Raw genomic sequence first — 122,702 nt, forward strand, 5'->3', positions numbered from 1 at the left:
AAAATATGAATTTTATTTCACAGTGCCATGCTATTTCATGACTCTGCACTTTTTATATGATACCCATATGTCCCATATCCACCCCTGCACTGACTCTTGTCCCCTTGGAGATCTGTTTATTGCTCAGTATAAAGTTCCAAAACCTGAACGTTGGTGAGGCTTCTCTAACTTTCCCAAAGAGAATAAGTCACTCTTTTGCCTTGTGCCATTTCTAGTTCATGTACCTACCACTACTTAAGTACTGATCACTTTGAAATTCTTTGTTTTCACGTGTTATTCTCCTGCTAGACTCTGTGACCCCAATGTCTAGCACATTGCTGGTACAGAATTTACCATAGCAAGCTACCTTATTAGGTTGATTATTATTATTATTATTATTTTTTTAAGACTTTTTTTTGACAGTTTTGCTTTATTTATTTATTTATTTATGGCTGTGTTGGGTCTTCGTTTCTGTGCGAGGGCTTTCTCTAGTTGTGGCAAGCGGGGACCACTCTTCATCGCGGTGCGTGGGCCTCTCACTGTCGCGGCCTGTCTTGTTGCGGAGCACAGGCTCCAGACGCGCAGGCTCAGTAGCCGTGGCTCACGGGCCCAGTTGCTCTGCGGCATGTGGGATCTTCCCGGACCAGGGCTCAAACCCGTGTCCCCTGCATCGGCAGGCAGACTCTCAACCACTGCGCCACCAGGGAAGCCCCAGGTTGATTATTTTTTCTAATCCAGACACAGCTGCCATTTAAAACTTGCAGGATGCCTTTCTGCCCGGGGGTGAGTGTAAATCTCCTTGAGGTGTATCTTTGGTTGGAAAGAAGCACTTTAAATGCCCCTTTTCATTAAATAAATGTAAGGCAATTAGGTAAAGACTGACTGGGGAACAAGACAGAATAGGACCCTTTTTTATAAATAGTAAATAGTACTGCCACTCCAGATGGAACTGTCATTTGGGGAAAGACAAAACTTTGTCTAGAGCCAAGGAACATCCTGGATGGAAAAGAAATAAAGTACATGTAACTTATTGAATCTTTCCATTTAGATTGAGATGGGCTCAACCAAGGTCTAGGGCAGGAATGGGCCAGAAGTGGGAACTTCTGTAAGAAAAGTCGGGGGAAGGGTCTGCACTGTGACCCCAATTCAATACTGAGATGTAGATAGAAGGAAAGCCTTGTTCTGGTGCACACTGTAGGTGAATCAAAAAGCGCCCCACATCCTTTCTTTCTAACATGCTGGACTTACTCCAGATGCAGGTGCATTCTTTCATGTCATAACTATTGCAACCTCTGTGGAGATCTTGGTCGATAATCACATTAGCATAGTAGGTCCTATTTGCAACAGCAAGCGTGAAGCCCAAAATGGCAGTGACTGAAAATCAGAGGCACTAGAAGATTGGCCATATTATCCTGGATTCTATCATTACAAAGTATTTAGAGATAGGATTGACTCTTTAAGTTCCCATGGTTATGGGATCATTCAGGGAAAGAGGACAGGACCCAAGAGAAAGGTGTGGGTATTCCTGCTAACCTAATATTTGATCCTGAGGTGGCTGTATTTTGAAAAATAAGATTTGTGACTTTACTTGTACCCCAAGCAGGTCATATCAGTCACAGAATAAATAGTCATCAAGGTTTTTTTTTCATTTAAAGACTGCCAAGCTCAGATCTGTGCTTTAGGAAGATTACTCTGGTCAAAAAATGGGTAAGAACAGAGAGAGGAAAACTAGTTGGGAGGCTTGGTAAGACTCCTGATTAGAGCTTAATGACAGAAAAAATGGATTGAGGAGGAAACAGGAGTTAAGTAATTTGGAGAGAAGATGGACAGGTCCTAGAAACTGATTAGATAAATGAGATAAAGGAGGTGTCATGTGGCTCTTACGTATTTAGCTAGAATAACTAGAAAAATGTTGGAACAGTTAACAGAAAGTAGAAAGGACACACAAAAAAATTAGGGGGCACAAAAAAATTAGGAAGCACAAAAGGTGAAACTGGTGTGGTAGAGAAGATAATGAGCCTGAAATAAGTATGCAGGTTTGAAGAGGTGGTAACATAGGTGTACATATATAGAGCAGTCCAGCCCAGTGGTTTTCAAAAGTTATCAAAATCACCTGGTGAGGTATGTCTGTCTGTTTATTGCAGAGATTTCTGTTAGTTGGAATTTTTAGATTACAGTTAGATATATCACGATTGTTTAAGCAGGCTACACATTTTGATTTACTCACAAAGCTGCAAGCTACTGTTGATTATAATACTATCATGAAGCAGAAAGTAGCGGGAAAATAATGACTGCAAACAAGCAGCAGGCATTAAAATAAAGCCTGTTTTCTTGGGCAACAGCTGCTCTGTGTAGCTTTGTGTTTCCTATGTCAACAATTTTTTTAAGTGCTTAGTTGTATATAAGAATGCCAGGGCTAAAAGGAGTTCTGGCAGGGTGGGTGGGTGCAATACCAAGCAAGTCTATATGAAATCAAATCTGAATTTGTTTGATTTTGTATCTATTTTATAGCCATACTCTTATTGTCATTAAAAAAATGTGCAGGAAAACTTACTTTTCTATATGACTAAAACTTTTTAGCTTCCAACTTTCTTATTTTTCATTGAAATATTTCTTTTATTGGCACACGTCATGATAAGGCATGGCCTCTTAGAAATACATCTTTAATTACAGTCCAAAGATTTTATAGTTTTCCCACCCAGTCCTACTGAATCAGATTACCTAGGGGGTAAGGTCTTTAAAAACTTCTGGAATGAGAAATAGCTGGAAATCATCGAAGTTAAGGACAGAAGTCAGGATAAATTCCCACCGTTTCTGGCATACATCCAGGGTAGGTGTGATTATTAGACCACAGGGGAGGGCAGAAGTTTGGAGGCAAGCCTGTGTTTTTACATGCATAGCAATTTAAAAAATTATATTGCTTTATATAATTCTTCAGTTGTCAGGAAGAGATGTTGCCAAAACAGATGGCGGTCAGAAGAAAAGGTGTGTTTGCTCTGGCAGGGGAGACTGAGTCTCTGTTATACAATCCAGGTCAGTATGTATGAATATTGTGATCTCTGTGTACAGGACCAAAAGAGGGCTTGGAAGAAGGCTGAGGGGGAATTTGCTACTATCCAGCTACATTTAATCAGTACTGTTAAGTACTGATATGAGTGAAGGTCTTCCTTTCACTAGAAGGGAATCTAGGTCACCCCAGGCCCCGAAGGCTGTGCTATGAAAGTACAACAAGCTTACAGGGAAGATCTGAGATAGAAGTGGGAAGGGCACCCTCTGTAGATGGAACAGGATCAAAGGAAGACTCAAATGCAACCTTAGTTCTCATAAATTCTACAGCTAGTCCCATACCTGGCAACAGACAGGCATTTAGAAAATATTTGTAGAATGAAAAAAATGAGCAAATTAAGTGTGGCTTAGAGTCTTTGTACCTCATTTCCTCCTTGGGGTGTTTTTTGGGCATTTCATTCAGTGAAATACCTTGGGATGACTATAGATGTATGTGTGTGTGTGTTAAAATCTGACCTTAACAACTGATGCTAAACTATCAGTATCAGAAGACCAATTTATCTGAGAGTAAAACTAAAATTATTTCTTAGTGTTGTATATCCATATATATGTAAATGGTAAACATATCTAGAAAATATTAAGAATTGTGTATATTCTATTAAAAAAAGAAATTATCAATAATGGACATGGTTAATATTTTCTACTTGAACTTTCCATTTATTTAGTTGAGGTTAGAGGTGGGCATTGGATTAGCTTGTAAAGCAGGAATGAAAGGTAGACTGTAATTGGATCTTGTGAAGTTCATATACATCTTGTACACTTACAAAATATAATTATATGTAATAAAGCAAAAAATATATTTTATCTTCTTTGAAGAAATGGATATTAAAATCTGGCTTCTAAAAATCAATTTCAATATTTTGAATCTGAAAGGATAATTTCCGAACAATTTAAAAATTCCGTTTGTTGGGCTTCCCTGGTGGCGCAGTGGTTGAGGGTCTGCCTGCCGATGCGGGGGACACGGGTTCGTGCCCCGGTCCGGGAGGATCCCACATGCCGCGGGGCGGCTGGGCCCGTGGGCCATGGCTGCTGGGCCTGCGCGTCCGGAGCCTGTGCTCCGCAATGGGAGAGGCCACGACAGTGAGAGGCCCGCGTGCCACAAAAAAAAAAAAAAAAAAAAAAAAAAATTCCATTTGTTTAAAATTTACTCAAATATTAAGGAGTATTATATTATTGAATATAAAAGTTAAAAGTTTTAATAAATACCCAGAATATAAAAGTATTTTGGTATTAAAAAAATGATATACAAGTGCTGATAGGAATACAAAATGGTGCAGCTGCTTTTGGCAAACTGTCTGGCGGTTCCTCAAAAGGTTCAACACAGAATTATTATATAAGCCAGCAATTCTATTCCTAGGTATCAACCCAAGAGAAATGGAAACATATGTTCACACAAAAACTCATATATTAATGTTCACAGCAGCATTACCCATGATAGTTAAAAAGCAGAAACAACCCAAATGTCCATCAGCTGATGAATGGATAAACAAAATGTGGTGTATCCATACAAAGGAATATTCTTAGGCAGTAAGAATAAATGAATACTGATGTATGCTATTGATGTAACATGGATGAACCTTGAAAACATGATGCCAAGTGAAAGAAATCAGTCACAAAGGACCAAATGTTGTATGATTCTGTATATATGAAATGTCCAGTGTAGGCAAACCTATAGGAACATGAAGTGTTCCTAACACTGTGTGGCTGCCTAGAGCTAGGAAGGGGGAAGGTTGGGGGAAAATGGTAACTGACTACTAATGGGCATGGGATTTCTTTTTAGGGTGATGAAAGTGTCCTAAAATTGATTTCGATGATGGTTGTACAACTGTGGAAAAAAAGGGGAGACAACAGCAATCTCTTAAAAACCAATCAGTGCAAATAAATCATGTTTCTTCAGAAAAGACTTGTACACTTGCCCATATACAAGGGTATTTAAATCTAGCACATTTCTAAGAGTAAAAAAAAAAACCAATTATTTACAATATTCCAGTTCTTCAGTATATGCATGTAGGCTATTATTCATGTTCAGAAGACCTAACATTTTGACTGAATTCATTATAGTTGTTTTACTAAAAAGGGAAAATATCATCAGGCTTTAATAGATCTCCTTGAGTTTTTTTTTTTGTTTTGTTTTTTTTGTTTGTTTTTTTTGCGGTACTCGGGCCTCTCACTGCTGTGGTCTCTCCCGTTGCGGAGCACAGGCTCCGGACGTGCAGGCTCAGCGGCCATGGCTCATGGGCCCAGCCGCTCTGCGGCACGTGGGATCCTCCCGGACCGGAGCACGAACCCGTGTCCCCTGCATCGGCAGGCGGACTCTCAACCACTGCGCCACCAGGGAAGCCCCTCTCCTTGAGTTTTTATATCAAAATATCTGGTCATCTGAAGAGTAATTGGCTGACAAGCAAATCATTAGCGTGTACTAGCTGACTATCTCCAGTTACATATGTAAGACTTCACAAAACAACAGAATGCCATTGAGGGGTTCAGTTCAGGACTGTGTCTACTGTGTGTTTTCATCTCACAGATAATCCATTCCACATAAAGTATAAAAATAGCCCTGCTACAACTTCAAAGAAGAGGACAAAACAAAGATTTAGCAAAGGTATTTGGCAATCCATCGTGCCAGTGGATGGAGACACAAATCGCATTTTTTTGGCAGCTTTGTTTGTATACCTTCTAATCCAGGCTGAACATGTGGACTCCTTACCAAGCCAAGCACTCATGTGACTGGGAAAACTTTGGCATAAACACAAACAATGTTATGTATATGGATTCCTTTTGCAGACTGATATTTATGTCTTGGAAATTAAACATGAATTCATGCAAAGACAGAGAATATCAGTACATATGTACAATATTTAAAGACTGCCTTCTTGCCAGCACTGTACTAGGCTCTAGGGAATTAAAAATGCGTGATGATATGTATTTATAAAAAAAATGCAAAAGAGATACAATCTGCTCTTTAACCCTTCTTATATCTCCCCACATATTACTTCATGATTTTAGCCCTAAACACACTATAAAATATTTAATCAAATACATATGACACTAAAATTTAAGTTTGCTGTGTTTTCCCCTCTGCATCTTCTTTGCCTATAACTTAAAGTGTCTTAAAAAAGATCAGGATGCCAGGCTTCTCTTTTTCCATCCTGAGGAACTCTGACAACAAATCACTTCACACATGGAAGGCACAAACTGTTGGCTCTTTCTTAGATTTTTGAGATATCCAAAATTATCCACTAAAGCAACTTTGGGGACTCTTCTGAGATCATGGAACTTTCTGCATCACCCACTAATCTGGGATTTCAGCCTTCACTGAGGCCGGAATTAGAGGTGACAACATGGGAAGATCATTTTTTGTTTTTCAAGAAACCCTGAACTCCAACACCTTAGTCTGTGTATAGCAGTCCACGTTCTTAGCTACCAACAAATGAAATTACTTTTAATTAGTTAAGCAGAAAGGCAATGTATAAACATGTTAGGTAGCTCTTTTTTTTTTTTTTTTTTGCGGTACGCGGGCCTCTCCCTGTTGTGGCCTCTCCCATTGCGGAGCACAGGCTCCGGACGCGCAGGCTCAGCAGCCATGGCTCATGGGCCCAGCCGCTCTGTGGCATGTGGGATCTTCCCGGACCGGGGCACGAACCCGTGTCCCCTGCGTCAGCACGCGGACTCTCAACCACTGCGCCACCAGGGAAGCCCCAGGTAGCTCTTTGAATCTGCAGGAGGGCCTGAGAGCCTGGCTTAGAGGCTACACAGCCAAGAACCATACTTCACTCTCACCATTTGCTAACAGCACCAGCAAAGATACCACTGCAGCAGTTGCTGGGTGAGGCTACCGCAGACCACACTGCCCACACTGCCCACCCTGCCCACACTGCTGAGGGCGAGCCCTGGACAACACTGCTAGAACCTTGGCCACAGGCACCTCTGTAAACTGAGTGCACCCACCACTGCTCTCACTCAAGTGGATACCACAGCACTGATGCCACCAGCTCCCAATTCAAGTCTGGTATGGTTGTTTAGGTCCTGTGCCTGCCCCCAGCTAACTGCACTGGCCTCCAGCTTCTTTGTAGGAGATGGGCTCTCAAAAGGTGGGAGGGGAACATCAGCCAAAAGCGCCGAATGCCCTAAACAGCCTAAAATATTCAACAGGATATGAAAAAACATTGCTTTTCAGATTACTTAGCTGATTTGTGGACCATGCCTTCCTCTGCACTGAAAACATAATTTCTATGATAGGTGGAGAGGATGGAAAAAATGGATTCCAGTTAGTTATTCCTTCCCAGCTGTGCTTTCCCCAATGCAGAATTCTTTTGTATACATGTTTACTTATGTATTATTTTCAGCATCATAAAATTTCAATGCCAGTACATGAAATTTGATAAAAAAACTTTTGGTATGTAATTATAAAAAGAGGGAAGCTGAAAATATGGCAGAAGAGTCAATATGACTCTGCCTTCCTCATATGCCTGGCATGCTTCTGGGAATATGTAATTACTCAGCCCATAAAATTTGGCACTTTCACAAATTTCGTGGTAATAAAACAAATGGGCTTTCAACATCACTCCCCTCCTGTTTAAGTTTTTCTTTTCTCAAAACACCCCTCTCTCTACGGTGGTTATTTTAAACTTTATCTATTTGCCTTGAATGTCCATCTCATCCTGCCCAGGGCAGATCACTGTACCTCATACTCTGGCCACCATTCTCTTTTTCTCTAGTGTTGGAACCGGAGACCCTCCTACCCGAGGCTAATCTTGCCTGTGCTCTGGATTCCATCTTCTGCTTTTTCATGGGTCCCCACTATCACTTATTTCACTGTCTCATGTGTTCACAAACTCTATACGGGCTATTCCCCCTCGGCACGTAAACATGCTCAAGGCTCGCACATCCTCAAAAACAACTTTCTTCAACCAGAAGTCTGTCTTCCTGTTGGTACCAAGCTTTTCATTGCCCTTAGAGCCAAACTTCTTTCAGAAGTTTCCTGGACTAGCTCTATTATCTCACCTTGCAGTCCCTCTTCAGCCCCTGAGATCCCGCTGTACTGCTCCCAGAAGTAAGCAAAGACTGTTAGAGTTGAATTTAACAATTAGTTCTTGGGTTTTATCTTCCTTGATCACTCAGCAGCTTTGAGACTGTTGACACCACTTTTCCCTGAATTTCTCTGAAACCAGAGTCTCTCCTTCCTCCCCTCCTTCTTTGGTCTCTTCTGCTCAGGCTCCTTGGAAAGCTTTATTTTCCCTACCACCTACCTCTTAAATGTCATTATTCCCCAGCCTCTGTCCTTGACCTTACCTCTTCTTTCTCTCCACACCTCCATGGGCTTCTGCATTTCCTCTTACAATTCCAAATATCATCTAAATGACAACGACTCTGAAATCTACATCTTCTCTGTGGAGAGATACACTCAGTTCCAGACCTGTGTTTCTGACACCTTAACTCACAGAGCCTCCTGGAAATCCCACAGGCATCACAAAGTCAGAATGCTCAAAATCGAGCTCCTGATTCCTCCCTCAAAGCCCACTTTTTCCCATGTCCATCTCTGTTCCTCACGGAATGACACACCATCATCCTCCCAGCTGACTGAGCCACAAAACTGCCATCACCTTTCACTCATCGAGTTTCTTTATATCCAGCCATTAGTGAAGCTCTTCCTACCGCTTTACCACTTCGATATCTCTCAGAACTGTTCACTTCTCTCCATCCCTGAAGCGGTTACTCCAGTTTATGCCGTCACTGCTTCACATCTGGATGGCTGCCCAGTTTCAGCGCTTTCCCTGCCTCCTTTCCTGCCCCCTCCTGTACATTCTCTACACTGCTGCCAAGGGGCCTTTCTGTTATGCAAATTTAGCTGCTGGCTTCTTTATCTAACATCTTTTACTGCTACCCCACAGGCTCCAAGGATAAAGTCTAAACTCTTAACATGTTTTAAGGTCTTTCATTGACCTTGCTCCTACTTGCTTTGTCAGCCTTAAGAATCACTCGCCATGCACCAGCCACTGTAGCACTGTTTCTGTTAGCGATTACATCCAGCCACATGTAAACAGTGACCTGAATAACTGAATTGGGGAGGGGGGTGACATTATTATTGTTATTTACCATATCAGGAAGTCCAGGAGTAGACGGTTCAGGGCTAGAACTGTAGCTCCATGATATCATCAACCTCCCAGGCTCCTTATTATATCCTTCTATGCTTCTACCCACAGCTCCTGGTTTTCCTCCTCATGGGTACCTCACAGTAACAGGATGGCTGCTTCACCTCCAGCAGTACATCCCCATTCCAGATAGGAGATGAGGGAGGAAGCAACAAGGATGAAGAGATAGCACCTACATCGTGAAAGCAAAACCTACTCATAAATCACCTCAACATCTACTTACGTATTGGTCAGAACTCTGTCAAATCAAGTAGCCCTTAACTCTAAGTCAAACAAGAAAAATGTAGTTTTCTGTTTGTTTCTTTTTTTTTTTTACATCTTTATTGGAGTATAATTGCTTTACAGTGGTGTGTTAGTTTCTGCTTTATAACAAATTTAATCAGTTATACATATACATATATCCCCATTTCCCCTCCCTCTTGCGACTCCCTCCTTCCACCCTCCCTATCCCACCCCTCCAGGCGGTCACAAAGCACCAAGCTGATCTCCCTGTGCTATGCGGCTGCTTCCCACTAGCTATCTATTTTACGTTTGGTAGTGTATATGTTTGTTTTTATATTTCTTTTAGCCTGGGTGTTTTGCTCTTTTGAACAAAATCAGAGTTCTGTTAAGAAAAAAAAATTAAATAAAAATGACATATTGACTACATAACAGTACTTACCACAGGAATTTTTATGAATTCCTGAAATATTACAGCATTCTCTATCAGGCCCTTTTGTCATTGTCCCTACTGCTCTTTTCATCTGGAACAATTTTTCATATCTCTGATTTGCCTGGCTAACTTCTACTTCTACTTCAGGTCTAGCCTAAATGTCACTTCTTTTAGAATGCCTGCTTTGAGCCACTCCTATCCCACCTTCCCTCAAAATCCAAACCTACCTTCCTATATACTCTCAGCATGAATGACTTTTTAAAATGTGATTTAATTTCCTCTTTAAACCTCAGACTTTCCCACTAGACTGTGCCTATTTTGCTCACCACTGCATGTTCATAGTACATAGTATATACACTCAATATAACTTGTTGAATGAATATGAAATTAACATGAATATGTTAGTGATTGAAAGGATATTATACATATTAAAATATATATCTATTCAACACAGTATGCAGAGATCCAAGAAATTAGTACATACCTGAAGAGAAATATGGGGTGAATCGTGTGGGGTGGATCAATTTTACTTGAAATTAATAATGTGTGCCCCCTGCCCCCTGCCATCACCACCATCATGTTACTGACATTATTCTTCCCTGGAACACTTGCTTATTTTTCTCAGATATATCATCCTTAAAATGTTAGTATATATAAAACAGATCAATGAGATTGAAAAGTGCTAACTATTTTAAAGAAATGAATGACTAGCATAAAGATCAGGATTAAAGACTATATCAGGTAATCAATCAAAGGAGAGATTTTAATATTTCTCTCTCTCACCTTGACAATGAAAGCTCTCTAGTTGGAACATAATAGTTTTATTACCACTTTATGAAGTCTTACTCATGTTTTAAACTATCAACATCAACTCTCAAATGTTATTACACATCCTCTCCCAATTTCCAGTGTCTTAGCACTTAGCAGATAGTAAATAAATATTTGTTGGATAAAATATGTGCCAGGAAAGTGGCTGAATATGTCATTATTCCTCATATTAGGGGAAAAACGGTGGAGATTGGTAAAACCTACCTTTGAAATTCTTGTCTAGGAATTTCCATATTGTATTTTTCAGAAGACTAAGACTCCATGCAGGTTTCTCAGGTCTAATTTTTCATGGTGCAAAATTCTGTAGTTCTTTGCTAATCATTCTCTTATGACATGTACTGATAACACAAAAATCCTCACTCTTAGATAAATAAGGGCTCAAAATCTAGATTAATTATTTAAGAATTAATGCTTTTTGAAAATTAAAGAAAATTTGAAATATAAACTAAAAATTAAGATTCAGGAAGAGTTAATGTTTGCTAACCTCATTCCAAGTGGGACAGGCATCAGAGAATATGCTCTGGGAAAACAAGCCATATCTCCGAATGAAATACACAATTTCACTTCCAAGTTTCACTAATATGAATAATGTAAAACACTAAGTGATGACATCATCTGTGGTGAAGCATTTACATTTTCAGTGAGCTAGCATAAGATGAAAACTTGATATAAACATTTAAATAAAGAGTAACTTCAAGGTATAAGTGAAGTTAAAAGTCTACTTGTAAATAAACCACTTACTTGAGCATTCTCTATATCTTCATCCAAATTCATCACCTGCTGTAATAGAAGGGAGGTCTCTATTGGCCAAATGTTTGCTCCTAAACCTAGAACCAGTATTTTTCTTTTTTTCTCCCTCTTATTTTATTTTTCCCCCAGATTTACTGGGAGATAATTGACATATAACATCATATAAGTTTAAAGTGTGCAGCATGTTGATTTGATATATTTACATATGGCAAAATGATAGCACTATAGCCCTAGCTAACACTCCCACCCCATCACATTATTACCATTTCTTTTTTGTAGTGAGAACGTTTAAGATCTACTCTGTCCACAACTCTCAAGTGTATAATGCAGTATTATTACTATAATCACCATGCTCTATGTCAGACCCCCAGGACTTGATCATCTTATGACTGAAAGTTTGTACCCTTTGACTACTATCTTCCCATTTCCCCCACCCAGACCCTGGTAACCATCACTCTACTCTGTTTCTCTGAGTTCTACTTTTTTTTTTTTTTTTTTTTTAGCTTCTATGTATAAGAGCAATCAAACGGTATTTGTCCTTCTTTGTCTGATTTATTTCGCTTAACATAATGCTCTCAAGATAGAACCAGTATTTCTTAAGAAATCATTTTGTGCGTTCTCTAGTGAATAACCTTCATTTCATAACTTCAGTGGATTTCCCCAAAGAATGATGAGGAAAGCAGCTCTTCTGATTCACACAAGGCTGATACATTCTGTTTAATATCTCTATTTGCTCTATTCGATTTATCAGAAATTGTTTGGATGAGTGTCCAAAAAAATTGGGAGAAAGTAAATTCCTACATGATAGATAGTTGCCAAAGAGAAGTTTACATGATTAAAAAAGAAAGAAAGAAAGAGGGAAGGAAAGAAGGGAGGGAGGAGGGAGAAAGAGGGGGAGGGGAGGGGAGGGGAGAGGGAGAGAAAGAGAGAGAGAAAGAGGAAGGAAGGAAGGGCGGGGGGAGGGAGGAAGGAAGATGCTGCCCAACTGCGACCAGTTTTCCATCAGGGGATGAAGAGCTTTAGTGTTTGTTTCCCCATCATCACACCATCATACTGCTTCTACAAAAGGGAGCAGAGGCTAGCAGGACCTTGCTCCACATATGTTAACAGGAGACCAAGCTACTGGTAAAGGCTCACGTTTTTCCTCTCACTATCCAAAATGCTTTACTTCTTCCAGTCCAAACACATCACTCTTTTTTTTTTTTTTTTTCCCCAGTACTCGGGCCTCTCACTGTTGTGGCCTCTCCCGTTGCGGAGCACAGGCTCCGGACGCGCAGGCTCAGCGGCCATGGCTCACGGGCCCAGCCGGTCCGCGGCATGTGGGATCCTCCCGGACTGGGGCATGAACCCGTGTCCCCTGCATCAGTAGGTGGACTCTCAACCACTGCGCCACCAGGGAAGCCCCACATTACTCTTCTTGTAAACGATTCTCCCTCAAAATAACGTGCTCACTGGTAACACACAAGAGCCTCCGTTCTTCACCGTAAACGTTCTTGCATCACAACACACCACCCAGGTAGAGCAAAGTGTAACTGCCCCTCCATCCAGGCTGACCCCTGGTTAACCACACCCCTGGCCTCCCAGAAGCACCAAGCCATACATTCAGGGAGACACGACCACCAAAGCTCTGAGGGATGCTGAGCTGTTTTCATGCCTCACCCTGTCCACAGTCTCCTTTCTTAGAAGGTTTCAAGGACATTTCTTCATGTTGAACTGTCACAAGGTCACAATCTCCCTAACTCCCGAGAGATCAACACATAAATGCTGCATTGCTCATGTGCTCAAGATTTCTGAAGGTGCCCAAGCAATTCCCCTCTTCTCCTGACAAAGACAGGGAAGCGGGGCGCTACCATCTCAGTCCTGGCAGATTGAAACTGTCTTGATATAGGAAGACCCTTCCAGTTTTCAACCCCCGCTCTGAACCATATTCTGTATTTCAACTATGGAAAAGCTCTTCTAAGTTGTAGTGCAGGTCTGGGTAGCAGGGGTTTTCATTACCAAGGGCAGGCATTTATACATTCAGGAGCATTGGCTCCTGAGTGTATAAATGGGGCACAGAGGTTAGCATTATAGGCTGTGGAGCCAAGCTACCTACGTCCACATCACAGCTCAGCTAATTTTACCAGCTTGCACACTTGACTATATCAGAGAACATAACAAGGGAGGATTTTATATATATATATATATACATATATACATATATATATATATATATACACACACACATTTAGGCTTTAACTCTGTGCATAATTATACAAAGAAATTTGAGTTGTAGTGTGAATTTATACCTGGGAATATGAACTTATTTAGAAAAAGGATGTTTGCAGATGTAATTAAGGACCTTGAGATTAGATCATCCTGGGTTAACTGAGTGGACCCTAAATCCAATGACAAGTCTCCTTATAAGGAGACCCAGTGAAAGAAGCCCTGTGAAAGAAGGAGTCAGAGATTGGAGTTATGCTGCCAAAAGCCAAGGAACGCCTGGAGCCACCAGAATCTGACAGAGGCAGGGAGAGACTCCCTAGAGCCTTCCTAGTGAGCCCCGACCTGAGAACACCTTGATTTTGAACTTCTGATCTCCAGAGCTGCAAGAGAATAAATTTCTGTTGCTTTAAGCCACCAAGTTCATGGTAATTTATTACAGCAACATAACACCTGCCACTCTTCCACCCTTTCTTCCCTTCTAGGGAAGAAAGCACCTTTTGTCAGCTCAGCCAGCTACCCTTTGTTTATTTGGGGGCTTGATCATGTTGAGAGAGGCAGAAAGGAGAGTAACACGAAGAGCGGGAAGCTGAGGACAGTGAGTGTGGGAAGAGGATGAGAAAAAGTAAGAAAACTGAGCAGCTTCTGTGAAGAGTAGAAGATTCGGGGTAAGACTTGCTCTGTGTTCTAAAATATTAATCCTCTTTTTGTTGCCTTCTCAAGAGAACCTCATCAACACTGGAACGACTTCAGAGGCTCTCTGGAGCTGGTGTTTGTTTTTTTAGGCTGTATCATCACGCTGGGATCAGAGGGCTGCTAAATTGAAATTAAGTGACATTTTTATAATCAGAAAATAAAGGTAATTTCTCTGACAAAACAGGATGTGTGCGTATGAACACTAGGCTACTCTTGATATCTCGTATTCAGGGAGGGTTACAGGTGTTCAGGAAAAGAAAAGATTTCTTCTGCCCTGACCAGGGGCACCCTGAATCCATCCAGACTTGCACCATCAGGGCTTTTGATTCCAGCTGGACAACCACTGTCCTCTCCTAGTCTTCAGAATTTCTATCCTTGCACAATTTGCCTGGGAAACTGAGCCCCGAAGTATTACTTTCTCATCTGAAAATGAAAGTTGCTTGTCAAATCTGCCTTTTGGGCTGTGTAGCACTAATCCAGTTATAATCCACCACAGCCTGGAGCAACCGCAGGTAAGCCTGGAACTCTTGTTCCTCTTGCCCCATAGCCTGCATATTTTAGCACAAGTGTAGCATATGTTTTGGGTACCAGCCAAAACAACAATAGAAGCAGCAGCAACAGCAATATTGTGAAACCTTCTGGAACCTCAGCAGCCAGTTTACTAGTGAGTAGTAGATGTGGCCCAAACAGGACAATACCTGCGCTCTGAAAACTTTGCTTTTGTTGAGTCCCATGTGATACTGAATGAGAGAGCATCCTCATCATGATCATGAGCATCAACTAGGCACAAGCAGCAGTCTATGTATATGAAAATTCCAAGGCTGCTGGTGGAATGCTCTGTGTAAACTGGGGACTACATATTTTGCATGGAACAGCCTATGGCCAAGATTTGCCACTGTACCATTTCAGCCAGCCGCTGTGGCTCTAGCAACATATTAAATCTGGCTTAGAATAGGGACAGTGATTCGTAATACGTTTACTTGTGATATCTGTCTCCAGGTTAAATAGTAGTATAATGCCTTATTTAATCCATTTTCTTCCCTTGGATGACCACGGAGACACTTTTTCTCGATTTTATCTCCTTCTTAATGCATGGTGGTGTTATGTATCCACACCAAAATGGCACACAATCTCTAGCACACCTCTGGTCTTATCTCCACTCCAGACATCACCAGTTCAGGGAATCTCCTGACCCTGTGGACAGGTTCAGCTCCCCGATTTATGGCTTCTAATTTTTAAAGGTGGTGTTAAAATACAGCCAAGTCTGTATTTACTGGTCCATTGTGCTTACTGTCCATAGAGAAGTGGATTAATCCATAGACAAAGCGGTGATCAAATCTGCTCTCTAAAAGCATACGCAGTGGTGTCATTGCCTATGTTCCCACAACTGAATTAAAAAATACAACAGCTCCACCCAGAACACCTCAGAGAAAGAGATCATACAAGGGAGTCTCAGCATCATCATCTTTTTTTTTTTTTTTTGATGTGGACCATTTTTAAAGTCTTTATTGAATCTGTTACAACATTGCTTCTGTTTTTTTATGTTTTGGATTTTTGGCCGCGAGGAATGTGCCATCTTAGCTCCCCAACCAGGGATTGAACCCGCACCCCCTGCATTGGAAGGTGAAGTCTCAACCACTGGACCACCAGGGAAGTCCCCTCAGTATCACCTTTTATCACAATCACTCTTTCCAATCCCGTGGCTCCTCTAAAATGATGGAGACAATCAATCCTACTTCAGCTGCCTCCCTTTCTTGTTTTATCTTACCCTCTAAACTCTATCCACCATGAGCTCCATTATGCCTAACAAAAACCTAAAATGTGGAGCAAGACTTTCTAAAAGGTACTGTGTTACTGAGGACTCCATAATCAGCTGCTATTTCCAGTTCACTGGAAAGGGAATATGTCAGGAGAAATTTTTACCTCCATAGCACCTTTGGTGGGTCAATGCTCCAGTAAAAACTTGTCCACTTTCATCTCTTCCTCTGACCTTTCTAAGGAGTTAAGGCCATTCCCTGTCATTCTTAGTCCATTCCAGCCAGGGCTCATCACTCCCGTGGGGAAAAAAAGATCTGACAAAATATATTCCGGCTATAGATCTAGCACAAGCTAAAGCCAATATCAGGTAATTAGAAAAACTGAAATTAGTTCATTCTTATTTACTTGTTTACCAAGGAGTTGGCATTAGCAAGAATGATTGGGATAACATCAACATTAATCTCAATTCATGAATTATTAAAACCTTAGACTGAGTCACAGTAAATTTTCAGGAATAATAATTTAATTTGGTGCTGTTTGCAGTCAGTGCAGAAAAGATAGAAAAGCATTTTTTGATCAAGCATTGGTAATAAAGGTGTCATTTTTACTATAATAACATTAAAAATAATCCCTCTAAATAAGATGAACTTTGTCATATTAACTAAATTAAAAAGCCCATTTTTCACAGGCAACAGAAAACATTATGGCTACTGAATTCTTATTCTTGCACTAGGAGAAAAATATATTAGGAATCATCATTCTGAATAGCTGGAGACCTGATGAAATACATGCAAGTATCATAGCCTATTATATAGTGAAAATGACATCTTAAGAGGAGACTCATGTTGTCAAAGAAGAGTCAGCTGCTTTTCACATCAGTATGAAAAAGAGAAACACAACAACGGACACCGGGGACAATAATAACACCTCTGATTTGTCTTCTACTGATTGCAGTATACAAGAAAATTGCCGATCAGTATCTTCATTTCTTTGCCAATGCAAAAGAGAAATGTTTCACTTAAAAATTCAATTACATCCTTTGGTGCACTTCTGTATGCAATTTCTGTTGGGTATATTCCATGGAGTGGGATTGCTGGGTCATTGCATATGTGTATGTTCATTTTAATAGAAAGTGAGAGTTTTTCAAAACCCATACATCAATTCATACTTTCTCCAGCCTTGGATGAGAGTTCCAGTTATACCACATCCTCACCAGTATTTTTACTTGGTATTGCTATGTGACATATTTGATTTTAGCCATTCCCTAATCAGTACTTGGTTTGAATCACTTTTCATAGGTCTAATGGCTTTTTTATATCATTCTTTATGAAGTGCATTTATAAGCCTCGGGTTGTTTGTCTTACCCAGGGACGACAGCAAACTGGAATGAATGGTCATTCTACATATTTTTGACATATGTAGTCTTTAAAATTCAAACCCAGTTCAAATGCATAATAAGTATGTACCATGTTTTTTTTTAATTCTCAAAAATAAGTCTCAACTTATTTTTTTAGTAGAAAGGTTGGTTTCTTTATACAACGATATATGTTTACAGTGTGTAGCTTTGGAAAATGACTGATATGAAAACTGCTGTATGACTGAGTGATAAGCCCAGGGGACAGATGCTTAATGTGTAAAGCTACAGTGGGTTCCTAACCATTACTAGAGTCCACGCATTACTACAGATACAATGTGGAGGCAATTCTCTTTACCAGGACTGTTAGAAACAGGCGGTGTGAAAATTTATCTGATAAGATGAGATGAGATACCAAGAATTACTCTTGTATAAATATTGATGATCTCAATAAATGACTCTCTAAGGTCAAGGGTAACTGAGCACTTCTGATTGATGGAGTAGAGTACGTACTTTTGGGATCAGAGTGGAAAAAAATGGGAGTGATCTCTGCTAACAGTAGATCTGGATCCCTGTTGGATTCAGGAAAAGGATGTTCCTTGCCTTGCCTCTGATTATGTATTAGATTAATATGCCAAAATATCAATTTGAAGGGACGTCAACCTATTAGCTTACTTGAGAACACACACATCTCTCTCTCTTCCACAGGCACCCAGTCAAATGTCTTCGATCTTAGATTACTGCATATCGTTGATAAATATAAAGTGTTTCAAGTGTATTTTTTTTACAAAAATACTACTGCACAATAGATCAAAAGTTTTGAGCAATTTGCATAGTCATTAACAGTGTATTTATGAACCTGTGTCCCTATACTCTGATGACCACTAATATTTGGATGTTTTAACATTTGCCAGTTTGGTAGATAGACAAAAATACGTTTCCTCTGTTTTATTTTGAATTTCTTCAATTATAAGTGGAAATTATATATAAATTATATATAAATTATATCAATTATATATATATTATATTCTTTCCATGAGTCCTGAGGAGGCTTCATCTGGTTCTGTGACTGACAAACTGGCAGATAATTTCCCTGCCACTCCCCCCAGCTCCCACATCCCCACACACAAACACCCAAATACACTGATATACAGTAGTGGAATAGAACCAGAATAACCACAGTAAAAATTCCCACTTGGAGGAGAAGAATGAAAATTACACAGAGATGCTTGTCTCTAGCAAGGCTGAAATCTTGCTGGGCAGAAATCAATAAGACTCCCCTCACTAGCACTGGAGTAAGTTCCTTGGTGAAATCCTGGCTCTGCCCTCTGGGAAACTCCCTTGTCCATTGTCCTTTTGGTCTCCTGGCTTTGTCCTTTGGGAAATTCTTCTCTGTCCATCAGCCCCTGGGACACATCTATGGTGCACATTGGAAAGCATACCCTCTTGTCACTTTAGATGTGATGATGGACAAGAAGTTCTAGGGTTTAAACTGAATGTAGCATGAGTTTCTCAACTCTCTGCAGATGCAGGGTTAGAATCTCAGGAGGTGCCTTACCGTGAAACAATACCAAACTTTTGTAGACTAGACTTGCAAGTTCTTTGGCAATATTATTTGCTCAAAAACAGTTGATTCCTTGTCTATTTGGTTCCAGGTAGCTGTTTGTGAAAGAAATTATGGCCAAGGGCTTTATCTGGATATAACCCTGACGATTCTATCATCTCTCTCTCCCTTGAATTAACAGCAGTTACACTGAGTATGAAAATAGCACCCTTAATCTGATTTCGGATTGGCTCACATTCTGGGTTGAGAACCCTTAAGGGAAGGCTCTTGAGCAAGGTCTTGGGTGACAACTTTACCTACTGTTATTTTGTTTACAGAAACAGTCGGCTTTTCCAAGTTACTAATCCATCAGTCAATTTAGATTAAAGGCCACCTGCTGAGAATAGAGCAGAGTTATACTCCCCTTTCAGCTCTGTTTTACACTGATTAATTCTTGCCTGAGTCATCTCTCTCTTTTTTTTTTGCGGTACGTGGGCCTCTCACTGTTGTGGCCTCTCCCGTTGTGGAGCACAGGCTCCGGACGCGCAGGCTCAGCGGCCATGGCTCACAGGCCCAGCCACGCCGCGGCATGTGGGATCTTCCCAGGCCGGGTCACGAACCCGTGTCCCCTGCATCGGCAGGCGGACTTTCAACCACTGCGCCACCAGGGAAGCCCCAGTCATCTCTCTCTTTTAGTGCATTGCTAAAAGCTGCAAGGAACAGCCAACGCACATTAATATTCTGAAATTTCCTGACCCCTTTTCCAGGAGATACAGGCTTGGTAGGCACATGATCTGCCTTCTTAGTTACCATTGGTAACAGTTTTATTTAATGTTTACCATAAAAAGGATTACTGACTTCCCAGCCTGCAATATCTATTTACTCACACTCAGCAAGTCTATCATTAAGGCAGGGCCACATACGTTAGAACAGTTTTACAGTGTAAAACTCCACTTCTCATATGAATGTTTGTATTAATTAGGGTAGAGGCTGAACTGATCTAAAAAGAGACTCCAATGGCTCTAATAATAAGAAAATTCGTTCTTTTTATCTATTCATCTTAAACAAGCAGATCCAGTCATAATAGGCAAGCTCTGCCAGCTGCTACATGTGGCTTCCATCTCTGAGCCCAAGGTGGCTATTCAAGCTCTTGCTGTTTCGCAGCCAGTGGAAAAGGGAATAGAAATGTGGAGGACAAAGAGCTTCCTTTTCAAGGAAGCGACTAGACACCTGCCTTTATAATTCAAAGAACTTTTGCTCACATCATTGGCCTGAATTTAGTCAGGTGATCTTGCTGCTGGGGACACAAAGAATGTGACCTGCAAGTCATGCAGGTGGGTTTCTGTTATAAATACTAACAGGAAAAAGGGAAGAATGGATAATACAGAATGATCAGCAGATACAGATAACACATGAACATATTTTGCTATTCCCTTGCTTGTTTTTTTTTTTTTTTTAAGGAATGTCCTTAACAGATTTATTTGTAACAGACAACGCAAATTGGGAAACAATCATATGTCATCAACATGTAAATGGATAAACAAATTACGATATATCCATGCAGTGAAATACTACTCAGCAGGACTGGGATTCGAACGAAGCAAGTGAGGTGCCTAGGGTGCAAAATACAAGGAGGTGCCCACTCCCAGGGTAATGGAAGTCCCAGTGCTGCCTTTGCAGGATCCTGAGGGTGAGCACCTGCTTGCACTTTGCACCCCAGGCACCTCCCTTGCCTCACCCTAGTCCCATCTCTGCTACTCAGTAATAAAAAGGAATGCTCTATCGATACATGCTACAACACAGATAAGTTTCAAAATAATTGTGCTGAGGGAGAGAAGAGTACGAACCAGGCAAAAAGAGTATATACCGTATGTTTCCATTTATATTGTATATTATACAATTCTAGAAAATGAAAACAGGTCAATCTACAGTGACAGAAACTTGCTTATTTTTTTGACATCACTTTGGGGAAATAGCATGCATATTTAGAAACACTATTTTTAGTTCCAAAGTTACATATAAAATTACATATTTTCAATCTAGATTTCATGTCTTGTGAATGCAGGATGTTTGTCAACACCAAGTCACTAATCAATAAAAATATTTTTTATCTGTGATACTTTCTGCTTTTTTATTGTTCTTTGTTCTTTAAGTTACACTCAGGTTTTTCAAAGCTCTCTAAACTTCTACCCTCTACTTTCTGAAATGTTCGATAAAATCAAAACTTCTTACTGATGTGTTTGATGGTACGAGACTACAAATGCTAAATGCAAAAGTTGAGTGAATATATAAAACAGTTGATGATATTCTTATAAGAAGTGGGGTTTTTCTTTCCAAAAAAAAATTCCTTCCAAATTAAAAAAAAAGAGGAATTCTCTCTACTTTCTGCATAGGTATCGCTCATCTTATTTTTTACTTCTCGCCTCTGCATATATAACCCAACTCATTGAGCACAAAGTACTGCAAACTAGTAACAGTTTCTGGCACTCAGTTTTGTTCCCCATCACCCCACCCTCACCACCATTATTGTTTTATTCATTCTATTCAATCCTTGAGCGTTTCCCAATATCCCCTCCTTTCCCACCAAGGTTTCCATAAGTAGTTGGACAATTAGGTTTATAATTCCCTTCCTCAGCATAGCCACTTTCTGACGTATCTGCCAATTTTGGTTGTGTTCACATAGTCTTTCTTCACAATATTCTGCATGTCCTGAGACTGTGCCATGCTCTCCTCCCTCCTCCTTCTCTTCTCATTTGGCTCAACCTGGGGTAGCAGCTAAACGACCTCCCCCAACTTCCAGCAGCTATGCTGGGTTTTTTCCCAGCACCCACGCTAACCACTGAAGACCATCTAATATGTGGAATGTTAGGAGAGTAGGTAGGCAGAGGCATGCTTAACCTTTAGAGAAACTGAGGTTAAAAAACAATTAAGTGATTTGCCTAATGTACTTGGCTCAACTTGTAATGGTGGAGCCAGGATTCTTCCCAAGAATCCTGACATCCTTTTAATTAGAGGATTAATTAAAAGACCTAACAGGACACCACACAGTGTTCTTTAGCATAGCACTGTTAATGTAAACAACCACACTGCTTTCAGACAAAGCAAAGGAAGTCCAACAGCATCACTTGGACTGTCAGTTATATTTAGCTATTAGGTGTCATCCTGGGGATCTGGTTCTCTCAAGGCTGAATAGTTTACTTTCTGGGAGAAAAACAATGCGCAGAAAACTGAATGAAACTATACCCTTTTCTTTTTGGTCTCACTTAATAATTACCTTAAAAGCCAACAAGTACAAAATACATTTTAAAAACCTATAAAGCTGGATATTTTAGGATCATAGAATATTTTAACAAACTACAGGGTACCTGTAATCCTTATTGGGAAACAGAACATAATTTCCATACTTTTCATTCATTATTTTTTCATTAAAAATTGGGGAATCATTATCCTATGGCTATTTTTCCCTACAAGTTCTTCTGAGTTTGTGTTAGTTTTGGTGCTGGAATATGGAATGAATATGGAATGATTTTCTCCAATGTATCATTTATGAAGTTCCGTAAGAATATATTGTGTTTGGCAGTGGCCTCTTCTCTTAAGAAATATCATCATGGGAACATAAAGAAGGGGGTTATGTGGATACTACAGCAAAAATAGGCATTATATAGATTTCCTGCTTTGAGTAACTGATGACCTCTTGGGGCCTGACACATTACAGAAGGAGAGAATAAAATGTAGACTCAAATGAGCAGCTGATTCAACTACTGTTTAAAGAAAAAAAATGTTATCTCCAGTGTCCTCAATAAAAGTGCATGTAAAATAATACTTGACCTTACAAAAATATGACCTTTTTTGAAACACTTTTATATTCAGAAGTTATAATCTCAAAGATTCTTCTCATTCACATATGGGTTGAATATTATGCACCATTAGAATGTTGTTGGCTAACCTCATTGATGACACAGTAAAAGCACAGAGTCCTAACCACTGGAATGCCAGGGAATTTCCTATCCATATATTTTATATTTTTTTAAATAATTAGGTCTTATTTATACGGTCTCTATATCATGATGACAAGAATATAGTAAATCTAGTTAATTAATTAAGAGCTCTTAGTTGGTCCTTCATGTGAAACATCATGTAAAAAAAGGAAGCAGCTGTCCTACTGTATGGTGTTATCTCATTTTAGCTTGTTTCCTTAAAATTTCTCTGAAGAAACAATAGATTTCCATTTTGAAATGTAATGATTCTAAGTTAGGGATTCTCAGCATTGGTACTATTGACATTTTGGACTAGATAGGCTTTTGTTGTGAGGGGCCCTCCTGTGCACTGTACAATGTTCAGCAGCATCCCTGGCTTCTACCCACTAGATGTCAGTAGCACTAGATGTCCCCCAGTTTTGACAACCATAAATGTCATCAGACATTGCCAAATATCCCCGGGGGAGCAAAATCGACCCTGGTTGAAATATCACTGCTTTAAGAGTGAAGTAAGGGCTTTCCTGGTGGCACAATGGTTAAGAATCCGCCTGCCAATGCAAGGGACACAGGTTCGAGCCCTGGTCTGGGAAGATCCCACATGCCGCAGAGCAACTAAGCACATATGCCACAACTACTGAGCCTGCAAGCCATAACTACTGAGCCTGCACTCTGGAGCCCACAAGCCACAACTACTGAGCCCGTGTACCACAACTACTGAGGCCTGTGTGCCTAGAGCCTGTGCTCCGCAACAAGAGAGGCCACTGCAATGAGAAGCCCATGCACTGCAACAAAGAGTGGCCCCCGCTCACCACAACTGGAGAAGGCCCACGCACAGCAACAAGGACCCAACACAGCCAAAAATAAATAAATAAAAATTTAAAAATAAATATATATTAAAAAAAAAAGAGTGAAGTAAGTCAGAAAGAGAAAAATAAATATTGTATGTTAACACATATATGTGGAATCTAGAAAAATGGTACAGATGAACCGTTTTGCAAGGCAGAAATGGAGACACAGATGTATACAACAAACGTATGGACACCAAGGGTGGAAAGGGGGGTGGTGGGATGAATTGGGAGATTGGGATTGACATATATACACTAATATGTCTAAAATAGATAACTAATGAGAATCTGTTATACAGCACAGGGAACTTCACTTTGCTGTACAGTAGAAACTAACATAACATTGTAAAACAACTATACCCCAATTTAAAAAAAAAAAAGAAAAGAAAAGAAAAATCACTGCTTTAGTTCATGCACAATCTGGGGAGAAATACCCCATAAGCATCCACTAGAATATTCACAAGAATATTTGGTTATATTTTTAGGAAATCAACAGAAAGAACAGGTTGTTGTTTCCTTAAAATACCTTTAGTTTGTAACTAACAACTTCAAAAAGCATTCTCTCATGGACTCCCTTCATTTCCTTCTTGCCTCACTGGGATCTTCTCATCCTCTTTGCTGGCTCTCCCTCACCTCCCACACTTCTACATGGTGGAACATCCCAGAACTCATTTATCCTCTTAGACGTCTTCTTTATCAACACTCACACCCTAGGTCATCACATCTACTCTTAAGTCTTTAAATGTATCTATGTACACTGCCTCATAGCAAATATATGTCCCTGACCATGAATTCTCTATTGAACTAGAATAGCTACTCAACAACTTCGATTAACTGTCCAATAGGATAAGCATCTCAAAAATGAACATGTTCAACTCCTGTTTCCCCACTCAAACCTTCTCCTTCCACAGTTTCCCAGCTCAGTAAATGGCAACTCCTCTGATACTTGATTTCTCTCATTTTCTCACATCCTCTATCCAATCAACTATCCTCCCATTGGCTCCATATTCAGAACATTTTAGAATCCAATCCCTCTTTGCCACCAGCACCATCAGCTCTGTCCTAGATTAGAATCATCACCTCCTGACTGGCCTCTCTTTTCAGGCTTGTCATCCTGAAGTCTCTTCTCAACTCAGCAGCCAGAGTGATCCTTTCAAAATGTCAGACAAATCATGTCATTCCAGTAAATCCCATCCAGAGGGAAAATGAAAATGCCACACGTTCTATATGATCTATGCTATTACCTTTCTGATCTTATCTCCCACACTTCTCCATCTCTCTCCTTCACTCCAACCACATTGGCTTCCTCACAATTCCTTGAGCAAACCAAGCAGCTTCTTATGCCTCTACACAGAAAGGCTCTGCTGGTCTCCACCCAGAGATGTGCCCAAGGCTCTGTTAGTCACTAGTCATGCTTCTCCACAGAACAAAACCAAAAGGATAGATAGATAGACATATAGATCTTGGTATCTATCTACACAAAATAAGATTTATTATAAGAAGTTGACTCACATGATTATGAAGGCTGAGAAGTCCCACAATATGCCATCTGCAAGCTGGAGACCCAGGAAAGCCAGTGGTATAAATTCCAGTCTGAGTCCAAAAGCCTGAGAACAGGAGACCTAATGGTGTAAGTCAGCCCAAGGGCAGGAGAAGATGGATATCTCAGCTCAAGCAGTCAGGCAGAGAGAGCCAATTCAACCTTCTCCCATCTTTTTGTTCCACTCAGGCCCGTAGCAGATTGAATGATGCCCACCCATATTGGGGAGGGCCATCTGCTTTACCCAGTCTACCAATTCAAATACTAATCTCTCCAGGAGACACATCCAGAAGTAATGTTTAACCAGATATCTGGGCATCACTTAGCCCAGTCAAGGTGACACATACCATTAACCATCACAGACTCATTCCCTCACTTCCTTCAGGTCTCTGTCCAAATATCACCTCAGAAAGGCCTTCCCTGTTCACTCTATCTAAAATAGACTCCCTCATCTCACAATCCCTGGCTTTATTTTTCTCTTCCTGTCTTATTTTCCTTCATAACACTTATTGCTATATGGCAATATGTATTTTAGTGTTTGCATCTTCTCTTCTCCACCCACTAGGCTGTAGCTCCACTGAGGGAGGGCATCCTTAACTATCTGCTTTCTGTTGTATCGCCAGCATTAGGCTATATACCAGGATATATAGGAGACAGATAGATACATATAGGTATGTATCTATCTCAGAAAGATATATACTGTATATATACATATCAGTATATACATGACAGGATAGCCTAGCAGGTAGCAAATATATTATAAAAGCAATATATGATGGCACTCTACTGAACCCCCGAATTGGAAGAGTATAAAATACTTCCACAGCCACATTTGACCTGCCTAGAAGCACTATTCATGTCCAATCTAAAATAAAAGTAAATATGACTGTATTTTTCAGTGTTTTCAGGACCACGTTTATTAACATGGACAAGGAGTGCCCTCTACTGTGCTGTTTGGATGTATACATCTCTGAAGGTACATATATTTTTTAATTTCTTAATTTTTGCTTTAATCAGGCTGAACACTGTTTTAATGTACTTGAAGAGGTTTACAAGTAGATAATTTTCACCCTTAATGCTACTCCTATTTTTAGAGTAAACAGAAAGTAAATCTTATGCTGCTGGGGTTTAGATTTTTCTTTAAAAGAGTATTCACTACCTCAAATTTGATTTGAGGCAAGAGTAGAACATGAACAGGGTTTTTAAGTCAAAGAAAGGGATGTTTTGCTGGTTATCAAATACTGTGAAGGATAAAGAGTTACAGTTTTGGCTGTTCCTACAACTGAAAATAATCGAAGAAGTCTCCCTGGATAGTGAGGCCAGGCCTAGAGTCAGAGCGAGCTGTATTTGATTTGCAGAAGACTCTAGTAGGTATTTATTCTGGTTGCATATTATATTCACCTGGGAGCAGTTAAAGACTATTAACACCCAGATGACTTTCACCAAGAGTACTCACATCTACCTTTCCAAGCTCTGAACCTTTTAGTTCTTCCTCTTGCCTCGTTGAAGTGGTTTGCCATTGGGAGCAATTTTGCTTCCCTCTCACCCCAAGGACATTTGTAATGTCTGGAGACAGTTTTGATTGGTACACTGGAAGTAGGGGTGGGAGAGATGGGGGTTACGGTTTTCTGTTAAGCAGAGGCCAGAGATGATCCTAGTCATCCTCTAATGCCCGGACACCCCGAAGAGCCAAGAATTATCAAATTATCAGGGGCTTCCCTGGTGGCACAGTGGTTGAGAGTCCGCCTGCCGATGCAGGGGACATGGGTTCGTGGCCCAGTCTGGGAGGATCCCACATGCCGCGGAGCGGCTGGGCCCGTGAGCCATGGCCACTGAGCCTGCGTGTCCGGAGCCTGTGCTCCGCAACGGGAGAGGCCACAACAGTGAGAGGCCCGCAAAAAAAAAAAAAAAAAAAAAAATCAGTAGTACTAAGACTGAGAAACCCTGCCTCCTCCGCCTGGCTAGGACCTCCAGTAAAACACAGAAGAGATGAAAACAAACTTCTGTATCATGTTCCAGATCTTAGTGGGAAAAATTTGGTCTTCTGCTCTTAAATATGTCAGCTGTACATTTTTTCACAGATATCCGTTTTAAGATTGAGGAACTTCCATTTTATACCTCATTTGCTGAGAGTTTTCATTATCAGTAGTTGCTGAATTTTATCAAATGCTTTTCTGTACCTATTCAGATGTTCATATGGTTTTTCCCTTTTAGTCTATTAATATGGAGAATTCTTAATTTCTAAATGTTAAAATGGATTCCTGGAATAAAACTCATTGAACTTGGATTCAACTTGATAAACTTTGAAGATTTTTACTTCTATGTATTGAGGAATACTGGCATATAGTATTCCTTTCTTATAATCACTTTGTTTAGTTCTGATATCAGGGTAATACTGGCCTCATCTTCTATTATTGGGAACAGTTTGTATAGAATTGGTTTAATTGCTTTTTCAAATGTTCACAGAAGTCACCAGTGAAGCCTAATTAGGCCTAGGCTTTTCTCTGCCAGAGGGGTTTACCTATGAATTCAATTTGTTTAATGTGTGTGTATGTGTTGCTACTTATGTTCTGTTTCTTCCTGAGTTAACTTTAGTAGTGTCTCCCAAAGAATTTGCCCATTTCATGAATGTCAGATTTATAAGCATACAATTATGTTTCTTATTTCCTCTTCAGTGTCCATAGGTTCTGTGGTGATACCCCTTTTATTCCTGATTTTAGTAATTTATATTTTCCCCCATTTTCTGTATTAGTCATTTTCTTCTCTCTGCTTTTTTTAGGTTTAATTTACTCTTCTTTTAGTTTCTTAAGGTGGAAACTTACATCATTGATTTGAGGCCTTTCTATTCATCTAATGTTAGCATTTAATGCTATAAAATTTCTTTTAAGCCCTGAGTTAGCTGTATCCCACACATTTTAATAGGCTGTATTTCAATTTTCATTGAAATAAAAATATTTTCTTATTTCCCTTGTGATTTTTCCATTTATCCAAGTATGTGCAAATTAGCAAGATATCTGCCTGTTATGAACTTCTACTTTAATTCCATTGTAGTTAGAGAACATAGTTTGTATGACTTCAATACTTCAAATTTGTTGAAATCTGTTTTATGGCCCAGAATATTTTCTCTCTTGGCAAATAATTTAAGTGCCCTTAAAACACAGCTATGCTGCCATTATTGGTGGAGTGTTCAGTACATACACATCGATTGGGTTAAACTGGCTGAGAATGCTGCTTGAGACCTCTGGGTCCTTACTGATTTTCTTCTTCTGTCAGTTCTTGAGAGATGATTTCCCCATTACAGTGGAAGTCCATGTTTTCATCTATTATTTTCACAGTTTCATTTTCACATTCAAATTTTTGAACCATATGGAATTTATCTAGGCATATACAATAAAATGTGGATCCAATCTTTAAAATATTTCATCATCAATATTTTAGGTAGCACAATAAGGATGGTTTTAAGAGACAGAAATATTTTAGAGAATACATAAAATAGGTAACATACTTTTAAAATACCTAACGTAACTCTTTAAAACTAAAAGGGGAGAAATCATAATGGAGAAAAAAATCTGAAGATACAGCAAGAAAAAACGTTTTGAAAATACATTTTTTTGAACAACATACCCATCCTGTATATATAATGAATACTAATATTCTTTTATTTTGACTAAAATTTAATCTCTGTGAGTAATCTGTCCAATATAGAAGTTATTTTGAAGCCAATTCTCTGATGGTCTCGCAAAACAAACAAACAATGCTAAGACGACAAAATAGTTCACTTTACACAGGTTCCTTGTTTCCTGCTCTTGTGCTATGCCATAATCTAACCTTACCTGAAATTCCTGAAATATGCTACTTCTGACTAGAATACTGATTTCTGATTAGCACTTGGTTTTCCTAGATTCACTAATTTTTTTTTCCTGTCACAAATTTCACAGAAAAACCACTGTGCTACATTATTTGAAGCAAAGAAAGGTCTGTAAAGCACGAGTAGCTGAGGGCTAAATTTGTTATGGTTTTTCATCCCAAAAATCTTTCAGGAAAATCAGAGGCAAGAAAACTATCTAATGTTCCATGTTAAAAACTAGCAAGCAATAGCTCTCTTCAAGAAAAATAGAAAATAAATTATGAAACTTTTATACTTATTAATTAGGCTATATGAAACTGCTTTTCAAATCCAAGAGACTGATTTCTATGTGGGTTTACATATAACTGGAGGGTTTTTTTTTTTGGTTGTTTTTTGTTTATTAACATCTTTATTGGAGTATAATCGCTTTACAATCGTGTGTTAGTTTCTGCTTTATAACAAAGTGAATCAGCTATACATATACCCCCATATCCCCTCCCTCTTGCATCTCCCTCCCACCCTCTCTATCCCACCCCTCTAGGTGGTCTCCCTGTGCTATGCAGCTGCTTCCCACTAGCTATCTATTTTATATTTGGTAGTGTATATGTCAATGCCACTCTCTCACTTCGTCCCAGCTTACCCTTCCCCCTCCCCATGTCCTCAAGTCCATTCTCTGCATCTGTGTCTTTATTCCTCTCCTGCCCCTAGGTTCATCAGAACTTTTTTTTTTTTTAGATTCCATATATATGTGTTAGCATACGGTATTTGTTTTCCTCTTTCTGACTTACTTCACTCTGTATGACAGACTCTAGGTCCATCCACCTCACTGCAAATAACTCAATTTCATTTCTTTTTATGGCTGAGTAATACTCCATTGTATATATGTGCCACATCTTCTTTATCCATTCATCTGTCAATGGACACTTAGGCTGCTTCCATATCCTGGCTATTGTAAATAGAGCTGCAGTGAACATTGTGGTACATGACTCTTTTTGAATATGGTTTTCTTAGGGTATATGCCCTGCAGTGGGATTGCTGGGTCATATGGCAGTTCTATTTTTATAACTGGAGTTTTAAGACTACACAATATCAAAGAACAATAGTTCTTCTATAATCCACGAAATTCGCCTTTTTAGAAGAGATTGGTTCCCCTCTCCGAGACTGACTACACACGAGTTGTGTTTTTTCCAGCCACATCAGTTTTAGGTGTGAAGTGAAAACAGCAACTCCCTAGCTCACCCTTTCCAGGTAATTTTTACAAATGCTCTTCATCCCCTCTCTCCACCAGCAGCCCTTCAGTTCACTAACACAGGACTCATGAGCCTCCCTGATACAGCAGCTGTTGTTGCTGGTAATTTCTGTGACCACCCCCCATGGCTACATCCTCCCCACACTGCTTGTGCTGATGCCGCGCCTGTCTCGTCGGGTATCACCATCCCTGCCTCTGAGTACCTGGGTTTGGGATTTGGGAAAGCAACCTTTTCACAACTCAGGCTTAAACAGCAGGTCTGCTGAAGATGAATGTTTTGTAGCCCAGTGGTGACAGGAGAGAACCCCAAGGAATCTCCCTGCTTCTTGAGACTTCAGCCCCATTTTATGGGGCTTGCTTCCACCTCCAGGCCTTAGTACTTGGTATTCCTTCTGCTCAGGTGTGATCACAAGGTTTGCTCCTGCCTAAGCACCCTATGAAATCTGTACCCCACCTCACTCTTATCCAAGTATTTCCTATCCTCCTTTTTTTCCCTCCACAGAACTTATCTCCTAATATATTTTTATAATATATCACTTATTGATTTTGTTTTTATTAGCCTCTTCCCTGGAATATAAACTCCATGACCGTTGGGATTTTGTCAGTTTCATTCATGTTGGACCCTAGAGCGCCTGACACCAAGCAGATGCCTAATAAATATTTATTAAATGAATGAACAGTCCCTGGAAGTACAGCTTCTCACTGCTTCCCTACCACCCACCTAAGCCCCAGGTCCCCACAAGACCATCCACCTTCAGGCCGTAATGGACGCAGGTCCACGTTCTCAGGACCAAATCTGAAACACACAGCCCTTCATTTCCCCAGCAAGAGGGTGAGAATTCCTCAGATCCCATCTCTGTTCTGATTCCCCTTCCCATGGAAGTATAGCTTCCCCTCCTCACCCAGCCACCCCGTAGCTTACCACCAAAGCCGGTTTCTGCTTTCCTGGAGCGCCGTCTTCGGCCCCAAAGCCTGTTTTCTGTTTAGTTAAGCGAGGAGGCATTAGACTGAGGCAGCTCCAGTGCCATGGCAGCCGACGTAAGCAAACCAAAATCTAAGCCTGTAAATGCCTCACAGTTATGAAATCCAAACCCACGGACAACCAATCTGAGTCAACTAGGCTTCAAGCTGTAGCCAATCTGTAGTAATTGCCTTGCTCTGTTTCCACGTTTTCTCCATTATAATCTCCCTGGAGTGCTCGGTTTGGCGCTGCCCAATCCAAATCAATTTTTGCTCAAAAAAACTCTTAAAACTGTTAATACACTTCTGTGTATTTTTTAACAGGACCCAGCTTTCATTTGCACTATGGTATTTAAAGTTGAAAATTATATAACCATGGAAAAGTTTAATTTTGACTATGTAATGAGAATGAATTTTTTAAAATTAAATTCCTATTTATTTATGCATACAAGTATTTGTAACCTTAAGGTTAACTGTGTAATTAACTGACACATCACACTTGAATAAAATGTCACAACAACCTTTTTAACAAGATGTATTTTAATGAGCAAAGACAGGATTAGTGAAACCTTTTTGTACATATCTTTTGAGATATTAAACATGTACTGTCAAATATATAGATATATATATAAAAGTGGATACGAATACAAATTATTTTGTCATGAAAGAGCTGTGCTTTCAAAGGCTTTTTTTTTTTTTTTTTTTGCTGTACGCGGGCCTCTCCCTGTTGTGGCCTCTCCCGTTGCGGAGCACAGGCTCCAGACGCGCAGGCTCAGTGGCTATGGCTCACGGGCCCAGCCGCTCCATGGCATGTGGGATCTTCCCGGACTGGGGCACGAACCCGTGTCCCCTGCATTGGCAGGCGGACTCTCAACCACTGCACCACCAGGGAAGCCCCTCAAAGGCTTTTTAAAAGGCCAAAAAGGTAAAGTTTCTCCTAGAAAATGACACTTGGGACTTCCATGGAGGTCCAGTGGTTAAGACTCTGCCTTCCAATGCAGGAGGCGTGGGTTCAATCCCTGGTTGGGGAACTAAGATCCCACATGCCATGGGGTGTGGCCAAAAACTTTTTTAAAAAAAGAAAATGACACTTAAGAGTTAATGGTATCAAAGTCACATTGGCTAAAGAAGGAAAACAACAAACTTTTAAACCTATCTTAACAGTAACCTTACTGCAAGTATGCGATTTTTTTGAACATAACACACAGAAAGGAGAATAACCTCAAAGGCATTTATAACTTTCTTGTCTGATATATTAAAGTACAAGTTTGGCTAATGACTCCTGAATTGTAAAATTTCCTGACAAACTCCCCTAGACTGCGCATAGCTTTTCTCCTTTAAAAGGTCATATAAAAGATATAAGCCAGCATCCAGCAGAGCTAATACTGGTCCATAACAAAAGTTTACTTTAAGTTATTTAAAAATACTAACATAAGAAAATTCCAGTTTAAAAGAAATTTCAAACCAGTACTAAACATTAAAAAACAGCCACATGGCTGAGGTTAATTTTCTAAAGTCAAACAAACAAACAAGCTCCCCCTTTCTCCCCACCAAACAGCAATGGGACAGCTGCCCCATAATGTTTATTTGTTTGTTTGCTTTTTCCTACAAAACTCAGTTTACCACCTGCTGGAATCCCAGCCCAGGAACCAGCCTGTGAATGTAGATGGCTCATGGCCCTGTTTTATGATGACAATTGGCAACCCCTTGTCTCTTCCAGAAGGGTCTGTCTCAAGGTATATCTTGGCTAAAAAGAGTTTAAAAGACAAATAAAGTGAGTTAGTTTCAATTAAAGTAAAATAACTATAGAATGAAAAGCCTGCCAATAAAAGTAATAAGTCAAATTTTCATCACCCTAAAGTAGCCAATGCTACTCCATATGAACAATTCCTTATTGTCTTCTCTCGTCTGCCATGGAATGTGCATGAGAGTCTCATTATTGCCAGAAAAAAATCCAAATTTTATGGAATTATACTTACAGCATAATTATACTTTACTTGTCAATAATACAAAACAAACAAAACAAACAAACAAAAACTGTGCCAGAAAGAACAGCATTCCTCAAAAGGAATTTATAAAAATCTAAGTTGTCGGAGCTTCAAGATGGTGGAAGAGTAAGACGCGGAGATCAACTTCCTCTCCACAAATACATGAGAAATACATCTACATGTGGAACAGCTCCTACAGAACACCTACTGAACACTGATAGAAGACCTCAGACCTCCCAAAAGGCAAGAAACTCCCCACGTACCTGGGTAGGGCAAAAGAAAAAACAGAAGCAAAAGAATAGGGATGGGACCCGCACCAGTGGGAGGGAGCCATTAAGGAGGAAAGGTGTCCACACACTAGGAAGCCCCTTTGCGGGCGGAGACTGCGAGTAGCGGAGGGGGGAAGCTTCGGAGCCACGGAGGAGAGCGCAGTAACAAGGGTGTGGAGGGCAAAGCGGAGAGATTCCCGCACAGAGGATTGGTGCCAACCAGCACTCACCAGCCCGAGAGGCTTGTCTGCTCACCCGCCGGGGCGGGCGGGGACTGGGAGCTGAGGCTCGGGCTTTGGAGGTCGGATCCCAGGGAGAGGACTGGGGTTGGCTGCGTGAACACAGACTGAAGGGGCTAGTGCGCCACGGCTAGCCGGGAGTCCGGGAAAAGGTCTGGAGCTGCCGAAGAGGCAAGAGACTTTTCCTTCCCTCTTTGTTTCCTTGTGCGCGAGGAGAGGGGATTAAGAGCACTGCTTAAAGGAGCTCTAGAGACAGGCGCGAGCCGCGGCTATCAGCGCGGACCCCAGAGACGGGCATGGGTTGCTAAGGCTGCTGCTGCCGCCACCAAGAAGCCTGTGTGCAAACACAGGTCACCGTCACACCTCCCCTCCCAGGAGCCTGTGCAGCCCGCCACTGCCAGGGTCGTGTGATCCAGGGACGGCTTCCCCGGGAGAACACACGGCACGCTGCAGGCTGCTGCAATGTCGTGCTGGCCTCTGCCGCGGCAGGCTCGCCCCACATTCCGCACCCCTACCGGCCGCCACCCCCCCCACCCCGCCCGCCCCGAGTGAGCAGAGCCCACGAAGCAGCTGCTCCTTTAACCCTGTCCTGTCTGAGCGAAGAACAGATGCCCTCAGGCAACCTACACGCAGAGGCGGGTCCAAATCCAAAGCTGAACCCCGGGAGCTGTGCGAACAAAGAAGAGAAAGGGAAATCTCTCCCAGCAGCCTCAGGAGCAGCGGATTAAAGCTCCACAGTGAACTTGATGTACCCTGCATCTGTGGAATACACGCATAGACAACGAATCATCCCAAGTTGAGGAGGTGGACTTTGGGAGCAAAGTTATATATATATTTTCCCTTTTTCTCTTTTTGTGAGTGCGTATGTGTATTCTTCTGTGTGTGATTTTGTCTGTATAGCTTTGCTTTTACCATTTGTCCTCGGGTTCTATCCGTCCGTTTTTTTTGTTTTTTTTTTACTTAAAAAATTTTTTTTCTTAATAACTATATTTTATTTTTTATTTTAATACCTATTTTATTTTATTTTATCTTCCTTCTTTCTTTCTTTCCTCCTTCCTTCCATCCATCCTTTCTTTCTTTCTATTTATCTATCTATCTATCTATTTTTTCTCCCTTTTATTCTGAGCCATGTGGATGAAAGGCTCTTGGTGCTCCAGCTAGGCGTCAGGGCTGTGCCTCTGAGGTGGGAGAGCAAAGTGCAGGACACTGGTCCACAAGGGACCTCCCAGCTCCACGTAATATCAAACCACAAAAATCTCCGAGAGACCTCCATCTCAATGCCAAGACCCAGCTTCACTCAACGACCAGCAAGCTACACTGCTGGGCACCCTATGCCAAACAACTAGCAAGACAGGAACACAGCCCCATCCATTAGCAGAGAGGCTGCCTAAAATCATAAGGACACAGACACCCCAAAACACACCACCAGATGTGGACCTGCCCACCAGAAAGACAAGATCCAGCCTCACCCACCAGAACACAGGCACTAGTCCCCTCCACCAGGAAGACTACACAACCCACTGAACCAACCTTAGCCACTGGGGACAGAAACCAAAAACAACGGGAACTACAAACATACAGCCTGCGAAAAGCAGACCCCAAACACAGTAAGTTAAGCAAAATGAGAAGACAGAAAGACACACAGCAGATGAACCAGCAAGGTAAAAACCCACCAGACCTAACAAATGAAGAGGAAATAGGCAGTCTACCTGGAAAAGAATTCAGAATAATGATAGTAAAGATGATCCAAAATCTTGCAAAAAGAAGAGAGAAAATACAAGCAAAGTTTAACAAGGACCTAGAAGAACTGAAGAGCAAACAAACAATGATGAACAACACAATAAATGAAATTAAAAATACTCTAGAAGGGATCAATAGCAGAATAACTGAGGCAGAAGGACGGATAAGTGACCTGGAAGATAAAATAGTGGAAATAACTACTGCAGAGCAGAAGAAAGAAAAAAGAATGAAAAGATGTGAGGACAGTCTCAGAGACCTCTAGGACAACATTAAATGCACCAACATTCGAATTATAGGGGTCCCAGAAGAAGAAGAGAAAAAGAAAGGGACTGAGAAAATATTTGAAGAGATTATAGTTGAAAACTTCCCTAATATGGGAAAGGAAACAGTTAATCAAGTCCAGGAAGCACAGAGAGTCACAAACAGGATAAATCCAAGGAGAAACATGCCAAGACACATACTAATCAAAGTTTCAAAAATTAAATACAAAGAAAAAATATTAAAAGCATCAAGGGAAAAACAACAAACAACACACAAGGGAATCCCCATAAGGTTAACAGCTGAACTGTCAGCAGAGACTCTGCAAGCCAGAAGGGAGTGGCAGGACATATTTAAAGTGATGAAGGAGAAAAACCTACAACCAAGATTACTCTACCCAGCAAGGATCTCATTCAGATTTGATGGAGAAATTAAAACCTTTACAAACAAGCAAAAGCTAAGAGAATTCAGCACCACCAAAACAGCTTTACAACAAATGCTAAAGGAACTTCTCTAGGCAGGAAACACAAGAGAAGGAAAAGACCTACAATAACATCCCTAAACAATTAAGAAAATGGTAGTAAGACCCGTATATATGCTGTCTACAGAGACCCACTTAAGACCTAGGGACACATAGAGATTGAAACTGAGGGGATGGAAAAAGATATTCTATGCAAATGGAAATCAAAAGAAAGCTGGAGTAGCAATTCTCATATCAGACAAAATAGACTTTAAACTAAAAACTATTACATGAGACAAAGAAGGACACTACATAATGATCAAGGGATCGATCCAAGAAGAAGATATAACAATTGTACATATTTATGCACCCAACATAAGAGCACCTCAATACATAAGGCAAATAGTAACAGCCATAAAAGGGGAAATCGACAGTAACACAATCATAGTAGGGGACTTTAACATCCCACTTTCACCAATGGACAGATCATCCAAAATGAAAATAAATAAGGAAATACAAGCTTTAAATGACACATTAAACAAGATGGACATAATTGATATTTATAGGACATTCCATCCAAAAACAACAGAATACACATTCTTCTCAAGTGCTCATGCAACATTCTCCAGGATAGGTCATATCCTGGGTCACAAATCAAGTCTTGGTAAATTTAAGAAAATTGAAATTGTATCAAGTATCTTTCCCGACCACAATGCTATGAGACTAGATATCAATTACAGGAAAAGATCTGTAAAAAATACAAGCACATGGAGGCTAAACAATACACTACTCAATAACCAAGAGAACACTGAAGAAATCCAAGAGGAAATCAAAAAATACCTAGAAACAAATGACAATGAAAACATGACGACCCAAAACCTATGGGATGCAGCAGAAGCAGTTCTAAGAGGGAAGTTTACAGCAATACAATCCTACCTTAAGAAACAAGAAACATCTCAAATAAACAACCTAACCTTACACCTAACGCAATTAGAGAAAGAAGAACAAAATAACCCCAAAGTTAGCAGAAGGAAAGAAATCATAAAGATCAGACCAGAAATAAATAAAAAAGAAATGAAGGAAATGATAATTAATTTAATTGTGATTGAAAAGATCAATAGGGCTTCCCTGGTGGTGCAGTGGCTGAGAGTCCACCTGCCGATGCAGGGGACACGGGTTCATGCCCCGGTCCGGGAAGATCCCACATGCCGCAGAGCGGCTAGGCCTGTGGGCCATGGCCTCTGAGCCTGAGCATCTGAAGCCTGTGCTCCACAAGGGGAGAGGCCACAACTGTGAGAGGCCTGCGTACCACAAAAAAAAAAAAAAAAAAAAAAAAAAAAGATCAATAAAACTAAAAGCTGGTTCTTTGAGAAGATAAACAAAATTGATAAACCATTAGCCAGACTCATCAAGAAAAAAAGGGAGGGCTTCCCTGGTGGTGCAGTGGTTGAGAGTCCGCCTGCTGATGCAGGGGACACGAGTTCGTGCCCCGGTCCGGGAAGATCCCACATGCCGCGGAGCGGCTGGGCCCGTGAGCCATGGTCGCTGAGCCTGCGCGTCCGGAGCCTGCGCTCCGCAACGGGAGAGGCCACAACAGTGAGAGGCCCGTGTACCGCAAAAAAAAAAAAAAAAAAAGAAAAAAAGGGAGAAGACTTAAATCAATAGAATTAGAAATGAAAAAGGAGAAGTAACAACTGACACTGCAGAAATTCAAAGGATCATGAGAGATTACTAAATCAACTCTATGCCAATAAAATGGACAACCTGGAACAGATGGACAAATCCTTAGAAATGCACAACCTTCCAAGACTGAACCAGGAAGAAATAGAAAATATGAACTGACCAATCACAAGCACTGCAATTGAAACTGTGATTAAAAATCTTCCAACAAACAAAAGCCCAGGACCAGATGGCTTCACAGGCGAATTCTATCAAACATTTAGAGAAGAGCTAACACCCATCCTTCTCAAACTCTTCCAAAATATAGCAGAGGGAGGAACACTCCCAAACTCATTCTATGAGGCTATCATCACCCTGATACCAAAACCAGACAAAGATGTCACAAAGAAAGAAAACTACAGGCCAATATCACTGATGAACATAGATGCAAAAATCCTCAACAAAATACTAGCAAATAGAATCCAACAGCACATTAAAAGGATCATACCCCATGATCAAGTGTGGTTTATCCCAGGAATGCAAGGATTCTTCAATATACCCAAATCAATCAATGTGATACACCATAATAACAAAGTGAAGAAGAACCATATGATCATCTCAATAGATGCAGAGAAAGCTTTTGACAAAATTCAACACCCATTTATGATAACAACCCTGCAGAAAGTAGGCATAGAGGGAACTTTCCTCAACATAATAAAGCCATATATTACAAACCTACAGCCAACATCGTCCTCAATGATGAAAAACTGAAACCATTTCCACTAAGATCAGGAACAAGACAAGGTTGCCCACTCTCCCCACTCTCAACATAGTTTTGGAAGTTTTAGCCACAGCAATCAGAGAAAAAAAGAAATAAAAGGAATCCAAATTGGAAAAGAAGAAATAAAGCTGTCACTGTTTGCAGATGACATGATACTATACATAGAGAATCCTAAAGATGCTACCATAAAACTACTAGAGCTAATCAATGAATTTGGTAAAGTAGCAGGATACAAAATTAATGCACAGAAATCTCTTGCATTCCTATACACTAATGATGAAAAATCTGAAAGTGAAATTAAGAAAACACTCCCATTTACCTTTGCAACAAAAAGGATAAAATATCTAGGAATAAACCTACCTAAGGAGACAAAAGACCTGTATGCAGAAAATTGTAAGACACTGATGAAAGAAATTATAGATGATACAAATAGATGGAGAGATGTACCATGTTCTTGGATTGGAAGAATCAACATTGTGAAAATGACTCTACTACCCAAAGCAGTCTACAGATTGAATGCAATCCCTATCAAACTACCACTGGCATTTTTCACAGAACTAGAACAAAAAGTTTCACAATTTGTATGGAAACAAAAAAGACCCCGAATAGCCAAAGCAATCTTGAGAAAGAAAAACGGAGCTGGAGGAATCAGGCTCCCTGACTTCAGACTATACTACAAAGCTACAGTAATCAAGACAGTATGGTACTGGCACAAAAAGAGAAATATAGATTAATGGAACAGGATAGAAAGCCCAGAGATAAAACCAGGCACATATGGTCACCTTATCTTTGATAAAGGGGGCAAGAATATATAGTGGAAAAAAGACAGCCTTTTCAATAAGTGGTGCTGGGAAAACTGGACAGCTACATGTAAAAGAGTGAAATTAGAACACTGTCTAACACCATACACAAAAATAAACACAAAATGGATTAAAGATCTAAATGTAAGGACAGACACTATAAAACTCTTAGAGGAAAACATAGGCCAGAACACTCTCTGACATAAATCACAGCAAAATCCTTTTTGACCCACCTCCTAGAGAAATGGCCATAAAAACGAAAATAAACAAATGGGACCTAATGAAACTTAAAAGCTTTTGCACAGCAAAGGAAACCATAAACAAGACCAAAAGACAGCTCTCAGAATGGGAGAAAATATTTGCAAATGAAGCAACTGACAAAGGATTAAACTCCAAAATTTACAAGCATCTCATGCAGCTCAATATCAAAAAAACAACCCAATCCAAAAATGGGCAGAAGACCTAAATAGACATTTCTCCAAAAAGATATACAGATTGCGAACAAACACATGAAAGAATGCTCAACATCATTAATCATTACAGAAATGCAAATCAAATCTACAATGGGATATCATCTCACACCAGTCAGAATGGCCATCATTAAAAAATCTACAAACAATAGATGCTGGAGAGGGTGTGGAGAAAAGGGAACCCTCTTGCACTGTTGGTGGGAATGTAAATTGATACAGCCACTATGGAGAACAGTATGGAGGCTCCTTAAAAAACGAAAAATAGAACTACCATATGACCCAGCAATCCCACTACTGGGCATATACCCTGAGAAAACCATAATTCAAAAAGAGTCATGTACAAAGCGAAAGAGAGGCATGGACATATATACACTACCAAACGTAAGGTAGATAGATAGTGGGAAGCAGCCGCAGAGCACAGGGAGATCAGCTCGGTGCTTTGTGACCGCCTGGAGGGGTGGGATGGGGAGGGTGGGAGGGAGGGAGATGCATGAGGGAAGGGATGTGGGAACAGATGTATATGTATGACTGATTCACTTTGTTATAAAGCAGAAACTAATTAAAAAAAAAAAAAAGAAATCTAGAAACAATAAATGCTGGAGAGGGTGTGGAGAAAAGGGAACACTCTTGCACTGCTGGTGGGAATGTGAATTGGTACAGCCACTATGGAGAACGGTATGGAGGTTCCTTAAAAAACTACAAATAGAACTACCATATGACCCAGCAATCCCACTACTGGGCATATACCCTGAGAAAACCATAATTCAAAAAGAGACATGTACCAAAATGTTCATTGCAGCTCTATTCACAATAGCCCGGAGCTGGAAACAACCTAAGTGTCCATCATCGGATGAATGGATAAAGAAGATGTGGCACATATATACAATGGAATATTACTCAGCCATAAAAAGAAACGAAACTGAGCTATTTGTAATGAGGTGGATAGACCTAGAGTCTGTCATACAGAGTGAAGTTAGTCAGAAAGAGAAAGACAAATACCGTATGCTAACACATATATACGGAATTTAAAAAAAAAATGTCATGAAGAACCTAGGGGCAAAACGGGAATGAAGACGCAGACCTACTTGAGAATGGACTTGAGGATATGGGGAGGGGGAAGGGTGGGCTGTGACAAGGCGAAAGAGAGGCATGGACGTGTATACACTACCAAACGTAAGGTAGATAGATAGTGGGAAGCAGCCGCAGAGCACAGGGAGATCAGCTCGGTGCTTTGTGACCGCCTGGAGGGGTGGGATGGGGAGGGTGGGAGGGAGGGAGATGCATGAGGGAAGGGATGTGGGAACAGATGTATATGTATGACTGATTCACTTTGTTATAAAGCAGAAACTAATTAAAAAAATAAATAAATAAACTTAAAAAAAAAAAAAAAGAGTCATGTACCACAATGTTCATTGCAGCTCTATTTATAATAGCCAGGACATGGAAGCAACCTAAGTGTCCATCAACAGATGAATGGATAAAGAAGATGTGGCACATATATACAATGGAACATTACTCAGCCATTACAAGAAATTAAATTGAGTTATTTGTAGTGAGGTGGATGGACCTAGAGTCTGTCATACGGAGTGAAGTAAGTCAGAAAGAGAAAAACAAATACCGTATGCTAACACATATATATGGAATCTAAGAAAGAAAAAGGTCATGAAGAACCTAGGGGCAAGACGGGAAGAAAGACACAGACCTACTAGAGAATGGACTTGAGGATATGGGGAGGGGGAATGGTAAGCTTTGACAAAGTGAGAGAGTGGCATGGACATATATACACTACCAAACGTAAAATAGACAGCTAGTGGGAAGCAGCCGCATAGCACAGGGAGATCAGCTTGGTGCTCTGTGACCACCTAGAGGGGTGGGATAGGGACGGTGCGAGGGAGGGAAACGCAAGAGGGAAGAGATATGGGAACATATGTATATGTATTACTGATTCACTCTGTCATAAAGCAGAAACTAACACACCATTGTAAAGCAATTATACTCTAATAATGATTTCTAAAAAAAATCTAAGTTATCACAGTTATGGAGGTTTTACCATTTCCATAATAAAAAAAAGTGTTTAAGTGAATTAGAAATTTTCAGAATAAATTGATATAATTACATCCTAAATTAGATAACAAAATATGTTTTTGTTGTTCCTTTTCTGAAATTCTTCAGTTAAAAAAATTCCATTACTCTTTAGTTCTGAAGATGAAAGCTAAGATTCTTCTTGGTTTTGATATGTGGTTTTGGAGGATGTGGTGAAAAGAGAAGTCAGGAACTTGGTTAACACCTGTTCAGAATTACTGTCATAATTGCCCACAGGATCTAGCTTACCTGACTTCAGAGATTCTGATCTCTCAACTTCATTGGCATCTTTTCCAATCCAAATAAAAATCTGAAAAATGAAGCAATAATAATACACATTGTTTTGGGAGTGTAGATGTGGTGCGAGCCTTATGCAAAGTGCTTCTCATAGAATCCCACTTAATCTTCACAACAACCCCAAAGTCCAGGGTGTGGAGATGGAGGTGCAGAGAGGTTCAATCACTTTCCTAATGTATACACTTACTAAAAGACCCTAAATTTATATCCAGCCAGTTTGACTCCAGATTTCACATTCTGGTATTTTATGTTTATACAGTATTTTCTAGTTATTAAGTGAGCTTTCCTTAAAACCACACATTGGCTGTTTTTTTGCACCCAACCCTAGGGTGTGTAAGGCAGTCAGTATCCCCATACTATTATCCTGGGGGAACCATATGTAGCGTGTTTGTGGGCACCCCAGACTCCCTTTAGGATCCCCTAACTTAGCCCTAGGGTTCTTGTCCTATGGTATTGTATCCTGTCACACTTTGGTAAAAGTGTTATAATGTTTAATATTTAAATACTGATTCTTAAAAACAGATATATGTTCTGTATGTATCCTTCTTGTCAAATGTGTAGATTTTTTGCTTCAATGATGAAAAATTCTCCTAAATTCCCTTATATTTAAATCACTTTAAAATCACTTGTTGGCAGAGAAATTTTGGTCAAATTAGTTTTGATTACATTCTAATGTATACTGAAAGTGCTAGAATATTTGCTTGCAGGCACAGAACAAACCATGACAGCATGGCCATGTAAATGAAAAGTATGACTGAAAAACAAATGAAATGTAGTACAGGAAATATTTTGAAGTATCCATGATTATGGAAGCAACAGAGCTGACTACAAATGGAAAAGATTAAATTCTTCTGAATAAGGAAACATTCTTATAATTCTTAAATACACAAAGGTATTTTATTGACATAAGGTTTTAAATTTCATATCTAGAAATAAGTGATCCATTCACTTAGGGAGAATCTGTGACTAGATCCCAAACTCAAATATGGTAATTCTAGACCAAGAAGCTAAGTTGTAATATAACTGAATGACTTAGCAAGTAAGAACAAACCTAAAGGTAACAAGTCTCTGTGGTTGACTCTAAGACTAGGCCTAATTCATATAAGTGTTTTATAATTGTTCTATATGATTTAGCTCCTAACATATTTATTTTTCCCTTTCACAGGAGAAAACAACTAACAGATGTGACATATAAAATCGCCATTAATTTTCTATAAAATAAAGATATATACATAACAGTAATATATTTTACTGTGTAGATTCAAAACTATTCTGTGTCTATTACCTTCCCCAGGGAAGGGGTCTCCTAGGACTTTTTGTCAAATTTCAAGAGAAATTCTGAATATTTTGGTCTTCCTGAGGCATCGTACCCCCCCATACACTGCAACCAACTAATGCATTTATTACTTAAATGAGTGGATGAATGAATGTATGAATAAATTAGGAAACAGTGAATTTTACAAATAAATGAAAAGTAGGGGTGTTTTTGGCCGAAACTATACAGCCAAAGATGGTAGCCGTGGAATTATTTCCATATTCAGAAACCAACTTGCCACACTGGTTTTATTTTTTGCCAAACTGTGAAGAGTTTCTTTTAAATACAGCCTAAATCCATGGGTCCGTTTATTATTAGACTTGCTATTTCTCAAAGCAGGTTGTGTCAGGTCCCAACTATAAGTATACTCTCTTGCTGTTCCACTCTCTTACCTGTTCCCAAGCATCTAGTAACATGACATCATCTTCTGCTAAATCATCCTGGGTGAACTCTCCTGGAACCTCTTCAACCTGAAATGTATAAAAAAGCTTTATGACCAAGCAGTCAAGCAGTGATTTTTCTAATATACGGGATACAAACGCCTTGTATTATTTGGAGCATAGCAAAAAAAAAGTTTGGTAGCCATTTTTTTCTTCCTTTTGGGCAGTTAAAGATTTAAATAATTGTTTATCTGTTTAATCAGGTATCACAAACTCAGGGTATCTTATTTGGAGAGGACAGTGCTTAACATAAACATTGCATATGGTCTTAGACAGACCATGTACAGTCAATCTGGCCACAGTTGTCTCTAATTCTACTTCCTTATGACAAGTTGCTTCACAGATTTCTGTTGCCTTCCTAGTTCCTAAAGACATTTAAGTTTATAATCTGGGTATTAAATCGTCTTTCATTTTGTAGGTCAAGATTATTTTAATAAAATCAGTAAGTCTGGTCATTTTTATGAATCAGTCATTTTCCATAAGATGATATTATAACAATATTCCATATGCAAAGCTTCATTATTTTTATTTTAAATGAGTTAAATTGTGTTCTCCGTAGTTAACATTAAAGGGTAATGGGGAGGGTTAGTTTAATGCACCCATTACCAGCAGGCATGTATTAATCTAAAGTTCAAATTTTTAAAAGAATTCTGGATGAAACCACCCCTGATCATTAGGAAGGTATGGTAGATTGGATTATGGTTCGCTCCTTCCCTCTACTGTGTGACTCTGCAGGTGAAGTTGACAGTGGCCTTGCCCTTGTCATACTAGCAAATGCGACTCAGGGGCCCTCCTGTGCTCCTGGGCTCTGTTCTGGGAAGAACAGGCATGACTCCAACCTGAAGCCCCCTGAACATGACAATACCTGTTTGTTGTAATCTGATGACATTTTGAGATTGTTACACAAAAAACAAATAAACACTAACCATTTACAGAGGGCAAATTTGTTTATATTTTCTTTCTACAGAATAATTACAAATTACATAATGCTTAAGAAAAGCGAAAACATTAAATATCACTTACTCCATGCCTGGCACTGTTGTATATATGCAACAACTAATTTAATATTCACAACAACCCTATGAAGTAGGTACTAGGATTATCCCCATTTTTCAGATGAGAAAATTATAGCACAGAGAGGGTAAGTAACCAGCCTAGGGTCACATAGCCAGTAAATAATATCGCCAAGTAAGTGATATCAAACAGGCAGAATGGTTCTAAAAGCTGTGCTTTTAACCAATAGGCTCTGCTGTCTTGTATGAATCTACATGTCTAAAGCCTGCTTTCTGATGATGAGGTCAAACACTTGTTAGTAACACTCCTTTTCCTTAAAATGTGAAGGGATTAGCATTCCAAATATCAAACAAGAAAATGAGTAGGTGTAAAGGAAAAGTATATTTCTCTTAAATATGTGAATGACAAAAACCAAAAACTAATAGATTTTTTTAACCTAAGAACAAAGCCTAGGTGTTATCTTTTAACGTATATCTCCATTGGAAACAAACATGTTATTTACAGCATTATTAGTATATAATACTAATAAGAAATTATAGGAGCATATGCTGAAAAAGCCATTGTTTGGATGCAATATAAAATCAGCAGTCAAAAGAGTAAAACAGGACTTCCCTGGTGGCGCGGTTGTTGAGAGTCCGCCTGCCGATGCAGGGGACACGGGTTCGTGCCCCAGTCTGGGAAGATCCCACATGCCGCGAAGTGGCTGGGCCCGTGAGCCATGGCCACTGAGCCTGCGTGTCCGGGGCCTGTGCTCCACAACGGGAGAGGCCACAACAGTGAGAGGCCCGCATACCGCAAAAAAAAAAAAAAAAGTAAAACAACAGATTTTTCTGACACCAAGTTTATAAAATATATGGATTTCCTGCAAAGTAGGTGAACAACTGTGGTGCCCAACCACCTAATATTTATCACAATCCACCATTTAAATCTTTCATTTTTAGGTCAAATCACATATAAGCTTCAAGTGTGGTTCACACATGAGCAGTTTCTTCTTCAAAGCATTTTATTTCAAGCATGCAATGTACCTGGGAAAATACTTACTAAATTTTCATGTGTGTGTTGAAAAGTAAAGCCTGTATTTACCAAGACTTGGTGACCAAATCTTTAGTTCAGATTTTATAGGCAAGGAATTTGTTCTTTAAATGAAAGATTTACACAAAAACTTAGTATGTCAAACAGAGAAAGCAGAATTTTTGTGATTAAACTGAGGTGAGGGGCCACAGCCCAGGATATTTTAGAGACCCATAGACAATCACTCTTGTACACAAATACTTTTACTTTGAATTGCCTAGAATTCAAAGCTTGTGAATGGGACTATGACTATGACATAAAATATTCCTGCTGATTTCAGTTAATTTGCAGGTGTGTATATAGCTTTCTGTGATTTTTGCCCAAGGATCATATTTCCATAACATTTTTTATTCCGTCAACATGATGAAACTTTTTATTCCCATGGGAAACTGCACTGTAAAATTTACATAGTTTGATCAGAGAAACCACTATTGTTGCGTACAGAAAGCATCAAATCATTAAATTAGCAAATCCAATCACACGCATATTCATACCGAAATGACCACATGCTGACACAGGTGCAAAGTAGCTGATATATTTAAGAGCAGCTTGATTAATATAGTACATTACAGTATTCCGATGTTTTCACATCCATTACTTCACTGGCTCTTAAACCAACCCTGCGTGGAGCAAAGATTGTCACCTGTGGTTTGCAGGTAAACTAAAACTGAGAATCAGGGCAGGAACGCGTTAGAGCAACACCAGAATGCTTCTCTCTCCCACTGCTGCTGATTCTACCCCAGGGTTTCATGGGACACTTACAATGAATCTTCCAGTTTTGTTGGAGCAGGCGTAAAGCCGAGGTGGATGGTCTTCAGCCTGGCTTTCTAGCAGGGGAGAGGTCTGGTAGTCTTTTTTCCCTCCAAGGGAATTCCAAAACTCCTCTGTGGAAAACACAAGTTAGCCAGTGCATTTTCAGAAGCATATGGTCGGTACTGCTTTACCTTAACAAATAATCCTATCTCACCTCAACTTCACTGTTAAGAAGTTACTTAAATAGAGCAGGAGAAGTTACTTAAATATAGTTGGTACCATCACCCACTTTTGCAACTAGTGAATGGGTTCTTAATGCCCTACAACCATTACAAAGTTCCTATTTATGACAAAAATAAATAAATTACATGATTAGCAAGTATGCCAAATATAAGTTCTGGCTAGTGTCCTTGGCCTCACCTATACACACCTGGTTCCTTGCCTTCTTGAATCCTCGTGGTTTTACATTTGAGGACACTTGCCACATACTCTGCTCCCTTCTCCTCCTCCTGGCTGGCCCCTTTTCCTCTCCAGATGTAGCCATTATTTTGTCGTAGTTTCAGGACAAAAACATCATTGGAATTCAATGACTTTGCATCAACATCTACCTAGAGTATGAAGAAAAATAACACAATGATGTAAATTCATTGCTGCTCCCTCAATAAACATGTCCAAGAAGCTGGACAGTGCCAAACCACCTACAGACTTCTGTCCTGACCCAGGATATTAATTCAGGGGGCACCAGGACACACCTAGGGGGTTAGAAACATTAGGAGCACGTTGCACTGTGTCACTTTAACGCTCACCCGCCCGAAGACGGTAGCACAAGGCTCTGAGAATAAAATAAGGCAAACTTAAGTGATACATAACAAGGATAATATTCAAAGAGACCGCAAGAAGGAGGATGGGCTATAATTGATGTTTGGAAAGAGGTTGTAATATTCACAAATGATAAACGTAAAGCACAGTGTTCAGTTTTTCTCTCCCTCCCCTGAAGAGGTTTGTCAAATAATCCAAGGGACACAGAAAAATCATAAAACAGGGACTGGGGTCTAATACAGGCAAAGAGATAATAACATAGATTCACTGAAAGGTTCTCCAGGCTCAGATAAATTATAGCTCAAATTATAAGAGACTATTTATAGGGGGTTAAAAATACAGCACTGACATACCCCCTTCCTTTCAACTGAGAAGCTGTGGACACCGTCTGGGATGAGCCAGATGAGCACAGCTCCAGTCAGTGTGGCTGCAGAGTGAGCGAGAGGCACCTGGTTGAGACCAGACTCCAGCCTAAGGGTGAGGCTGACAGTGGAGCCTTGGGGCAAAGACAAGGCATGTGCAGAATCTCAGGCTTGGGAGTGAGTCTGAGGTCCTAGGATGGGCTTGTGCCTTTGACTGCGTCTGTGACCTTGTCATTCTGTGTCTCTGCACTGGCCTCTGTGAGACCCTCTGTCTGAGTATAGGATTGTATGATTGTGACAGTATGTATATGACTTTCTGTGGGACTATGGGACTCCATGTGAGGTGTGCTAACAGGGAGATGAAGACGAGCCAGGAAACAAGACTGTGATAGAGCAGCCATGAGAGAGGAAGAAATCAAGAGTGTGGTGTCCTGAGGGCAAGTGAAGAGAGTGCATCAAGAAGGAGCTGGTGATTGGCTGTCCAAATGATGCCATTTGACCAACTGTGTCGAGCTGCCAGAGGAAGGCATCAACCACATGAAGAGTCGGGTTTCACCTGGTTCGTCAGGACCCTGTCCCTAGAGCGAGCACTAGAGGAGCAACAAACAGCTGCTGCAAGTTTTAAAGATGTGTCCCAGGTGTTGGTAACACTCAGAGAAGTGGTTATCGTCCTCTTTCAGTAGGAAGGAGGCTCCATGGACCAAGCTCAAAGGAATCTATCAGATGTGATGATGGGGATTTACAGGAACTATGACTTCCAATTTCTAATCCAAATGTCTCCTTACTGGTACAGAGGAAAGAGCTTGGATGATGGAGAGACAGGTGACAAGAGGCCCATGCCCAGACCGGTGTGGGATCCTGGCGGTAGTTCCAAAATAGAACATAAGAAAGCTTGAGCCTCCCAGGAGATGAAAACAGAAAGCCTTATAAACAATGTTTCGACTAATGCATTTCAGAGAGGCTAGGAATGCAAAGGCTGGTTTGGGAGGCTGCAAGAAAAGAAAGAGTCTGCATCGCAAGCAGCTCACGATGCCTCCTAAAGAAGTAGCCACTGGGAAGAGACCAGGACCATAACGATTTTCCTTGACTCTTGCATCTGAAATCAACTGAGAGGGCCTGTAGATGAAGGCTTCACCGTCAAGTTGTTAGATTAAAAAAAGTAGTCATAATTGAACACATGAGAATCCATGCACAGAATGTTCTGGATGAGATCAATAATACCTCATGGCATTTAAATTATATGACTAAATGAGATCACTCTGAAGAGGGCCAAGACTGAGCCTTGGAGGGTTCAACAGCTTAGAGGACAAGCAGAGGAGGAGAATCCAGCAAAGCTGACTGGGAGTGCGAATACTCTTCAGAAGAGTGGCCCTCAAGTGTGGAAGAAATCCTGCTAAGTGAGAGGTTCCAGAAGCCTCGTAAAAAGATAGCGTTTTGAGAAGACAGAAAAGGGTGGCTCTAGCAAATGCTAGCAGGAGGCTGAGAAAAGCGGGGTCAGACAAGAGGCTTTTGACGGCGAAAGGCAGGGCTTTGGCAAACTAGATAAAGCGCATCCGGCTGGAGGGGCAGGAGGGGATGGTGGAGTGGAGTCCAGTACAGGACCACAAGTGTGAGATGAAGTGGAGTCAAGACACAACTGTTGGATGAGAGGAGCCAGAGTGATGGAGACGGTGAGACAACGACTGAAGCCACCAAACAATAAGAGGGGAAGGACCAGACCGGGAGCTCAGCAGACGACAGCACAGGGGGATGGGGGAGGGAGACGGATAAGAAGTCAAAAGGGCAAGGGTCGAGCAAGGAAGGGACCCCACCACCGGTCCGTGGTCAGCAGGCAGTGGGGGAAAACACAACTTCCACTTGAGAAGGCTGTATGGGAATCTGTGTCCTCAGAACACAGCCACGGAGCCAGAAGGCGGGGTGGCTTAGAGAAGAGGTTGAGGTGGGAGGGATGCTGTGACCCACCTGGTTTTAAGGGCTCAGCTGAACAACTTGGCAAATGGTCCAGGTTTGGGGACATACAGAGAGTGCAGGGCGGTTAGGGTGACTTGGGAGACTTGGGTTTCAACGGCGACTAAGGTGACCGGGTTATGAAGTGTGATGAATCCTTCCTGAAGTCAAAGCACTCAGCCATTTAAAAACCTGGGCCCGCTGGCCTTGCCCATACCTGGTGGTCTTGTGGTCTGACACTGTGATCTGGGGTGTGACTTCTTTCATAGCTGCTGTCAGAGACAGCCTGTGTGGCCTTAACAGCTGAGTTATGGTTCCGGCCCAGTGTGGCGAAGCTTGCTTTCCACGGTCCTCACACTTGTACAAATAAGGGCCCTTCCTCTTGAATTTCCCTAGTGTGGTCACCTGACTATCACCCTCAATCCATCTTCCCCCAGGCCTTTCAAGACAGAGCTTAAGCTGCCTCACGCCTTTGACCGCTTGATTTGTTACATTATTCTTAAAATTCATTTGTTTTGTTATAAGCTGGTTGAAAAATATGACAGGCCTGGTATCTGAAGTTAACTTTTTACTTGATTCTCCTACTTTTAATATTTTTTATGGTGAACGCTGAATTATAGAAATGAAGGGGGGTTACTTGCCAATTTTTTTAAAGACTAGTATTTGTTGATGGCTCAGGTCCACTGGGAAGCCCATGAGCAGGGCAGTTTTTATTGAATGCATGATGTTACCTCCACAATTCTGGTGATCGATGCCAGGTTTCTTCGGACTTGAAAGAGGCGTGTAGGGGGTGCTGGCACCTGACCTCCTTTCTTTGATGTTCCGTTCTTGTAAATAATGAGTGGTTTGTCTTTGAACAAACTCAGCAGGTGAGCAGGTTCTTTGCCTTGGGAGACTCGGATCTGGGGGCGGCGGGGATAAAAGAAATTAATAAAGAGTGCAGTGAAAGAAGGCCATATTTCCAAAGGTGTCCTTATTTTTCTCTTTGAAAACAAAATTAAAAATATATAAAAAGTCAAGAGCAGGAGGAACGATGAATCAACAGAAAATATAGGTTAATGATAATCAAGCAGAGTTTCCTCACTGACTTAGGAACCATTTGCTACTCCAGACACAGCACCTTCTCGGGGGACACAGCACCACAGTGCACCACTTTCTGCTTCCAGAAAGCACAGTTTCAAGTCTGTTCATCTACATCTCCAAAAGGGGAAAAACAACGAAGTGCTGATGTATACCGTCTTTTACGAAAATTACTCTTTTTTTTACAAGGGCACCAAGCTTTCCGGATGTTTAGGGGTATACCTGTCTCTCACGTGTTTTGGATCTTATTCAGTAGGTTAGGAGATGTGCATTCATTCAAATTCTTCCAAAAATAAGATGACACGAATGTATACTCATTCTTTTTACATCCCTACCACTGTGAGATGAAAAAAATCATCGTAATCTGGGGATGAATAAAGATTTCAATCCAAACATCAAAAACTGGCAAAAATAAACAGAATAGACTTTCTGCTTTTTAGCTTACCTATGGAAATGGTAATAGTAGATTTGCTTAATATAAGCTCTTTTTAAAATACAATATAAGGACTTTTCAGGATAAGGAAATGGAAGAAAATAAATGGCAAGTTATTTAATTTCACCTATTAGTTTAACAACAGATACTGGATCAGATCCGAATTTCCTATCTCTTGCATAATCTATTGATGCATGTATTTACATAAAGAATTCAAATTTTGTGTCACTTTCCTGTTTTCTTCAATTATTTGCCCTATGCTAAAGTTGAAATATCTCTCCTACCCTGGTCTGTCTTTTTCTAGAAGCCAAGTGAACGGGAATGCTGATGCACATACCATCATAGGGAAGCCTAGGGAGCACTGAAAGTAACTAACTCCACAAATATCTTTCAACTAGTAGACATTCAAATAAGCGAGTAACAAATGAAAACGTCTTTTGAGTCACACCCCAAAGCTTGGGGTGAGGTTAGCTAAGAGCTCCTAAAACTGCCGTTGGCTTAGCGTTTCCCTTAACACTGAGAAAACCTCAAGTGCCAACATGAAAGAAAGAGGGCTACTGATTAAGACCCATTCTCCACTGTGAAATGAAAATAAGAGATAGAAAGGTAAGCTGAAAATTTTTCAATACTGTTAATACAGTCTACGAAGGAATGTTTAAAACAGCAATTCAGGACTTTATTTACGCATTGTTGTAAACCACCGCCATCAAGTGGTGAAACTAAGAATTACCATTTCATTGCCAATTCAGGATTCAAATGGCTGACACTGGAAATTCATTCATTGGGTATATCAAATATTTAACTGTGAAATATAGAATTTATAAGGCACAGGGCCTTATCTTCAAAGTTTTTGCATGATTTGGTAAGCACTACTTGAAAGATCAACTAAATGACATAGATGATGTCAGTTCTTAGAAATATTTCATTTAAGAAATGAATATAAACTCTATGCCAATAAAATGGACAACCTGGAAGAAATGGACAAATTCTTAGAAAGGTGTAAACTTCCAAGACTGAACCAGGAAGAAACAGAAAATATGAACGGATCAATCACAAGTAATGAAATTTAAACTGCGATTAAAAATCTTCCAACAAACAAAAGTCCAGGACCAGATGGCTTCACAGGTGAATTCTATCAAACATTTAGAGAAGAGCTTACACTCATCTTTCTCAAACTCTTCCAAAAATTGCAGAGGAAGGAACACTCCCAAACTCATTCTATGAGGCCACCATCACCCTGATGCTAAAACCAGACGAAGATACTACAAAAAAAGAAAATTACAGACCAATATCACTGATGAATATAGATGCAAAAAGCCTCAACCAAATACTAGCAAACAGAATCTAACAACACATTAAAAGGATCATACAACCATGATCAAGTGGGATTTATCCCAGGGATGCAAGGATTCTTCAATATATGCAAATCAATCAATGTGAAACATCACATTAACAAATTGAAGAATAAAAACCATACGATCATCTCAATAGATGCAGAAAAAGCTTTTGACAAAATTAAACACCCATTTATGATAAAAACTCTCCAAAAAGTGGGCAGAGAGGGAACCTACCTCAACATAATAAAGGCCATATATGACAAACCCACAGCAAACATCATGCTCAATGGTGAAAAACTGAAACCATTTCCTCTAAGATCAGGAACAAGACAAGGATGTCCACTCTCACCACTATTATTCAACATAGTTTTGGAAGTCCTAGCCACGGCAATCAGAGAAGAAAAAGAAATAAAAGGAATACGAACTGGAAAAGAAGAAGTAAAACTGTCATGGTTAGCAGATGACATGATACTATACATAGAGAATCCTAAAGATGCCACCCAAAAACTACTAGAGCTAATCAATGAATCTGGTAAAGTTGCAGGATACAAAATTAATGCACAGAAATCTCTTGCATTCCTATACACTAATGATGACAAATCTGAAAGAGAAATTAAGGAAACACTCCCATTTACCACTGCAACAAAAAGAATAAAATACCTAGGAATAAACCTACCTAGGGAGACAAAAGACCTGTAGGCAGAAAACTATAAGACACTGATGAAGAAATCAAAGATGACACAAACAGATGGAGAGATATACCATGTTCTTGGATTGGTAGAATCAATATTGTGAAAGTGACTATACTACCCAAAGCAATCTACAGATTCAATGCAATCCCTACCAATTACCTATGGCATTTTCTACAGAACTAGAACAAAACATTCTTAAAATTTGTATGGAGACACAAAAGACCCCGAATAGCCAAAGCAATCTTGAGGGAAAAAAACGGAGCTGGAAGAATCAGACTCCCTGACTTCAGACTATCCTATAAAGTAACAGTAATCAAGACAATATGGTTCTGGCACAAAAACAGAAATATAGATCAACAGAACAGGATAGAAAGCCCAGAGATAAACCCATGCACCTATAGTCAACTAATCTATGACAAAGGAGGCAAGGATAAACAATGGAGAAAAGACAGTCTCTTCAATAAGTGGTGCTGGGAAAACTGGACAGCTACATGTAAAAGAGTGAAATTAGAACACCCCCTAACACCATACACAGAAATAAACTCAAAATGGATTAAAGACCTAAATGTCAGACCGGACACTATAAAACTCTTAGAGGAAAACATAGGCAGAACACTCTTTGACATAAATCACAGCAAGATCTTTTTGACCCACCTCCTAGAGTAATGGAAATAAAAACAAAAATAAACAAATGGGATCTAATGAAACCTAAAAGCTTTTGCACAGCAAAGTAAACTACAGACAAGACAAAATGACAACCCTCAGAATGGGAGAAAATATTTGCAAACGAATCAATGGACAAAGGATTAATCTCTAAAATATATAAACAGCTCATGCAGTTCAATATTAAAAAAAACAACAACCCAATCAAAAAATGTGCAGAAGACCTAAATAGACATTTCTCCAAAGAAGACATACAGATGGCTAAGAGACACATGAAAAGCTGCTCAACATCACTAATCATTAGAGAAATACAAATCAAAACTACAATGAGGTATCACCTCACACTGGTTAGAATGGCCATCATCAGAAAATCTACAAACAACAAATGCTGGAGCGGGTATGGAGAAAAGAGAACCCTCTTGCACTGTTGGTGGGAATGTAAATTGATACAGCCACTATGGAGAATAGTATAGAGGTTCCTTAAAAAACTAAAAATAGAATTACCATATGACCCAGCAATCCCACTACTGGGCATATTCCCAGAGAAAACCATAATTCAAAAAGACACATGCACCCCACTGTTCACTGCAGCACTATTTACAATAGCCAGGTCATGGAAGCAACCTAAATGCCCATCGAGAGACGAATGGATAAAGAAGATGTGGTATGTATATACAATGGAATATTACTCAGCCATAAAAAGGAATGAAATTGGGTCATTTGTAGAGACATGGATGGACCTAGAGACTGTCATACAGAGTGAAAGAAGTCAGAAAGAGATAAACAAATATCGTATATTAACACATGGATATGGAATCTAGAAAAATGGTGCAGACAAACCAGTTTGCAGGGCAGAAATAGAGACACAGATGTAGTGAACAAACATATGGACACCAAGGGGGGAAAGCGGGGGTGGTGGGATGAATTGGGAGATTGGGATTGACATGTATACACTAATATATATAAAACAGATAACTAATAAGAACCTGCTGTATAAAAAATAAATAAAATAAAATTCAAAAAAAAGAAATGAATGTAATAGTTCATGGGGAACTTCATGGGGAGTTAGTGCATTTACAGAAATCCATCATCTTGTTAATTTGTTAATTAACAATTAACAAAGTTAATTTTTTAAAAGTTAATATGCACCTTTAAATTTAGGTCTAACTTGCTTTATTTAGGAACTAAAATCCAAGAAGGAAAGAAAACCAGCTGGAAGACCATATTCACTCTCCACATCTCAATTTTTATGTACTAAAGTATTGGACTTACTTTTCTAATTACTTTCTACCTTTGAAGAAGCCATTACACATTTATAAAGATTTGAAAACTGGAAAGTGATCACCTGGAAGTGATAACTCAGGTAGAACAGTTTTAATAGCATGATATGATTCTAAAGGAATGATTCTTTGGGGCTCTTAAATCTGTTAATAGTTTATTTTTGTTTCTGTTTTTTAAATTTTGTTTGCTCCCTCTTTTCCAGAATCTGAGAGAACGAGTATGGCATGAGAATAGGAATATTTAAATTCTAAAATGAAAAAAAGATAATATTTAGAAAGTGTCAAATTCCCATCCCAACTTGGGAAAAGGGTTTTAACTAGACACTGGGCTAAGAAAACTTTAACTTGTATAAGTTTTGGGGTGAAAATATCCCAACCTGCACAGCCTGTCCTCCAAGGGATCTATCCAACTGAACGGTCAGGAATGCGGAGGTCGTCAGCTCATCCCTCGTAGCATTTGCTCCTTGCCTGGAGAAACCAAAGTAAAATAAATTAGTTTGTATTTAAGTTTTAAGTCCTTCTAATATAGGCATTTCAAGCAGAAACTTAAGTTATTATGAAAGATCAAGAAGAAACCAGCTGTTTTGACATGATAAAGTCATAGAAGTTATTGTTTTTTTTAAAGTACTTAACTAACATTGAGCCATGAACTATCCCATGTATTGTTTAGAACTACATATGATAGGTTTCTTTAATCTCCATTTCATAGGTCCATTTTTAGTTCCATAATTACTTCGCTAAGTATTCAATTCTGTCTGATTTCAAGTTGGAGGTGCCTATTTTGGGAAACCATCTTCACAGTGAAAATAATCCATTTGAGTAGAATACGAGCCAAATCTATTAGGCTGGATATTAGAAGTACTTTATCTTTCCATGAATATTTGGTGATCATAGTAGAAAATGTGTGGACCCAGAAAAATCAAGAAAATAATCATCAGAAGTAGGCAATGGTGAAGCCCCATTTTGTCATTCTAGCAATTCTTTAAAGATATTTTAAATAAAACCATAAAAGAAGCTAAACTACCAGTGACCCAGATAAGGATCAATGAGTCGGGTCTTCCCTGGTGGTCCAGTGGTAAAGAATCCGCCTTCCAATGCAGGGGACACAGGTGCGATCCCTGGTCAGGGAACTGGGATCCCACATGCCACGGGGCAACTAAGACCGTGTGCTACAACTACTGAGCTCACGCCTCAATGAGACAGCCCACATGCCACAAACTACAGAGCTCATGCACCCTGGAGCCGGCGTGCCACAACTAGAGAGAGAAATCCTGCACACTGCAACTAGAGAGAAGCCCACGTGCTGCAACAAAGACCCAACACAGCCAAAAAAAAAAAAGAGTCAATGAATCAATTCATCCAGTTCATTTGCAACTTCTCTTTCTAGGGTAGCTTGTGGCTATAACTCCAATCACTGGCTTAATTTATATAGCTACCTCTGGGAGATCTGCTTGTTTGATGACTTTGTGGGAGGGAAAAGCCAGTGAAAACACTGAGCATTGTTTGGAGCCAATCCTCCTATGTTTGTGTGACTAGGGGTTAGCAGGAAGAACACCAATCCTGGAACTGGATTTTGAAAATTAATTATATCCTTTCTTCTGAAGGTTTGAGAGTGAGCTACCTGTTCCATACCCAGAACAGGTTAACAATAGCCTCCCAACCTGGGCAACACACACAGACACCCCCCGCAAAACACAGAATTCAGGGAGCACGTCTCATTTATCTCAGAATATTTCATTGCACCAACAGAGTCAAGTGATTGATATAAAAATGTTCCACAGTGGGGTGCAAAAAAAAAAGAAAGGATATGTTCATGTCAGGCATACGTTTAAAAAAATAAAAAATGCTTTTCATAACAAAGGCACCCATAAATATACAGTCTTTTTTTTTTTTTTTTGCGGTATGTGGGCCTTTCACTGTTGTGGCCTCTTCCGTTGCGGAGCACAGACTCCGGACGCACAGGCCCAGCGGCCATGGCTCACAGGCCCAGCCGCTCCGCCGCATGTGGGATCCTCCCAGACCGGGGCACGAACCCGTTTCCCCTGCATCGGCAGGCGGACTCTCAACCACTGCGCCACCAGGGAAGCTCCCAATATACAGTCTTTTAATGCTAATAGTCTAAATTTTCCATGAGCTTATCATGCTAGCAAACAATTCCAGGAGCCACTGGGAGCACCGGCTGGGGAGTAACACAGAGCTGAGGAAACACCAGGGTCTGTTATCGCCTGTACTTCCTTCCTCACATCTGCAACTTCTTGGATGTTTCTTCATTTCCTTTTTTTTCTGCAGGAAAAAAATTCAACTAACTAATAGACTACATTACCAAACTTTTGTCACCATTTTACTGTTTTTTTTCCTGGAGTATTTCAACCAGCAAAACTGAAAACCCTCACCAAACTTTTGCCATTTGACACTCTTAATAAATATTTCACTGTTCATCTCGAGCCCTTCTTCCTCTTCCTGTCAAAGTGACTCATGCTTCCATCCACACAGATTCAAACCAATTTGCTTTATTGATCTATGACCCAGGAGGTCAAGGACTCCACTGCCATCAAGATATAATAAAGTTGCTCTTCACCTCTAATTTTGAAACCCTGTGCCTGGGGGAAGAAAAGCAATCGACTTTGATATGATTTCTTCTTTATAAATCTGTGGTGCTTGTTACTCATTAAAAATAAATGCTGCATGAAAATGGAATTTACTGCTTCAAGAGACTCATCATCGCCACTGTTCAAAGTTTGTTCAATTTCAACTACTTGACATTTCAGAGAAAAGATCACTGCTGAAATTATTTTTCTCCTATCATTTTAGAATATAAGTGGTTTCAGGAATAAAGAGACAAAGTGATTTAATTCTAGTTTGTCACTTTCAACTCTGCCTCTTGGATTTAACCTATTTACATCCCTGCATTGAAATTATCACATAAACTGGAAAGCTGTTTAATTTGAAACCTAGTCTTCAAGAGGCATTTTCTAAATGCCTCTTTGCTACCTTTATGGAAGTTTTCAAAGTTCTGCAAACCATACAATATTAACAAACTGACATATTTAACATCCATGATATTAAATGACAAAAATTCACAAGAGGACTCAAGCATCTAACTTATATTCTTGATATCTCAAAAAGTCATACATTCTCATCACAGAAACCTTGAACACATCAAACTGAAAGAAAACTAAATGACCCCCTCCCCTAGCCCCAGTCCTAGCCTAAAGGTCATGACAAGTAAAAATGTGACATTTTTTCATCTTCTTTTTCTCTTTGATTTCTTTACAGTGAGGACCAAACTTGTCCTCCTCCTGAGTTCCTTATCTCAGCGAATAAAACACTACCCACCTGTGCACAGACCAGAAATCTGGGGCCACCCTTGACTCAGTCATCTTCTCCGTTCCCTGTAACCAGTCATTCAGATGTCATCTCATTAATACTTTGCACACTTGCCCATCCTTTCCCTCCCTTACACTGAACTCTGGCCATATTATCATTCAGTTGGATTACTGCAACAAACTCCAATGGTCTCTCTGCCATCAATCTCCCACCAGTCCATTCTTTAGATGTTAACCAGAATAATTTCTCTAAGATGGAAACCAATCATGTCACTCCCCTGTGCGAACTCTTTGACTGGCTCCCAATGCCCTGAAAATAAAGTTCATCTTCCCCAGGATAGTTACAAGGCCATTCACCATTTGGCTCCTTCTAATTTCTCTGGTTTTATCTTTTGCTCCTTAACTTTGCTCTAGCCATACATCATTACTAACCGAGTAGAGCACGATTTTCCCTGCATTGCTTGGAACAACTTCCCTATTTGCTTGCTTTCATCGCTCCCATTTTTGCTCCCACGTAGATGTCACTTCTAAGAGCCCTTCACCAAGAGCCTAGGAGTTAGCTTGAGTGTCTGTCCCTAATTCCCCAAAGATCACTCAGCTTGGTTTTATCTTAAACCCTTCATATTTCATTGAAATGCCTGATAATCATCTTTCTCTCTTTAAAGTATAAATTCTTGGGCAACGTTTTTTTTTTTTTTTCACCACTTTAGTATCTTTTTTTCACCACTTTAGTATCTAGCTCAGTGCTTGTCACGTAGAAAGCGCTCTATGAATACTTTCGTACGACTGAAGGAATAGCTACTGCGTTTAAAATTTATGACCTGATTTAATCTGTTTTATTTATATCCACATAGCAATTGATATGGATTACAAATTGCTAATTCCTCAAAACATTCTCTTGAATTACTTATTTAGTCTTTCTTCTTTGATCTGAGTGCTACAATTAAGTATATTTTTCACATACCAAAAAGAATTAAGAGGAAGAACAAGAAACAGAATGTAAAAGAAAAGCTGACTCGGAACAATAAATTTATCCTCACAAATGTCACGCTTTGCACACACTTCTCTGAATTAAAATTTTAGAAAAGGAAATTGCAAAATAAGGACACAGCTTCTACCAAGGTATAGCTGCACACAGGCCTTAAAGAGAGCTGCAGATCAAGGTGTGAAATGTTGCTTCACCAGTTACAAGAGTTGTGACCTTGGGTTAAATTACTTCATCTGCCTAAGTCCTCCTTCCTTTTTTATCTTTACCTTTCACTTGAAAATAATCTGGTTGTGAGGAAGAAAGATAATATATGGAAACATCTAGCACTTTGCTGGCACAAACATGCTGCTCAAAAAAATGGTTAGTATGAAGATGGCATCTTAAACATAGAGCTAAATAGCTAAATACATTCATCTTTGACAGGATATGATGTGACTGTGGAGTCAGAAATGTCCCTGGACACAGTGGTTCTCATTAATGCCACAGTGTACATTAGAATCTCAGGAGTCCTACCACCACCGTTATTTGGTGTAAAGTGGGGGCCAGGCGTTTGGATTTGTGAAAAACTGTCCAGGTTAGTATGTGCAGCTAGTGTTGGGAACCACTGCCTAAGGCACTGCCTGTCAATCATTAAAGTGCATATCCTGAGATCTTGTTAAAATGCAGGTTCTGCTTTAGTGGGTCAAAGAGTGGGCCTGACATTTTTCTAACCAGCTCCCTAGTGATGCCCATGCTTTTGGTTCACAGACCACCCTTTGGGTACCAAGAACTATGGGATAGGGAAAATCATCTCATCTCCTTTACTTGGTTAAGCTCAAGGCACTGGCCAGTATAAGTGTTAAGTGGTCACACTGTGTGGACAGATATCTCTGTCATCTGGTGGGACGCTCACCAGAGAGAAATGTCACGATATCAGCAGACACCTGAGTCTGCATACATTCAATATGTTCCCTGAAGATTGCCGTCACCATGTAGGCAAAGGCAGGATCCTGCTTCACCCTTGCACCTTTGGCCTACACCCCTCAGCTTTAAGATCTTTTTTGAAAATTCTTTTCTTTTTCTCAGTCTTCTCAGAAATATTCTACTTTTCCTGATTTCACTTAAAAAAAAGTTTGAGGGCTTCCCTGGTGGTGCAGTGGTTGAGAGTCCTCCTGCCGATGCAGGGGACACGGGTTTGTGCCCCGGTCCAGGAAGATCCCACATGCCACGGAGCGGCTGGGCCCGTGAGCCATGGCCGCTGAGCCTGCGCGTCCGGAGCCTGTGCTCCGCAACGGGAGAGGCCACAGCAGTGAGAGGCCCGCGTACCGCAAAAAAAAAAAAAAAAAAAAAAAAAAAAAAGGTTTGAGAATCCCACGTTGCATGATTTGTTGCAGAATCCCTGTCCCTTTGGAACAGTCTAGCATGCTATGTGTACTTCACTTACTTGGTTGGACACTCCCTATTGGCACTGACTCTAAGTAAATTTAACCTTCAATTAACTCAAGTCATTATGCAAACATCATACGAGATATGGATGCAATGGGATTTTTCTACATTACTGCTATGAATTTCATGAAGACAAAGAATAAGGATGCATCAATTTGAGGTCTCTGGAGTATGAAATAGAATCATAAATTATATACATGCCTGAGAGGATTTGCATCATTGAAATGTTGCAGCTCCAATCAAGATGGGCTCTGTGAATTTTAACAACAAGAAGACATGGTACCTGATGCCAGTTGGAGTGTTAGCTTGCATAGGAGATGAGTTATTCAACTGCATATCCACTAAAGGAACACTACCCTTGGGCTATCAAAACCTTTCTCCTAGATTAGAAAGGATGACACTTATCTAACCCCTCCTGCTTGTGGACAGCAGCTACAGAATACAGTCAAAATAATATCGAAAGAATACTACTTGCATGTTATACAAACCTCACTGGCGTATTTATAGGATAATTCTACCCCCATTGCACAGAATTTAATGAAATTTAACTTTGGAGCAAAATGTGACCTCTACAGAACTTGAGATCTTATGAAAGAGGGAGACTTACCAGGTGTAGATAATCTGTCCTCTGGGATAAGTGTAGAGTATAATGTAGCAGTCACCACCATAGAATTCACCATAAGAGTTTCGGTCAGTTTCGATCCTACCATTGTTTTCTACACGCCAAATCTAAAGGTAATGAAATATGTATACCAAAATCAAACTTTTCTTGATCTAACGATACTTCTCAGAGGTTTAAAAAACATTTTGGTTTAGATTTGTCATTAAGCAACTTTTTTTTTTTTTTTTTGCAGTACGCGGGCCTCTCATTTCTGTGGTCTCTCCCGCCATGGAGCACAGGCTCCGGACGCGCAGGCTCACAGGCTCACGGGCTCACGGGCCCAGCCGCTCCGCGGCATGTGGGATCTTCCCGGACCGGGACACAAACCCGTGTCCCCTGCATCAACAGGCGGACTCTCAACCACTGCACCACCAGGGAAGTCCATTAAGCAACTTTTAAATTACTTTTCTAACTAGTTTACAAATTAAGCAACGGGAAGAAATTTTTATCAATTTGGCAATTTGGTTATTGACTTTTTAAGCACTTATAGTTCTTTTGTACCCTTTACAGTACTTAGCTCAGTTCTGACCCTGTTGATTAATAAATACATATTGTTTGATCGATTAGTGTAAATAACATGACACTCCAGTGGAATAACAAACTGAAATATTCCACTCAGAAATACATCTCTTAACTTACATAAAATTTTTCATCAATTGGGAAGTAATTTTTTTTAAATTTCTTTTTCCCTGTGTTTTAAGCCATGAGACTATTGTTTTCCCAGGTAAGAGTGGCAGATTGGACCAAATAATAAAAATACCAATTGCATGACTTCTATTTTCAAAAGCCACCATCTAGGCACGAGGCTGATAAAGATAAAAGCAGGCAGGGCTTCCCTGGTGGCGCAGTAGTTGAGAGTCCACCTGCCGATGCAGGGGACATGGGTTCGTGCCCCAGTCCAGGAAGATCCCACATGCCGCAGAGCGGCTGGGCCCATGAACCATGGCCGCTGGGCCTGCGTGTCCGGAGCCTGTGCTCTGCAACGGGAGAGGCCACAGCAGTGAGAGGCCCGTGTACGGCAAAAAAAAATAAAAAATAAAAAAGCAGGCAGAACTAGTTATTTTCTATTTCCTTATCCTCGTCACAGATTAAAGACACTTTTAATTAAAGATTAAAAGTTGGAGAGATGAGAGTTGTCAATGAAACGGGAAAGTAACAGTTGAGTGAGAGACTGCAGGCACTATGTGTGCAAGCACCGTCCTGTCTGGGTCCTGGGGAGGCTCAGGATGGACCCTTTGCTTTGAAATAAGGAGATGAGCAAGTGCAGAGTTTTCAGAGAGCAGCCTTCCCACGCCATCCCAGAGGCACAATGGCAGCATGGCCTGGCTAAACCCAAAAACCTAGAGAAAGCCCTGGATGTTAATATCCCTGGCATGGCATGGGAGGGCGTCTCAGCTAGGGCACACTTGGTGCTGGGAGCCACGCTTGCCACGGGGTCTGCTGGCTGTGTTGAGCTCTAGAAAAGGATGTCTGAGCAGAAGACAGACCCAGCCCCAGGAGCTAATACCCCTCTGACAGCGATCATGGTCAGGGGCGGGGTGGGGCACTTCTCCCTTTGCAGTTCCCCCAACCCCTGCACGGCTTAGATTCACACTTCATGTCTTTGAAAAGAGAAAAAACTTTTAAATCTTTTTACTATATACTTTGGTCCAAGCATTGTGATAAGCCCTGGGAATAGAGAGATAAATTATTCAATTCCCTCCCTCAAGGAACTGACAAGAGGTCTGGGAGGAGAAACCTGTAAGTAAATGAACAATTCTGTAGTACTTATATGATAAATTCTATGAAGAATATTACTTATGGCTTGAGCACAGAGTAAGGTCATTTCAGTGTGGAGGGAAGGCTTCTCGGAAGAGGTGCAGCTTGTGACTTAACGGAGTTCCAAAGGAGGAATGGGAATGTCAGCCACATGGCAGAGGGGAGGAGTGCTCAAGGCTGTGGAAGGCTGAGGTGCAGAGAGCAAGGGTCAATCATGGAGGTCCGGGAGGCCCACCTGAGGATGGACGTTCCCAGGAAGACTGTGGAGAGCCACCAACATATTCTAGAATGGAAGTGACATTATCCAGTTTCCCTTAAGTTAGGTGACCCAACAGCATATTAAATGTCAAGAGATTTTAGTTAGGGAGAATTCTTAGGAGGGTTTTAACAATTTTTGTCAAAAAATAGCAATAACCGGGCTTCCCTGGTGGCGCAGTGGTTGAGAGTCCGCCTGCCGATGCAGGGGACGCAGGTTCGTGCCCCGGTCCAGGAAGATCCCACATGCCGCGGAGCGGCTGGGCCCGTGAGCCATGGCCGCTGAGCCTGCGCGTCTGGAGCCTGTGCTCCACAGCGGGAGAGGCCGCGGTGGTAAAGGGCCCGTGTACCGCAAAAAAAAAAAAAAAAAACAAACAATAACCAACAAACTCAATTTGAATGCTCTAAAATTATCTGTGATTTTGGCACATGACACATGCCCAATGTGCCTTTGTGAATGCCTCTACGGTGCAAGGGAAGGACAAACTTATGTAGTGGGTGCTTTTGGAGCAATGCGTCCTCACTGGACAATCCCAGTTCCAAGAGCAGGAGCATTTCTGGACCAGGAAACAAGATGGAGATGGCTGGGTTCCATGGAGGCCTCTAAGGTGATAATTAGGTGATCTTGCACAAATCGCCTAACTTCTTAGAATCTCTGCACACACACTGTAAACTAGGACAGAAGGTCAAACAACAGCTCTTGCAGCTTTAAACTCCCTGGTTTAATATACAGTCTTGAACCATTTTTATTAATAATAAAAATTCACAATTTACAAAGTTTGTAGTTTCCTGAAGTTATATTTCCACATATCTTGCCATAAGCGGGCTTGACAAGGACAAACAAATGAACAAAAACATGTAAATACCTCCACTTTGCCGGAACCATCATCCACCATATTATGCTGGGCTGCCACTGGTGGAGAACTGTGTAATTTTGAGGCGTCAAATGGAATTTGTTTTATTTGAGCCACTTTCTCTGTGACATATACTTTCCCAAAGCCATCACTCTGATCTTTCTCTCTCCAGTCCTTAAAGAACTGTTTGAAGATTGGTGTTTCACCTCCTTCTGGAAGAACTTGAATCTGAAATTTAAAAAATAATAATAATTATAAAAAGAAAAATAAGAGACCAAGGAAAAACATTAATCTAGTAGTGGAGAAAAAAACTGAGGAAATGCAAAGATGATTCTGTTTTTTGTGATGACAGATGTAAACTTAGAAGCTGGGATCCTTAATTGAATGCAAAAGGGAAGGTTATCAAATACGAAGCTAAAACAATGCAACCTGGCTTTTTTTTTTTCTTACAGCTAAAGTAATTGCCACTGAATCTGGATGTTTGAAAGAATAAAGTTATTTCATATGTTATCATTACAGTCAAATAAGTTTGACTGTTTTCCTACACTAGGTTCATAAGATGTCTGTGACCTGACAGAAATGATCTCATTGTGCTACTTGTGCCAGGACATAAAAATGAAGAGCAAAGATGAGGCTGAGCGATTCAGAAAAGAAGAGCAACTATCCAGTGTCTATGTTGATCTCCATGAAGGCAAATATTCTCTGGGCATTAGCCCATGTCTATACAAATTGCTCTAAGGAATAACTGATAAATGCTCTCAGTTAATTCAGTTGTGGTTGATCATCTTGACTTAAAGGCTATGGAGGAAGTGGATGTGTTCTTATTCTCATCACAAAGTCCTGTGGAAGGTCTGATCTCCAATTTCTGCAAAATTCCATCCTCCACACAGATATAGTTCTAGGGACGCATGGCACACACGTGAGAATGACTTCCGTGCATACGTTATTTTGAACCAAATTCTTTCTTGAGTTTTGTGGCGATGTCATGAGCTCCCATGTTTAAAAACATTTTTTCTAGCCAGTTCATTTCCACATATACCTGAGTATGAGTAGAATAATGCATTTGTTCTAGGAATTCTTCAGCTATCTTCATGGCAGCCTTTCTCTCCTGGGGATTAGCATCTCTACCTAACATGCAAGATATATGAAAGAGACAGAATTTCAGAGAAGCAAGGTATTATATGATTAAGAAATATTTGTGCACCAAAAAATAAACATAATTATAATTGAATTTAACTACAACCCTGAAAGAATAGCAAAATTTTCCTAGTATACTAAATATATTTAACAATATTGTAATGAACACTCTGTATAAAAAAGATTCTTTTTATAGTGCCCAAAGGCTTTCTTTCACCCCATCATCCCTGGTAAATAATGCTGGTAGGAAGAAAATATGGTTTTGATGTCTGCATTTTACAGATCATGCAGAAAGGTAAGGTTTTTTTGAGTCAGAAAAGATGTTTTATTTACCTTTCCGAAGAAATATGTATAAATCTGAAGTACATCAAGAATACCAATGGCATTTTTTACCTTTCCATACGAAAACCTGTTTTGCAGCACCGTGGTCCAAAATGAAGCATTCTTCAGAAAGCAGCATCGCCATGGAGAAGGGGTTTTCTTCTGCCACCGTGCTCAACTTCATGGAGCCACTGGCATCTGAAACCTAACATGAAAACCATGAGCTTGCTTGGGGATGATCAATATGTTCTAAACTCTTTGATCACGGTGATGGCTGCACGACTCTGTACATGTAATAAAAACCACTGAATTGTACACTTTAAATGGATAAACTTTATAATCTGTAAATTATATCTCAACAAAGCTCTTTCAAAGAAAACAAACAAACAAAAAACCCCATGAACCCAGTTATACCCTTAGAAAGGCTTTTTTAAAGTCCTTTGGGGTAAAAGTATTACTAATAAAAAGTTAAGTTTCAACACAGAAAATAATAATGAATAATAATGGATAAGGTTTGTTGTGATTTCATATATACTAGGCACCACACAATGAACTTTAACAAGATTATTTCTTAATTTTTTTTAATACAACAATCTTTTAAATAGGTGATAACCTTACACTCACTGCACACATACAAAAAGCTAAAGCTTAAACGTTCATTCATTCAACATTTACTGAGTACTATCATATGCCAGACATTGTGCTAAGGAAGGCATGGATACATTACAGTTTATGCTTACAGATTTTTTTTCAATATGGGGCCTGTAATTTACCTCAATTTATTTAAATACTTTGCGTAAATTATCAAAGTAAATATCATCTGTCACAAATAAAATTGTGTCACAAGTAAACTTACCTAGACTCTTGAAGTTTGTAAATGACTACAGAATATATATATTTTTAAGTTGCAGGTGATCTTACAAAATTTGCTAGGTTAGAATTCATTGTTTTTCAAAGGCCTGGTAGGCTGCAAGGTAATCCACCTGGGCACTTGTTAAATATACAGATTTGAGGGCCCTACCTAGATCAGTGATGGGGTTTTGCAGCACTGTGGTAGGGCTTGAATTCTGTATTTTTAGAAATCGCCCTAGGTGGCTGCTTCCCAGCTCTGTTCAGCAATCCCAAATTAAATTATTTTCAAAAGGACTTTAGTTAGATGTGTGCAATACATTAGAGATCCACTAGAGGGAGCATTGTTTCAGGATCAACATGTTCACATTTAAAAATATTTCCCTTGTCCCATAATGCTGTCCAAGAGGGAGAACAGCTTTATTTGATGATGTGACATAAAAGATGTTTGTTAAACTGTTGCAATTGGGTTTTAGAAACAGTAATAAAAAAATAAGCAGCCACAAAGTCTTTAGAATAACAATTTCTGTGTGGCTTATATTAAAATTATCAGTATTTAGGAGTGGTAACCACGTTTTCCTTTGCCATCTAGGAGGAAAAGAATCTACTTCCCCTTTCATTCTACAAAAAGGAAGTTATTCTATACAAGTTAGTAATTTGATCTTCATTTAAAATCACAGCGTGTCTGAGCCAGAAGATCCCTTTAAAGAGCAGCAAATATAATTCCTTCTTGTAAGAGATGAGAAAACTATTTAGTTCTGCAGGGACGTTAAGGTCTACTCCAAATCACTTGCTTAGAAAGTTACAAGGGGAGGGAATGCTTGAAGGATCCCATCTGAACCGTCTCCTCAACTGGTACATCTTGTGGATTTTGTTACCCTCACCAGCAATAAAATCATAAAATTGTGGAGTTGGAAGGAACCTGAGTAATCTTCTAATTTAATCTCTCTTTTTTTTTTTTTTAGATAAGAAAACTAAGACCCAGAATGGCCATGTCTTGCCCAAGGTCACGCAGGCAGTCCTTCCCACAGAGCTGACATGGACCTAAGTCCGCCAACACCCAGGACAGTTTTTACCCTGTTTCCTTCCAGCTGTTTGATTTGATAGCCTTGTGCTCATAACAAAGAAAGCCTTCATGATGGCTAAACAGGATATTTTAAATAAGGGGATGATTTTATAGCTTATTAAGATTTTATAAGAAAAAGCTTACTAAGTTTTTTTACTTCATTAAGGAAACATTTTATTGAATGTAATTTATCAAAACATATTGCTGCAAACTAATACAGCAACAATATATAATTTTATTTAAATCACAGCAAATTATTATTTGTTGTTTTTAATAAAAATTTTAAAAGTAATAGAAAGAGGAATTTAAATAACTATGCTAGAGCAAAGAACGGATTCTGCCCACACGTTTCTCTTTGAGGGCAATGAGGAGAAATGCCATCTGTAGCAGAGTCCCTCCCAGTACAGCCCTCCCCAGCAGCTTCCAGTCCAGTAAAAACAACAGAACTCCCTAACAGTGAACCCACCATGTAGAGTTTAGCCATTTTCCTGTTAGTTATGTCTGCTATAATGTCGTCATCCTCTTCTCCATCCCTAAGCTCTGGCTTTTCCCCTAAAACCTGGAAAAAAAAGTGCACAAAGATAAAGACCTCTCATTAATGGTGCAAAGTTTAAAAAAAAAAAAAAGTAAAACAGCTTACATTTCTAAAGTCATAGATTATAAAATATTGGCAATCAAAATGACCAGGCTCAGACATGTCTCACCAGTCATATTAAATTGTCCTTTTACCATGGGTCAAATCAATCAATGGCATTTAGTAAACACTGAGTTTGCTGGTGATGTGAAGGAGAAAGTGAAATCCCAAACTTAAAAGTGTAGGTCTCCGTATTATTGAAGACTAGCAGGAATTAATTAAAATTTGAGTTCTGTGTTCAGTTCTACAACAGAATTTCTTCCATGACCTCTGCCTCTAGAAGCAATCTATAGGTTTTATTAATTTATTATCACAAAGACTTGGTCAAAATTACTATCTGAGGGTAGGGTACTATTATCATTATTGATTTAGACTAAAGTGTAAGTTAACCACACCATGCTTTGTTTCCTGCTGTATTTTTGGCACAGAACAAATGAATGTCGAATGAATGCATGCATTTATTTATTCTTTGCATATCTGATGCAATCCAAAAGTTCAAGTAAAGCATTTGGTAGAAAATACATTTGAATCTGCTTTGAATTTCTGTACACCAAAATCACAAAAAAGTCTATAAAGCACCTTAATTAATTAATTGACAAATATCATAGGATGTTAAGGACAGGAATCAAATATAAATTTATTGAAAACAATGTTATTTTTATAACAGTACATAGATATAAATTCAAGTTTAGAAAATAAAAAGAAGCTATTCACTTAGATTCAATAAATATTTAATATACAATGAGATTCCTTGCATAATGCATTTTATAGTCAGTATTCCTTACAATATATTGTGTGAAAATATATACTGCTGAATATCAGACAACAATAAAAATGTATATAAATTCTAATCCTTGCATGAGCACGCCACAGCCTCGAGTTTAGAAATACGTTGAAGACTTATTTCTTCTCAGAATATGCCCATCTTTTTATTTATACAATGATCAATAAAACCCTTTAATTACTGACCACACTAAATGATTATAATATAGTTTTTCTTTTTTTTTTACTAAAAGTAGGATCAAGACAAAAATTAAAACACAACCAAAAGTGCTTTTTTTACAAAACAGTTTTACCTTGGTAGAAATATGTGTAACTTATAAGAGCAGTGAAAGGTCTCATATACCCTTTAGAAATTCTACTTCAACCAAGACAGTAGTTTGGAATCAATAGTTTGGGTTAAGGACATATTTAATACTGGGAAGTCTCCCAGTGGACTAAGTAAGTCTGAGATTTGGGGCATACTCCAACTTTCAATTTTCAGACAATTCCCATGTTAGCTAGGGATCTTAGCCTCCCAAAGGACTGTAGCATAGTTGGGAAGTGTACCCAGGGAATTTACCAGAAACAGGCTTAGCTCCAGAGGTACAGGGAGGCTGTATATTGTCAGGTATCATTTTTTTTTTTTTTTTTTTTGCGGTACGCAGGCCTCTCACTGCTGTGGCCTCTCCCGTTGTGGAGCACAGGCTCCGGACGCACAGGCTCAGCGGCCATGGCTCACAGGCCCAGCCGCTCCATGGCATGTGGGATGTTCCCGGACCGGGGCACGAACCCCTGTCCCCTGCATCGGCAGGCGGACTCCCAACCACTGCGCCACCAGGGGAGCCCTGTCAGGTATCATTTGAAAATTCAGTTCAACAACTAAGCATTTACCAAACACCTCACTGGGATATACAAAAGAGCTTCCAACCACCCTGCACAACCCTTAAAAACTTTACATCCTTCCTAGAAAGAGGAAAATAGTTTAATACATTCACCTTATCAACTATGCCACATATTTTAATCTTTGAAATAAACTGTAAATACAGCTTTTCTTTTTCTCTACAGGTAGGATAATGCCTAAATTTAAAATACCCATTTTAGGTTTCTCAAGTGATGAGCATTTAGCTCATGTAACCCTTTGTGTATGAAATAACATATACTTTGACAATCTAAAGAGGAAGACGAAGAGAGAAGCCTTATCTCAGGATGTTCCATGAAAGTTTTATCTATTGTTCTAGCCAAGACCTTCCACTCCAGCTTGGAGCCCCCCTTTCCTTCAATTATTTTCTATAAATTTCTACTTAAAAGTACCACCATCCTCTAACATGCTCCAAACGTACCTTATCTTTCCACAAAACTGACCATTCTCAATTCTCTGTTTGTGTCAGTGAATCTCTAGTCCTCTATTCACCTGGACTTAAAATCATGTCGTTAGTTTTTTGTTGTTTTTTTTAAATTAATTAATTAATTAATTTATCTTTGGCTGTGTTGGGTCTTCGTTTCTGTGCGAGGGCTTTATCTAGTTGCGGCAAGCGGGGGCCACTCTTCATCGCGGTGCGTGGGCCTCTCACTATTGCGGCCTCTCTTGTTGTGGAGCACAGGCTCCAGACGCGCAGGCTCAGTAGCTGTGGCTCACGGGCGTAGTTGCTCCACGGCATGTGGGATCTTCCCAGACCAGGGCTCGAACCCGTGTCCCTTGCATTGGCAGGCAGATTCTCAACCACTGAGCCACCAGGGAAGCCCCATGTCGTTAGTTTTGAATACTTCCTGTCCTCTACTTTGAGTCTCCTAGCATATTAGTCATTAAATTCTCCTTCTTTATGATGATGTTTAGAGTCACTGTTTCCTATCTACATTCATCCTCACCTTAATGACGTTCATCACCCAAGTCACCGCGTATGCCTACTCCTGTCAATTCCCTCCTGCCTTCAGTCCCCCCCCATCTTTTCATCCAGAAATTTATCCTGTACAATGGCTGGAAGGCCCATCTTATTTCACTTTACTCCAATGCTTCAAGAATATGACTCCAGATAAAAATTTATATCTTTTATCTGCAGCAGTGATTCTTAAGGTTCAATGTGCTCAAGCAACATCTGAGTAACTTGATAAAATACAGATTCCCAACTACCAGCTATTAAGTCAGTGGATCTGGGGTGAAGCCCAGGATTCTGCACTCCAGATGATTCTGAATTGGATGTTTACTGACAGAGCCCCAACTCTTCTCTCTGGATTCCAAGGCTCCTCAAGAGGCTGGATGTGACCTGCTTGGCATTATTTCCCAGCATCTACCAAGTAGCCTTCTCTAATCAAGCTCATGTTTCCCATGTCCCCTGGGAGCCATGCACTTTCCTTCCCCAGGGCTGTACCTAATGCTCTATGTAACTGCTACCTAGGTTGACTGGCTGTGGCAGAAGCAAAACTGAACAATTATTCTTTGGTTGATTCAGTTAATTATAATTAGCACAGTAATAGTTACCACTCATTGGATGTCTACTATGAGTCACACACTGGATCAGGAGCTTTAGACACATGTAATTTAAATCTTATAAGAGCTCCCATTAACCAGATACTGTTATCATCATTTTACAGAAAAGGTCATTGATGCTTAAAGAGGCAAAGCAATTGTTTCACAAAGTTGCTAAGTGTTGAGACTGAGATTCTGGTATAGGTTCCTTTAATGCTATTTCTGTAACTTTTAGAACAATTGGTTGCATACTTTCCTAAATCAAGAGAAACTAGGCAAGTCTTTGAAATGGACAAAAAGATTCTTTCCATGGATGGTGTCTAAAGGACCCTTCTGGTGATCTGATGTTACAGAGGTCTGCACCTTTCCTTCTCTTTGAGTGATTTATTTATTTGTTTATTTTTGCGGTACACGGGCCTCTCACTGCTGTGGCCTCTCCCGTTGCGGAGCACAGGCTCCGGACGCACAGGCTCAGCGGCCATGGCTCACAGGCCTAGCCGCTCCGTGGCATGTGGGATCTTCCCGGACCGGGGCATGAACCTGTGTTCCCTGCATTGGCAGGCGGACTCTCAACCACTGTGCCACCAGGGAAGCCCCTCTTTGAGTTATTTTCTAATCCAGTAGAAGACTGATAGCAGCAAATGATTTTGTCCACAGAGATGCACAGGAATTTTGTCTGGTGGAGATGAAACTAATTTCTGCCATGTGAAAGAGGCCAGTTTTGCAGTTACTAGCAAATTCATTTCAACACTGATTGCCCATACCTTTGTTTGTTCTTTGGATCCTCTTTGAACTCATTATAATATCTTAGTTGTTTTATTAGTGAATGACTTAAATGACATCTTTGACATGGTTATTTTATACTTGTCTGAGATTCATGATTTTACTTCTTTGAAAACTATCCTTTAACACATAGCACCCCACTTGTCTAAACCACAGATATTGGAATCTATTTATATATTTATTGCCTTTTACTATGTTACATGTATTCAGCTAACACTTTTCAAGTCCATTATGTGCCACACTAAGTACTTTAAAAATTTAATATAACTGATGCTTACATGTTACTATGTACCAGACACCATTCTAAGCACTTTACATTTATTAAGTCATTTCATCTTCATAACAAGCCTATGAGGTGCCGTTATTATCCTATTTTATGCCTGAAGAAACAGACTAAGTAACTTGACCAAGGTCACGCAGCCAGTAAGTGACAAAGTCGGGATTTGAACTCTGACTCCAGAGTGTGTGTTCTCAACTAACAGGCTGTGCTGCCTCTTGTAGATACTTCAAAAGATCTTCACTTAACTGTTTAGGCCTTGTCTCTGGAGATACAGCAGAAGTTTTTTCATAGCAGAGACTGTACAGGGGTCACATTTATTTCTCCCATTCGGATCAGAACAACGCCAGCAAATACCACAGGTGGCACGCGTCCCATACACTATGGTTACGGTGCTCTGCCTTCCTCTCCACGTAGCTTTCATCTTTCTCCAAAGCCTCTCTGTCTACTCCCCTTTCCTCTTGGCTCTGCCTATGCTGTGGGTATTAAAGGTCAAAAGAGAGAAGTTCTCTCATCATATCAGAGTGCTGTGGGAGCAGGCAGCCCTTAAAGAGAAGATACAACAGGGTGCAACAAACATGAAAGAGCTACCAAAGAATGTAAAATAACAGAGCAACAATACTTCTTTACCCATAAAACTGTCAAAGGTCAGGAGAAAACTGACCATATCTAGTGTTGGGAAAGATTCAGTATTCTACCAGCCACCTTGGTGAGAAGGAAAATTCTTAAAAGTGATGACCAGTAGGTAACAGAAACCTTAAAAGCATGCCTATCATTTAATCCAATTATTCTATTCTAGTAGTTTATGCTAAAGAAATAATTTAAGTGTATGCAAAAAATTAATTTAATGAATATTCACCACAGCATTATATAATATTAAAATATGCAAACCACCTAAATGTCCAACATGGAAGGAACTGATTAAATAAATTAGGCTACATCCAAACAATGGAAAACTATACAGTCATTATAATATCAAAAATTAGTTGATTATCAGGAAAATCTTCATAACATTTCAAAGAAAAATCTAGATTTCAAAGCATTATCTACAGTATGAACGCTTTCTTGTAAAAGCACAGAGCTGCATATGTGAAAACAAAGATTAGAAAAAATTTGGTCACTCTTTTTTCAAAGGTGGGACTTGGGGTGATATTTTTCTCTACTACAACTATATTTTGTAAAATTTCAACAAGAAACATGTATTTTTCTTTAATAAATAAAACTGTAAAAACTTTTATTAGAAAAAACGCTGACCGCTTGAATTTGTTTTGCTCCCAGTAGAATAAACTGCAGTATTTTATTACTTCAAATAGAGTTAATATCACTTCATTTTAACTTACAGTCTACCTTAGGCTTCTGCCTCAGCCTTATCCACTAAGTTCATCAAAGGATAGTAAATATTACTGGATTCCTAACTGCTCTAAGGCATTTTGATCAGAGAAGCATTTGTTAATGTAAAGACCTAGAAGGAGCCAGCAGGGGCCCAGTGTTCTTAAGTTTTTAGCTAGGAAATTAAGTGGCTCCAAAGATCGCATGGACTATTTTGTTACAGATGGGATGTGAATACAAAAATGGGAGCATCTGTATCTTTTCCTCTCTGTTTTGTCAGTAACATAACGGAAACACTTAACAATGTTGTCACTATTCCAAGTACATTAAAGAGGTTGGAAATTTGCGGAAATACAGTTTTGTTCTCTGCCTAAATAGACCTTCTTTCCCGCTGTTTACTCTTTGCCTTCAACAGGAGATCAATTCAAAATAACTCAGAAGATATTTATATTAAATCATTAAAGCAAATACACAATCCAACTTTAGATTCACAATCCTCTAGCTTCAGAATTTCTAGGTTTTCATGACCTGTGCCAAGACCGTCCTTAGCGTCTTGTATGTTTCTTCTATACAACCCCCTGTGGCTTTGTTTTAAAACATAAGTTGGCCTATGTGTAAATTTGTTTTCTCAGAAAGAAGGACGAAGCAGTTAAAAACTTTGCCGTATTTTCATAATCCTTACTGAATTTTCACATTTGCAATTGTTTTTATTTTGAATCTTTTAGCCAGCCCCACATATTTTGGATACAAAATTCCAACATTTGCAATCTTGCTCACACAAGATGCATTTTCCCTCCTTCTGATGTCTGACAGAAAAGTCGAGATGCTTGGACGCTCTACAGTAAGTAATTAAAGTGAACAATAAGCAAAGAGGGGATAATACGTGGCCTGGAGGAAGAACAGTACATAACTCAAAACTCCAGGTCACCTGGGATCAAAATGATCTACCCCGGTGTCAAGTCCTACAGACATTTAACATAGAGGGTCTTATGTACTTCCCAACCCAAGTTCATCTTGACAGATGAGGAAAATGAGGCTGAAAGAGGTTAGGAGTTTGCCTTAGGCCCAAATCTTATAAACACAGAAGCGAGGATGTAAACCCCAGGGCTTCCAACTCCTACTGCAGTGCTTTATATAGATAATGAGACATGGCACTGTTCTTACCTTAATTATTTTACTGTAAACGGCTCTGCTTCTTTTATCATTAAAAACAGAGTAAGCTTCCAGGTTCTAAGAGATAAAATTTTAATTACTCAGTAGTTTTTGTGTCTTACTTCCTTTCCCTAACTGGTAAAAAAAAATCAGTACATTTCAAGCATATGGAAAGAAATTGTTAAAGTGAAGTATAACTTCATAGTTATGGTGTATTTACTTACTTCAACACTTTTTATGCCTTTGGTAAGACTACTATTTGATAATAGGGAAGAAACACATATAAAATGATAGGCAATTCTGAGAAGAGCCACGAACTCCTTTAGCCAGCTCCACTTAACCTGGGTATGGTTCCAACATTTGCTCTCCTGCTCTCTCTCAGTGATGTGCTTCCCCGCCTTTAAAATACCTTTACCTCTTTATTGATATGTCAAATAAAGGGTAATTTAATACATCAAATAGTGGATAAGGTATTTTAGACAGAGAGAAAGCGTGTGAAAGACATATTTGGATAAAAGGACAAAGTGAACCGGGCATCTGCAAAAGAGGGTTCGCTTCATTATCTAGCTCAGGGCTGTCCAGTAGAGTTTTCTGTGACTGTAATATTCCATATCTGTGTGTCCAATAAAGTAGTAACTAGCTACCTGTAACTACTGAGCACCTGAGATGTGGCTTATGCGACCAAGTAACTAAATTTTAAATTTTATTTAATGTTAGCAAATTTAAATCAAAACCTAAATAGCCACACGTCTCACAGATGCTGTATTTGACAGTGTAGCTCAGGAGGACGCAGAGAATGCTGTGGCCTTGGGAAACTCATCATGATGCAGGTCTGAACCTCAACATTACTGTAACATCAACGTATTAGATATTAGATTTAGGGGGTCAAACTCATGAGAAAGTTTACTCATAAATTATTATAATATGGAAAGCTAATCCACAGGTTCCTATTACAGAAAGCTAACTTATAAGTTTCTTTAACATGGAAACCCAACTCACAAGTTATTAAAATATGTAAGCCAGAATGTCAACTTTTTAAACTACAGCAGCTGTTTTTCACTGGCTGCATATTAGAACCACCTAGGAGTTATGATAAAGAACTCAAGTTTGAATCCCATCTGCAGAGATTCTGAATGAAGCCCTGGCACTGTGTATTTGAAGAGCTCCTAGGGCCTGGTTTGGTGATATGACTTAAACCTTTAGTGGCTTCAGCTCTGTTAGCCTGGCTCACTCGTCTTAACCAGCAGGACAGGTCTGCCAAGTCTTTCTGATTTTCACTCACCTTCACATAAAGAATTTCTCTGCTGGACAAATGAGCAGGCCTGGTAGTGTGGAGGCTGCCCTGGGTCAACTCTTAGGTAAAGAGTTGAGGCCCTCTGCTCCTTCTGGGGATTATTAAACCCTTTTATTGTAAGATCTCAAAGCCATTTGGACATTTCTACCCGATCAGTGCTTGAATGGACACTTTCATCATTGGCCTTAGGGGTTCCTAATCTCTATGCTTCACAATGGGCAACCCCACCTTTGTCTTTTTGACAATCCCTTCATTTGCTAAGATCAGACAACCTGAGCTGGATGGACCCACAACGAAGTGACTCTGTGACCTTATTCTCATATTTAAAATAGTATGATAAGTATAATACCACTCACAATGATTATGATGATTAAGTGAGGTAAATAAACCTGAGTCACATATAACATTTAATGAGATTAGGTGGAGTTTAATGGCAAGAGAGTTGTGAGTTTTCTCTTTATCTACATAATTAAGAAAATTTCCAAGCACCAAAATTTAATTGAGCAAACTCAAAGTGGCTTTCATCTACTCTGAGGTTCTTGAAAAATATTTGCATAACTTTTATACTCACATTAAAAGAATGTATTTTCTTTCAAAGAAAATGTCTACCCCAATTACCCTGCACCTAATGCCTCCAAAGTATGGATGAAAGGTTGAACGCTGACACTAAGAGATATGAAGGGTCAAGCCAGCCCGCTGAGTGCAAAAATTGTGCTACAAAAGCTATTACTTATGATATGTAATAAAATAGGTATGATTGTCAAAAGTGTGTAGCAAAGTTTTGGAAGTTATAAAATAACTTCACAGCAGATGAGATTCCCATCTCTCTGCATATTTAAGATTTGCATGCTCTGGAATGAAGATCTGCCATGATCTGTGAACCACAGGTCTCCCATTCCCATTCCTACATGGGCAAGTTACATAGTCTCTCTACGACTTACTTTCTTCATAAAGTGAGGAGGTAGAGATGCTACTGCTGCCCTGCCCATCTCACCTTGGTCTACCTCAGAGGTCATCGCCAGATAATTTCTTAAAGGCCAAAGCCTTCTGCTCTCTGTCTGATGGCATTATCTGGCCACCAGGCTGTACTGTATCTACAAACAAGGCAGGCTAGAGGTTCTGGGGAGTTAAAACCCAAGGAGTGACCCTCAACAAATGAGGGATGGGAGTTACCAGCTAAATCCTGCAGCCACCTCAGCCTTCAGTGAGCCAGTTCTGAAGTGTTCTCCATACAGTTTCTCAGAGGGCCCCTCAGGGACTAAGTCCCAGTTGTCTGCAGCAGTAAATAATGTATTAACAAACTATTGCCTCATTTTACTTCTACTCCGTGCTTCCAGGATCATCTTCCAAATAACAATCTGCTCGCAAGTCCCTGTCTCCAAGTTGGCTTTTGGAGGAACACAGACCAAGACAGGGGATAATAACTGTATCCACTTCACAGGGCTGTTGTAAGAATTAAATTAGCTCATCCATGTACAGCACACAGAAGAACGGCAGTCGTATGGTAAACACTGAATGTTTGCCCTGGTAGTGCTTCTGGTGGACCTCCTCTGCAGCAAATAAAATCCATGACAAATTTGTTTCTTAGATTATGGAATTTCTGTGTCCATGATAAGAAGCACTTGCATCATATAAAGAAAAATGCAGGGGCTTCCCTGGTGGCGCAGTGGTTGAGAGTCCGCCTGCTGATGCAGCGGACGCGGGTTCGTGCCCCGGTCTGGGAGGATCCCGCATGCCGTGGAGCGGCTGGGCCCGTGAGCCATGGCCGCTGGGCCTGCGCATCTGGAGCCTGTGCTCCGCAATGGGAGAGGCCACGGCAGTGGGAGGCCCGCGTACCGCAAAAAAAAAAAAAAAAAAAAAAAGAAAAAAAGAAAAATGCAGCTAGAAAGAGTAAAAAGTGAACAGAAAATTCAGCTGACCAGTGAGCCATTTGCCCTTACCCTTGTAAGGCATGACAAGATGAAATTATGCCGTCACCTAGCAATGGAGCACCATGACAGTGAATAGCAGAGCAAATGATATTCAATTGTGGGGCATTTGCTACTTGCTTTGGAACAGTTTTTAGTCAACATATTTGTCTTGTCCACATGTCCTCTATCAGATTTCATCAAAATTTATTTTTAGTTTTGGTTGGCTTTTTTAGTTACTAGCCTTCATTGAAATAGAGCATTGATATTTAATTTCACAGTTACACATGGTATAGGACTTCATTTCCCAGTATATTTGTATGGCTTTTTTGTGTACAGATACTAACAGATTTTCTGTTTAATAGTACGTTAGTACCTCTTTTCTGATTAGTAAAATGTTACGGAATATCCAGAACTGAGGATTTCCTATTGAGAGTTTCCACTGAGAGGATACTGTATTGACAAGAACAAACCATGCTTTCCTGACAAATCCTTCTTACATATAAATATATATATATATATATATGTATATATATACATATATATAAATATATATACATACACACACACACACACACATATCCAAAACAAAGTAACTGTAAAATGGTGATGCACTGGATACCCTTGCAAACATAACAGCAATTCTAATAGCAATAACAACAGTTTTGCATGTGCAGAAGTACTGTCAATATAACCCAATTCCATCACAGTGCGATCCTTGGCTCTGGATAAACATGACTTAAAATCACAACCTCAATGGCCTCTATCTTAGGGAGTTCTTTCCAATACGTGAACACTTTTCCTCATGATATTAAACAATAATTACAAAATAAATACTAAGGAGTTGTGAATCATTGACTCTTGAAAAGTCAACCTTCTAATATCTGGGCTTGGCTAATTCTTAGCACAAGATGTTAAGAGGAAACATATAAAATTAATATTACAGTTAACTATTATTATATATTTTAACTATTTATTTTACAAAATGAATGTCAAGGAGTTGTGAATCAATGAATCTTAGAGATCTGACCCTTTGATATTTGAGTTTGGCTAATTCTTAGCATAGGAATAAGAAGAAATTGACCTAAAATTGCTGAAAGAAAATATAGTCTTACTGTAAGTTTTTTTTTTACTATATATATATATATATATATATATAATCACTAATATTATAACAAACATGAGAAGAAATATAAATAATAGCGAGCCTAGAAACCTGCCATTCTAGTTTAATATTTGTGTTAGTTTATCATTTCAAATATAGAAAAGATCCACCCTTCCATGCAACCCATCTGTCTTGGAATTGCGTTATCCTGTTGATGGGTTCTATCACTATTCCCTCACTTCAGCTGCAAACTAAAGGGGAAATGACCTCATTCAGAAATGCTTGCCAAGTAGTATTAGTTTGGACTGATTATATAAAAGTGACATCTCATCAGTGAGGTCACAAGTCTTCAATGTTGAACTTGGGTGTGACAAAGTGGAAGATCATTTGAAAAATTATTATCTTAGTGTTGTATATAGTTAACTATACGTTTACTCTATTTCTTATCTTTGTTCAGAATATTTCAACTTCCCCCACTGGATGAATTGGTGAGGAACAAAATGGATATCTGAATTAAATACTAGACATCCAAATAAAAGATTCATTAAAATAAATGACAACAAATGAATGGTGCCTTGAACAGTGCCTGGCACATAAAGTAAGCTATAAATGGTAGATACAAATAGCTACAGCAACTGTAGTGCTCTTGGAAGCATCATAACTTTGCAGCATGCACTACTCGTCACCATAATCTTTGGATTTGGGGTGTGTACTAAGTATCATTGCTGTAAAGCAAAACGGGGGAAATGATTTAATTGCAATGCAACAGATACAAGAAAAGGAAAGATTTCTATTTTCTGGTACCTCTGATACTTCCTCTCTATACGTAATATGAGGACTAATCTAGAGAGAGTGGCAAATATTTTGGACCCCTTTACCTTAAAATTCTTTGAATGGTAAACCCATAAATGGACCTTCTCTCTCCGCTTTCATAATAATGTTATTTCAGACAACAAATTCTGGTGAACGTCTCTGATGTGCCAGACACCATGCGATATAAATAGGAAATTCCAAAATACGTCTCAGACATTGTTCAATTTCCCAAAAACTTACAAAAGGAGGCTGGAAAATAAAGGAGGGATAAACAAGGAAGCTAAAACTAATTGGATAGCACACAAAGAGAAGTGTACCTCTCTCACAAAACGTTTTTTGTTGTCTCTTAAAGTGTTTACTGTGCCTATTGACCAAATTAGTATCTCAGGCAACTCAAATTTCCATCCTCACTAAGTACAGAGGTGTGACTAACAATGAAGTAAGAGGGCAACAGAAAATAATTTAATGATTGGTGTGTGTGCGTTACAAACCCACAAAATAACTATGTTTTACATTTAAGGAGCTCAAAACACCCATGTTTATTCCCTGACGCTAAAAAGCTGTGATTTTGATTCTTATTTATACGATTTTCCTATAAATCTTTAGACCCTTTAAAAATACTGTACACTCACTGTTCCAAAATGCTCATGAAGGAGGTTTTCAAAACAGCTCCCCGACTTCATTATTGGTACTTCTTTGGTTCATTTGATACTATTTTACAAAGATAAATGGGGATTGATTTATCTAATCAAAAATCATCCCCAGAGGGCTTCCCTGGTGGCGCAGTGGTTGAGAGTCCGCCTGCCGATGCAGGGGACACGGGTTCGTGCCCCGGTCTGGGAAGATCCCACATGCCGCAGAGCGGCTAGGCCCGTGAGCCATGGCTGCTGAGCCTGCGCATCCGGAGCCTGTGCTCTGCAAGGGGAGAGGCCACAACAGTGAGAGGCCCGCCTACCGCAAAAAAAAAAAAAAAAAAAAAAAAAAAAAAAAAAAAAAAATCATCCCCAGAAAATAAAGTTTCTCCCATTCTCTATGGTATCATTTTTAAAATGATTAAGCATGATTGAAATACACAATGTTATTTTAGTTAAAAGATTAAAATATAATGCCATGTAAATCCAGTAAACTCAAAGGTTATGCTATGAAAGCAAATGTTTCCACAGAGAAGCTTCATGGAATGTTGACAATTCTAAATTTCCGAATTCCAGCTTGCTTTTTCTTCACCTTTTGCTTTACATGCTGAAACTGTATTACTATTCCAGTGCTTAGATGATTAAATGTTCAAAATCACTCCTGCTTTGACTTTCTGTAAATTTAAATTGTACAACCTTGGGAAGCGTTAGCACCACCGTCTTTGATGTTAAGCATTGATGTTAAGGATAAGACAAATATATTGGGTGATTTCAAAAATAAAGCTCTACATCTGTGTAGTTCCTTGGAGTGCATGGAGCACATTCACTTTTAACCCAGTGGTGAGGAGAGGCAGCACCGAGACTGTAGGCAGCGGCCAAGCACAGTGGTCGAGGCCAGTGGACAGCAGTGATGTGTACTAAACAGCAAGAAGAGTGGACAAAGTGGACACTAAGTGTGCACTTAGTGTGTTTTTGTCCACACTAAGTGGACAAAAACAGAAATAGTGTCCAATTTTGCTGAACACTAAATGGGGAGGTGACCTGGCCTGGGAAGGAAGATTTTACAGATGGCAGAATCCAACTGCAGCTCCTGGGGACATGCATTTTTATTCACAGAATGAAGTTTTAGACATTTGCTGTCTATTTCTTACTGTGCTAGGTACTCTCACCTGGAGTGTATGCAATCTGCCTAATATGTGGGAAGGTAGATAAGCTCAAGACTCAGTTATCACTTTCCAGGAGATGAGCTGTAACTATCAATCTGTAGAAAGAAGACTAGCAGACTCTATGGATTATCCTTATCTAAACACTAACTGCTCCTACATAAATGCAGTTGGTTTTAAAACTTAATCAACCATATGGCTTTGTTCATATCTTCACCAACACTATTATCTAAAACATAGGGAATTTTTTTTTTTTTTTTTTTTTTTCTTTTTGTGGTATGCGGGCCTCTCACTGTTGTGGCCTCTCCCGTTGCGGAGCACAGGCTCCAGACGCGCAGGCCCAGAGGCCATGGCTCACGGGCCCAGCCGCTCCGCGGCATATGGGATCCTCCCAGACCGGGGCACGAACCCGTATCCCCTGCATCGGCAGGCGGACTCTCAACCACTGCGCCACCAGGGAGGCCCCATAGGGAATTTTTTAAAGCAATACTATCCTCTAGAAAACAGGAAGACAAATGTAATTTGTTTTCTAGAACCACAAAGTTCCCAGTTAATTGTATTAATTTTCTAAATATTAATGAGCAATGAGTTAGAGCTGTGAGGGTTCCACAGATATAAAGGCAATGTCTTATCTTCAAGGAATTTAGAGTAGCATTGTTAAGATATAAATTTCATTGGGCAAAGTACTTTGGGGAAGTATAATTAAAATTTTACTCTTTGCCTAAATAGACATCTAAAGGATAATTTAAGAAATATCTGCACAATTCAACTCTAGATTTTATTTACAAGATTACCAGATGAGCACATCATAAATATCTGATCAACTTCTCAAAAGAATGATTGAATAAATTTTCTTATTTTCAAGTAGTCAGTTATGACTTATAGTAACAAGATGAACATAATTCTTATACTGGGAGATCCTCTGGAGATTAATCTATTTTATATGCTATTGTCATATAGTCTAAAATACATAAATTTGGGAGGGATGAATTGGGAGTTTGGGATTAGCAGATGCAAACTATTATGTACAGAATTGATAAACTATAAGGTCCTACTGTACAGCACAGGGAACTATGTTCAATATCCTGTGATAAACCATAATGGAAAAGAATATGAAAAAGAATGTATGTATATACATATATATGTGTATAACTGAATCACTTTGCTGTAGAGCAGAAATGAACACAACATTGTAAATCAACTATACTTCAATAAAATAAATTTTTAAAAAGTACTAAAATAAAATACATAAGTCTTATCATGAGAAGTCTTTCAACCACTGGTGGTATCATTCTCACCGTGTTTTCTCTGGCATTTGAGGACCCTCACAACCTGTTACCACTCTAGGACTATGTTTTAGGTCGGGTGCATGCTTATCTTCTCAATCAGACAAAAAAATACAGTCTGAACTTTACTGGGAACCAACCCAGTGATCAATAAACACTTATTGGCTCCTCCTCATTAGGGAGCATGCCCACACCCTTGCTCTCCGGGTGTGCATCTCTGCCTTGCTTCTGTCTTAACTAAGCAAACTGTTCCTCTGCCTGCTCTCCCACTTGTTGTTGTGCTATGTCTCTAATAATAAAGTACATGCTTTTACAAAAAGAAAAAAACACTTATTAACTGAGACATCATATGACATTCTAATTTTTCTTTCCAATTTTCTTCTTTTACCCAAATCTAAAATAATGATTGTGCATATGACTTTCCAGGGAGCCTCAGTGTTTTTATAGAAGCAAGAAATCTAACAGTTCAACAACATAGCATCTGCTAACAATCTCCCTGTAGTATTTTTACTGCCAGGATTCCTTCACTAGCATTTACAATGATTACAGACTTAACAAGTTTATTAAATTACATTGAAAAAAACTCTTTCCAGGTTAGAAGAATTAGTTGTTTTGTTGTTGTTTCAAACAACTTGCTCCTTCTTTATCCTCTTTTTGATATCTACCCAATGCTATCTTTTTAAAAATGAAAGTCTATAAAACATACTGATAAGTTATTCACCTTAGCCATTTTTCCTCAAGGGACTTTTAGCCTCCCTCCTAATGTTTCGAGAATGAGTAGAATCAACAAAGAAAGTTTGAGACCTTTGGGCTAGTGAGATATTTAACTTTCCTTCACATTCATTGATTATTTTAAATATGAAACGAAAAAAGCTTTACATAATTTACATGCAGCTTTTCATGGTAAATGTGTTTACAGTTAGGAGAAAACAAGCACAGAGTATACATGAATTTAATTACAGGCTTTAGTTAGTTCTGCTTATAGGATTACCTTCATATTTAGGCACACAAGCTTTGAAAAGTGCTGAAGATATACAGATAAGAGGCTGACCACACTTCCTGTTTCCCCAGACAGTTCTTGTTAATGCATGTTGTGTCCTGTCTGGTTAGTGCCCACTATTACTCTCCAGAGTGTTTTGTTTGAAGGATAAATTTATGATCATCCTAGAGATAAGTCATATTAAAATTGTGTGAAAATAATATTGTGATCAAAAGATAGTTGAGGGCTTCCCTGGTGGCGCAGTGGTTGAGAGTCCGCCTGCCGATGCAGGGGACACGGGTTCGTGCCCCGGTCCGGGAAGATCCCACATGCCGCGGAGCGGCTGGGCCTGTGAGCCATGGCCGCTGAGCCTGCGCATCCGGAGCCTGTGCTCTGCAACGGGAGAGGCCACAACAGTGAGAGGCCCGTGTACCGCAAAAAAAAAAAAAAAAAAAAAAAAAAAGATAGTTGAACTACCTCTAAATAAAGATCAATTTTTCAAAAGACTCTCAGAAAAAAATTTTTTCAATATTTTCAGTGTTGATCACTTGAATGTGTTACAAAGACATGTTCCAAAAATTCAGCATTGAATATGGAGTCATGACAATCACATCATTTAACTGGTTGAAAAGTCCTTGATTTCAAGCCATTACCAACTTTCATATATACACTTTCAAAGTTTTTGGAAATAAATAATTTTTTAAAATTCTCATTAAAAATGAGTCACTTAACAGGTCAATTTTATAAGATATTTTGAAAGATTTTTAGATTTTTGGAATCCTCTAGCAAAGTCAACAGTTGCATTAGAGTCTCAGAAGAAGAAGTGGTGTTCCATTATCTTAAACGAGGTAACCTTTTCTGTCTGCGTGCTATGGGCCATTTTAGACCACTTTTTTTGTTTGTTTTTTGCGGTACGCGGGCCTCTCACTGTTATGGCCTCTCCCGTTGCGGAGCACAGGCTCCGGACATGCAGGCCCAGCGGCCACGGCTCACGGGCCCAGCCGCTCTGCGGCATGTGGGATCTTCCTGGACCGGGGCACAAACCCATGTCCCCTGCATCGGCAGGCGGACTCTCTACCACTGCGCCACCAGGGAAGCCCATTTTTTGGACCACTTTTGAAGCGTATGAACCCCTACTGATAAATGTATTTTTTAAACGTATAAAATAAAATACTTAGTATTACAATGGAAACCAATTATATTAGAATACAACTATCAAAAAATCAAAATATATTTTAAGAAGCAAACATAAAGTAATAAATAAGCTTCTTCATTTATTCATTAAATAATATTATTGAAAAGCAGGTCTAATAACTGCCATAATTACCAAGTAGTGATGAGCATAAATGATACTTTGAGGTTATATGCAATACCCATAGTGTGATCTGAAAAGTCACAAGTTCTGCTCATGCTACTGTGGTTTATCAACTACATTCACAATTGGAGAAAATTTTCACAAAGAAATTGGTGAAAATGAAGCTGTAATTTTTTTCCCAACCAAGTTCATGAGCTCTTTGAATTCTATTGTTACAGTACAACATTAAGAAAGCCTAGAGGTCAAACTTGTTTATCATAAGTCCATAGTTAATTCATCAAACAACTACCTACCCTTGTAATCAGGCCACAAAAGAACATTTCTGAAAACAGAACTTCCCACTGAATGCTTTTTAACAACAACAACAACAAAAAAAAAAGGCTTTCACTCAAAATTCAGTTCAGATCAATTGTGAGTGACAGCTGTCCATCATAATGCAGTATAAATTGAATGTACTGAATGGAAACAAAGTCGGTGTTTTCTAGGATTTTTTAGAAACAAAAAAACAAAGAGCCCCTAAAACACAGACATAGCATTTTATATTAAACAGTATGTCCCTTATCCCTATCACTGATATTTTAAAATCAAAGTTACATTTTTACAAATTTTTTTCTTCAGGTTTGCATTTTCTCATTTTAATTTAACAGCATAATATAGTCATCGACTATTTAAGCTTTTCTTTCTCAGAACTTTGAATGATATCCAATAAGCAAAGACATCAAAAATACATATGCACAGTTAAGGCTCTCGGCCTCAGTGGTTTCATTGCCTAGAACAGACTACAAATGACTGGTAATTAAACACAGCCATTGCCTGAGAGACAAGGTTGAATCACAGATCATTAGAATCTAAAGGGACCAGAGAAGCCACTTTGTCTAACCCTCACTTTACAAATGAGGAACCAGAGACAATGAGAGTTTGAGGGACTTTCCAAGATGACCGTGGAGAAGCTAGCCCAACAGTTAATGCAACACTCCCTCTAGCTCCCTACAAGGGCAAACTGTGTCCCTGGCTCCACTTCTATCAAAGTATTGCTATTGAGACAAGAGGTTATAATCAATTAGAAATACATCTTATTTATAGATTTTTGCTCCCAAATATGAGAATTAGATGACTTAAATGGAGATCACATCTGCAGAACAGAGGTCTTTAAAAAATATTAAAAGATCAAGAATGTGCCCTAAATAGTTTCAAGGTCTAATGTATTAGTAATGTTAGTCTGACTTCTGAAAACCCAGGTTTCAATAGTCATCCCTTATTTTATTTTTTCAGATGGCCTTTTTTTTTCTAATTATAAAAGGAATACACATCCATTATAATAAATTTTGAAAACACAAAGACAAATGAAGAAGAAAATAACAAGAAGCCATATCCCCAGAGTGAAAGCCATATATTGGTAGTGTTGGTAATATTTCAGCATATTTCTTTCCAGATATAAATGTATATGTGAATATATAGCTATATAATGTAAACTTACATATTAAGATAATACTGTACCTAAAATTTTATAGCCTGCCTTTTCTCTTAGCATTGTACCATGATCATCTTCCCATTGAATTAAAATTATTTCTAAAACTTCATTAATGTGAAAGTCTGTGTTTGGTGGTTATTAAAGTAATACAGTTTAAAGACATTATAATCAATAAAATGATCTCATTATATAATTTTCAATTGCTGGATTATGTAGGCTAGCATCGGATCAGGTAACTCTAATGCATTAAATTGCTCTAAATATTAAAAACATATGTTTACAGGATTATCTTTAGAAAAATTTAAGTGCCCAATGGCTAAAATCATTGGGGGAAAATGCATAATATCCCAGGAAATTAGAGAAAGGAAAACTCAAAGAGATACCTCCTGCTACTATTACATGTGGGAAGATTCAAAAAGGTACTACAACAGGAAATCCTGACAGTGCTCTGTAAAGTCATGAAGGAACACAGTGCTCGGTCAAGGAAGCAGCAATTGGTACAAACATTTAGTGCCTGGCTCATGCAGGAATTCAATAAATATTTGTTGAATGAATAAATGGGAATCAATTTACCAACATGTATCTAGACACCTGAATATGATTATACCCTTTGACTGATAATCTTACTTAAGGGAATATATACCATATATGCACTTGGTCACAACAAAATGTCCGGGACTTGTATGTTGATTAAGTAAATGACAGAGGTATAAAGAGCCATACAGACAATTCATACTGATTTAACAACTATACGAAAATTATGTCTTGCCTATACTGTAATTCTTAGTTTTAAATGATTGAAATATTTAAAATATTGGTGTATTTAATCTCTTGGTATAAGATTTTATTTCATTCTTTTAATGAAATAATTGTTAATTTTAAAATTGAAGAAAATCACTGCGTTAAAAAAAATTTGAGAAGCCCAGATGAAAAAACTATTATGTTTCTTCCAAAATATTTTCTTACAGTCAATCTCAAAGGTTTTGCCCACCCATTTGTCCTTGAATATCACAGAAGACAGGCACAAGACTTCCTTTGATAGTCATCCCAATGGTGGGAGAAAACAGTCGTGATGTTCTCTTTTCCTAGTACCATGACTTAGAAAACTCTGATACTTCCTCTTACCTAACCTTAGCCTAAGTATTAGAGAAGTTATTAAATCTAACACACACACTAACACACACAAAACTTAGAGTGGCAAGCTTTTAGAAACCAACACAACTCAATACCTCTATAAGCTCTGATGGTTCATGCCCTTCTTCCACCACAATTAGTTGAGATCTTCCTTTCCTTTCATTGTCCCGAATGCCAATGGCAACCTGGCTGGCCTTCAGACGCTCATATTTGTTGCAAGAGGATCCACACCACTGGTAAATTTCCTAAAAGAAAAAGACAGGTCTTTTGACCCCAGGAATACGTGGAGGACATTCAGCCCTGGTGTAATACACACTGTGATTAATTAGGAGAAAAACAAAAAGGTCTAAAAAATTAAATTAAATTGATCTATTGTTGAGGTATATATAATTTTATATATTTAATTTATACCTCATTCTGTATCCTGTTGCTTTCAGTTAGCATTATAAAGTAAGCATTTTTAAACATGGAAAATATAAATATATACCTCAGCATTCTCTGTGTATATAATCTACTAAGTACAATTTATAAAAGTAAATTTATATAAATTATTTAATTTTAGAATAATAAATCTAACATATTTCAGATAGTCAAGAATCTGTTATAGTAGGAATATGCTCTTGATGATCATAAAACATGACCTATCTCTTTTGTAAAGCAATTTAACAATTCTTATCAAGAATCATAAAGAGTTAAAACTCTGACCCAGTAATATCACTATCTGGAATTTATTTTAATAAGTTATTCATAAAGAAGAGAAAACAACACATGTACAAGGGTTTTTACTGATGTGATTATATTAGTGAGGCATTGGAAAGACGTTAAATGTTCAACAATAGGATTACAGTTATATAAATTATGATATATAGAAAAAATATTTAAACATCAAAATTATACTTTAACAGAAATTTAGAAAAATAGAAACAGCAGTTTGGTATACTGTAAATTATATACATTAGTTGCCACTTAGATTAAAATATATATTTTAGACTTAGGTACAGTGTTCAGAAAGTATACAGTAACAGTAAAATAACAATAAAATGTCATTTTCTCCATTAAATGTGGTTTAACAAAAGAAAGAAAGAAATGTAATGGTACCCAGGCCTGGTAGGATGTGGGAGCGGGTATTATCACACACTATTTGGGTGGTAGATACTGACACAGGCTTTTTTTGAGGGCACTTTGGTGTCATACCAAAAAATTGTATATGCTTTTAAAATCAGGAAATTCAGTTTCTAGGAATCTATTTTATAGAACTATTCAAACACGGGATGCAAAAACAAAGAAACAAACAAAACAAACACAAATGCCCATCAACAGGGAGATGGCCATATAAATGTCATTATGTGGATACTACAGACTATTCTTCAGTGGTTAGAAATTGAGGACAATGTTTAAACACCGATGTTAAAAATATCCAGGTATATCATAAATAACATAAAGCCGCAGAATAATATAGCTCCATTAAAGTACAGAAACAAAAATATAAGCTCTGTTTCTGCCTTTGCAGAAAAAGATTTTTAAAGATACACAGTATCTTTAATACATGGGAAGGGGCATGTATTTGCATAAAGAAAGCCTTCAGTTTTTGCTGTATCTAAATCAGTGTTTTTTCCTTTTCTTTTTTAAATGTCACTCACATTTATTAGCTGCCTATTGGGAGCTAGATGTTGGGAATAAAGAGATGAATGAGCGAAAACTAGCAAGGAGAGACTGACATGTAGACAACTAATGCTAATAATACGTTTGCACTACACTTAGTTTTCAAAACGTTTCCACACATACTTCCTGTAGTCAATCCGGAGAGGGGGTTGCTTTGTGGTTATTGCTTTGTGGTTAAGTACAATATAAAGGAGACAGACTTCAGCAGCCACTTTCTATGTGGCTTTATGTTTGCAATTTTTAAAAGAGGAAATAAATTAATAATAGCAAATAAAAGGGCACCCCAAAATTCAGAGAGACAGGCTCTTTTCTCTAATCACAAGACATTTCCAGTCCAGAGTCATTTCTCCATTCAAAAATAGTTCACTGATTACCTGAAATTGGGCAGGATCCCTCTCCCTGGGGGCACAACGTGAAAGCACACAGGCCGGCGACAGTCTCTCTGTCCCCTTAAACCGGCCTCCCACTCCCATGATCCTGCTTCACCTCTTCCACATTCCTCTTCAAGAATAAAATATAAGTCTTAGGAATTCAAGCCTTTATAAGAAGTAAAAGAAAAAGAGACTGTGCTTTGCAATCCTTTCATTTTAGAATCTAATTTAGTTACTCAACATCATTAAGGGGTGTTTCTTTTCTGTTTTTCAAAGAATTGCATGCCGCTATTGTTTCCGCTCTAACCTCTTTTCTATACCTGGGTATCTGAACGTGAGGCTCACATTTGAATACCAGGCCCAGGCGAACAGTTACAAAGAGTGAAAATAAATGGTTCCCAATGAACGATTAGCCAACATCTAATCACTGAGCATTAAAATCAGGTGGAGGAGTAAGGTGGTGATTATTTTTTTTAAAAAATGGATACCTCAGCCTACCCTTAGGGACTCTCAGGTGTGTTCTGGGCAGCCGCATTTATTGAATGCTCCCCAGATGATTCTAAGCATTAAACCAAGGCTGAGAACCTCTGCTGGTCCCCAGGAGCACGTTGTACCAGGCAGGTGTTACAGGAAATCTGTAATTTCTAGTTACCCAATGCAGTCAAGCAGGCTACTCTGCCAGTACACTTAGGCTCTTAGCTTAGGTTCCTTTTCTACCTTATTCCATGATATTTTGCAAATGATTCTTTTCTTAGTAGACCTGAGAAAGCAAACTTCCAATTTTTACATAACAGTGAAATATAGGAAGTGGATCAGAAGTGAGCTCTCTAGATATCTCAGGCTTGTAAACAATTTTCATTACTGATTTGCTCTGTATTTTTATATTCATCTAATAGATGTTTATATTCTCCCTACCTTAGTTGTGTAAATGGCCTCTCATCCACTTCAAAGAGATTATAGAAAAGCACACTAAATTTTTTTTTTTTTTGCGGTACGCGGGCCTCTCACTGTTGTGGCCTCTCCCATTGCGAGCACAGGCTCCGGACGCGCAGGCTCAGCGGCCATGGCTCACAGGCCCAGCCACTCCGCAGCATGTGGGATCTTCCCAGACCGGGGCACGAACCCGTGTCCCCTGCGTCGGCAGGCGGACTCTCAACAACTGCGCCACCAAGGAAGCCCTAAATTTTTTTTTTAACATCTTTATTGGGGTATAATTGCTTTACAATGGTGTGTTAGTTTCTGCTTTATAACAAAGTGAATCAATTATACATCTACATATATCCCCATATCCCCTCCCTCTTGCGTCTCCCTCCCACCCTCTCTATCCCACCCATCTAGGTGGTCACAAAGCACTGAGCTGATCTCCCTGTGCTATGCGGCTGCTTCCCACTGGCTATCTATTTTACATTTGGTAGTGTATATATGTCCTTGCCACTCTCTCACTTCGTCCCAGCTTACCCTTCCCCCTCCCTGTGCCCTCAAGTCCATTCTCTATGTCTGCGTCTCTATTCCTGTCCTACCCCTCGGTTCTTCAGAACCTTTTCTTTTTTTTTTTAGATGCCGTATATATGTGTGCATACGATATTTGTTTTTCTCTTTCTGACTTACTTCACTCTGTATGACAGACACTAGGTCCATCCACCTCACTACAAATAACTCAGTTTCATTTCTTTTTATGGCTGACTAATATTCCATTGTATATATGTGCCACATCTTCTTTATCCATTCATCTGTCTATGGACACTTAGGTTGCTTCCATGTCCTGGCTATTGTAAACAGAGCTGCAATGAACATTGTGGTACATGACTCTTTTTGAATTATGGTTTTCTCAGGATATATGCCCAGTAGTGGGATTGCTGAGTCGTATGGTAGTTCTATTTTTTGTTTTTTAAGGAACCTCCATACTGTTCTCCATAGTGGCTGTATCAATTTACATTCCCACCAACAGTGCAAGAGGGTTCCTTTTTCTACACACCCTCTCCAGCATTTATTGTTTGTAGATTTTTTGATGATGGCCATTCTGACTGGTGTGAGGTGATACCTCATTTTAGTTTTGATTTGCATTTCTCTAATGGTTAGTGAAAATCACACTAAATTTTATTAGTATCTGTAAAGCATTAAGGAAGTCTGGTAAAATGTGTTTAAAAAGAATTATAGCTAATGATAATTTTCTAAATATAATTATTATTTAACATAGAATTTTACAATATTCTTTGGATCCCAAAACATTTTCCATGATATTACTTTGGGTTGGGAGTTTTATGTGCAGTATCAATTCACAGATAAATTTAGTTGTAGAAAATATTCCTCACCATTGCTTAGAGACCAGTTTCAACCTTTAAAATAGCAAAAACATATCTAGGAAATACTCATAAAATTAATAAAACTTTTAATAGTGAAGTTTTCCTTTTAACTCAAAGATGACTAAATCACTAAAGAAAGTGTTACCAAAAAAATTTTTTACTGAGCATGAAAATGAATGTTTTGTGTTATGCTTACTCTTTCATTACTTTCACCTTATTTTGTGCTAAATAAAGTGACATATTATCTTATTTACTAGACTTAATTTTCAGTGGCTAACTCAGACAAGAAATACAATAAAAGGTGGACTTTAATTTTAAATTGCTAAAAGCCAAAACTGTTTAAAAAATTAATTTAAAAACCCTTTTCATTCAATGCTAATTAATGTTTTATACAAATATAGTTTGTTCAATAATGGTAGCAGTACATTAAAACATGTTTTAACTTTTAAACAGAATTTGAGCCATTCACTAAATTTGAGCAACTTATATTCCACCACATGTAGATGATGTGTTTAAGACATCTTATTTTAACAGAGCTGTACAGTGATGAGATGAATGTGTGTAGTACTATTAATAAACTGTGTTAGCCCAACACTTACTCTATTCAGAGGTAGTTGGTTAAGACTATTCACCACTCCGGGCACAAGGAAACTTTGTACTCAATCAGCCCCATGCTTGAAAAACTCTCCTATAATGCAACTTCACCTTTTTTTTAGAGGGCATGGGCTAAAAAAAGAAATTCTGCATAGAGCTAGAAGATGTCTGAATTGATATGATAGGTTGATATATATTATTACAACCATAAAAAGTTTTTATTATATTTAAATTGTTTTATTTGTAATACTTTAATGGGATTTAGATGAAAAACCTTTTGTAAATCTGATTTAAGTGTACTAGACACTGAAAATTGTAGAGCAAACATGGTTTCAGAGGCAACTATTTTTACCTTGTCAGATCCTAAGGGATTTAACAACTCAACACTAAATGTTATATTTGGGGAGGGAGGGAAGGATATAAAAACTCCCTGTAAATATGGAAATATCCATTCAATTTAGAATGAAGTCCACTTAAATTTTGGCTGAAATTTGCTGACATGCATTTTGCCCACGAACATCCTCTAGTAGAAGTTTGTGAAACTATAATTAACTCAATGTACAAACTATTAAAGGAAAACAAAATCACTCTGGATAGTTCGAAAAGGAAAAAAGAAGGGAGTAAAGAGAAACTGTTACTGGCAATTAGTTCGGACCACCAGTAACAAGAAATAAAAACAAGTGAGTGATATTCATAGAAACAAACACACTGGGGACAGACTTAGAGGTTTCTAAAATTTCCTTTAAACTACATGGTCAGAGTTAACAAGTCAAACATCAAAGTGCAGCCAAACCTCATTTGGGGACAGGAAATAAGAGCAGAAATAAAACAATGGTCAATGATGCCCTTGAAGGGAGGCAAGATTAAAGGAGACCCCCAAACAGCCATGTGATGGTGACTCATAACATGGGCAAATAATTCAGATGGAATTGCTACTCTTTTGTCCTTTTCTAAGTTTTTTACTCTAAATACATCTAAAAGTTTATAAAATGGGTGGGGGCAGACTTCTTTCTCTCCCTTGCTTCTACTGGCTTTATTTTTCCTGTGTTTAGTTTTCCCTTAGATCTAGTTAACCAAATATAGAAGTTCATTCAGATACCCCTCTAGGCTGGAGATTCTCCAAGAACTGCTTAACAGCCACTATGGAGAACAGTATGGAAGTTCCTTAAAAAACTAAAAATAGAACTACCATATGACCCAGCAGTCCCACTACTGGGCATATACCCTGAGAAAACCATAATTCAAAAAGAGACATGTACCAAAATGTTCATTGCAGCTCTATTCACAATAGCCCGGAGCTGGAAACAACCTAAGTGTCCATCATCGGATGAATGGATAAAGAAGATGTGGCACATATATACAATGGAATATTACTCAGCCATAAAAAGAAACGAAACTGAGCTATTTGTAATGAGGTGGATAGACCTAGAGTCTGTCATACAGAGTGAAGTTAGTCAGAAAGAGAAAGACAAATACCGTATGCTAACACATATATACGGAATTTAAAAAAAAAAATGTCATGAAGAACCTAGGGGCAAAACGGGAATAAAGACACAGACCTAGTTGAGAATGGACTTGAGGATATGGGGAGGGGGAAGGGTAAGCTGTGACAAAGCGAAAGAGAGGCATGGACATATATACACTACCAAACGTAAGGTAGATAGATAGTGGGAAGCAGCCGCAGAGCACAGGGAGATCAGCTCAGTGCTTTGTGACCGCCTGGAGGGGTGGGATGGGGAGGGTGGGAGGGAGGGAGATGCATGAGGGAAGGGATGTGGGAACAGATGTATATGTATGACTGATTCACTTTGTTATAAAGCAGAAACTAATTAAAAAAAAAAAATTACATCTGTAAACCTCCCCTTTGAACAGCAGTCCTGGAATGAGGAGTGCCAGAGAGAACACTTTAGATATTTCAGAAACGCATGGGATGCTCTCCTGGGAGAGCCACATTGATTTCTATAAAATGTGGGCTGGGTAAAATACTGTCATATGTTGATTGAAGCTTGCTGAGTGTTGATTAAATGGTTCGGAGGCCATGTCATTGGAGAGGGTCATTTCAAATACATCTGAAGAGGACGAGATGTCATAAAGCTAGAAAGGCCAACAGAAGAATGTCGAATGACTCCTAAAGTCCAAAACAGTGTATTCGGGACAAGAAGACGAAGTGTAACAGGAAAAGGTAAAAGATCTGCTCTCTGAAAACAAATAGGAAAAGAGTTCCACTGTGTGCTGTTTAGCAAACAAAGAAGTAAACAGAAATGATGGTGAGGAGGAAAAAGTGTGTGTGTGTGTATCCTTATAGAGCTTAAAATATCCTTTAAAATAGCCTGATAATACCTTAAAACATCTTAAAATAGCCTTATATACCTTAAAATATCTCTGGAAACATACATAAGAAATTAATAACTATTTTTTAGTCTGTGGGGAGGAGGACTAAGCCTAGAGGACAGGGGTGTGGGAGGGAACTTTTTCCCTGAAGAATACCCTTTTATAATTTCTTAAATTTTGAACCCTGTGAATGTACTGCCTATTCAAAAATTAAAGGAAAGGATGTTAACACTGGTTAAAAAAAAAAAAAGAGTCATGTAACACAATGTTCATTGCAGCTCTATTTACAATAGCCAGGACATGGAAGCAACCTAAGTGTCCATCAGCAGATGAATGGATAAAGAAGATGTGGCACATATATACAATGGAACATTACTCATCAATAAAAAGAAACGAAATTGAGTTATTTGTAATGAGGTGGATGGACCTAGAGTCTGTTATACAGGGTGAAGTAAGTCAGAAAGAGAAAAACAAATACCGTATGTTAACACATATATACGGCATCTAAAAAAAAAAAGGTTCTGAAGAACCTAGGGGCAGGACAGGAATAAAGAGGCAGATGTAGAGAATGAAATTGAGGACATGGGGAGGGGGAAGGGTAAGCTGGGACGAAGTGAGAGAGTGGCATGGACATATATACACTACCTAATGTAAAATAGATAGCTAGTGGGAAGCAGCTGCATAGCACAGGGAGATCAGCTCAGTGCTTTGTATCCACCTAGAGATAGGGATAGGGAGGGTGGGAGGGAGATGCAAGAGGGTGGATATATGGGGATATATGTATATGTATAGCTGATTCACTTTGTTATAAAGCAGAAACTAACACACCATTGTAAAGCAATTATACTCCAATAATGGGGTGTGTGTATATGTATGGCTGATTCGCTTTGTTGTAGGGCAGAGGCTAGCACACCATTGTGGAGCAATTGTACTCCAATAAAGATGTTTAAAAAAAAAAGATGTTAAAAAATGATAATGTCTTCTGCAATACTTCTAGGACCTACCTTTTTTTTCTTAACTTTAAAACATTACTTTTTTTAGTTTTTGATAAACAAATGTTTATTTATATTCTATTTTATTGCTGTTTAAAGCCAAGCCAACTCAATATCCTTCAATGACATGTATACATGTTCTAAAAAACATCTCTGACTGAAGGATGTAAGTTGGATGCAGAGGGTGTGGATGATTACTGAAGGCAGGGCGACCAGAAAGGAAGGAGTTATATGTGAGGTAGGACAAAGCAGTGGTGATGGAGAAGAGAAGAAGAATACAGGGATTTATAAGGTTAAAGCCTACAGGGTCGGTCAACCATGCCTTTGGATGGGTACTAGAGGACCGCGAATGGGGGAAATGACTTGGACAATTCTAGCTTGGCTGCGGCAGTGATGCCATTTACTGGGACCAGGTGACAGCTTTTGGAGCATTCTTTTTGTAGCAAGAGAAGGTGAAATTGGGTTCTCTGTACTAGTCAAAGTATTTGGCAAATCATATATATTTATTTATCAAAAATAATTTCTTCCAGCCACAGAAGTAGGTGACTCAACTATTTTTAACTGACTTATTTGTTCTTCGAACATGATTGTGAATTTCCCAGCACCATTAGACATTTCCCATATTGAAACGGGGATGTTCACTGTACAATATAATAATCTGGGGGTGGAGCTTAAAAAGAACCTACACCAGAACTTCCCTGGCGGTCCAGTGGTTAAGACTCCACACTTCCAATGCAGGGGGCATGGGTTCAATCCCTGGTTGGGGAACTAAGATCCTACATGCCTCACAGCCTGGGCAAAAAAAAAAAAAAAAAAAAAAAAAAAAAAAAAAAAAAAACACACCCTACACCAAAGGCCCATCCCAAAACCTTAAAATCAGAATCTTCAGGAGTCAAATCATAGGCATCAGTATTTTTAAAACCTCTTCTAAATGATGCCAGTGTGAAACCATGATTGAGAATTAAAATATAACTCCTAATACCTTGAGAGCCGTCTTTCCTAGGGCCCTCATCCATTCTCCAGTTACAGCCTGTGTGTAGCTCCATTCCAGCACTTCTCACATTCTACCTGGTCATACTCTGACTTGTGTATGTGTCTGTGTCTCTCACCACTTCATGGTACCTGGAGACCAAAGGCTATCTGGTTTTCATCTTTACACTCCAAGCACCCAGCATACACTAAGCACACACTAAATGCCATTCATCCATACTTTTATTGCAGGGTAAATTTCAGAGATTTAAAGTTAGGTTTATCTTTCCCATTATCTTTTTTTTGTGGCCTGAAGGCTCTCTCCAGTAAATCTAGTGGGATGTATTACTTTGGAGTAAGGACAAATTTATCCAGAACAAAGAAGATATTGCTCAGCTTTCAGTTTTAAAATAAGCCTTCTTAAGTCATAGTAGAGACAAAAGTCTGAAAGACAACATAGTTTTAATTTAAAAGAACCTTGATTTTCTTAGAGTTAAGTGTCCTGCAGGGGAGGAGTGAGGATGTGGTCTAGAAAGTTGGTTTTGCATATCGAGAGCCACAGTCTTGGCCTCAGGGGCCAGAGTGTATTGCAGAAACCACGGAGAAGGCAACAGTGTGAAATGGTATAAGACTAGTTTGTCTGATCCAAGAAAAGTAGGTGATTACAAGGGAACCAGGAAACTTGATCAGGTGCAATCAATTTTTGAGAAGAGCTCGGTAAATGTCTACTCCTACTTATCTCTCATACATTCATCCATGATCCCAAGCATTAGAGTAGAAACAACTCTGGGCAGTGTCCGGGCAGTTGGACCAATGGGTACTGGTAACCATTTGGATACACTGTCCCCACAACTCCAGTGTGGCATGGGAAAAACTAAGTAGAGTTCCTGAGAGCAGATGCAGTAGTGGCTGATAGAACCAGAAAGGGTCTTGCAGTGGACATGTGGGCATCTCATAAGACCAAAGTGAGGCCATGAATATTTTCTAGCAAGCGTTTTAGGACAGAGGCCAAAGCCCAGAGCTCAAGATTCAATGAAATAGTGATGCCTCAATGAAGCTTAGAGAGGAGGGAGGCTGAAGACTGCAAACCAGACTCATGCTTCCATTCTCAACCCTGTCCCCTATCCCAGGCAATAATATTACATATGCATCCTCTGGGATGGGGAAGGGGGTGGGTGGGATAATCTGATTTTCTTTAATGACAAACAAAATTCACCTTAATAAGTCAAGACACTTTTAACCTTCCTGTGGAAATAGAAGGTTGACAATAAAGCAAGGTTGAGTTATAGACTGAAAAAAAATTTGCATCTCTATACACATGACTGTATTTGAGACTGTGTGCTTTAAGCTGGACAGATAGACATTTGTTGAAATGTTTGTTGAGTGACTGTAAGTTCTGGGCCATAGACTAGGAACAAAGAGAGTGAGCGAGGCTAGTAAGTGAATGCGCAGGCAGTGTGGAAACTGCTGAGAGGCAAGTCTCCGCATGGTGATAGGAAAGTTAAGAGCGTGCCCAACTCTACAAGGTGTGACATGGGACAGGACAAGGGGGAGAGGGGAATTAGTGAACACATTATAAAGAAGGCACATCTGAGTTGAATTTGAGGGTGAGATGATATTGGATGCTTGGCAGAGAAAGGTGAGTAGAAGAGGAGAGTATTCTAAGCAAAGGAAACCTGCAAAAAAGCAAAAGCATGGCGACTTGAGGGAAAGTGTAAGGCACAGGGTCCTGAGACAGTATTGTGATGATGAAGAGGACAGAAAGCATTCAAGGGACACTTAGAAGGAAAAATAGACTGAATGTGATTGATCGCATGTGCAGCACTTGGGAGAAGTTGTCAGGATGTCTTCTGGATCTGGGGTTTGAGGGCCTGAGTGAGCATTGGTTCTAGTCACAAGAAAAGGACAATAAGAGGAGAAATCATTTTGGAATGAGAGGGTGAAAGTGATGAGTTCTGTTTTTAGATTTATCAAGTCTGAGGTTCTCATGATATACACAAGCTGAAATATCTCGGAGGCAATCTGAAATACTGAAAGAGAGCTCACGCAAGTGGTCTGAGCTGGACTATAATGCTGAGATTTACTAGGGGGTGAGCAGTTGAAGCTCTGGGTAAGGATGAGTTTGCTCAGGAAGAATGTATAAAGAAAAGACAATGATCAAAAGTAGAATCCTTAAAAAAGCAACAACTTGTGGCGGTGGGCAGACCATGTGAACAATGAGAAAGAGTGGCTTGAAAGGGAGGAGAAACAGGAAGCCAGGGAAGAAGTGAGACTGAAGGAAAAGGGAATAATCACGTGTCAACTGAGCACAGGGGCAAGTGGAAAATGATCAGTGTCCACTGGATTTAGCAGAAGGCACTGATGCTCATAGGAAGAACAGTTTCAAAGAAATGGTGGTAGTGAAAGTCAGAAGAAGGGGTTGAAGGCCAACTGGTCAATGAGGAAGTGTAGGCTGCTTTTTCAAAGCAGCATGACTGACTATGAGAGAGGGTGGGATAGATTACAAATAGCAAAGGCAGTAGGGCAATGTTGCATAACTGACCAAACAAGTTAACAAGGAAACAGAACATGCAGAACACCACGATTAAAAACTCACCACAGGTTCCTATTCCTGTGAAACATAATTCTCCACTAGTGGCTGGCTCTGACATGTATTTCTAAGAGAGTTAACGCCAGATCCCAAACTCTAAGAATACGGGCTTTTTTCATTATCATTCACTTCTGGGGTTACTGATGCTTTGTTGCAATATTGAGATGTAATTTTATTAATTTCTATATATTCCTCATATCTTTAAAAGTAGTGGAAAGTAATGATTTATAAATTCACCAACATTAAAATATATATTTCAAAAGCATTTCCCAACAATTCAGTAAATTCCAAATTGCTGAAGTCTAGCCCCATCCCATATTATTTTCTGAAAATACACTGAATATAAGACAACTTATCCAAATCATCCTCTAAAATGTTGATGTTGTAATTAAATGAATAATTTTACAGTCTCATGCTTTAGGTTGAAAAGGTTATGCTGCCATGTCTAGAGAATATTTACTGTGGTCTAAAATCCTATCACAGTAAATGTTTCTGAGGTATATGGCACATCACCTTAATACCAGTGATTGTTTATCAAAAAGGCTCACTTCCCTCAAACACAATCAAGATATGGAATTTAGGTTATATCCATAACCTTAGTGTTGGCCAGCTGGCTTTAGTTTGGTGACAGCTCGAGATGTTCAACCTATCTTTTTCATACCTGGGTAATAAAACAAGATTGAAGAGATGGCATTGGCTTCCCTTTGTGCCCACTAAAGCAGAAAGTGGTCATGAAATAATTAACTCAGTAACTGTCATAAAAATACTATGATAGAGAAAATTTTGATTCCCTTCTTCTTGGTTTACTGTGACACACCCTAAAAATAAAGTCCCCAAGGTAACTGCAAGATCTTATCACCTTTTAGAAACCTTTGGCGACATAACAACTGGTTAAAGGTTAATAACACAAACACAGATCATGTGGGTATTTGTTCTAAAGTACTTAGGAATCCAGGGCTTGATTCTTACTAGAATATCCCTGTGAGGTGTGGGAAAGTTCCACAACATAAGAGAAAATCAGCTTCAAGTATCTCTGCAACAAAATCATTCCAAATGTCTCTAACCAACCATGAGAGCAGGAGGTAACTTGAAATTCGTTAAAGAAAATTAACTACATAAAATAAAGAAAATTTACTATTAAACAGGTGAATGTCCTCGAATCTTATTATAGAGACTCTGTCCCTATTACATGAGGCTGGATTTGTGGGGACTACTTCTATGCGTAGATATTACCTATGGGAAGAGAGTGTATGTTACTAGAGCTAGAATTGGTCTATCACAGCATTCAACTATCTAGCCCATTGTGGAAACTCAATACCTGTTCAACAAAATAATAAATAATTTCATTAATAATTCTACTTTCAGTAGATTCCAAGCCATATTAGACATAATCAATTCTGAATTCAGCAGATTCTGAAACTATTGCAAGACACTCTGTTACAGAGGCACATCAGCTTCTATACTACCAAGTTCACTCGGTGGAATGAAAAGGATGTGACAGGAACAGAAAAACGCAGGTCCTATCCCAGATCACCACTCAACCTGCATTAACGCAAGTGACTTGCTCACACCTTCTAAGGCATTTCTTCCTCTGGTGAAACTGGGATGGTAACTGCCATTTCCAGATATGACTGTGTGTCAGATGGGACTGAATCAGAGTCAGCTCATGTCAGTAGTGTCATTAGAAACCACAGTTAAGATGAAAAAAAAAAGAAGGAAAAAGAAATAAGGAAGTTAAGGCTCCAAGAGGTTAATGACTTGCTCAAGATCAAAGAGCAGAGAGCTGGAAAGCTCAGTTGGATACTATTCATGACAAAGAGATTACTGCATTTGTAGAGCAATTACATTACACATAAAATACTTTTTTAGAAAAGAAACATTTTCAAGTAATGGTAGTGATGAATTACATTATCAGTGGGAAGTAGACAGGGGCCTCAAAGCTCATCTAATCAAATACCCGACTTTTATGGATGAGAACCTGAGAGTACACTAAACTTGGATGAAAACTGAGGTCCACTTTCTCCATGAACAATACCACCTTATATGTAAAATACTTTATAAATTATAGAGGGATAAAGGGCTATAAAATGTAAGTAGTTGAGGGAGACAATTATTGTGCATTGGCTTTGAGAGATTCTGAGTGCTGTTTTTGGAACTGCATGGCTTAACACACCTGATCATCTAGTTGTATAAGTTGTGGTTTTGTTTGCAGAGGAATGGAGGGAGAGACTAGTATCTGTTTTCTGCCTAGACCTGAAGGTTAGGACTTAAGCCTGGTTAGGGGAACAGGTTAGCATCTAAGGTTGAAAAGGATATTTCCATGAAATTCACTGTGAGATACAGGGCAAGAGTACTGCCATTTTGGGTGCAGATGCCTAAGTGTGACACTGGGAATTGTACTTCGGGCATTAATATCATAATTTCAACTGTGCACACAGCCGGTATAATCCAAGACAGTCGAATTATACATTAGCAGTAATAAAACTAGAGGTGTATCTTAACTTAGGGAACCCAAAGAAGTTTATAATTTGTGTCATTTTCCAAACTATTTATAACCTTAGCATATTTAATCTCTATGCTGTTGCCAGATTAATATTGCTCAAATCGAACTTTGTGTAGCTGCATTTTTAAAATCCTCAGTGTCCCCTATATATATTTATGAAATAAACTTTTTCGGCCTCTGTCTGATGCTCTTCCCCAAAATACTGCCCAAGGAGAGGCAGTAAAGCAAAAGGCTTAGGTGGGAATCAGACATATGTAGGGTCTAATCCTGGCTTCATTATTTACTGGCTGTGCCACCTTGAGCAAGTTCTATAGACAGTCCAAGCCTCATGCTAACTGAAGCAATAAGTCCCTGAACAATGCTTGATCTAGAAATGTTATGGATGATGATTGGAATGCTGATGTATGTGGTGTGATGAGAATTATGATCCCTAGAAGAAAAAGGACAACATAAACGTGCTCTGTGCTTCTTGCCTTCTTTGCCTTTGCACGTGGGTTTTCAGTGGCAGGGAATACTTTTTTAGGTTTTTTAAAACCTTACAAAGTTTTAAAGACACAACTCAAATCCTACCTACTAGAGTCTAGCACAAGACCTTGCAATAATACTTCTTTGTCATGATAATAATGATAAGTATTCCTGACATTAAAGAGGCCTCTTTTCCTGGATGAAAAGTCAGATATTGCCCATCCGACTAAGATGATACTTGACATTTGTACTTGTGCCTTTTCTTCTAATAATTCTGAGAAAATTAAAAAGTGTGAAATAGGGACTTCCCTGGTGGTGCAGTGGATAAGAATCTACCTGCCAATGCAGGGGACATGGATTCCATCCCTGGTCGGGGAACAAAGATCCCACATGCTGCAGGACAACTAAGCCCATGCGCCACAACTACTGAGCCTGCGCTCTAGAGCCCAAGTGCCACAACTATTGAAGCCTGCGTGTCTAGAGCCCACAAGCCACAACTACTGAAGCCCATGTGCCTAGAGCCCGTGCTCCGCAACAAGAGAAGCCACCACAGTGAGACACCCATGCACTGCAACAAAGAGTAGCCCTGGCTGGCTGCAACTAGAGAAAGCCTGCGTGCAGCAACAAAGACCCAACACAGCCAAAAATAAATAAAATTAAATCTTTAAAAAAAAAAGTGTGAAATAGTATTTTATGTGTGTGGATGTAAGGGATATATTAATATTTGTTAAAATATTTTCCCAAAACTCTTCAGGCAGGCTGTTTAGACTAATCTTATATTAATTTTAAATTCTAGAATCTTTGCTTCCTGGGGGAATCAATTTCCCCCTCAAGCAATGTTTTCCCACACACACTTAGGGACAAAAATAATTAGAGGAAGCTCTGTTCAAGGAGAAGGGGAAATATATTAAAATTTTCAATTTCTGCTCTATGGTAGGAAGAACTAAATCACTACTCCATTCTAAACCTGTCAAAGAAAATAAAAACTTTGAAGTCCTGCTTTATGTGTCATTTAAATACTTGCCAATTAGTCATATGATATAATTGCATCTCACATAAACATGACCTTTTTCTAAGTGTGTAGAAAAAGTGATTATCTTCCATGACACATACATCTGATTTGATCTGAAGACAATTTACTTTCCTCTAGACATCTCCATGTGTGTATAAAACTTACAGTGCCAAGGTCAATGATGAAGCAGTCACCCTTGTTGAAACTGTCCCAGCTTAGGGGAACTTCTGTGGCCCTGACCACTCTCCGACCTTTCACATGCAGGAGCCTCTGGGTGGTCAAGTCATTTGTGAGAACATGATTGAGTCCAGACGCCACACCTCCAGCCTGATCAGTGGAAGGAAGATAGAAAACAAACAAACAAACAAACAAAAAAGGATGAGGCTTCAAACTAGACACAGCAGCTTAGAAAACCACAGGTGTTGGTGCCAAGCTGCCTGTTAGGCCAAGATAAAATACCCACTTAAGTGCATGTGAAAAATTAAATATACAGAAGAGAATTTCCTGGCAAATCAACAGATTTTTGTTTTGTTTTGTTTTAGGCTCTTTGTCCTTCCTATTTTAACCATTCAATTTAATATTGCAAATATTTACTGAAAACCTTCCATGTTTAAAACCTGCTACATAGGGCTTCCCTGGTGGCGCAGCAGTTGAGAGTCCACCTGCCGATGCGGGGGATACGGGTTCGTGCCCCACTCCGGGAGGATCCCACATCCCGCAGAGCGGCTAGGCCCGTGAGCCATGGCCACTGAGCCTGCGCGTCCGGAGCCTGTGCTCCGCAACGGGAGAGGCCACAACAGAGAGAGGCCCACGTACCACAAACAAAACAAAACAAAACAAAAAAACAAAAAAAACCCTGCTACATAAACAGAAAAGAGCTGTAGCTCTTGTCCTCTGGGAACTAATGATTCTCAAACCATTGAGTGAGAAGGCAGACAAGGATTTCAGAAAAAAAGGTGACAGGAGGTTAAGGGCGAGTCAGAGGTCAGAAGTACAGATGAGGAGAGCCTAGAGAACCAGGCAGCCCAAAACTCCCACGGTCACAGCCTCAGGTCAGAGAAGGGAGCCGAGCGCTGGCCAGGTATAGACTGCTCCTAATTTTGGTCCTTGTTTTTTTACATTAAAAAATCATCTGTTTTATTTATTTAGGTAAAAAGAGTTTACAAAATATGCCATGCCTAAGTATTTATACTCTAAATCTGGTTGTACATCCCCAACCAAAACAAAATGAAAATCAAAATACAACCACACTGAATTAAGAAATGCTGAAGGAAAACAGATTAACTGTATCATCTTCTTGCACCATTTGAAATCAGCTTTTCCCTTTTTCATCCTCTTCCCAAATTAAATGTTAAGGACAATAATCTTTATTTACTTCCATAATTATGAGGTAATGTGCAGAATAAAGGTGCGGTGTAAATAAAACTTATTTATTGATCAAAAGCCTCCCTGATAATATGGTAAGAAAATTAGCAGTATAAGAAGCCTATAAAATAATCCAACTTTCAAATTTATTACATCAACATTATACAGTAAATCCAAAGAAAGAAGTAAAGCTTCATATGTAATCAACAGCACATTCTTTCAATTTCCATTGACTTTAGACTTCTCCCCTTCTCCAAAAGGCCCTCATGAATAAAAAGGTTTTGTTAGTATATGCTAAATGTTGACCTCCAGACAATTACAACCACAAGCTTTTACAAATATATAATAATTTCCCACTTCATAATTTTAAAAAGATTGCTGTATTTCTTGACTGCACAAAGTATTATACAATAAAAATAAATTCAAGTTTTTCACCTACATATTACTGTGCTTGGCTGCCTTAATTTTTTTAAATAAGAGGTACACTGCAATCTGATCAAAAAATAGCTTAAGAACACTGTGTTCTGTAAAAAAGTTATCAAATATAGAGTTGACTTAGACTGAGAATACATATATAACATTTTGGATAATTTCATATGGTGAACTATCAGAGTATATGTAGTCTGTGAACATTTAATGGTATTTTAAAAATTAATTTTGTCTCTAATATTTGATGCCAAAAATGCACAAAAGAAAAACTTTTGTTTCATACATGTCTGTATCAGACATGAATACTGTGAATACTGTTTGAACGACCCCTGGAAACTCCCAGCCTCTTTCTGCCTATTCTACAGAATGAAAGCAAGGTGGATGATCCTCTAAATAAAGGGCACCATAAATACAGTTTTACTGGCTGACAGATGTCTGATTGTTGCTATTTACAATCATGATTCGGGCTGGGTCTTGTTCAGCTTGGGAAAGGTGCTTAGCCAGAGATTTAATATAAGGAAGTAGTAGTAAGTAATTATTTATTTTTTATTTTATTTTATTTTATTATTTATTTTTGGCTGTGTTGGGTCTTTGTTGCTGCATGCAGTCTTTCTCTAGTTGCGGTGAGCGGAGGCTACTCTTCGTTGCGGTGCGCAGGCTTCTCATCGCAGTGGCTTCTCTTGTTGCGGAGCACGGGCTCTAGGCGTACGGGCTTCAGTAGTTGTGGCTCACGGGGTTGGTAGTTGTGGCTCGCGGGCTCTAGAGCTCAGGCTCAGTAGTTGTGGTGCACGGGCTTAGTTGTTCCGTGGCATGTAGGATCTTCCCGGACCAGGGCTTGAACCCCTGTCCCCTGCATTGGCAGGCAGATTCCTAACCACTGCACCACCAGGCAAGCCCAGTAGTAAGTAATTAGTCCTCTGTAACCCCTCCCCAACTCCCTATAAAACCTCACAGAGGAAAAAAATACTCAAGTCGATTAAGTGACATGGGAAGATGATCTTAATGTTTCCTAGCTGCATCTTTATCTTATATATAGCAACTAAATGTGGTTGTTGCTGACTTGGGAATGGTAGACTTGGCCAAGTTTTACGCATTTCAAATAGACACAATATCCTTTCCATAGAGTATTCTTAAATTAAAAAATTCATCTGGGCATTTGAATGATTTACTTATGTTGAGAGCATCATAGCATCGTGGTTACCAGCTTAGGCACTGAAGTCAGACAATCACCCAGTCACACAGCAGCTGTGAGAGCTTGGCAAGTTACATAGTCTCTCTAAGCTTCCATTTACTTATCTTAATAGGATGATAATGATAGAAACTGCACCACAGAGCTGTTTTTCAGATTAAATGCGATAATACATGTGAAGTGCTTATTATATTCCTAGAAGCATGAAATTAAGTATAACATAATAATCTTTGCTGTTTCGGGTAGTAAATGAGCTCTGCTTCCACGTTTCCTATCACATGTTGTTGCAACTACACACACTGTCATCTGCTCAATGTCACTAGTGATAAGACAGTAAAATGACTTTTTTTGCTGATAAATTTGACCTCCATTTGCAAACATCCTCTTTCTAAAAAATGCTGATCTGTGGTGGTTTTAATGTTGATAATCAGAAGATAATTATCCAATAATGTAAAATTACTTTTATCATATCCACTTTTAAGTATGTAACCAGAATTTTGATTTCAGAAGTCCCACTAATAGGCAGAAGGATTAATAATAGCATAAAACCCGAATGATGGCATAGGTACTATAACATACGTATTTTTATTATTTAATTTAATCCTTAATCCTTACAACACCTACACAAGAAAGCTGTTGTTACACCCGTTGCACATTTGAGGAAACTGAACACAGAAAGCTTATATAATTGCCCTGAGGCAAACAAGCCACATGTGGCAGAAATGGGTTCATAACCAGGATGATGGCACAGTACATGCTTCTAGTAACTACAAGCCCCAGCTTATTCAAAATCTTGGGTTCACTGACATACGAGATGTTTCAGGATCATTTCACATAAAAGTAACTCGTGAATTAAATAAAATAAGAGGTAATAGTTTCATATTTAATAGTTTCTGGCCTAGAGTAAAAACATGATTTCAAGAGAGAGAAGAGAACTTTTAAGTGTTTTGTCCTGATCCCCATGGCATCACAAAATATTCAACTAAGGCTCTGATCAGGAAAAAGAAGAAATAAACCGGGGCATCATAGCAGGCAAATTTAGTGTATATTCAGAATTCTAGTTTAGTTCTGAGGTTTTAGGTCTTCACTAGGCTAATATGGCAGACGGGTGGGGTGGTACGGTCTGCAGAACACCTGTTGGAGACGTTTGATTTTGAGAAAGATTGCTTCTGGAGTGTTTGTCTAGAGAAGGTGTTCCTCACACTTTAACTGAACACTCTTGGAGGCAGGGGGGATAGTGAAGGATGGCCAGTCTGCAAGCGTCACTGAGAGAATTCCAGGAAAAGCTATCCTTTGCTGAAGGTCGCCTTAAAGGCACAGACTATTTAATTATTTGGGATTTTGTTTGTTTGCTTGTTTGTTTGTTTCAGAAGTAAAGCCATTTGATGATTATTGTTCCAGGCCAAAACACATAAATTCTATGTGTGTGTATGGGGGGGTGCGTATGCCAAGTGTATGCGTAGGAGTTTGTGAAGCTCAACCACACATATGTTCAACTCAGTGGTTTCATTTGTATCATTTCCAAGATCAAATTACACTATTTGGGAAATGTGTGTGTAGTACTTTGTATTAACTGAAGTTATAATTGTTATAAATACTGTACTAATATATTCCAGAACAACTTAAATTCCCAAGTTGTGGATTATTTGCAGCAAATTAAGTGATTCTTTTGAATAGAAAAAATGAAAACTATTAATGCCCAAGTTGCCCATATTTACTTAGCATCATTAAAAATTAACCTATCAGGGGCTTCCCTGGTGGCGCAGTGGTTGAGAGTCCGCCTGCTGATGCAGGGGACATGGGTTTGTGCCCCGGTCCAGGAAGATTCCACATGCTGCGGAGCGGCTGGGCCCGTGAGCCATGGCCGCTGAGCCTGCGCGTCCGGAGACTGTGCTCCGCAACGGGAGAGGCCACAGTGGTGAGAGGCCCGTGTACCGCAAAAAAAAAAAAAAAAAAAAAAAAAAAATTAACCTATCAAATGAAATTAAGTCAGAATATTTCACACATTATACCATATATTCCACAAACATTTATCAAGCACCTATTATGGGTCTCGAGAGTGCTGGGGATATATCAGTGAACAAAACAGATTAAAACAAAAACAAAACAAAACAAAAAACCCTGCCCTCAATGAACATTCATTCTATGAAGATACGAGGCGTGGATGGATAGGAAAAGAAGAGGGGGTCATAAAACAGTTTGAGAGAGGTGCTCACCTTGTATTTCAGACCGCCTTTGAAGTAGCCAACAAAATCCATAGACTCATAGCCTTGAAGTTCTCTATTCTGCACGGGCTTGCCACCCAAATAGTCATCCATCTGAACAGTAAAGATGGCAGCTGCTGTGCTTTCATCCTGAGTACACTCCTTTCCTGAAACGGCCAATGACAGCACCTCATTTATCAAGCAAGAAACAGGATTAAGGCAGAATTTCTGATAAGAAAACACTCAGAAATTTTCTTTGAATTATATGTCAATACAATAAATTTATGCATAAATTATTCATCTTCAACAGATCAGCAGAAATGGTATAATATAAAATATTATTTTAATAACTAAAAGAATTGTTTTGTTCCCACTTTCCAATTCTTTTTTTTTTTTAATTTTAAAAGAAACACCGCTGTCAGACTATGTTCAGGAAGAAACAATAATATATTCCAGTAGGATTCACATTCATTTGGTATAGTCAACGATAAGGCTATGAAAACATTTTTCAATTGTTTTAGCCTTTCTCAGAATTAATCTCCAGGCTTCCAAAATGCCAATATGTTAATATTTGTAAGGAATACAAACATCATGGGCCAGAACTAAACAACACTTTGAGAATGGGAAAATGGATGTAACTTGACTTTACCACTGTTTTTGAGTCCACTTGTCCCCACTTCACTATCTTATTGGCATAAGATAATATTCTCGGAAGGAAAAGGGAGGGTAAAGGAACCAGAATGCTAACATCTTTTGAATGTTAACATATGCAATATTACCCTGGGAATTTAACACACAACACACAGTTAATTTTCATAATTCTAATGCAGATCCCATCCAGGCAACCTCACTGAGGTCCAAACACCAATTCTTAAACCCAGTGTCTTCGATGTACACAAAGATCAGAGCCAGGACAGCCCTGATGGGACCTCAAAATTTATAAAAGACATTTAAAAACTTCCACTACTTAAGCTGTGTGAAAATCATTAATGATTCTAGAAGTAATAATAATAGCTCACATTTATACTTTTATAGCACCCTTGCTATGGACCAGGCACTACGCCAGTGTTTTACACTGATAATCTGATTTAATCTTCAAGTGACCCAATGTAGCAGAAACCATTTGCTACCATGTCACAGCAGAGGACGTGGAGGCTTAGAGAGACCAAGTAATTTCCCTGAGGTCATAAAGTTGACCTTTGATAGAACATGACCCAGAGGCAGGTGTCTGTGACTCTGAAGCACAGGCTCTTAGAAATTACAATACTAGTAGATATTTTTTATACTCAGACGCTCATTACCAGTAAAATTTTGAGGTGATTGGGGAATGTTATTTTCCTCCATGGATAATTGATGCATAAATGTTCAGAAGCTGTAACAATACTATAGTTCAACTGGAACCCCAATTAAGAGTATTCATGAAAGTTGGAGAAAGGAAGTCAGTCAGGTATATTAAAGAAAGAATTGGATTAATTTACAACTCCTCTCACTCTCAGAGGGGACCTGTGTAGTAAGTGTCTTCTCAGAAAAAAAATTTAGTAGCTAGAAAAGTATTTGACATGATATCAATTTTGTGAACTTGTTGTGGTCAAAGAAAATTATTTAACACATAAAAAACACATGCAATTTTGCAGTCTGAAAGGGCCTAGTGTCATTCTTCTGTCCACTTTCCCATCCATAAATTAGATTGCTAATAAGGGCATAGATGTAGATTTGTATAGAGAGGCTTTAAGAAGGAAACTTAAATCAAGGCTAATATGAAAGGTGTTGAGGATGATGTATTTGATATAAATATTCTTACTTGAGTACAAGTTGAAACCGTAATCTCTTTAGGTAGATGAAAATGGGCAGGCATGCGACTAATGAATGAACTAGAAGTAAGTTAGTTAAATTATGCTATCATTTGTTGATGCTTATGCACTGTGGCCAGGGAATGTCAGTATGAATAAACCAGAGTCTTCTAAAGAGGTTGAAAGGTCTTAATGAAGCCAATACTAGTCTTTGAAAATGAAAACTAAAATCAAATTCAGTTATATTATGATGAAATTCTAATAAGTGTTCAAAAACTTACAAATGTTCTGGATGAGTTATGCTTATGACTTCATTTATTTTCCCTATGCTAACTTTCCCAATGCCTTCCATGTTATGTTGTTTTGTGTTATTTTATACTATGTTATACTATATTTGTAAATATGCTGTAAACTTCCTAAAATTGTTTTGGGGATGTGATTTTATATATAAAACATAAATAAAAAGAGAGGTTTAATGACTAAGTTAACTGAACAACCATTCATGATAAAAAAAACTCTCACCATGTTAGGAACACAGGGGAAAATCCTCAACTTGATAAACAGCATCTTCAAAACACATAGAGCTCACATAAATTCTTAATGATCAAAGACTGAATCCTTTCTCCCAAAGATGGGGAACAAGGCAAGTACTCCTACTCAACATAACACAGGAAGTTTTAACAACTGCAAAAAGGTAGGAAAAAGAAATAAAAAACATACAGATTGGAAAGGAAGAAAACAATGTGTCTATTTAGAGATGACAGGATGGCCTACATAGAAAATTCTATGGAATCTACCAAAATAAACCTCTTCAGAAAAAGTGCATTCAGCAAGATAGCATGATGCAGATTAATCAATAACAAAAAGCAGTCTCTCTTTTTTTTTTTTTTTTTTTTTGCGGTACGCGGGCCTCTCACTGTTGTGGCCTCTCCCGTTGCGGAGCACAGGCTCTGGATGCACAGGCTCAGCGGCCATGGCTCATGGGCCCAGCTGCTCCGCAACATGTGAGATCTTCCCAGGCTGGGGCACGAACCCGTGTCCCCTGCATCGGCAGGCAGACTCTCAACCACTGCGCCACCAGGGAAGCCCAGCAGTCTCATTTTTATATAGAAACAATGAACATGCAAAAGTTGAAATTAAAAGCACAATACCATTTACAGCCACTTCAAGGAAACGGAAATACTCAGATACATATTTAACAAAACAGGTACATGATCTACATGCTAAAAACTACAAAATGGTAATAAAAAATCAGACCTTAATAAATATAAAGACAGTATTCATGGAATGTGAGACTTGTAATATAATAAATATGTCAACTTTCCCCAAATTGATCTATAAGCTTAATTCTATTCCTATCAAAATCATATTGAGGTTTATTACAGATTATGTGAGTTAGTTTGTTATAAAATTAATGTGAAAAGGCACAGGCCCTAGAATAGCTAAAACAACATTGACAAAGAAAAGGCAAGGTAGAAGGTAAGAATACTAATTCTATCTGATATTAAGGTTTACTATACAGCCACAGTAATTAAGTAAGACAGTGTGGTATTGGTGGAAGACACCAATTGGTATAGACATAGAGATCAATAGACCAGGTTTCCTCCAATGTAAAATTTTGTAAAACTTTAGTATGTACAGTTTAGTATACTACAGTATATTAAAGTATAAGTATATAAGTACAGTACAGCACAAAATGCCACAACCAGGATATTGACATTGAATCAATCCACTTATCTTTTTTATATTTTCCCAATTTTACATGAACTCATCTGTGTGTATTTGTACATTTAGTTATACACAATTTTATCACATATGTAAATTTATATATCCACCATCATAGTCAAGATACTGCATAGTTCCATCACCAAAAAATCCCTTATGTTGCCTTTTTATAACTACACCCACCTCCCACCTGAATCCCCCCTCCCCTACGTCATCTCTAACCTCTGGTGACAATAAATCTAAAATTTAGTCATTTCCAAAATGTTATATAAATGGAATCATATAGCATGAGACCTTTTGGAATTGTTTTTTTTTTTCACATGGCATAATTCCCTAAGGGATTCATCTGAGTTGTGTTTATCAATAGTTTGTTCCTTTTTGTTGCTGAGTAGTCTTCCTTGGTATAGATGTACCACTTGTTTATCCAGTCACCTGTTGACAGATATCTGGGCTGATTCAAGTTTTTGTCTATTCAAATAAAGCTGCTATGACATGCATGTACATGTTGTTGCATGAATATAAAATTTCATTTCTCTGGATTAAATGCCCATGAATGCGACTGCTGGATCACATGGTAGTGGCATGTACAGTTTTGTATGAAACTGCCAAACTCTTTTCCATAATGGTTGTACTTTTTATATTCTCCTCTACCTCAAGCAATGTATAAAACTCCAGTTTCTCAGCATCTTCTCCAGTCCTTGTATATTATAAGCTCCTTGTATTGTACATTGTATATTGTAACCCAACTTTTTGGATCCCCCGTGGTTTACAAAGAGCCCAGCACAGATAGATGTATTTAAACTGCTAGGTACAAAGCTGAAATGTTTTTTCAGGAAGAACCGATGCAACAACTTCTAAGTTACATGCAACAAATTCCTACTTTGTAAAGAAAACAAAAAATAAATTTAAAAAATGAAATAATCTGAGATATGCAAAGGTACTATGGAAAGACACTGAGGGAGAGACCAGGAAAGATGACTCTTCCTTTGTTCTCCCATTCTGTGTCCCACTTCTTCCTGTTTCCCATTTCTTCCTCTTACTTGGCGGGTTTCTTCATTTCTACACCAGCCACCTTTTTTTTTATCACAGGCTGATTTTAACTCTACTCTCTTTCATCTTCCTTCCAACTGACTTCCTTTAGTCAGACTTTCTCTTCCCTTGAAACTTCAGCTCTCCCACTTGGAACTTTCTCTCAATCTGTCCCTCTGAATAATCCTCATGAATTCACCCGAATTTAGGTCTTAGAGTAGAATACATTGGATGAAATCCAGCTTGCTTCAGGGAACTTAAGTAGGAAGAGCTGCTGAACAGTTCCACCTACAGGTCGTGCTGCCTATAGTTCACTAAACTTTCCACATTTCCCGTGATTTTCTCTTGGCACAAGATCCCTCCCAATTCCCCTCATTTTCCTTTTTTCCATCAAGGCTTCTCTGCTTCCCCATAACCACAGACACATGGTGTCTCTTTCATAGTGCTCATCACATTTTACCTGGGTTATATCACTTTTTGTTTTATTGCACCTTTGAGATTGTAAAGTTTCAGGGAAGGTTCATAAATCATTCATATGCAAAAATGCTGGGCACACAAAGCTGGGCATGTTGAAAGTTACTGAACTAACCTATTAATTAACACACTATTAAGTTCAGTTTTAGTAGACCTTTAAGATCATAAAATGTTTCTGCCCAAAGCATTTTCTATTACATTTTTTGAAACTGGTGAGCACTAAGTGAATGGGTTAATTCGAATCTGTGAACCCTACGAAACACAGTGCTTGAAGAACTTACCTGGATAAGAAAGAACCTAGAGAAATAAAACAATTGTGTTTAAAGCCCCCTTGGAATCCTCTGACAAAGTCAAACTTAACTGCTGTCTACAGCATGATATGAAGTTATTTCACATTTTCATTCACCAATATGACAGATGTGGTATTTCAGATACTTTTACTCATTCCAGATCCAAGTTCTAAACAGAAAAACCAAGGTAAGGACATTATTATTCTATGTGGCATCATTCATTCATGAACATAAGTTATACATTAAGGTTTCAGTGGGGAGTTCCTTTTAGGGGGTATAAAATATAAACAGATCACTGTCTGTGATAATAGGAACAGTGATATTACACTAGGAAACCAAAATGAGTTTAGGTCTCAGCCTCAGCCTCCTCAAGCAAGCATAACATTTTAATATCAAGTGCTGTAATGAAACAGTGCTGTCTCCCTCTATGGATTTCTCATTTGGAGTGTTTGATCCAGGTGTTTGCTAATATTGAGAACATCAGTTAATGTTCTCTACCATTTTGTTTCTTAAAATCTTCAAATGTTAGGGGAAAAAATGACTTTCAGGGACTTCAAAATGTGTACGTGTGTGTAGTTTTGTGTGTTTTCCCCATAGACTCATGAATAAAACTAAAAATAAACACAGTCTAGGGGAGGCAAGCTGATTTTAAAAGAAGGCAATAAGGCTCAGATAATCGCTGCTTTGTTAGACGGGGTGTGCCCACTGGCATAGGATTTCACAGGGAGAGGTTAGACATTCAGGATGTTTAGGAGAAGTAGAAGGTGGGGAAAGTAGAACATTCAAGACCCAGTGTCCTGAGAGCCTGGCGCGGGTGAAGCCCAAAATAATTACTACTGATGAAGGAGCTGTTTTGTTCTAAACTGTCTTCTTGTTCAGATACATAAATAATAAATTAAAAAATAATCATTATTATTATAAAGCAACTCATCTAAATACAAACTCTGCCATATAAAGCTATTTACTTATATTGATAAAGCCGCCAGCATCCTAATCAACAGGAATTTCTCTTAGCCAAACCTGAGAGCGGCGCGGGGCAGGCTGGAATCTGATTTAAAGCTGCCCAGAACATTAATCGCCACAAATAATAGAGAACTCTAAGCTGACGCCCAAGGGCAAAAAATAAAACTAAATAATTTTCTTAAAGGAATTCTCGCCGTCTGCGGCGAATGCCACAAACTTGTTTGACTTCATCCCCTCGCTGACAGGGGAACCAGGACTGAACCTGTCGGAAGGTGAGCCGAACTTGGCCAGCGCCAGGGTGCAGCGGGCGGCCGCCCCGGGCGGGAGGTGGGTTTGGAGACTGGAAGGTGAAAGGGGGAGAAGCGAGAGGAGGAGGCGCCAAAACCTGGGAGATGGACACGATAAAGGTCAAAGCTAGTGAGGTAACACTGCTCCCGACTTCGCTGCGCCCCGCGTTCGCAGCCGCGTTTGCAGGAGCGGACGCCGTTGGGGAAAAGGTGCCCAGGACCAAAGTGGGGGGGGGCGGGGGGAGGCCCACGGGGGCTCAACCGGCGCGAAGGGTCTCCAGCACCGTCCGGCTAGCGCTGCCCTGCTCACCAGCCCGCAAACCTCAACCCCCAGCGGCCTCGCCCTTCCCCGACCTGGGCGCGCCCGGGCCCGGCCGCCCGCCGTCTCTCACCGAGCCAGAAGTGCAGGCGGTACGTGAAGCCCCGGCTGGCCTGGGTCGTGTGTAGCACCAGGTACGCATCCCCAACGTAGAAGTCACCGTAAGCGCTCTCGGGCACGGCCACCAGCTTTAGTTTCTCGATCCTCCAGACCTGCAGCCCCGCCTGCTTGCCTGCCCGGGCGAACTCCTCGTGGTACAGCCCCTGGGCCATGGCTGGGGCACGCGATGTTCCGGGAAGTTGGCGGGGTACCTCGCTGACGCTGGAGTCGGACTGAACCCAGACCTTCAGGAAGAACCCTGGTCGCAGCGGTTTTATAGGGTTTGCTCTGCGGGGGCGGGGCCCCGGGACCCTCCAACGGGAGGGGCTAAGGGCTCAGGCCGGAGTTTCTTTGGAGTAGGCGATCCGTTCTCCTCCGGAGCGTAGCGCCTGGTAACAACCTCCTACGTCCTTCCCCGCAGCCCGAAGGAAATCGAATCTCAGAAACCATAAGATCCTAAGGAAACTTGCTGAAACTCCTGGAAATGCCTCCTCCAAGGAAGGACATTTTCCCAGGCAACAGCTAGAGATCAACAATTAAAACTCAGGTTGGCGCATCTTTTTTTTAAAAAAAAAAAACAACTGGCTATCCAGGTAACAGTTAATCATCAACTCCATCATTTTATCAGCCAGTCTCGCCATTCCCGATGGGCAAAGTTTTTCCGTCCTGATCTTCCCAATTTGAAAATGCCATGAGAAACAGCATGTCAGGTTTCTTGGAAAGAGTGAAAACCTTGAAGGATAGCGGTCTTACCCGGGGGACAGAGCTCTGTAAGTCCCCAGGGGTTTAGGGAGCTGTGGTTAAGCTCTTTGCCACCTGCCTCCTTTGGGCAAGAGAGTTTGTTTTGTTTTGTTTTTTAAAAAACAACAACAACAGCAGCAGCAGTCCTCCTGGGGTGTTCTCAGGCTGCGCTGTCTGTGAGTGTGATATTATGCTTAGCCTGCCTTCTGAGTTAACTGTTACCTGGCTTCAAGGTGCTAATTTTCTCATTGTTTTCCCTACAGCTTTTGCTTTTGCAGCATGGGCAAAGCACTGTAAAATACAGATGGAAGTTTACTCCTTATTTTGCATTCATTTAACTGAAGCTGATATGGCAAAGGATTTTATTGTTATTGAGAAAGCAAATCGCTCATGATGTAGAGTAAGAAAGCTGGTTTTTATGCACGTACATTTTCTGTCACTGTTTTCCAAATTACAGAAGTCCCCGAAGGTAACTAATAACATACCATTTGATTTTTTCATTAATGAATTTATGTTTTAAAATAGGTATTACATGACCATGGTAAAAAAATTCAAAAGTACAGGTGTGCAATAAAAATGTATCTCTATTTCACCTGCCATCCGGTTGCTTTCCCCAAAGGCAACTGAGTTACCACTTTCTTAAGTATTTTTCCAGACATATTTGATATCCTTTCTTCTACAATACAGATAACAGAGTAATTTTTATTTTCTAACAGAAATGCTAACATACACACTGTTCTGAACCAATATATCAAAATATCAATAACCAGTACTCATAGAGCTGCTTCTTTTTACTGACCACAAGGTATCAAGGTATTCCATCTTTTAAATGTACTATAACTTATTTAATCTGTTCAAGTTCATAGGCATTTAAATCTTGCCTACATTTTGCTAACACAATGTTGCAAACAACACTTCTGAACATACTTTATTATACTCATGAATTATAACTATGGGATAAATTCCTGGAAATACAATTGCTAGAGGGGTTGGAATTCAATGGTTTTGATGACAGTGATGATAATTATGAAACCAGTCACTACCATTTATTGTTCTTCTGCAATGATGGGGCATGGCAGAGAGCTTTCATTCACCTCCCCTGTCCATTCTTGGTTCTGTAGTCACCTAACTACAGCAGGCCTCAGGTTCCTCATCTATAAAATGGGAAAATAATACTTTTCACCTTAAAAGATTGTTATTTGGATTAAATGCACAACTGTTTTTGTCTGTTACATAGAAAATGCTCAGTAATTAGGAGCTCTTATTATGCGGTGGTGAGCTTCCTTTTGCTCCTCTAAACCCCTTCTTCATCCTTCTGTTCCTGGCAGTCTTCCCTTAAGACCAGCCTGCATGGGCTAAAGCAACTGGGCTTCAATGCCCTGTAGCTTAGGGTTTGGTTGGAAATCAGAGGGAGAGAGAAGAGTAAGGTCAGAGTATTTATTTCCTTGGCTTCCTCCACCAAAGGTCAATACTTTTATTTATTTTTTATTTATTTATTTTTTTTGCAGTACACGGGCCTCTCACTGCTGTGGCCTCTCCCATTGCGGAGCACAGGCTCCAGACGCACAGGCTCAGCGGCCATGGCTCACGGGCCCAGGCGCTCCGCGGCATGTGGGATCTTCCCGGACTGGGGCACGAACCCGTGTCCCCTGCATCGGCAGGTGGACTCTCAACCACTGCGCCACCAGGGAAGCCCAAAGGTCACTATTTTTAAGGACAAATAACTCTATCTGACTTTTCTCTCGTTTGGATTCAGGCAACTGTCCCCTCAGATACATTATCCCTTTAGGTTTCTCTGTCCTTCTACTTATATATATATATAAAACCTCTAAAAAAAATCTCCTGAATTTTTCTGTTTTGTATGTACCATCTGTCATAGGTTGAGATCCTAACTGATAAATACTATTAGCTACATTCTCTTTTTTTCTTTCTAACACAAACAGTGATAGGTAGGTTTGAGAAGGCTTATTTTATAAATGAGGAAACTGAGGCTTCGGAACTTGTCAAAGATCACCCAGCTAGTGAGTGGCTGAAGGAGAATTCAAGATCACCATGTCTAATTCAGAAGCACATATTCTTTACAAAACCCTCCTCTTTCGATCCAAATTGTTTGGCCTAGATTTGTTCATATAAGTATACTTTATATTTTCATTTTCTTCAAACTTGTCCCTAGAGAAGCTTCTAATATGGTGTGTCCCATTCAGCACCAGGAAGCTTAGCTTTAACTTTGTGACTGAGCCATTACATGTCTTGGTTTTCTTATCTATAAAGTGATAATCATTTGTTCTCTTCTTTCTTCTAGGGAAAAAATATGAAAACTGGTGATCTGGACTTAAGATAATTTAAAAATCAGAGTTATCACTTAAGTTCAGTTTCAGTTTTAGTCATAATTCCATTCCTTCTGGTGAAGGAATTCCTTTTAATGATTAAATAAAAATAAAAGGAAATAATTTCTTTAAAGAAATAAAATGGAACTTTGATGTATAAGTGAAATTCCCTCTTACTTAGGCCAGCAAAGGGTGAGGCAAGTGAGGCACCTGCCTGGGATGGAAAATTTACAAGTGCACTAAAAAGTTCAATAATCAAGATCAATACTATTTTAAGGCAGTATTTTAAAAATCAAAATTAATGCAAAAAAATCATGATAAAAATAGCAAAGTTTAAAATAAAGACAGAATTGTTAACAGTGCCAGATGGGGCCATATTGGAAGCTGAGACAAAGGAAAAATACTGATCTTCTTTTACTTAAAGTTTTGATATTTTGGTTTATCATTTTTTTTTGCATTACTGTGTCTCATTTTTCTTATCTGTGAAATGGGACTACTGACACAAATCCTTGTAAAATTGTCATAAGCATTAAATGGATAAATAAATATAAACCTGGAATAGTCCTGGTATAAACTCAACTGAGGTTGATGAATGGTTAATTCACTTCTCCCAATCCAATCTTGTAAGAATAATGTTTCTAAGTCTAATTCAGATAGGGACTGCCAATTTCCTATACAAAAAAGGTCTCTAAAACCAGATGCCATTTCCTTTCCATGCCTTTATTTTTTCTTTCTGTCTCTCATAATCTAGGTTCTTAAAAGTAGATTATTTTCTCCTCTTCATGTTATTGCTGTTCTCCCATTATCTGTCTATTGAAGTTTTACCATTTCTTTAAGGTTTAACTAAAGGTACTCATCTTCATCATCATTATTCTCTTGGATCCATTAAATTTCAGCATCCTCTCTGCTTCCAATTCTCTTGATATGCTCTTACATTATAGCAATTACCACACTCTGAAGTGTGTTTTCTCTCACAACACTGTAGGCTCACTCAGAGACTTATATCTCATTATTTTATTCTCTGACCTTATGGTAACACATGCTGAAAAGGTGTGGTTGAATAGATGATTTTGGATTAAATTACTTTTTAAAAAAAAAATAATTTACCAAGCCTCTCTCAGCCCAGGTAGAAACAGCCAAGGTGAACAAGGTTTTTTTCTTTTGCTTTTGTTTTTAACAGGAATCTGGAGGTTTGAGGTGTGGAGCCTCATGGTTGAATTAAATGTAGGTATTTTTATAGAATGTTAATGCCCAAGGGGAAATGTTAGTTTAATCCTTGAAATAAGTAACAGTGTTAATACTGTAATTAATTCATTGTGCAATTCACTGGAATGAGTTAGTAAAGAAAAAAAAAAGTTGGCTTCAGTGGTCTTCATTATCTAAATCATAAAATCTTAGAGTTAAGAGGCATCTCATTTTATTTCCATTATTGCATCATGACCACAGAATCGTTGAAATTAAACGTATGTGAAAGACAGGATGTACACCTTTTTTTCCAAGAGAGGGAAATGCTTCAAGTATTTTATTTATTTGCTTTCCTTTGATTATAAATAATGAAAGAATGTAATTAAAAATTACTTTTACTGGTCATCCTGCTAAATTGTATTAACATGTTTGATTTACCAAATGATTTGAGGGTTTAAGCATGGAACCTGCAGTCAGAAGACTTGAGTGTTGTGAGGATTGAAAAGGTAATGTATGTAGAAGCCCTGTGAACACAGTCAATAAACACGGTTACTAATCAGCAAGGACCCTTAACCCCAGTACTTATGAAAGGCGGGTGATTATTAAAGGTGAAAATGCACTCTAAGGAAGTGTATTTCCATCCCTCCTCTCCATACCAGACAAACAAGAACTTTTAAAAAATTCACCTTTTAATTTTAGATCAGCCAGGATCTAGGACTTTTTCTTTCACCAATTAGTTAGTTTAAAATTGCATATAGTACTATAACTATAACGGCATGGTCATGGCTCAATACTACAGTGAAGGTTTTATTGGTCTTGAACGTCTGCTGTTGTGATAATTTATTTCTTGTAAACCTATTTACCACAGCAGGTTGATTCAGCACTTTCTTCATAATATTTTTATTATATATAAAATCACCCATTATTATTATTACATAGGAAATAGCTAACCCCTGTGAGATTACTGAGAAAAGACATCATCATTACTTTAGGCGTTTACATATTAGAGAATGCATATAACCAAGAGAAGGGTTGAGGATACCAGTTCTCATAGAGATTCATGATCTAAAATGATAGTTTTGCTTTAAGCTTATGTTTATGCAAATAGAGATCTGAAGATAATCATGGTTTTAAAACTATGATAAAATTGAGGCTAAAGATATTTGAGATTATAGCAGGGTGTTTTTTTTGCCTAGTTTTTGTAAATGTATCTATTAACTAATAATCAAAATGAACATTTTATTTAATTTTGCTTGTTTGTAGCCCTGACTTTACCATCTTGTGAGAAATAACCTCAGATTTTCAAGGAATATGTCAACAATTACTTAGAACGTTTAAATGTCAGATCACAGAGAATAATGGAAATCAGACATGATCAGATCATCATTTTCTTATACAGGTACAAAAATAAGCTTAATTAACTCACCTAAACCAAATGGCAGTTTGTCAAAAAGAGTTAAGGCTTGACTATACTCTTCTCACTGACCAGAAATCACGTCCTTTAGCTAATTCTCTTCTTGACTCAGTATCGCTTTATGTGGGTTTAAATTAAGCAATCTAACTGGTATTCCTTTTACTCTTAGCTTTCCCCTTATTTCAATATTTTGAGGCTTCCCTAAAATCACAGGATTCTGTGAACTATTCAAATTGATTGGAAGGATTTTTGCTAGACATCTCGTTTTTATTTTATATATTTCAGAGAACATT

The 122,702-nt window shown here is 39.1% G+C and overlaps 1 protein-coding gene across 1 annotated transcript; it reads right to left on the reverse strand.

Moving 5' to 3' along the window:
- Nucleotides 1-31,893: 31,893 nt before the first annotated feature.
- SCIN (scinderin) lies at nt 31,894-116,915 on the reverse strand (the record flags this gene model as incomplete). Its single annotated transcript, XM_081244547.1, has 16 exons — nt 31,894-33,145; nt 42,394-42,454; nt 44,149-44,226; nt 47,044-47,165; nt 47,465-47,642; nt 50,894-51,064; nt 56,025-56,115; nt 61,994-62,115; nt 64,927-65,142; nt 65,954-66,042; nt 66,445-66,577; nt 68,754-68,846; nt 88,883-89,032; nt 104,745-104,906; nt 109,779-109,933; nt 116,717-116,915. The coding sequence occupies 16 exons, from the start codon at nt 116,913-116,915 to the stop codon at nt 33,018-33,020; spliced, it is 2,148 nt and encodes a 715-aa protein (XP_081100673.1). The 3' UTR covers nt 31,894-33,017.
- Nucleotides 116,916-122,702: the final 5,787 nt, after the last annotated feature.

Source organism: Mesoplodon bidens (assembly GCF_964165515.1).
Source record: "Mesoplodon bidens genome assembly, chromosome: 9".
NCBI classification, from domain to species: Eukaryota; Metazoa; Chordata; class Mammalia; order Artiodactyla; family Ziphiidae; genus Mesoplodon; species Mesoplodon bidens.